At 33.9% G+C, this 126,725-nt stretch overlaps 8 protein-coding genes across 22 annotated transcripts; 3 read left to right on the forward strand and 5 right to left on the reverse strand.

Annotated features, from left to right (window-relative positions):
• Positions 1–1,032: 1,032 nt before the first annotated feature.
• LOC131949208 (serine/threonine-protein kinase dyf-5) lies at positions 1,033–12,936 on the forward strand. 2 transcript variants are annotated; one of them, XM_059310998.1, is made up of 15 exons: positions 1,033–1,049; positions 2,933–3,432; positions 6,011–6,065; positions 6,565–6,686; positions 6,904–6,983; positions 7,417–7,549; positions 7,675–7,846; positions 8,236–8,403; positions 8,897–9,130; positions 9,379–9,581; positions 9,767–9,882; positions 10,228–10,347; positions 10,720–10,779; positions 11,275–11,620; positions 12,568–12,936. In XM_059310998.1, exons 2-15 carry the CDS (start codon positions 3,332–3,334, stop codon positions 12,581–12,583), a joined length of 1,926 nt encoding a protein of 641 aa, XP_059166981.1. In that variant the 5' UTR covers positions 1,033–1,049; positions 2,933–3,331; the 3' UTR covers positions 12,584–12,936. The 2 variants fall into 2 exon arrangements, with proteins under 2 accessions (XP_059166981.1, XP_059166980.1); XM_059310997.1 differs by lacking the exon at positions 1,033–1,049 and adding an exon at positions 1,061–1,139.
• A 1,703-nt stretch (positions 12,937–14,639) lies between these two features.
• LOC131949216 (lethal(3)malignant brain tumor-like protein 3) lies at positions 14,640–27,027 on the reverse strand. 3 transcript variants are annotated; one of them, XM_059311014.1, is made up of 24 exons: positions 26,923–27,027; positions 25,328–25,688; positions 24,759–24,936; positions 23,736–24,550; positions 23,242–23,433; positions 22,930–23,106; positions 22,532–22,664; positions 22,130–22,266; positions 21,430–21,592; positions 21,105–21,234; positions 20,860–20,984; positions 20,537–20,631; positions 20,336–20,448; positions 20,107–20,228; positions 19,719–19,813; positions 19,356–19,581; positions 19,124–19,209; positions 18,715–18,940; positions 18,323–18,425; positions 17,994–18,122; positions 17,713–17,880; positions 17,448–17,515; positions 17,103–17,341; positions 14,640–16,898 (listed from the first exon to the last, which is right to left on the reverse strand). In XM_059311014.1, the coding sequence occupies exons 2-24, from the start codon at positions 25,595–25,597 to the stop codon at positions 16,770–16,772; spliced, it is 4,119 nt and encodes a 1,372-aa protein (XP_059166997.1). In that variant the 5' UTR covers positions 25,598–25,688; positions 26,923–27,027; the 3' UTR covers positions 14,640–16,769. The 3 variants fall into 3 exon arrangements, with proteins under 3 accessions (XP_059166997.1, XP_059166995.1, XP_059166996.1); XM_059311012.1 differs by having other exon boundaries at positions 23,242–23,436; XM_059311013.1 differs by lacking the exon at positions 26,923–27,027 and adding an exon at positions 26,686–26,718 and having other exon boundaries at positions 23,242–23,436.
• A 165-nt stretch (positions 27,028–27,192) lies between these two features.
• LOC131949217 (uncharacterized) lies at positions 27,193–32,666 on the forward strand. 11 transcript variants are annotated; one of them, XM_059311019.1, is made up of 6 exons: positions 27,193–27,285; positions 27,401–27,706; positions 28,373–28,839; positions 29,126–29,400; positions 29,706–29,826; positions 29,924–32,666. In XM_059311019.1, the coding sequence occupies exons 3-6, from the start codon at positions 28,533–28,535 to the stop codon at positions 31,228–31,230; spliced, it is 2,010 nt and encodes a 669-aa protein (XP_059167002.1). In that variant the 5' UTR covers positions 27,193–27,285; positions 27,401–27,706; positions 28,373–28,532; the 3' UTR covers positions 31,231–32,666. The 11 variants fall into 11 exon arrangements, with proteins under 11 accessions (XP_059167002.1, XP_059167003.1, XP_059166998.1 ...); XM_059311020.1 differs by having other exon boundaries at positions 27,204–27,285; positions 27,424–27,706; XM_059311015.1 differs by having other exon boundaries at positions 27,210–27,706.
• A 3,296-nt stretch (positions 32,667–35,962) lies between these two features.
• LOC131949215 (ERI1 exoribonuclease 3) lies at positions 35,963–40,353 on the forward strand. The gene is made up of 7 exons (XM_059311011.1): positions 35,963–36,437; positions 37,833–37,949; positions 38,162–38,221; positions 38,707–38,798; positions 39,544–39,616; positions 39,748–39,844; positions 40,118–40,353. The coding sequence occupies exons 1-7, from the start codon at positions 36,015–36,017 to the stop codon at positions 40,204–40,206; spliced, it is 951 nt and encodes a 316-aa protein (XP_059166994.1). The 5' UTR covers positions 35,963–36,014; the 3' UTR covers positions 40,207–40,353.
• Positions 40,354–40,830: 477 nt separating this feature from the next.
• Positions 40,831–63,540, reverse strand: LOC131949180 (putative maltase-glucoamylase 2). Its single transcript, XM_059310968.1, has 45 exons — positions 63,366–63,540; positions 61,140–61,378; positions 60,367–60,515; positions 57,762–57,939; positions 57,407–57,506; positions 57,041–57,153; positions 56,590–56,715; positions 55,806–55,937; positions 55,451–55,588; positions 55,124–55,240; positions 54,842–54,968; positions 54,231–54,381; positions 53,971–54,104; positions 53,792–53,826; positions 53,572–53,688; positions 53,208–53,356; positions 52,865–52,949; positions 52,593–52,649; positions 52,034–52,164; positions 51,759–51,847; positions 51,301–51,344; positions 51,005–51,157; positions 50,789–50,879; positions 50,152–50,390; positions 49,833–49,981; positions 49,340–49,517; positions 48,842–48,941; positions 48,514–48,626; positions 47,941–48,066; positions 47,479–47,610; positions 47,036–47,173; positions 46,247–46,363; positions 45,942–46,068; positions 45,701–45,851; positions 45,174–45,307; positions 44,418–44,452; positions 44,174–44,290; positions 43,425–43,573; positions 43,119–43,203; positions 42,973–43,029; positions 42,732–42,859; positions 42,552–42,640; positions 42,170–42,219; positions 41,781–41,936; positions 40,831–41,525 (listed from the first exon to the last, which is right to left on the reverse strand). The coding sequence occupies exons 1-45, from the start codon at positions 63,538–63,540 to the stop codon at positions 41,460–41,462; spliced, it is 5,466 nt and encodes a 1,821-aa protein (XP_059166951.1). The 3' UTR covers positions 40,831–41,459.
• An 11,349-nt stretch (positions 63,541–74,889) lies between these two features.
• Positions 74,890–80,859, reverse strand: LOC131949204 (putative U3 small nucleolar RNA-associated protein 11). Its single transcript, XM_059310993.1, has 8 exons — positions 80,690–80,859; positions 77,917–77,978; positions 77,534–77,636; positions 76,944–77,060; positions 76,229–76,319; positions 75,919–76,043; positions 75,494–75,604; positions 74,890–75,012 (listed from the first exon to the last, which is right to left on the reverse strand). The coding sequence occupies exons 1-8, from the start codon at positions 80,741–80,743 to the stop codon at positions 74,926–74,928; spliced, it is 750 nt and encodes a 249-aa protein (XP_059166976.1). The 5' UTR covers positions 80,744–80,859; the 3' UTR covers positions 74,890–74,925.
• Positions 80,860–84,689: 3,830 nt separating this feature from the next.
• On the reverse strand, positions 84,690–91,877 carry LOC131949205 (uncharacterized). Its single transcript, XM_059310994.1, has 8 exons — positions 91,738–91,877; positions 90,837–90,954; positions 90,182–90,273; positions 89,470–89,671; positions 88,534–88,644; positions 87,198–87,550; positions 84,969–85,185; positions 84,690–84,875 (listed from the first exon to the last, which is right to left on the reverse strand). Exons 2-6 carry the CDS (start codon positions 90,933–90,935, stop codon positions 87,458–87,460), a joined length of 597 nt encoding a protein of 198 aa, XP_059166977.1. The 5' UTR covers positions 90,936–90,954; positions 91,738–91,877; the 3' UTR covers positions 84,690–84,875; positions 84,969–85,185; positions 87,198–87,457.
• Positions 91,878–104,956: 13,079 nt separating this feature from the next.
• LOC131949210 (uncharacterized) lies at positions 104,957–109,508 on the reverse strand. 2 transcript variants are annotated; one of them, XM_059311001.1, is made up of 6 exons: positions 109,484–109,508; positions 107,198–107,359; positions 106,781–106,927; positions 106,276–106,407; positions 105,585–105,640; positions 104,957–105,091 (listed from the first exon to the last, which is right to left on the reverse strand). In XM_059311001.1, exons 2-5 carry the CDS (start codon positions 107,304–107,306, stop codon positions 105,591–105,593), a joined length of 438 nt encoding a protein of 145 aa, XP_059166984.1. In that variant the 5' UTR covers positions 107,307–107,359; positions 109,484–109,508; the 3' UTR covers positions 104,957–105,091; positions 105,585–105,590. The 2 variants fall into 2 exon arrangements, with proteins under 2 accessions (XP_059166984.1, XP_059166985.1); XM_059311002.1 differs by having other exon boundaries at positions 107,198–107,347; positions 109,484–109,503.
• Positions 109,509–126,725: the final 17,217 nt, after the last annotated feature.

Here is a 126,725-nt window from a genome sequence, read left to right on the forward strand (position 1 = left end):
TCCTTCACGTCATGTAAAAAGTGTATGATCCCTGAACAGCTTATTTTTCTTTCCACAAAAATCTGAGTTTCTAGCGGAAAATATTCGAGCCCACCGGTGAACTAGTCTCCTGAACACTCTTGACCAACAAACAAAATTAACTGAGCAAAGTTTTACAATCTAAGATGGATGAAAATATCTACGCTTCCGTACCCCTGATCATCCATAAACAATGAGCAGGGGAGGGGGCGCGGGAGCTCCGAGAGATTGGAATGTTTTACAGGAATGGGGTGGGGCGGATATTTTTTGTGTGGTCTTTCGTGGATGGGGGAGGGGAGAAAGAAAGGTTTGGAGACAGCCCTGCACGATTTGGTTGGTGATAGGCTACTTGATGGTGGGGTGGAGTTTGCGATGCGAGCACCGGCGGAACGAGAGATTATTCGACGGACAACATAAACCATTAACAGCGAGTAACACCGATCGTCTAATTACTAGGTACTCGTAGTTGGTAGCCTAAGTATTAGTGTAAGTAAAGCCTAATTAAAAATCACTGTTATCGTTAAGCCCAGTGTTTCTTCCAGACTTTTTTCTCCGGGGGGGGGGGGATGGGAGGGTGGACTAACATGTCCGGAGGGGGGAGGAGGACACTGTTAAAAGTATATATGGAATTTATATAGAAAGTATATAATTTCTTTCGAGGAGGGGGGGGGGGGGGCGGTAGACTTTGTTCAGCGCCCCCCCCCCCCCCCCCCCCCCCCGAAGAGATGCCAGAAAATCTGGTTAGGCCTACATAATATTTACAAATCTTTTTAAAACCGATAGCAAACAGTTGGATAATAAAGACCAATAGACCTACTTTAATCCAAATTTTTATTTAATACGTATGATCTTATTAACTTCGTTTAAAGACACTAATCTAGACTCAGCAGGTCTTAGTGACAGCTATTTGTCGAGGGAACGCATTTATTTTTACTTCTTTCTAGGTTGCTATAATTTGTCACGTGACAAACAAAAACACAATATAGCAACTGCAATATGGCGGCCGACATTCGAATGTGCAAAATTCTATAGTCTATAGTTAGGTTCATTATTTTGATATTCAGCTTCATTTGTTTTACCGGTATTAATGATAACCTGAGATTTTTTTTAAAGATTCAAGGGTAATATTTATATTATTTTTGAATTAGATCTAGATTCTAGGAGGATTATTAATTAAATTGTTTAGGCCTATAAAAATTAAAATTATTGCTCAGAATAGCTGCAGAGGTAATCTATCGTTTTGGGTACGTAAAATCGCCCGCGATTTGTAATGTGAAAAACAGGTGACTCCTTAAATTTTAATAATTATTTCACATTTTGAGGAGGATTTATGTTTTAAAAAATTCAAAAATGTTTCCTTGATTCATTTATGTACCTGTTTTTAAACAATTGAATTAAAACTTTTCCGTAATAAATGAAGACTAGCGATGTTTCCCACAGATGCAACAATGCTCATTTACTATAGCAGCCATCTTGTCTAAGTTTTATTTTTATAAGCTTTTAGCGCCAGATTCAGGGGGAAGCCACTCTGTTTTACAAATGGCTGTTGTTTATATAGCAAATCTTGCTCTCAGACACTGCTGTTTACAGTTAATTTCTGGCCTATATCGATATATTTAGCCATTGATTTAGGTTTATTATTCATTTATCTATAATATTTGACACAAAAGTATGACAATACACTTCTATTAAAGCCTTGACAATGAGGTAACGTTTTCGTACATAAATAGCCGCCGGCGATTTTACGTACCCAAAACGATAGATTACCGCTGCAGACTGCAGTGTTGTTTTCTCTCGTCATCCGACCGAATTCCCTGAAAATGGAACAAAAATGAATTAGTACATATGTTGGATATCAAAAAAGCCTACTATGGAATAGTTTAACCAAATGACTAGTAAATAGATACATTATCTTCTTTTGTAAAATCTGGATCTAGACAGATAGGCCTAAGCGGCTAAGCCCCAACCCTAACTATTGTTTTGTATTACTAACTAATAACTAACTATTTCTGACTAACCCATAGTAAAAAGTAGATCTAAATCTAGTCTAGATCAAAATATGGATTCTACCTATGGGCCTCTAACTGATAGCAGTTTAATTATTATAATTAACGTAAATTAGTAGAATTTCTGAAGTGTCGGACGCTTATTTTATTGGACATTGGTAGATTAGATTTAGATCTGTATCCTGTTCCTAGATCTATATATTATATATAAATAATAATATATAGGCCTAATATGGACTTTTTTGAAAATAGAATGTGTTAGGTTTTTTTACCGCCCCCCCCCCCCCCCCCCGAACGAAATGAAATTTATATAATTTATATAGAAAATATATACTTTTAACAGTGTCGTCCCCCCATATTGATTTTCTAAATTTTAAATAAATTTGACAACAAATTGACTTTAAGTCTTTTAAGACATAAAATATAACATAAAAATGTGTATTATAATTAATAGTTAGTAGGTCACTTTTAATTTAATATCTAAGATACACTTATTAAAATTAAATTAATAATATTTTAATTATGAATAAAACATTTGATGAAGAACTTGCCTTTTTGCTATTTTGTAGTTAAGTGTGCACTCTTTAAACCCTTTACTTACCCCAATTAGGACATAAGTTATGGTGACATTTATAAACTTAACTAGATTAAAACCTATTATAATCAAGTTTGCTGACAGTTATGTGTTTAGTTTATTTAAACACATTTTATAAACAGCCTAATTACATCTTAATTAGGCAAAAACTAAGATTTCAGAGATGTCAATCTTCAATGTTTACTAGTGTTAAATAATAAAACAATATTTTTATTTTATTTCATAGAGGCTCTCTGAAACATTCACCTGCAATTAGATTTTTGTGGTTAATTTAAAAATGACATAGTAAAACAGTCTTTATTTTCTTTTGCAGAAGTTCTCCTGAAACTTTCTACAGGGATTGTTTTATTGGTGTCACAGTAGACAAAAGGATACAATATAAAACCATACCAATAGCATAAAAATGCCACTGCTGGCATATATGCCAACTGTTTTTATGAACAGCGTTTGACCATGAATTTTGATTGGACACATAACTTTACACCATGAGTTTTCCTGTGCTGCTGATCACCTCATTCCTTCACTTGAACAACGTCAAGATTCAGAGAAAATAATATTGATTTTTTGCTATGATATTCACTGACCCAAAGACTTCATTATTATACTTCACTACTTTGGAATACAGTTTGTTTTCTGTTCTTTGTTATACATAATTTGTGTGCGGATCGTATTCAGTTTTGTTACAAAAACTAGCCAGCTGGAATAAATAGAAATGAATCGTTACCAAATTTCCAAACAGTTAGGGGATGGAACATATGGGAGTGTGTTGTTGGCCACAACAGTGGACACAAATGAGAAAGTCGCCATAAAAAAGTAAGTTATATATGTTCTACATATGTGATATTTTAGTAATTTAATAGATTATGTACTATTTTTATGCAAATGGGTTAGAAGTTTTTAAAAACAAACAAAAATAATTTTTAAAATGTAAAACAATATTTTGAAACAATTAAAAAAATTTAAAATTTGTTTGTTTTTAAAAACTGCTAACCCATTTGCACTTATTCACCTCTCCAACCAATAGTTTTAATTTGAAGCAAGTGCTCCAGTGGTCTTTATAAACTGTTACCCAGCTATTCTGGTCTTTCAGGTCAAAAAGGGTGATTAAAAAAATTATTACACCGAAAATTGCAGCAGTTTTAAAAGTTTGAAAATAGTTTTCTTAAGAGGACCTGGCATAGGTTAATTATTTTGTTGAGAATAAATTATATCTATTTCACTTCAGCCCATTAATCTGAAAATTGTCTTGAATTTCATTTGGTCTATTTTTTTTTCTGTTGGGATATTTTACAAAACAATTGTTAACAATTTAATCTGTTAGCACTGTTTTGGTATTTTATTAAACAGTCTAATACTACTGTAATCCATTGTGTTTTATAAAACAGAACTGCTAACATTTTAATCTATTTGCTCTGTGTGAGATATTTTAGAAAACACACAACAAATAACATTTAATTTTGGTGTGTATTTTAAAAATTTTTTATATTTTAATTTGTTAAATATTTTTTTTAAAGTCACTAACAGTTTTTTAAAGTTCCTTTATAAGAGATTAATGATGGGTACCTAACTGACGTTAGGGAAAGTAAAAGTGGCTGGGCATAGAGCTGACCACACTATCCCTTCATATGCCAAGGTCACAGAAAAAAGTGAACTTATCTTCGCCTCACAAACTTTCAAGTTTGAAAGGGAACTTTACTTTTTTTTTACAAATTACTTTATAGGGGATTTCTTTTGACTATTAAAATTCACAATATTCTATGAATTATTAGTGTTAAAAGTTCTATTTTATAAGTTTAGGAGTCTTATAAAAGACCATTCCAGTTTGGTTATCTGTGGCTATTTAATTAATTCTATTATTTAAAAAAAAAATTTCTCATGTAAAATGAAAAAAAATCTGTTAATCTTTTGTTCATAAACAATATTTGAATAGTTTTAAAAGGAAATTTTGACACATTAGAGTATGGATTAGGGTATGGATTGCCCTGTCAGATGATTATCATCTTGATTTAATTTTATTATGTAAAAGCCTATTTTCACGATACATTTTTTACACAATGAATCATGATTCTTTTTCTAATAGTTAGACTCTACCAGTAATAACACAGTTGATAGTCTTGCTGATTACACTGACATTCAATAGCTTTTACCCCCAATCTAAATCAGTTGAAAATGAAATACTTCTTTATTGTCATTGTAAAATCAATATTATGATCCTTGTAGTCACTGCATAACTTAGCAACTATATCTAGTAAATCAAGTAAAACAATCCCTTTTATTTCTCTCCCCTGGTTCACCCCACATAGAGGCAAGCTTGAGACTGGGACAGAGTTCCCCTTATCTATTAGTACATTCTTCATTTCACCAGTAGCTTGAATTCTATAGATTTACACTATAGACTAACGTTAGCTACCTACTTGACTTGTGCACACCTATAAAATAGAATGGAACACCCCGTCTGTTCTATTTATAGACCAATCATGCTATTGAATGATCTGTCCTGTTTCCAGTAGAGCTTTTTTTTTCTCTTTTAATCAATGAATGATTGTGTCAATACCAGACAGAGGGAAATGGTGAATCTATTCAATCCGCTCAGTTCTCTCCCCTGTTCAGGTTTTATGAGCTGATCAGTGTGTTCAATAGACCTCAACGTTTGAGGAATTTACTTTCCAAACAGATCAATACTGAACAAAAGCCGTGACTGTGAGGTGGCCATAGAGCCACTTTCATGTGAATGTTGCCAGACTATTGTACACACTTATTTAAACTATCGTTGTCTTTACTGTTTGTGCTTGTACAACACTTGCTACTTATTATCAAATAAATTAGCATAAAGTACTTAGCTATTCAATAGAAAACAACCTATATGTGTTTTCTGTCCATCTTTTAATAGTAAAATTCTATTTATTTTGGCTATTGAAACAAGCATTTGCTTTAATAGAAAGAACTTTTTATACTCTTTTTTGATCTTTTAATCCTTAAATCCTTTAAGAAGGGGCATAACTCCACCACAAGAGACTTATCATGAATTGATTTATTTTTAAATAACACATTTTAATTAATTGAAGCACATAAAATCCCTAGATAAAGAAGTAGAATTAAAAATTGCTTATTTTAAATTTCATTGTTATGGTTTGTAACTAAGAAATAAACATTTACATATCATAAAGAAGTATCCCAAAAAATATATTGAGGCACTGGAAGGGTTAACGTAATCTATTGTACCAGTGTTTACCAACTAGTATCTTTGATCTGCAAAAAAATCTATTTCTAATTTAACTCAAAGATCACCCATAAGCTTTCATCTCTTCTGTAATTGCAGCTTAAGTATTACATTATTTCCATAATAAATGAGAATTTTTTTCATTGTTGTTTATTCTATTTTCCCTAACAGAATGAAGAAAAAGTACTATTCGTGGGATGAATGTTTAAATCTAAGAGAAGTCAAGGTAAACATGGAAAAAAGTTCTAATATAAGCATGCTTATGTGATTAATCAATTTAATAATTAATGAACTAGGTTAAATTTGGTACAGATGTTCAGTAAAATGTGTGATCCTTAACCTGAAGATTCTGGGTTCTAGAACTGGTAATGCAAGAATTTTATTTTGGCCCCAGCTCATTATAACAATGTATGATCTGGCTTACAAAATGAAATAAATCTGGGTGAGAGGAAATGGAGGCTTAAACATAACTACTAATTATTAAGCTTTGATTATTACATTCAGCTTATCCAACATTGTTTGAAGATTAAACAAACACCTCTAGGTATTTTAAACCACCCAAACCTTCCACTGAAGAGAAACACTTGTAAGATGTATTTTGACCTGAGGCCAGAGAAGTAGTTATGTAATAGGATGGGAGAGGTTAGGGGATTCTAGTTGAACATGTATTAAACTTTGAACCAAAAGAGTGCTAACATATCTTCCCCTGCTTACCTTTTCCTCAGTCACTAAGGAAGCTGAACCACCCCAACATTGTCAAGTTGAAGGAAGTTGTCAGAGAAAATGATATGCTTTATTTTGTATTTGAGTTTATGAAAGAAAATCTTTATCAGATGATGAAAGACAGGTAACATTTTTTACTTGCATCTCTATCCATTATCAAATTGTTGGTTTATCTATAAAAGTGTGATGATTAATTGGAGAAACATTATTAATTAACACATTTACTTACAATGGGAACCTGAAGGAGACAAGATGAAGTGATGCTTTGAGAGACCTACAAAAAATGTCACATTAAAAACATTTACTTGGTATATATATTTATTTCATTTTTTTTTCTACAGGGACAAACTTTTACCTGAGTCTGTAGTAAGGAACATAACATACCAGGTACTCCAAGGGTTGTCTTTCATGCATAAACATGGTAAGTCTCTCTGTGTTGGTACATATCCTAACTATACCCATCTGTACATATTCTAGCCATACCTATTTATACATATCCTAGCCAATTGGCTGATCTTATCCTGTATTTATAAGTACATATCCTAGCCAATTGTCAGGTCTTATTCTGTACCCATCTGTACATATCAAATATTTTTTTGTCTTATCCTGTATATATCCTAAATATCAATTTTCTACTTTTTTCTTGAAACATACATTACTCTGTACTTATATACTAATTTTCTAATCAACTGGATTGTTTGACTCTATATTTACATTTTATCCTTGGTTTGATGGGCTTATCCTGTACTGCATGAAATATAGAACACTCCACTGTCTTTTAATTAAAATTTAGACATTTATTCAGCTACTGATGGAATAAAAATTTTAAAATAATTTTTTTTTATTGTTGCCAGGGTTTTTCCATCGAGATTTGAAACCAGAGAATTTGTTATGTCATGGGACTGAGCAAGTGAAGATAGCAGACTTTGGACTGGCTAGAGAAATACGGTCGCGTCCTCCATATACAGACTATGTATCTACTCGTTGGTAAGCTACATATTAAAACGAATTATTTGCTGTATATAGTTAAAACGCTTATTCTTCGTTAATAAATTTCATTGTGTACTATATTTTTAAAAATATATTTATTTTAAATATCAATGATTTCAAAGGTACCGTGCACCTGAAGTGTTATTACGTTCAACAAACTATAGTTCACCTATTGATATGTGGGCAGTTGGTTGTATAATGGCTGAATTGTATACTCTAAGACCCCTGTTTCCTGGAAGTTCAGAAATAGATGAGATTTTTAAAATTTGCTCAGTGCTTGGAACCCCAAAAAAGGTCTGTGTCTGAAAATACTTTCTTACAAAACTTATGAGGAATTTTATTTGTAGTCATTTAACTTATTCATTAAATTTGTTTTGCTCTTATTTTTAAAGAATGAAAAAAATTAGACTTTAAGTTTTATTTTTGCTTTTTATACAAGATTTTAAAATATTTATTATCTAGACTCTATATTATATAAAATTTATTTTAATTTTATGAGATTTATTTTTCTTTCATAAAATACAATTCGCTTTTTGTATATAAGTAAATTAATTTACACACGTTATTAAGCACCTTTCCCTTGAACTCAGTTGTCATCACAAAAATCTGAACACTACACTCTCTTGTTCATGGACAACCCCAATATTAAGCAGTAATTATTTTATCTCATCCCTGTGACACAGGAAGATTGGAATGAAGGCTACCAGCTTGCTGCTGCCATGAATTTCCGCTTCAGTCAATGTGTTCCAGTACCACTCAAACAGATCATACCCAATGCTAGCAATGATGGGTTGCAAGTCCTTAAGGATATGCTCATGTGGAATCCACAGAAAAGACCATCTGCCCCCCAGGTATGTCTATCATGCATTATTTTAGCTGACATTTTTTGTATACAAATAAAATTTTTTTTGATACTTTTATTGTTAAGGCAGGTTTATATTGTAAACTGAAATAAAAAGAGTTAGGCTTGGAACATTAATGTTAAAATTAGGTGGCTAGATTTGTAGAAAATGAAGATGTAGTGTTTAAAGTTAAAATCTGGCCAGAAAAAAAAATAGCTCTATTTGCCAAAAAAAGTTACATTCTTGGTTTGCACAAGTAACAGGATATTATAACGTAGGTGAATAAAAAAAATGTCTGCTTGAGGTTGGAATTTTTTTGCTAGGTGTAAATGGTTTTTGAGAGCTCTCATTTCTTATCCTGTAATACCACAGTACATTATGAGCCTTAAAATGTGTACTACTGTTCCAAATTAAAACACCAACTAAAAGTATCAGTCAATTTTAATGGTTAAAATTTCATTTAAAGCTTTTTTGAATAATCTTCAAATTTTTTATATTTCAGAGCTTGCGGTATGGATTTTTCCAAGTAGGCAATGATTTAATGCGCCCCCCTCCTGTGTCCAAAACCCCAGTCAACCTGCCCTCCCAAGCCACACCTTCCCAAAAGCCCATGGCCAAGCCCCCTAGCACATATCCAGAATCTAAACCTAATGACTTACAGCCACAAAGAGTCCAAGAGGACTTCTCAGATGGACTACCAGCCATTCCCAGCCAGATGCCCAAACAGAATGATTCCGTATGTACCAACATTTTATGGCCTTATTTTAAGTGAATTTAGTTTTGTAAATTTGAGTTTCTAATTGAAGTCGAAATGTATCTTCCTAAGTTAATAATGCATAAATATTTCTTTTTATTTACAAAGACTTATGGTCAAATTTAATTATTTTATAATACTTCTATATTTCAACTTACATAATGATTTTACAATAAAAAAGAATTCTGACTCTAATTTTTGTGCCATAACCAACCCAATTATTTTCGTAGGATATTTTTTCAATGACTGTCAGCAAAAAGCAGAGTGGTGTGAGGAAGCGGTGGGGTGCTGGACTGTCTGACACATGGGATGACTGGACAGAGTTTGATAACCTCCCCAATAAAACCATCAAGAAAGTGCCAGTTCCTCCAAAAAATAATAACAACGCCTTAGGGAAGGAAAACAATAATAATGAGGACGATGATTTCTTAGCGTAAGTGTAAATATTTTATGAATAATGAGAAATTTCTGTTTGATATAAACTCATATTTTTACAAAATTATGAATTTTACTTGAAATGCGGGTAAGAATTTTAATTTTAAAAACCTTACAATTTGAAGTGTTGATTTTTTAAACAATTGAATACTGAGAATAAATAGCAAAGATTTACCTCTATAGAAGCATCTTACCAAAGAAGAATCAACCACCAAAACAACAGAACAGACTTAACTCTGGTAGGTCTTCAGCATCTTCAGCCAAACAACATTACATCAGTAAAGCAAGGTATTTGCCAGGTAAGATCATTTTACATAAAAGTTTATTAATCTTTTTTTATATTATAACTTTAAGTTATTCAAATTTAATATTTAGTTTTTTTAAAGTTTGAGAAGTAAGTTAAAAATAATTTCAGCAGTTAATTAAATGTAAGTTTTGAAACAATTTTTGTAAACACTGTGGCAAAGTGATTTTATGGTAGTGCTTTGGAAAGGTCTGACTTTTCTGTGAGGATGTGAGATGAAAGAAGGAGACCAAAAGTACGCTTATAAAGGGTTACATCTTTTGGATTACCTCTAAATAGTTGCCGCAACTTTCATCATAAATAATTATAATTATTCAACATCTTTTTCTAAACTTTTCAGGCATCAATCCCAAAAACAGTGCCAGGCGAGACAGTGTAAGGAGAGATAGCTTAGGTTTAGGACTGGACTGGAACTCTGCAACAAAGACTTCACCCTTAGGACCTATCAATTCTAATAATCGTAAGATTTACTTTCAATTTCAATTTTTTAGAATATGAACCGGTTCAAAATTGTTTACTTTTGCTGTCTGACACTAAAAGTTTTTAAAAAAAATAATTTACTTTTTGCTATCATTAATAAGAGAACATTTAAAGATGAAAAAAAATATTCACAAAATAAATTCAAATTGTATTTGAATCATCATGTAAAGAGCATAAGCAAAAGATGTATGAATTTTATATAAATACTGAAACACTAAATGTTTATGTAAGTCTTGTATTTTAAAAATACTTTTTGGCTATTTAATAGTTTAAAGGAAAGTTTTAGACCTTATAATTTGTATATATTATCATCAGATACATTATAAAATGTTTACAAATTGAAATATTTTAGGTGCAGCTAGGCCTCAGAATATTGACAATGATTATGTTCCATCTTTTGGTAATTCTAAAGGTGCGTATGGATAAAATTGATTTTAAAAATTGAGATTTTTGCCTGTTTTATATTTGAGTTATAATAAATGATAATTGTTTTAATTAGCTTTTTAAAAGTTCCATTTTTAATATTAATTAAGAAGTTGTTAAAAATCATGGACTAGAAATTTTTTTTATAAGTTTTTAATAAAAATTTAAAAATCCTGAGGGTACCCATTTACTTTCTACCTCTTGGAAAAAATATTGGAAAAATTCCTTTAAGTTTGAGTGCCTGTATATAGAATATAATTATTATTAAAGTCTTTCAAATTTTAAAAATGTACAACTGTAAATTTTTAAGATTTATAAATTAATTAACAGTTCTAATTTGTGTGCTTATCAAAGTGACTACGCCTAGATCTAGATCTAATTCTCAACTGATCACCTTTTTGATATATTCACTGTTGCTGAATCAGGTGCAAATGTTTCTCCTGATAAAAATTTATTATAACAAACAAAATGATTTTATCATTAGGTATTGGCAGTGGCTTTGGCAATTCCAGCAAGTTCAACAGTCCCTCAACATTTGGTAGCTCTTCTGGTGCTGGAGGTAGTAATTTCAATAACCCAGCAGGCAGGGGAGTGGGAGGAACATTTGGAACCAATCAACAAACTGCAGGTGGAGGCTCCAAGACTGGAGTGGTTGGTGCTGGGGGCTACCAATCATCTTTTCAACAACCTGTTGGGTCAGGTGGTTATCAGCCATCCATGGCCGGTGGTTGGAAAAAGGGGGCGCCACTCCCAGCTGTTGGAGCTAACAAAAAACCTACAGGATCCTCAAATTATGGACCAGGTCCAAGGCGAACTGATTGGACATCAAAGTGAGTTTTCAGCTAACAGCTGATGCAGGGAGTCTGTTTATGAAATATCCTTTTGTTTACTCATTTCTTGATATAAATTTAAGTAGATTCTGGAATTACAGCTGAAAGATTGTTCGATTGGTGATGAAATTAAGTTTTACTTATAATAGTCAAACTAATTTTCATCATAAACTTTATATTTTTTTCAAAAAATAATTGTGAAAGTAAACTGCATTCTCAGGATAAAAAATTTTGTACAAATTGGAAACTAATAAATAAAAATGTCTGCCACAAGTCAATTTTGCCATGTTATTTTGATTAACGATGAAGTTTTATTTATTTCTTTGAAAAGTTTTTTTAAAAATGATTTTCTGCATCAATAAAAGGTGCAGCGCAAAATTGTTAAGTAGCTTAAGTATCTTTTAATTTATTGTAATTAGTTTTTTAAAAATTAAAAAAAATATCATTTTTTTCTGTATGAAAATTTGAAGAAAATTTTTAAACAGGTATTATGTGTTGATTTAGAAATTTTCATATTTTCAAAAAGTCATCCATATTTTATGTATGCCTACATTAAAACTCAAAAGCGTAATTGTAATTGAAAATAAATTAATTTATTGATTTGAAATTTGTTTTGTTAAATATATTAATTTATTCTTTTTTGTTTTATATTTACATTTTGTCAAAGAAGCTCCAATTAAAAAAAAAAAAATTTGAAAAATCGTGTAAATGTAAATGTTCAATTACAAAATATATTTTAAAAAAAAAATTTCTCAAATATTTTTCTTTCCTCTGCAAAATTGGTTTTATATTGTGTTTTGAAAGGTGTTTAAAATTTCTTTTAATTATTGCATTTCTTAACATATTTTCTTGAGCATTGTCTTTTTAAGTTTTTTTTTAATTACCAGAAATTTATTAATTGATGATCAACATACATTTTAACGTTATTTTGTTTTTGTTATCCTCAGATATCTGAAGTCTTGATGTGGCTACAAGTTTTGATTTTCGTTTTGTAAATACTTCAAGACAGGCATAATCTGGTCTAGATCCATGTAGCAAAATGTGATACCCTGATCCCTAAGTGTGGCTTGGTTTTAAATAAAGGGAGATAAGCCACGGACAGCAGTACTGATCATTATGTTTTTATATTTTAATAGTTGCTGTCATCCAACGCTGGTCAAATTCTACACAATTTAATACAGTAATGTAACAGAATAACAGTTTGTTTTCATCTTTCATTAAAGGCACAATAAATCTTAGTGTAAAAATTAAATGAAAGAAATATGTATAGTAAGCTTCCCAAAAGTTTTTTCAATTTACTTTTAAGTATTCTTATTGTAACTGATAAAAAATTCATTTTTCTTCTATGGTCTAGTTGTTTTTTTAAAAGCCCGTCAACAAATGAACCCTAGAATATTTTAATGAATGAAATTTAATCAGCATGAATAAATGTTCTTTTTTTTTATCGGATTAAGAAATAATTTTAATAAATTGTCGTTTTTGAATGTGAATATCTTACAGTTGTTTCGTTTAAGAAAACCCTGTAATAAACATAAGTATTGGTTAATTTTTTAAACAAATTTTTATTTATCTAAAATCTCATTTTATGTTATTTTAATATTACTTCTTTATACTGGTCTTTTAAAATAAACAATATCATTTTTTTTCTTATATCAATTATATGTTTTTAAATAGAAAATGATGTTTTGAACTTAAATTTCTAAGCCTATATTTTCACAATTTTAAATTTGTCTGTGAATATTAAAATAATGGTAGATTTGAAATTTATTCTGAAAGTTTAAAGGAAGGGAATCTTTTTAAATTCCTGTAATAATGCAAACACGTTCAGTCCAGTAGGAATGTAAACATGTTGCAGTTCTATGGGAACATCTTTAAGTCCTTTACAAATGTACACATGTTCCAGTCCCTGATAGAGAGCTTCTATCCATGTCCAGCAACAAATAATTTATCACCATTTATTTTATTTTACACATCTCGCTCTGTTATTTCTTTTATCATGATTTATTTTTATTCAACGAACAAGTAAACACATAAGTACTGTTCTATAATATTATTTCAAACTATATATAATAAAGAACAAGTGCAATTACTATTCTGTTTCTGATTTTTGTTTTCTTATTCTCATATATAAAAGATTATTTTATTTATCGTTCAGGAAATATTTGAAAGTTCTAAAGAAAATATTGTGGTTTGTATTCATTTTAAGCTTAAGACTGATTAATTCCTCATCAAAAATTTCAGATGAATTTTGTATATTTCTACAAATGTTTTTATGCCTCTTGTAAATTAAAAATCTATAAAATAGATTGTTATACATTATTGTACACATGAATGTCTGAGAAAGGTCGGTATAAAACCAAATCTGGAATTATTTTTGAAAAATTTGGACACTGTAAATTTTAATATGAAATTTTAGACGTTTTAATAAAAAAAAATTTGATGTATTGCAATTACATTTATTCTGAATGTAATAAAAAGACATTAAAAGATTTTGCTTATACTTTTTATATTGTATTGCTTGACCACTGTATTGAAATGAAAGTTTTAAATTTTAAAAAAGTAGAGCATTAGAGTATAGTTAGTTATCATTAGTTGATAAGAAAATGTTTTGCAAGGCAGGCATTAGTAATAAAGTTGAAGCCCATCTCACCCCATCATAACTCGTTTGCTTTAGGCTGAAATGTTTTTATTTCATTTTATTTGTGCTTTAATTGATCAGACAATTTTCCATGCTTGTGATTTCAAAGTAGACTTACAATCAAAGGCTTATTTTCACTTGAATGCTGTTTATAAGTTCAAGTTTTGAACTGTTGAAAATTTACAATATCCAGCTTTACAAACCCAATTTCACTAACAATTTTTTCTTTAGGCAATACTGTAAAATATTGCCTTGAAGTGGTGAGAGAGTTTTGTGTGCCCTAGAGCTGTGCCAGCGGAAGCCTTGTGCGCATGGCAAGTTTAACATGTTGTACAGATCTGCATAGGTAGGGGGTAGATTTAACATTGTGCCCTGGTACTCCAGGTGGGGATTGTACAGTTGGCTTACTACACGTCCATTAATTTTAGTTAAGAAACCAAAGCCAAATCAGAAATGACACCAGTGCTCAAATGGAACTCCACAGAAGAGGGCTCACAAGACAGACTTGGAGACTAAGTCTTCTCAAAGAACTAAAAATAGCACGGATGTCTTGGGAGACTGCAAAATATTGAGTCGGAGGAAATGGTTGAGGCTCTACGTTCCACAAGAAATAAAGGACTCAGTAAAGTCAATTAAATTAGTCCAAAGATCACAACCACAAAACAGAAATCAACAACAAAAAGTTCATCTCAGGAAGTATCACTTTCATAGTTCATTGATTTTTTAAAAATAAACCGGAAAACAACAGGTAATCTTGTACATCATACATCACAGGTCAGATGACACCCATCTGAACTTCTCAACAAGTGTAATAGTATCCTGGTGGGCCATACATTGCTATTTTAACAGAAATTCTCTCTCTAATGTTGTCTTAAACTAACTTTCTAGCTATACATTTAAAATGATACAACTTATAACAAGGTTTAACAAAATAACTAGATTTAAATAACTCATATTTTACATTAAAAAAAAATGCAAAGAAATGTTTGTAATTAAATGATTTCATAAGAAAAACAAAATGATACTTTTAATATTAAAACACTCTTAATGTTGAAAGCTAATTTGTATAAAAATAAAATGTTCCCATGATTTAAACATCTATCATATGTTTTAATGTTTATCATAGTTCTGAATACATTGAAACTAACATAAAGATAAGCACCAAATATTTTAAATGCAGGTAAAACAACAGAATGATTTGCCATGTACAACTTAACAACTTTTCTACACCAAACTGCTGCTTGCAAGAGTCTGGGTTGATCAGTTAACAACATCAGCAATGCATGTTATATCATATACTAAATTATGCATAAATTAGAGATCAATGGAGCAAACACCTGGATTGCACAATACTAATTATGCATTAGTTAAATACTTGGATGATATTTATGCCACACTTAAACACTCTGGTAAAGATATAAGTGTTCAACTAATTTGTCTGATTAGCCATATACAATTGTAAAAATGTATGTATGTTTAGATGATAACAGTAGAAAAAGTACTTAAAAACAATATTTTTACCAAAATCCATAGTACATTCAGACTTTAGAGTAATATCACTTGATTTTTATACTTTTAACTGGTTAAATAAAAATATAAAATGAACAACAGAAATAGAAACCTAAGTATAATTATAAACCTAATAATCTATACACAGAAATCTAACTCCACCAATACAAGAGGGATTCACCAATCATTAAAGGGTGTTTAGTGAATACTAAAACAACTTTAACACCTGATGATAATCTAGTTATAACTGGACTAAAATGCAGATCACATTTTTTTCACAAACTATGAGTATGTAAGTAAAGCCAGTGTATTTAAGCTAAGAGTATTAACATTTTGAATACAAAAAGACCAACAAAATAAGCAATCAGGTTAGCATTAGCATACAATCTATATATAATAAAAAGATCTTTTAAAAAAAGGAATGAGTAATCTAAAAATGTATCAATGAAATAATTAACAAATATATACATGTAGTATATTGAGATCATAACTAGTCAGCTTAGATAGGAATTTCCTCAGCTAGATCATCAACCACTGATATTTTCAAAAAATCAGTAACAAAATACATATCTACAAATTCAAACTACTTCTTTAGAAGACAAAAGCACAGTATATTTTTTACCATAACATGAGTCTTCTTAATTTACAACCATTTTAACTTTTAAATTAAGACAAAAAAAAAACAACTAATATGTACAAGTACTACAGCATTAGATTATTTGGCCAAGGATAGTTACATAGTAAAACAGTTTACCACACTTGTATCAGGCACAACAGTATTCAAGTTGGATTTGAAGCAGTAAGAAAATTATGGCACATGAAAAATGTGTGGTATTCACGAGGTGGCACGGTGCCATGAAAGCCCTAAATAGGTTAGATAAAACAACTAAACACTGAGCAACAAAAGAAATGCAGTAGTTTTCAAAAACAAAAACATGTTTCATTGTTTACAAAATTATTTACAAGAGCTTTCAACACAGAAAAGCAAATAGTATCATCGTACTAAAAATCGTTAGCAGCTTTAAAGACAAGAATACTGTTGAAGATTTTAATGGCTGGACCCAGTTTGATGTTTAGGAAATTCAGAAGGTCACTCTGCTGTAGTAACAAAAATGAGTCTCCATCCACTTCCTAGAAATTTAAAGAATTAACATAATAAAAAACAATAAAAATAAACAAAATATTTATTTTTCATCAACTTTTTTTCTAAGTGAAAATATAAGATGTATTTCAGAATATAAAAAAAATATCACTAAACTAATATTCATTCATATTACTGTAATATTTTTTTATAATCTGGTTACTAAAACAATACCAAAATATTAGAATTGTTACCTCATCTTTGAACTTCTGGGCTTGGTCCTGCTGCCCAGTAAGCTTGAAAACAAAATCTGCAACCTCATCAACTGACCAGTTGCACACAAGACTCTGGTTGACCTCCATTATCCCTGGCAGCAGTTTAGCATGCTGCTCCCAGCATAGGGGCTGGTCATTGGGAGGAGGGGACAAAGCCGAGGTTTGGAACACAGATTCATGAATGCTGGCATGGAGAGAGTTCTTCTCATCATTGTAGCCTGCAAATATTTAAATAAAGTTACAACACTGCATCTAATCTCATGAGAGTAAAAATCTAATATTAAATACAATGCATTTTAAAAAAATTATTACTATTTACTTTACCTTCCATTGGTTCTGTTTTTATCATTTTGTCAAGAGGTAGGAGAGGTGTGCTTGTACTATACATTTTCCTGTAAAATTTATTCAGACGTATATTATATTCATATAACAATACCTGATATGAATATACATTTAAGTAATAATAGAATCAATATATTTTTGTATTTAAAAAAACGTAGTTTTGAGTTTTTATTTTACATGAAAGTTTGTTTATAAAAATCTAAAGAGCTAGAGATGTGGTGACAGAGTTACTCAAACCATCACATACCTTTTTCTCCCACGCCCAGGTCGACCCACTGGTCGAGGTTCAAGCACAGTTTCCTGTTTAACTTTGACCATGTTTTTCTCAGCCAGTGGACAGCCTGATAAACAGTGATGTGAGGTGAACTTGCCGGTCACATGACCCAGACCATCACATCCTGGTGTTGGGCATTTCCTGGTTACACAATCACATTGTTGTCAAATTGTTTTGAAAATACTTTTTTTAAGTTAGCAAAAATCAAATGTTTCTAAATACACCTCTCAAATGCATCGTAAATATCAATTTACCTCATATCTGCGTTGATATCAGTTCTGGACTGTAGGCCAACACCTTCTTCAGATCTAGATGAGCCAAGTCTATCTGTCAATGCTGTGTCTTTGCTCATATTCAGTTCAGAGTAAGGACAACCAAATGCACTATAAAAAGTGGTTTAAAAATAACTTAGCAATGTCTTGTCTAAACAATGAGAGGTGAAAAAAAATGTATGCTTGTCTAGTATTAAACACAGCACTTAATGATTAATGATAAAACTATGTCACATGCTCAGAGTTTTGAAATAAACTTCCTTGTTTAGACCATGATTATAAATGTTAGAGGAAGTAGCAGAAATACAAACCTGTGATGTCCAGTGTACTTAGCTCCCTTTATGTGACCAATGCCTTTACATCCAATAGTTGGACAGCCACCACTGTCAACATTAGTCTTTATATTTTTTTTGTCTGTCAAGAATTTTCAAAAAGTTTTAATCATCAGATTTTATCATACAAAATTCTGTCAGGGGAGAGTTATTTTTCCACAATAAGTAGTTAAACATGATTTACATGAATGCTCAAACATCTGGTTTGACTTGATGATTTGAATTTCTCAACTGTTTTAGTTCCAAAATAGCCTAGTTTAAAGAACTAACATTTGTAACATCTCAACTATTTATATTTAACTGACAGAAGACTAGAGGGATAACCAAAATTTGTCATTTATATTTATTCAACAAATATTGTACAGACTTACCTATGGGACTCTGCAATGGATGGAATGTTTTAGAGCACCATTGTGGTGGGTGAAGGTCACTGCTATCATCATCTATCCAGTAGTCATATATAGAATCCCATCCATCAAAGTGGATCAGCAGTCTGTAGTCTTGTACATCAACCACTGTTGCAACTCTGATCAGTATTGGGTTGCGTTTATCAACAACTTCCACCTTCATGCCTTTCTCAAAGCCCATGGCCACCCGCTGCAAGAATAAAATGTATTATTCATTATTCTCACAAATTACAAAATACTAAAAAATATTAATATTCTCACAAATACATGACACAAAAAAATAGCACACAATATTCATAACCTTTCTTATAAGGTAAAAAGTAAAGTAATTACAGTAATCAATATCAAGTATAGTCAGAATGCAATTACTTACAGTTTTGAATGCTCGAGAAGGTACAGCCGTTGTCTTAGTATCAGCCAGGTAAGTATCCCAGGTAAAATTGGCACCATCACCATAATCTACCAATACAGTATTGTATTTTTAGTCAGGAAATGTTTAAATTTATTTCAAACTTAACACGAGTAATCATGCATGGATAAAAAATTTGAATTTAAATTTACCACTTTAAATAATGCCATTACAATGTAGAAGTGTTTTTCTTTACCAGGGGGTGGAGACAAAGAGTGACCATTGGCCTTACACCAGCCAACAGGGTGTATGGATGGTGATGTGATGTCACACCAGTAGTCGTAAACATCCTCCCAGCCATCAAAGTGAATGAGGATCCGGTCTCCTAGAGTGTCAGCAACAGTGGCCACACATACCAGGCTGGAGTTCTTCTTATCTACAGCTTCTAGCTTCATACCAACACGGAATGCTGAAGGGGTCACCTAATAAAACAATTTCAGAATAATTATATTACTTACATTATGTTGTGGACCTTTTTTGTGAAAAGAAATTGATTAATTACATAAATATTGGTAAATGAATGGTGTGGTACAAGAAAATGTGAATGTGTTAAACTCACTGAAGATGGCTGGTTCAGAAATAAGCTTTTTGGTGCTGCCACAGCTCTTGTCTGCTTCAAATAACTGGTCCAGTTAAACTGTTCAGCTGTCATATCTGTAAGGAGATGAACAAAGTATTAAAAGATCACCTAGTTCATAAATCAAGGGAGACAAGGCGCCGCATGGGAAGCAGCCAGCAGAGGCAGGATTGTCTTGGGGGACAGCCAGGAAAGTTGCAGGAGACTGACAAAAAGTAGAGAAAGCATTCTGTGGTGGCCCTATGTGTCTATGTCACGAAACGGAAAAGATGATGATTACATAAGAAAACAGAATTTACTGGTCAATTTATATAACTTTAACAATAATCCATTTAGTGATAATGAAGGCAAAGATTTACATAATACTCACTTTTTGGAGGTTGAAGTATTTTGCCATTTTTTTCAGCCCAGCCTACAGGAAATATGAAGGGGGAGTCTGCATTCACCCAGAAATCATAGCACTCAGAGTACCCATCAAAATGAAGCCTCATTCTATTAGTAAAAGAAACATAAGACATCAACAATTTTTGCTAAATAAACAAGAATCTAATCCTTGCCATTTTGAATAAAAATATGAAAAATGTGAGGCCTTAACTAACCTGTAGCCTTGTATTTCAGCAACACTTAGCACACAGAAGAGTGACTGATGTTTTGGGTCAACTCCCTCTAATCTCATACATAACCGGAAGCCATTACGATTGCTTGGAAAAGGCTTGATAACAAAAAAATTCATAGGTTAGATGAACTTTATGTAAAAGTAAAATCTTTGAACAAATGAAACAGAAAACTAGAGTGGTTACCTCTTTAAACAGCCTCTTTGGGGCTGCTACAGAGTTGGTCTCTGCTAGATATTTGTCCCAATCAAAAGATAGTACTTTTTTATCTGTGGTCTTTTCTGTGGAAAAATAAAGTATGTTTAATACATTGATTGATTCTTGAAATTACATGTGTTAAGTGTTAGATGATTCAAATATGGAAGTTCTTTATTTAACCTTTTGTAGTCAATTTTTCAAAAAAATATAAGAATTACATTTGACAGCATTTTTAAAATACAAAAGTTGAAAAACAATTAAAGTAAAGCATTTACCAAATTCTTGAGGTAACAAGTTAAATATTTACTTGCCTATTACTTCAACATCTTCTTTATTGACAATTTTTACATCACTGGAAGGGATTAATTTCTTCTTTTTATTTTTCATTCCCATCATCATCCTTGACATTATCATTTGTTTTCTGTGCAGATTTTTCCTTTAAAAACAAGCATAAATTACAGTGACAATCAAAGTTTTGAACTGGGCAGATATTTTTATAGGGTTATAGCTATTATAATAATCATTTTTACATTTACTTAAGAAAAAAAAAACTTACTTTCCCGCACAGGTCTGAGAACAAAATCTGCCAGATGTTCTGAAATTACTTTTGTAACCATAGCGACCGCAGTAAACACAACAACAAACAGGATCACCCTCATGTTCCGAAAGCTCAGCTGGATCAGTAACTGAATTTAATGTAATGCATAAATAAATGATTTATACTTTCTTCAACAACACAAAATAAAAAAGACTATCTTGAAACTTCTTTGAAAATGCTGATATACTAAAATTAAATTAGCATTTTACTTGAATTACCCTGGTTAAAGTATTATGCAAATTCTCATAATAAACATTTTTATTAATTATTATAAAAAACATACCAGAACAAACTTTCCCATCAATGTTATCGATGCCATCAGCTAAATCAACATCAGATTCATTATTGTTTTCCATATTAATGTCAGTCACATTGTCTGACTTGGCAGCTGAAGTGGTAGTACTATCTTCAACCAGTTCAAGATCACCAAACTCATTTATTTTAAACTATTAAAAACAATATTAAAAAGATATTAAAAGCTCATTAAATCTAACAGAGCATTTAAAAAGAATATTCAAAAATAAAAAATGGAACATTTTAAAGGGGAAAAAAAAAGATTAATTATTTAAATAAAACTTTTATGTTTGTATTGTTAATTAAATGAGTGATGATGAAGATGGACTATGTAGAAATTGGGTTAGTGCAGGGGTCGGCAACCTGCGGCTCGCGAGCCGCATGCGGCTCTTTTGATATCAAGATGCGGCTCTCCAGCTCCTTGAACAAATACTAATAATCTTAATAAAAAATAAAATATTTGAAATAAAAAAAATGTTAGTGGCTCTTTAAAACCAGGGAAATTTTGAAAATTGTAACTTTTGGCTCTTCCGTTTCAAAAGGTTGCCGGCCCCTGGGTTAGTGCTAAAAATATTGGTATTCAAACAATGTGATAAAGCAATCCCTTTCCCCACCCATCACTTTAGTACCTGTTGCAAAAGTAGATATTTACTGAAAATCACACTTGTTGAAATTATTTTTTAACAAACCTTCATGTCAGTGCCTGGCAACCTCCCCACACCATCAGCCCACTCTAATAGATTGGAGTCTATAAAACCTTCAGTGAGAATAGCACCTTGATTTCCTGAACTCATCTCAGAGTTAGTGAGAGGATTTGTTTTGTCTTCTTAAATTGAAAAATTGTAAACATTTTTTTTTTACTTTTTTAAAAATAAATACATTTTTAAAACAGTTTTAGAGGAAATTACAGCATGTTTCATTAATAGTAACTAGTGTAAAAAACAAAGAAATTATATTTAAAAAAATAAACAGAAGTGTCAAAGACAGTTAAATCTTTTTTAAAAGCCTGAGCATTTACAGTTATTTAGTGTGTTAATAACAGATGTTTTTTAGTGTGTTAAATAAAATCATTTTAAAATTCACAGCAATACCTTCATTAGAATCTGCCCCTATATTGTTTTTTGAGTTTGTTTCCTCATGTCCATTGGTCATTACCTCTGGTAAAGTAGTTGTTGCAGGATCTTCATTTAGCACTCCATTGGAAACAATAGATACTTGAGAATTCTGGGGAAAAAAGGTCATTTGTAAACTCACAACTGATATGCTTGTGAATTTTAACATAAGTATTTGATAGATATAAAAATTTTAAAAATGTATTGTAGAAGATTAAATCTATTTTGTCAGCAAGCTTTTAAGTTATCCATTTACTTAATAACTTAATAAAAACATTTTATTCTCAAAACAATATTCTTATATTTGACTAGCTTATTTTATAAACTGAACACTTAATGGCTCTTATATTTGATCAGAAAGATGAACCAGCACTAACCTCTGAACCTGCATCACCCATTGAGTTAACATAACTTTCTCTTTGTGTCTCTGCACTGTCAGCATTTACTGCTGAAAGAGCTGTAGACTTGTTCTCTGCTGGTTTTACAACCTTCAAATCAGTTGAGAGAGCACTGACAGAAGAAGCTGCAGGAGACTTTCTTAAATCATCCCCCACCTACAAACAGCAAACAGATTTTTATTTTAATTAATATATATAGGAGCTTAAGGTAGCTCTAGTTTAGAAGGGATATACTATGTAAATTGCTATTGTTTATGGAAATCTCTTGATGAGAAAGTTTAAGAAAATTACATGATCTGGCAGCTGGGAAACAGCTGTGGCAACAGAAGAAATGGGTGCTGATACAGATGTTGTGACACTGGTGGTTGGGCTGCTGACTGTGGTAGTGAGAACAATGGCCACTCCCAGACCAGCTATTGACTGCCCTGACATGGGGGAGTTGGCCTGGATATTTTCAGCCAGGGGACCCACAACTGGATTCATCTGCTAAGTAAACAAAACTTTATTTAAAAACAATCAAATATTTGCAAATATAGACAAAAGTGATGGTCAATGGCTTAAAGTTTAGTCCAGCAATAACTGCACTAAGGCTGGTAAGATATGTACCCCCTCTAGCAGTGCTTAAACCTAGCCATGGAGCACAGCCTTAAAACAGGGGGGTAAATTAACTTAATTACAGACAATCAACATCATAACTAAGAATATCTGTCTCCTACAAATTGTTTGCAGCACACCTATTTCGGGTTAATTTCTTTGGTTTCAAATTAATAAAAAAAAACACTCACAGAAGAAGAGCTTCTGATAAGTGATGGCATTTGCATTGCAATCTGTCGACCAGTGTTGATTGTAGGTGACACCAAAGGTTTTTGGATTAAGCGTGGAGCTAGAGCACTTTTAGGCACTTGTTGACGGCCAGCCCGAGGCAGCACCACTGGTATGCCTGCTCGCAGTGCCTGAGCCTGGGATATCCCGCTGACAGGCCTTAAAATTTGCCCTTGTTGGTTAGTAGCTAAAGACAAGATCTGGGAAGAATTTGTTGAAGGGCTTGGCGCTATGCACGTGACAGTTAAAGTTATAGCAGTTGGAGCACCAGTTATGAATGTTGCCACAGAGGGTCTGGGTTGGATATACTGTCCGGCTAGGATTGTGGCTGTGCCTATATTGGTGGGAGATCCTACAAGAGCTGTTGTTCCCACTGGTGATGAGACTTGGAGGTTCCCCACTGTTGAGGGAGTGGACTGAAGGTTTAGACCACCACCAGTGGCATTCTGGGATAGCTGCTGTGTCACCAAGGCTGTGTTAGGCAAACACTGAATGTAACTAGGCTGTGGAGTGCCTGTCATCTGCTGAGCAACAATTGGATTTAGAGCTTTCTGGAAAGTAATCTGTTGCCCATTGGGGCTAGGTATTCGATGACCTAAATGATTTTGAGAGGGAGATGAATGAGCTTTCTGGGTATGAGAAAAATTGTTCTTTGAATGGCTGTGGTTCTGTCTGGAAGCTTTGCTGGGGCTGGCAGCTTTCTGAACATTAAGTATTTGTTGAGTTGAAATGGGTACTACAGTTCCTGTTGGTAAACGCTGAACTGCTACTGACTGACCTACAACAAAAAAAGACAACTGTGTTTTAGCTTTTTAGTAAAAACAAGCACTTCTAATACTTTTACCAATATGATTGGTATTTTTAAATTTTAGCTTAATTTTAAAGTACACTGAATACTTTATTTAAAAGGGTGACAATATTATCAAGTAATAATTAATCTGAAGTTTAATTATTAGTTACTTAAAGAATGAACTTTATCTTCAAACCTTTAGTAGGCATTCGTTGGAAAGTTAGTTGTTGTATGGTGGACATAGGGATCTGCTGTGGAAAAGCAGGGTGTGGCACTCGAGTGTGAAAAGTGAGTTGACCAGAACCAATGCCTGGGCTGAGAATAGGGATTCCACCTCTAGCCACCTGAATGTTGGGAGACTGATTTGCCATTGGCTGCAGAACCAAAACAACAATTGTAAACTTCATGTAAAGACAGAAACTCCTTTCAATGGTTATCAGCTTACATGAACAAAACAATGATAAACTGAACAAATATAAATCATTAATTGAAATTAAAAGGCACAGGTTAAATCATGGCTTTTGCAAAATAAAAAATATACTTTTAAATGTATTTGGCTTTAACAAAAATTATGTTAGCCACAAATTAAGTTCTAAGTTAAAAGATAAGGTACTTTGTAATGTAAGCTAACTACAATTTTGATTTGCGTTCTTGTTCAGACTGTTCAAAATCTAATTGGGCAGGAATGGAAGATTGGATATTTATGACATGGTTCTTCATTAGATTCTAGATTTGGGAACTTCTCAATACTGAAAAACAGCTGACCTGAGATGAAGATCCAGGAACTGGGAGAGTCATGCTGCCATTAGGGAGAAAGCCAAAAGCTGTTGAAATGAGCTGTGGACGAATCTGGAAACTTGTGACAGACGTTGGGGTAGAGCTAATCGTAATCTGACCAACAGCTGGAGATGTGGCCAATGTCACAGCCATTTGCTGTCCAGCACTTGGTTGTGTTGAGTGAGTAGGTACTGAGAGATCCATAGGTGAGGCCCCCTGGTCTACAATGGCATTATCTTGATGATCACTTTCAGACATTTTAACATCAATCAGCTCACTCAAATGTATATTTTAGTTTAACAGTTTTCATCTTGTCTTGCACTTAACATTGCCAGTTTTTGTTTTGTTTCTGAATTGCAAAGATATTACAAATGTACAGGCTATAGATGTTGTATGTTTTTTGTTCTAAAGAAAATTAAAACGTATTCAAAATAGTTTAGTTTAAAGTAAGATGTTGTTGAGGGCACAAATTATAGCTTTTTTCATTAGAAATTCATTTTTTAAAGTTTTTGTTATATATATAGGCCTATATAGATTTATATATTATATATGCTATATAATATAAGAAATTTAAAAAAAATGGCTTAGGAATATATATATATATATATATATATATATATATATATATATATATATATATATATATATATATATATACATCCAGTCAAAATTATTACTGTGAGCATAGTGCATAGGCTATTGGTATTTCAACTATCAGAACTAGATGTAGATTCTAGTACTAGACTTTAGATATAGGCCTACCAGATCTTATATAATAGGCCTACTTATTCTTACATAATAAATGATAATATTACATTAGATCTATAATATAAATCTAGGGCCTATAGATTTTTGAATACAATATTCAATATAGTCTAGTCTATAGTCTTGTTTTGTTATGAGACACAAAGTTTTTTTTTTTTTTATTAATAAAAAAATAAAGTTCAACAACACTTCATTGTGGACAAATATAGGGGCATTTTAAAAATAATTTATTTATATTCGGACCTTCAGATCTAGATTCTATATCTATATAAACCATTTTGGAATCGCTTTTTTATAACATATCAAAAGACCTTGAAAAACGCGGAATATTGTAGCCTAATTTTGTTGATCATTGCCTCGTTTTCGTTAACCAATTTTTTGCGACAGCTGAGGATCTTGGCGACACCCTTTTAAACTCTTAACTAATTTTAAATTTAACTATCTAATACATTTTGAACTGAAACAGAAAAACAATTTAAACAAAAAAAAAATGCAAAAAAATAATAATTGCTATGACATCAAAAAATTGGTTTAAATAAATTATAGGCCTAATTTGAAATAATATTAATTTAATTGCATACTCGTCTCCGGTAGGGAATTCATTGATAACGCGTAAGACAAGAAACCTAGCCTAAGCCAAAAAAAACACAACTTCCCTTTCCAGCATGCGCATTTTTTTCATTAAAATGAAATATTTAACGATTAGTAACATAATAATGATAGGAAAAGTATAGAACAAGTGACAATACATCAAATAATACCTCTTTACACTATTTTATAAAGAGTTTTTAATGAAAAAAATATTGTTTTACCCTTACCACAATGAATGTAACTAGGACTCAAAACTCCTGGTTTTAAAAAATACATATTCGTCGGGAGTAATTTTGTAATAAGAATAGCCGTGCCTTAGTATTTGGCTATTCCAGTAATTAGACGGAAATTATAAACGGTGATTAAAATACAATTATTGTTCAATATATATTACATAAATATATCTCTTAAAAAAATTCCGAGAGAATTAACAAATTTTACGATAATGAAATTAACTTGAGGAGCCTGTAAGTTCTCAATGTTATGTTAATTCATGACGTCATTCTGGCTGTGTTGTTGTTTTCAATGTTTTGGTTTTGAGCTGCAACTAGTCTAGTTATTACTGGCACTGCATATAAATACATCTCCCTGTTCGTTTATTTCGGCAAAAATAACGCAGCTAAATGTTGCATTTTCTTAAAATAATGAAAGATTTACAGTACTTTTAAATATACGATGTATTAATTAGATCTTTATGTTTTACAGCCAGTTAAACTTTCTCTACGCAGTTGAGTAAATAAAAAAAAAAGGCCTCGTTCAAGCTTGACACTGACTGACAGAGTTGTTACTGAGCGCACAAGTACAATACTATGATTGTTTTGGCTGGTGATCGTGTAGTGATATGCGACGTTCTTTATAAAACTAGGATATTAAACTGTTTTAGTATTAAGTATATTTGATGACATTTTGTTGCGGCACTATTAAATTTAGTCGTTTAGCTAAAATTGTTGATTGTTTTTAACGTGTGAAAACAGCTGCTGTGCCAGCAGCTCAGCTGATAGATCTCTGCAGGTTTGACAACCAAATCATTTGTGATTTATGCGACCGATACTTGTATTTGTCCTTCTAATTAAAATCAGATGATTAAATTAACAATCATTAGAAGTAGATTTAGATCATAAAGGTATTTCACCTGACAAACATTCCAACTATTATATAAATAAATAAATATAACAAAGAACTGTATTTTTATGACCTTTCTATTTATAGCACACAAAACTGCGTGTTCTTAATTAAAAAATAAGACAAGCAAAAAGTTGTTTGCTTTGCTAGATCCAATACAAATGTCCTAGATTTCCAGATCTAGATAATTTTAATTAAAAACTTAACCAATAAAAAAAAAAGCTATCCCATTTCCCCATTATATTCAGTTATTCTGCAGTAGGTCTATAAGTATAATCTATATTATATACTATTATATACTTAAAATACTTCAGTTCATAATTTTCTATACGTTGAAGTGTGTAATACTAACCATTAATAGACTTATAGGCCAATGGCTTATAGAATTGAATATAGGCCTAGAGTATAATATTATTTAATATTATTAAGTTAAATATTAAGTATCTAACTTCTAAGGCTAGAGTAGAACAATCTACTTCTGTTGGTCAATGTCTTTGGATTACATGATCTTTGTTGAGTTTTAAAGTGCTGTTTTACATTTTTTTTGTTGGGTAGGCTTATAACTATATGAACATTACTTTTCAAAATCATGAGCACTTGTTTGAATTCCTTTTAAAATAATTTCAACCATCAAATTCAGGACATGTATCAAACTTTAATCCTCAAGCCGATTTAGTTGGAATTTGGCTTTCCTCTCTACATTGCAACAAATATCATGGGTGGTGCAGTTAGTTCAGGTCAAGATAATGATGAACTGATTGACAATCTTAAAGAAGCAGAATACATCAAAACAGATGAAGTGGAACGTGTTTTCCGCATTGTAGATCGTGCACATTACTATTTGGAGGAATGCAGGGAAAATGCATACAAAGATCTTGCATGGAAGAGTGGAACCTTGCACTTGTCTGCGCCTTGTATTTATTCAGAGGTGATGGAGGCTTTGGAATTAAAAGAAGGTCTTTCATTTTTAAATCTTGGGAGCGGAACAGGATATCTCAACACAATGGTTGGATTAATGCTAGGTAACTGTGTATTAAACTATTTATTAACTAATTTAAATCAGATATGTAAGTCACAACCGAAAAAGCAGATTGAAAGTCACATATCTATCATTTTGCTAGCTTCAGAATAATTCCACACAGGAAGGCAAATGGCAGTTAGATTTAGGGCCTACATTCATCTTTTGTTACCATGCCATCTGGTTATTATTTTTGGGTTTACAGATTTACAAATCAATTGTTCCCCCTCAGCTCTAAGTAAAGTAACATTGTAACAAGAAATATGAAAAAAATATTTTTGTTCTTTCAGGTCCGTATGGTGTAAACCATGGAATAGAGCTACACTCTGACAATGTTCAATACGCCATTGAAAAACTTGAAAGCTTCATCAAAACCAGTAAAAGATTTGATGATATTGAATTATGTGAACCGAAATTTGTTGTTGGAAATTGTCTTAATCTAGCGCCTGAAAACAGATTGTATGATCGGGTGTACTGTGGTGCAGCCTGCCCACCAGAGCTCAAAGACACAATTCAAAACCTGATCAAAGTCAATGGAATCTTGGTCATCCCTGTTGGAGATCAGGTGTGTAACAAAGTTGAAACTTTCCTATTAATTACAATTGGATCTTGCTGTGCCTATGGTTTTCATTTTGATTTTTCAATTTTCTTTTAGAGCATCCCTATACTTTCTTACTGATACATTTTCCGACATTATTTTTGCATGCCCAAAAAAATCTCTTAATACCATTTAAACAGTTTACAATAATATAAAATATAGTCTAGTTAAATTATTTTGGTTAGTAGTTTTGCAAACTTTTAAAACATGTATTTTAAATATAATTATATTTAATGAAAGATGCTAGAAAATTTTTCTTTAATCTTTTCCAGCTGTTAAAAATAAAACGAATCAGCGAAAAAGATTTTGTCTCTGATAATGTGTTGCCTGTTTCATTTGCGTCTCTAGTTCAGCCAACTCAGGCTCAGAATAGTGAAAGTTCTATTCTACTTCGTAAGTAAATGTATATATATATATGGTGAAATAATTTTCTTTACAGTGCTGCTGAAACTTTTAAAAATTGCTTTTTGGTTGTTTTTTTTACTTTCAGCTGAAGTTTCACCTCTGTCTTTACAGTTGATATGTCGGGTTGTTATTCGAAATGCTATTAGGCTTACATTTGATTTTAACCTTCCTGAATCTACTGGTAGCAAAAGGAAATCTCTCAGGCAGACAAGGTTTTTTAACCATGAAAGTGGGCGGTATCCCCTTAATATCTTACCAACTGCTCGTGGCTTGATGATAATGGGAGCATTTAACCACAGCGATGATGATGATGACGACGACGACGATGAAGATTACCCACATAGTGATGATGATCTTTTGGATCAACAACTTCAGCATCATGCCACAGAGATCAGAATGGCTAGGGAGAGAGCCAAACAGGCAATACTGGATGTGGACTCTGATCTCTCTGAAGCAGAGGAAGCTGATTTCATTCAAAAAGATAATTCTCAGTCCAATGACATTAATGGAAATAAAGATGATTTAGATATTCTCTCAAATGGACCAGTTGATATCCCAGAATCTATGGATAGTGAGAATGGGAATGCAGGGGGTAATGGTAAGAAGATAAATGCAAAAGAAAAACCTGGAGTTAGTGGAACAAAAATTCAACCCGGTAAAGGAAAATCTGTGGTGGAAAGGCCCACCAGAGCTAAGAGATTCTCATACCATAATCCTTATGAAAGAATAACAGACAGAATATTAAATATAATGGGTTCGGAAAAAGATGATCCATCAACCCTGGTTGGAGTCAAGTCTAAGGCCCCACTACCACCATGTAAACGGAGCACTTCATTGTCTTCTGATGATGATGTTGTGGCCCCAAAACTTGGCACTAACTCGCCAGCGATTCTTGTGACTGCCTCCACTTCTACCACTTCCTCACCTCAGGCTATATCAACATCATACAGCACAAGCGCGGACACATCAGAAACCTCAGGTTTTGGTTCACTGGGCGATGACACTCTTCATGTTGGGTCCCAACTCTCTGGGCTGGGGTCATTCAAAGATGACATGGAGACCATTTCGACAGATGTGGCATCATCCTCGTCTGTAGGAGACTATGGAAACAAACGCACCACATGGCCCAGGTCTTCAAAAGGGGAGCACACTCTTGAAAATGATAAAGCAAGCAATGATGAGGATGACAGCCTTGATGCAGGATGGATGGATATTGATGATGAGGATAGTGATGGAAGTGAAAAGAAGCCTTCAACTACTTGTAAAGAAAAAGTAGTACATGCAGAAAGCCATGCCTCCACTGCCCCAGATTTCACATTGTATTTGAAAGAGAAGGTGAATACATTACCCATTCCTACAAAACTAAAAGAATTCCTTCTTTACTACAGGTAATTTAGTTACTGTTTTTTTTACACCTTGGTGTACTATTGAGCAGCTTATGTTGTTGTACATATCCAATTGTAAAAGCAGCATCAAGTCAGTCTTTTTTTTTTTTTAATTTTTTTTTTCAAATTATTATTTTTAAAAACTTACCTTTCAGCATTGCAGTAAGTTATTCTTTTCTTAAAACATTAAACCCGTTACTATGAGTGAGCCAATTTCTTGTTTTGAACATGGAATGTTTCTTTCTAAATAAAATATATAAAGTACCAGTTTTACAAAAGGCTAACAAAGTAGGCCCACACTGAATACTTCTATATATATATATTTTTTTTTTGCAAATGATTTTCAAAAATCACACAGCAATAATAATACTCTGTCATGAAAACTCTTTCCTTTGTGTATTTAACTTCAATTCTTTCATTTTGCTGTGAATTATAAGAAGTGGTGATCATAAAATGTTTTATATTTGTGATTTTAATTTTCATGTCTTATCATAATCTTTTGACCTGTGTATTGAAATACTACTATATAGTAATTTCATACTTTAATGCAGTCAGTACTTGTTGTATTGGTTAAGATTTAGTATTCAGTTTAAATTGCTTGAATGTTTTCACTAAATTTTGTAAATTACTAATACATAAATAACATTTCTTTCAATATATAAGATGTTAGGCTTTTGATATAATTTAACAATCACCTCCCTCACTTTGTTGCTTTGCGTAGGTTATTTTGAATTTGTTGTTCCATATCTCATTATGTGAAATATGGTGTGATGTGAATTACATTTTTGAAAATTCTCTTTTTAAATGTACTTATTTAAACACAAAATTGGCTAACTATCTAAAATCAAGCTTGACCAGAGATTTTTTGGTTTAAATTGCACTATTTTACTGATACTTTTTATTAACTGTGTCTTACTTTTGCTGAAAAAGTAGTTAAAAATGTAGCATACAATATTATTCTTTCATGTTTTCTACTTTATGATTTTCTTTTCATATTTCAAGTTACATGTCACTCAAGAAAAGTTTATTTCAAAATGATATAAAGTTATGTGTGTTTTGTTTTTGAAAATATCTCTATATTTTTTCAAATTAAATATTGTTTACAAGAATTCTCTCCCCTCATCTTTACTGCTGTTGTGTTTTGTAGGCACTTAACAAAACCAGTAATAAAATACTTTTAATTAGTGTTTGCCAATGCAAACCATGTAAATATGTAAAAATTTAATTCTTTCAAAAAAGTCTTTCAAAATATTAAAAATAATCAATTATGTAACAAAACAAAAACTCCAGTTCACAATGTGGCTAATGAAAATAACATGATAAAATGTAAAAAGAAAATACCTGTATTCAGCTGTACACAAAAAGCGCCATAAAAGCTTTTCCTGTGTGCTCTTATATGAAAATTCTGAATACAGTTTTCATTCTGAATTCAAATAGACAAAACTCTCTCTGACATTTGACTTTTATTGATGTTTTATTTTTAACATCATTTATGTGATTTTTTTGTCTTCGTCATTTTGTATCAATGATGATTTATTTAAATTGCATTTTATTGTCATTAGAACGGCGAAATTTGTCATAACATTTAAAATGCTATATTACCTATGTTTATGACAGTATTTTCTGGCATTACATTTTATTATATACACAGAATGCTGCCTATCTTATTTCCCATTTTGTTTTTTTTCTAATGCATTTTAAAAAGTTGATTTTGATTTGTGTTGTTTGCCTTTCAATTAATTGAATTCATTCATTTATTGTAACTGATCTTCTTTGTTAAGTTTTTCCCTATATTTTTTAAATACAATTTTGACAGAAAGGTAAGTTTATATATTAAGGTTTAGATTTGGTGCCAGTTTTCAAGTTACTGTAAAGTAACAAATTTTAGTTGCAAACACATCTGATAAAGAACAGAGTAGTGAATTTTATACTAGATTTTATTAAGATCTCTGGTATAGTAAGCCCACATTTAAAAAAAATAGATTTAAATTTTACATGAGTCTTTGATTAATAAGGTAATCATTTGCTGATGTTTTCCTGTATTTTAAAAACAACTTAAGTGTCATTACATACAGTATTAAAAACTATAGCAAGACTATAATAGAATGATTTAGCATATTAAGTTTATAAACATAAGAATAGTTCCCTCAAAAATATATGCAAAGCTGAAAGCTTAGCATTCCTCAACTGAAACAGCCTGTGAAACAGCATTTTTATGTAGAGCCAGTTCTAAGTTTATTGATGTGGTTATCACACCAAAAGAAAATCAATTTTAAAAAATTCTGATATCTTTAAAGATTGATGCATAGGTCAAACATAATTTAAGTGATCCATATTTATGCATTAAGCTACTACTGTTGCTTTCCTCTTGTTCTTAGCTGGAGCAATTTTATAGATCTACATTTCTTTGTGCTTTTTTCCCCACCTTATTTATCTGTTGATTCAGAATAGACAGCTTTGTTATAATTTTTTATAATAACTACCCTTAGAAATATAATTTATTTATGTGTTTTTCAAGTTCATTCATGTATCTTAAAGTTAACAGTAAATATACAAGGATGCTATAATTCAGGATAGGTGTTGTGTAGTTAGCTGTAGATTTCATAATCATGGTGTTGGGAAATGTGTTTCAGCTTTTCTAACAGAACAAAGAGGGTTTAAGGCTATTATTTTGTTTCAAGTTTTGTTAAAATGTAGTTTGGTGATTTAATGTGTGATAACCATGCAGTTGTTGGGATTTCATTAATAATTTGTTAATAAATAACCAAGATTCAATAAATACAGTTTTTAAGTGTAAATTGCCTCTGTTTTGTTCATTTTGATTCATTAACCCCTTGAAGCATGACAAGTAAATACTTTATAGTTTTTAAAATGCTTTAGATTGAATATTTTTATAATTTTATGTTAGTCAAGTAAAATTTTATTAATCAAATATTGCAAAGGTTTTGGGTTTTTTCAAAAAATGGAAGAAAACTACATCTAACTTATTAAGTAAAAAATATTCTCATGAAATTATTTTGGCAGGGCTAATCTTAGTTATATTTTGTTACTAATAATAAGATTTAAAATTTTGTGTATGTCAAAATATACAAGTTAGCTAAAACTTTTTTGCTTATTACTGCATAAATTATTCTTGTTAAAATATTGCTGTTTTTCTGTGGAATGCACTTTTTTTTGTATAATTTGTTTTGTAATAACTATTTTGTGGATTTGGCATCTTTCTTTTTATAAAATTATAACAATTACAAGAAACAAAATAATAATGGATTTTCTAAATGCATTAGATGACCTATTAAATTTCATTCTAAAAATGACACTTAATATTTTAAAATGATGTTTGAACTTAAAAATCATTGGCAGGTAGCTTGCACATGTAGACCTCTTGTATAGAGACTGTATATTTGTCAATATTGTTTTCTTTTATTTCTAGTTGTATAAAGCAAACAATAAAATTTGACAAAAAGTAAAGTGGATGTTTTCTTTTAATGTACTGCTTTGACTGATTTATATGCAGATTTATTAAAACTAACAACTGGTTTGATTTATTTTTTTATGAACCATAAGGCCATTCATAGACATAAGTAATAAAGTACTGTTAAAAGATGATATTTTTCCTGAATGTTCATGAATCAAAATGCATTCACATATGCCAGTAGTTTAAAGAACATTAAGAAAGTAAGGTTTTTTTTTTTGGAAATAATTGTTTTAATAAAATTCTTGTTGCCTAGGGAGCTCAGTTTATGGTGGGAGCTAAATTGTGGGGAGTGCAAGATAGTGCTTAATGTGTGATTGGCGCTAATATTTGAAAATAACTTGATTTTTCCAGGGATAATAAATGCAAGTTACTGAACAGTGTGGGCTTGATGTTCTGATGGTGCTTAATCTGAAACATCTTAAGTAGATCTAATAAAATAAAGCGGGAGTGATCACGTAAAAAAATTGCGCTCCTAATGATTGTTGAAAAATGTGTGCATAGCTGGAAAATGTGTGCTTTATACATTAAACATTGACTAATTAAAAAAAATGTTAATTATATCTAGTTCACGCAAATAAAATGTCACAATGCTTTCGGTTACCGGAAATCGTTCAAAGGCTGCTATAAAACTACACATTTAATAAATGATATAATAGTAATATCCAAACATGAAATTTCGTCAACGTTACTGAAACGGTACTCAAGTTATCGTGCTCACAGACAGACAGACACACGGACAGAATAAGTATCATTTATTTATATTGATAATCTATATATCGTATTATTAGAAAAAATAAATTTCTGATTACCCCCTCCATTCCCCTCTCCCTTACACTAACATAGCCCAGTTTTTTTCCGACTCAAAGAAGACGCGTAAAACGCCAACATTTTGATGAATCTGGATTTAGAATTTTTGCCCGATTGTAATAAGTCCCTTATATTTCGCATATGATGAAGTACTGAGATGTAAAACTGAATTTTGTCAAAATTTCGTGCGGTTTTGTGCACGATTTCAATATTTCCTCTGTACTCTGTATACGAGAAAGTATAAAGATAACTATTTAAGGCCTAAGGTTGCACCACGAAAATGCAACACCGGTAGGCATTTATCCTTGACCTTCCTAGATTTGTTTTTAGAATTTTAAACCAATCAGAATCCGACTACTTTCTGTCCTTTAGCCTAGGTCTAGCTACAACTTTCTGAATGACTAGTCTAGGCCCTATCTAATGATTATTATTGATATACCACGGTTACCCTAAATAAACATAGACCCAGATCTACAAAATAGTTGAAAAGGCGATCGTTATTGCATAATATGTGTTCACTAACATTGCAGCATAATTTTAAAAGACGTTTTTGTACTTATAAATTAGATCTTTTACGAAAAGCTAAGTTAAGCACGGCTTGTAAACAGTTATTTTTGTTAACACAGACTCAGACAAAATATCAAGAAACTTTTCTTGGTCCCAAACAAACGTTTCAATATTGTCACTGTAGTCTTATTCATACGGATCATTCTTCAAACACATTTTGTTTGCCTAAACAAAAGGATAGGCCTTCTTATTCTTATAGATCTAGTAAATTTTATGGTAGTTACAGTATTAATAAAATAATGGCATCTTCTGAAAAAACGCATCATCAAGATATAAAAGGAACAGAATTTAAACAGAATTACGACTATTTTCTTGTACTTGACTTTGAGGCAACATGTGATGATAAAATTCAACCCAACCCTCAGGTGACTTTTATTTTATGTTAAAAACGTTGTTAAATATAGACCTAATAATGTGTTAATAATTGTTAAGTTTAGTATACTACAAACTAAAAATCTAAATAGTTTAATAGTAATAATAGCCTCTAACTCTGAAGTCTGTTATAGTTATAGAAAGTGGCGTAGCGAGCAGTGTTTCTTCCAGACTTTTTTCTCCGGGGGGGGGGGGGGGGGGCACTTGAAATTTTCGGGGGGGGGGGGGGGGGGGGCGGTAGACTTTCTTCAGGGGGGGGGGGGGCGGACACTGTTAAAAGTATATATTTTCTATATTTTCTATATAAATTATATAAATTTCATTTTGTCCGGGGGGGGGGGGCAAAGCCCCCTTGAAGAGATGCCTGGAAGAAACTCTGGTAGCGAGGTCGGGTGTCACCCGGTGCGGCACTTAATAGTATCACCCCCCAGAGGCGTAGCGACCCTTCCCGGGGACAAACTTTCAAATTTTCGATTTGCACCCTCTCAAACTTTCGATTTGCACCCCCCTCAAGTTTTCGATTCGCACCCCTCCTCAAACTGTCGATTTGCACCCCCACTCAAGTTTTTCTCTATATATTTTGCTATGTCACCCGGTGCGGTCCGCACCCCCGCCCCCCCCCCCCCCCCGGTACGCCTCTGGTTATAGATCTAGTCTATTTTATCATTTATGGCATATGGTGCTAGCAGTGTTTCTTCCAGACTTTTTTCTCCAGGGGGGGGGGGGGGGTAGACTTTCTTCGGGGGGGGGCGGACACTGTAAAAAGTATATATTTTCTATATAAATGATATAAATTTCATTTCGTTCGGGGGGGGCTAAGCGCCCCCGAGGGCCCCCCCACATTGCGGGGTCTGGCGGCACTGTAGTTCCGCCCCTGGTTTGAAGTCTTCAGCAAAGCTTGTCTTTAAAATTCAAGTGTGGAAAAAAATTGCAAGTACTCCAACTCGACATTCTGATTATGTGGGGGATAAATGCAAGACAAAAATGTAACATGACTGGTTGTTTTCACGCCATTCTAGCAATTATTTACAGTCTCAACATTTTGTGTTTCATGTCTTGAATTTATTCTTGCCCTCAATAGTTCGTTATATGTTAAAACTTGTAAATAGATACTCCAATTATAAAAGTGATTTTTCAAAAAAGGGCTGACACATTTAAAATAATTGTCAATCAATAGTTAACTTATGGAATTATCTGGTTATTGTTAAGGTTGTATTGGTATTATTATTGCTAGCCATTATTTTAATAATTAATATAATGTTCCTTGCTCAGTTGGCTTTATACATAGCACCTAAAATTGCATTATGCATCTTTGTATAATTTGGAAATATATCTGTACAATCACATTCTTATATTTCAATTTCAAACAACACTTTTTATTATTACAGGAAATAATTGAATTTCCAGTGTTAAAAGTGAATGCAAGAACACTGAAGATTGAATCTGAGTTTCACAAGTATGTTGCGCCACAGTTTCACCCAAGAATCACTCCTTTTTGCTCTGAGGTATTCACTACTCATCAGGAAATTTTATTTAATTTGATTTTTTTAAAAACAAATTTACTCTAAAAATTGAATCTTGTTGTATATTAAAATTGCAAATTTACTCTAAAAATTGCATCTTGTTTTATATTAAAATTTGATTTTATAGCTGTTTTAACAATGTTAGTTTCTTTGACCAAGATAACTTCAATTCATCCTTTTTTTGTTTTGTTTAGTTAACAGGAATTATTCAATCAATGGTTGACAATCAACTACATCTACCTGAGGTTTTACAGGTATTTTATAAATTCATTAATTAATTTTAAAATAGTTGACTTATTTGTCCTACTCTATTTGTTTTCCAAAATTAAAATAGTGTGTAAGATCTGTCTTTAAAATCTGCCAAAATTAACCCTAATTCTATTACATAATTACAAATATTGTTTAATGCCTATTTATTTTACAAAACGTAATTTAAAGTTAAATTGATTGAAAACTGCTCATTCATCTTGCTGTTTAACGTTTGCTTTTAATTGATGATAGAGTTTGTTTTACTCAAGTCACAAATGAAGCATTAACTTAAACTAAGAGAATTAATAGAAATACTTTTTGTTATAGAACTCTATGAAACAAGCGTTCTGCACATTTTTGTTGGATGTACTTACTCATAAGTGAAAAGTATTTAGTTTAAAACAAAAGTTATATGTTGTATTATAGTTCTATAATATGGTCTTAGAAATAAATAATTCACAAATGTAAGAAATGTTTTTTTTTTAAATAGAGTTTTCACCATTGGATGGAAAATGAAGGTTTATTAAATCCTGATGTTAGAAGCATTTTTGTTACTTGTGGTGACTGGGATCTAAAATCCATGTATGTATACTACATAATTAGACATTAAAGATGATAAAAATGTATATATTTTTATTTAAATACTGTATTTAAATATTATTCAGAAATCTCAGTTAAAAAGTATTTTAAACCTTTTCCCCTAAAGGGTTTTAATATGACTCATTTAGCCTCAGGGGACAATGGATGCACCCAGAAAGGTGCAATCCTTTTTTTGGGTTGCGTACTTGGGCATCAGGTGAAGAGATCATAAGTTGCCCATAATTCTTCTCTTGAACTTGCAAGTATAGTCCAAAACAATACAAGGCACTACCTTTGTTACCAACTCAGTTAAAGCTCCAGAAAGGGATCTAGAATTATACCCCTACTGTCTAAGGTGCTCTGCTCCTGGTTTTTTGAAGATATGAAAGGCAGCTTTTTTATTTTGGACTCTTCGCTCCTGAATACACTGTTGTAACAAGCATCAAATGCTAGGGGGTCCAAACTTGGGACTTTAGGGTTAGCAATATTGTTCTCACACAACCATAAACACTGCCCACAGAAGGTTTAATACATGTTACAACTTTTAAAGAATGTGGGAGGCAATGTCTTTCGCAGTAAAAATAAATACAACTACCACAGGTCCGATTAGTTTTACATATTGGATTAAGCAGGATCTTAAACTTTAAGGTTAACTGTGATAGTCATTGATTTTTTTTGTGTATGTTCTTGCATTTACATAAATATACACATTTTAGAAAATGAGTGACCACTTTCTCTTCTTGTTTAGGTTACCTAAACAGTGTGCTGTGTTGGATTTATTAGCTCGGCCATATTTTTCACAGTGGATTAATATTAAAAAGGTAACTATTGTGAATGGTTTCCATTGTATAATTTTTAAAAGATACATTATCTAAACTTGATTTATCTGAGCACAGTGATTTGCTTATAATTATTGAAATCCATATTTTTACACAAACCTTTTCATTTCCAGTCCTATGCTGATGTCACTGGCACATTCCCTAAGGGTATGATGGTAATGTTGAACAATTTGAATTTAAAACACATTGGCAGGCATCACAGTGGAATAGGTAGAATTTTTATTTTATATTGCTTTTCTTGAAAATATGCATTTTATTATTTTAAAACCACCACTTCATTTAATTAATTTCTAACAAATTTGTAAATATATATTTCATTTATAATTTAAAAATTCATTTATATAAAAAACAAACAGATTGTTAACAATAAAACCTTTTGTGTATGTAAGCTAAAAGTAATATTTCAGAATAATTCTAAGTATAAACTAACTGTTCTGTAAAACTACCATTTTAACTGCAATGTTTTTTTTCTCTGTGTTACAGATGATTGCCGGAACATAGCCAATGTATTAATAGCATTATTAAAAAAGGGTTATGTTTTCAAGAAAAACGGCAGCATTGGAAGATTTTAAGCACATTTACAGAAAAATCAAACCTATCATACACTGTTTGCCATACTCGCTCATCATGTGTGATAGTAAAAAAAAATGTTATTATTTACTTATGATTGAAGTACAGTATTGAATGTAATTAAATAAACTCATTTCATACCAGTTCCATTATTGAAAAAAACTTTTTTTTGTATCACAATTTTAAGACTTCTTTCCATTAATATTCCAAATGGCAATAATTTACACCCTTATTGCAAATTTGGTATTTAATGATGCTACCCACTTGCAGATTTTTTATTCCAATTAAAGATTGTGTTCTGGGCATTATTTAAAACTGAAGAGAAAGTGAATTTTTAGCAGTACTGGTAACAGTGTTTCTTCCACTTTTTTTCTCGGGGGGGGGGGGGGGGGGGGGGGGGGGGGGGGGGGGGGACGGGACACTGTCAAAAGTACATATTTTCTATATAAATTTCATTTCGTTGGGGGGGGGGGGGGGGAGAGATGTCTGAAAGAAACTCTGACTGGTAGTAATTATTTTGTACATGTAAGCACAAGAAACAATTCACAAAGTCAGTAGTTTTCAATTTTTTAAATTAAATTTTAAAATCATTACATAGTATGTGAAATGGATAGTAATAAATTTAACAGATCATTAAACAACAATGTGCACATAAAATAAAAAATGCAATTGGATAGAAATATTTTAACAAATTGGGAACCGAAACATTTATAAAGATAAGAATCATAATTAAGTTTTAGCAATTAAAGATTGTCTAGGGTTCTTGGACTTGTGTGTAGAATTTACGCTTAAAAATGTTTTCTAATTTGATTAATTAAAAAAACATTAAAAACATGAAATGAGATATCACACCGGAATTCATGAGCAAATAAGCTTTTTGGAGTGTTAGTAAGAATTCATACAATAAAAAAATCAGTTTAAAAAAAAAACCCAAATACAAATGTTTTCCCCAAAAGAACAAAATAGAGCTTAGAATAATTTCTTTGGTTTGGCTTCCAACACCAAATTTGAAACAACTCAAAATTTATTACCTGGATGAATACAGTTCTAACATTTTGTAGTGTCAGAAAATAAATTTAAAATGTTTAAAAAGTTTTATTAGAAAATAGAAAAAAGAAATTCTGGTCCTTAACTTTATTATTGTAAAATAATACATTACATACATTTAAATATAAAATCTAAATATTTTATTTAACATTGCAAAAAATTATTTTCTAACACATGGTACAACTTTCAAGATCACAAACATTAAAGGTTAGGCAAAATGCCAGGTGATGTTCATGTTCCATTGGATTGGGCTGTTTACTGTGATTTGTAAAAGCTGAGGAGAGAAAAACAACTTCAATGTTTTTTAAAATAGATTAAATAAGTACTACAAGTATTTTGCAGAGAAATATTATTTTAAGGCTAATAGGAACACAATACTAACACCAAAGAAGGTCCTATTTTTTTCAAGCACCAAGTATTTAGAAATACAAAAAAAGATTAGTTACCAAAATTTAATAAAATGAAGGTAATGGTTTTGAGCTTTTAATTATAAATAATGTAATGTAAGAACTAAAATTAAATTGCTTACTTTGTTGCTTTGTGTGAAATTAAGGATTTTATTATCATATTGAGTTATTTGAGTGACATTTTGTTTGATGCCCATTATTAAAATTTGTTGATAGGCCAATTTTACCCAGTCGCCTTCCTGTGCTGGTTGGTGATTCACCATCATTAGAAGATTATTCTAAACAGATATATAATGTATTGTACAATCATTAAACTCTTATTCAAATTATGAATGAAACACTATCAAACCAGTAGATTAGAGATACTTTATACTACAAAGACTACAAGCACAAGGTCTATTATGATGATGTTGAAAGTTCTGCCTTAGATATTTCATTCAATGCCAAAAGTTATGAAAGATTAAGCTTCCGCTAAGATTAAACAATTATTTGAAAAGTTCAAATAACTTACATTTTCAACCAATATTCTGGCCTTGTAGTAGTAATGGATGGGTATAGGATCTGTTAAACATAAATAATTTTTAAGCAAACATTTATTTAAAAAATGTATGAAATTTAAAGAAAATCACATTAAAAAAATGCACAAATTGGATATGAATTAAGTAAACAATGAGATTTCAAATCTGTGTGAAAAATATTTAATTGTGAGTATTTAAAACCATGTTTATTAGTTGTTTTTACAAAACAGTGATTTGTGTAAATGATTTATACTAAAACACTCGGTTACGTTAAATACCTTTTTTATTGAGCATCATTCTAAATCTGGTTATAAAAAAATTGGCTATTATTTACCAATAGAGACACCATCATCCAAGAAAAAAATTGGTATTTACCAATATAGACACCATCATCCCAGTAAATGTCACCCTCCGCTCTGTCCAGTTCATCAAGTGCTACAAGAATTGTGAATGGATTTTGACGACTGAAATATGAATAAAAAAATTAGCACAGGTTGAAACTAAATAAATCAGGAAAAGCCAGTTATTTTTTTAGATAAAAAGAAAAGCCATTACCTAAAGTGAGTGTTGTTTGCATAATCCTGTTCCACTATTATATAACCTCCACGCAGATGAAGCTTAGGTTTGGACATCAATGTGACATTCACAGTGCTATAACCACCTGGTGATAACTCTTCATTGTGCTGAAAATAGAAACAGCTTTAGCTTGTATGTACTAGAACTAGACTAAAATAAAAAAGAATTTATTTTTTAGTAGACACATCTAGTATAAAAGATTCATAAAAATGTTACTTACTGTAAAATAATCATACCATTTTCCACTTGGTAAATAATATGTCAGTTGACTTTGACCCTTTGAAAAACAAATACATGACATGAAAATAAAATAATTTTTAAGGCAGCATAAAAATATATAAATATGTTTCTACATATTATACCAACCTGCTCAAGAATTGGAGAAATCAGTAAACATGGTCCCCATAAGAATTGCTTGTCAATGGATAAAGCTGTATGGTCTTTTGGAAATCTGCAAAATATTGTCAAAAAAGCAATTTTGTTAGATCATGTGTAGGCTCACATATTGTCGTACTTTACAGATTTCACTTATTTAAGTTAGGTTATTTTTTTTAAAAAGTAATACAATAGCCTTAATAAGAAATTGAACATTTTAATCTACAGTGCAAAACTAAAGTTAAAATTTTTAAATGTACAAAACAAATGTTAACAATTTAAAAAAAAAAATCGTACTCATGATGAAGCGGTCGTATGACAGTAGAACCCTGCGTGTGGGCTTTGTAAAACAGAGTGTATAGATATGGCAGCAGCTTGTAGCGAACTTGCATTATTTCTCTGGAGGCGTTGCCAACAGCATCACCCAACTGACCAGGGCCTTGGGGCTGCAAGAGTGAATTTAAATTTTAAAATATTTTACATACAAAATATAATTTATCTAACTAACCACATCACATATTATGTCACATATCAGTCCGGGTAAGTGGCTTGAAAAAGAGTGAATTTAAATTTTAAAATATTTTACATACAAAATATAATTTATCTAACTAACCACATCACATATTATGTCACATATCAGTCCAGGTAAGTGGCTTGAAAAAGAGTGAATTTAAATTTTAAAATATTTTACATACAAAATATAATTTATCTAACTAACCACATCACATATTATGTCACATATTATCAGTCCAGGTAAGTGGCTTGAAAAAGAGGCTCATCTGTGTGTCTACTGTTATGATCGACCTTTCGTTCAACTCCAAACATGATTCAAGGCACTGTTCAATCCTTTATTAAACTTGTCTTCTTTATTATTACACCACAAGCCCTTGTCCCTAGCCGCCACTAACAAAAGTCCCTTACGATCCGTTCGCTCCAGCTTTTATTCCCACACTCGACCTTGGGATAACAATACCTAAATACCCCAGTGTTGACTCACACACAACTCTTCCCTACGTTCTAGATTATTCTATTCTTAAATTACTCACGATTGGCCCTTTAGTGTTGTGGTTCCTGCTAAAGGTATAAAATGCCCCAAGCTGCATCCACCTTAAGCATAATTCCTGAGTTGTGTTATCAAAGAAACCACATATATCTGCACCAATCTATGAACAAAGAATACAATAATTTAAAATTTATGAAAGAATTCATGATCTATAATATCAACAGTAATTATAATTAAGTATAGCCATTAGACAGACTTTAAAGTAATATTTTGAAAACAAAACTTACATAAGGAATGCCAAATAAGTTGAATTCTAGTAAACCTATTTGAACAAAAATAAAATGAAATTCCAGAACTTTCCTCTTAAACAGTTTTAAGTTATTTATAAGCTGTACAGTTTTTTTGGGGACATATTTTATGTGAATTTATGTGACAGACGCAGATGATAAGGGTGAAATTAACCTAAATTAGTGTAACGATTAATTCATTCATGACTCCTAAAGTTCACATCTCTTCTGTTGTGTCAAGTTATTTGTATTTAGGATTTCTCTAGCTGTAGACATTCTTCAATAATACTTGTAATTCATTAGAGATACTGTTCGAGATAAGGCATATACCCAGACCCAATATGCTTGGCAAAATAACATTCTAGGTAAGGCATTTAAAAACCAAAATGGGTGGATCACACCCATGATGTATGGCAGAAGTTAATTAGTTATTCAGGCCCAACTGTATACATTGCTTCCAAAATTTAAAAAAGGAAAACAAATTCTAGTGGGTTTTTTTTTTGTTTTGCTGACAGATGACTTAAATTTCTCTCTTCTGGAGTGCTGGGTAGTGAAAACATTGATGGGAGATGGACACTTTTAATTTACTAGGACTATTGACCTATGATAGAGCTGAACATATCCTTCAATTGACTGGTATTATCACCTAATTAGTGGCTATCTAGGACTACTGACATATGATAACTGTCAAATGCCACTGACCTAAGATAACATATCTAGGACTACTGACCTAAATAAATATCTAGGACCACTGACCTATAATAGAGCTAAACATATCCTTCCATTGACTGGTATTATCACCTAGCCAGTGCCCCACCCACTGGCCAGATCCTGGGAATGTAGAGCGACTTATTACAATACCTCTTTCGCCTGTGGCATTTCTCACAGCACTATATGCATGTGTAGAGAAAAACAAATAGTAGTCACTTTTACAGTTTTAGAAACAATGTTTTTAATAAGTTATTTTAAATTTTATGCCAATTTGAATACATATTCTACATTTCTTATCTGGAAGTTTATATGGAAATTCAAAATAATTGACCATTGATCTGAATTTTAAATATTGCAATTTAATAAGATACTCATATTTTTTCCAACACGAAATATAATAGCACAATTTGATACTTTTAATCAACATAGCTGAATCTGACTTAACAAGAATTTAGTCATAGTCAAAACCACATGAAAGTTTTAAACAATAAATTCAAATAAACGGTTGATCCTTAAATGTGAAACAATATAAAAAATGCCTTTACTTTTTAATGAAATAAAGTAAAACCTACTCAAGGGTGACATCTGACTGGCTCCACCCATACAAGCTGTGAACATCATAATGTGAGTACTCATCATTGTTTCCCTGGACTGTACTCATGCAAATTGTTTTATCAGACAGACGACCTTTCTTTGGTCCATTGTCCCATCGATAGGCAGCCTCTTTACAAATATTTGACATTAGATTTAAGTTTAAAATAAATCTAAGTTTATACATACTGGAAAAATATATTTGATTAGAAAATAGCTTACTAGTCCTGTATGGTGGATCCTCTTTTAAATTATTTGGACATCTTAGACTCCAGTAAGGCTTGTCATCTTCTGGCCAATTGAATGGTCTTTCTTCATTAGTGCCAAAGCTTGCTGGCTCATTCATATCCTTTATATAGAAATGTGGACATGAAATTTAGTTATTTAAAAAGAATTATTTTTTAAAAATCTAATAGTTCAAGACAAGAACACAAAAAGCAATGAAACAAATAATTAATAAAACTAAATTTTTTTTTACCATAGTCAAAAAAATTACCAGGCATTATTTGTAATTTTAGAAAACTCACAATCCAGAGTCCATCAAAAGTGAGATTATTTCTGTAGTCTACTATCAGCTTTTTCCAGATAGACTTGGTAATATTTTTCATATAGTCTGGGAACACTGTTTTTCCCTGGGGCCAAACCTAAATATAGCAAATAAGTGAGAGGGACATTTTAAAACAATGTATGGTGGCTGACATAGTATAAATTTATACATAATTGAAGTAATGGTAGAGTAAGGCATAGACAATTTATAAGGACATTTTAAGGTTAGACAATATGGTTTGAGAATATTTGGTATTTGCGGTTGTTTTATTAGTCTGATAGATGAGGACAGAATAACATAGTAGGGAGGAGCTGAGAGACGGTTGGTAAATAAGATAGTGGAAGAGACATTTATTTTAGAAAGTTACGGGTTAGTCAAATTATATCTGTATTACAATGAAAGTATAGTGTATGACTATTCATCTTGAATGTGTCATATTGTTTCTTTTGCACGGAAATAAGTCTGATGCCATCCTCTTCACTGAAGATAGTCTAGTTTGTAGGTATATTCATGGGCCTTATCATTCCTATATATAACTATAAGAACTAATGTGCTAAAAACCAAGATATTTAATTTATAAGAAATTTACAGAATCATATTTTGGAGATTATGGTAACCTAATATAAATACTAATATTTATTCAGGCCATGGAAAAATCTAACAAAAAATCTTTGAATACAATTTTTTTAGAAGTAGATAGGCCTATATATGTTTATCTTTATTCTAATTTTAGTTTGAAATTGTTACTATTGATAGTAATTTGACATACAAAACCCAGCAATGCACCATCTGTATCCGCTGAATCATTTGGGTGACTGACTTTAGGATCCCACTTAATGTTGCAGTTATTTTTCTTCATCTCTTCATAAGGATAGTAGTTTGTCTCATTTGAGATCATGCATGGATCCTGTAATGTAAAATATAACTTATTACTTCCAAGTTTATTCAGTGTAGCTTCAATAACAATGTGAAAATATGAATTGTCAAAGTATATTAAAACCAAAGTTACTCAAATTATTTAAAAAAAATATGTTTGATTTAAATTACAATATAGATTTTGTTAGTGAAAAGGTAGTTTTTAAAGTGAAATAAAGATACAGTATTTTTTAGATTTTCATGCAGGAAATTTCTGACACATTAAAGATGAAATAGTACTCGTCCATACTTTTGGTTTGGCCGTCAAGAACATACTAAAACAACCAACTCAGTTACCAGGATGTAGATGATCCTCATCCCACCAGCTTGAAGACTTTTGAAATAATCATTTAGACCTGGGAATCTGACGTGATCTACAGTGAAGATTTTTTGTGTGTCCATGTGGTCAATATCTACATACTGGACATCCTGTAAGAATTTGTTTTAAAACAGATTCTTAAAATACATGTTAGACTTATATTTTTACTGTTTTTAATTGTAGGCTTACTATTACATCCAGAGCAACATTTTAAGCTTCTATGGAAAGAAAATAAATATAATAATAAAAATGTTTTTAATAGGACACTGTTTTGCTCAGGTTGGCTTAGTTAATAATACATTGCCTGAATAATACAATGCACACAATAATAATAATCTCACTATTTTATGGATACTGAACAACTTTTTTTTTGCTAACATAATCTAATTCGGTCAATTAGTTTTTTAATTACGAGCTACAAATGGCAAATGGAAACTTACATGTGGGATCTGGTATCTGGCAGTAGAGTCCACAGCTTCCTGTAGGTTGGTGATATTGTGGTAGTCATATCTACACAGCTGGAAACCAAGGGACCAATATGGTGGCATCATAGGGCGTCCAATAACCTTCACATTTGTAAAATAAATAAACGTGAACAATCTATTAAATTTTTTTTTTAAATACGAATACAGTTAACTGCTGAAGTTTGAATCTTTGTTAAACTAAATAGTATCCCTGCAAGATTCATACTTTACAATAGCTTTCAAAATCTATTGTAGATAGATAGTTAGAAATAAATTAATAATATGCTTTAAATTTGTATTTCAGTTTAATTAGAACAGACCTAACTGAATAAAACAATTATTGACAACGTCTTATCATATTTATCTTCTTAAACCTATGTCTGAGAACTTTTTAATTATATAAATGGTTTATAATGAAACACTCTATACATTATCACATTTTATATATTCTAATATGTTAAAACCTGAAAAATATGAAAATAAAATAATTGCAATAAATTCTATACATACAAAAGTTTTTGTTAGATTAGACCAAAAATGTGTTTATACCCCAGTGTATTGTTGTATGACCTCCTCTGGGTCGGGTCCCATGAAGATATAAAAGTCCAATATACCACCAATAGTTCTAAAAGTCAAACTGGGAAGGATGGTGAAAGAATATTCTGAAAAACAATAACACAGAAAGCTTTAATGATTATAAAATACATTTCTTTTCTTTATTAATTTACACTGAAATAAAAAGAAACAAAATTCTAGCATTATTGCTACAAGAAAAACTTTTGTCAAAAGTATTGTTGAGATTTGGTGTAAATTATTTAATTGGTCCAAGACATAAACAAAACTCCAACAACAATGATTTGCTTATAACTAAAGTTACCTTGAGCATTACTGTTCAACATCAAAACTCCATGTGTGTTTCCCTCTGAGTCCTCAACACAGGTATAAAATGGGTGAACACCATACAGATTTGCCATAGCCTGGATCAAATACATTAATAATAACTTTTTTTTACCAACACAGGTATAAAATGGGTGAACACCATACAGATTTGCCATAGCCTGGATCAAATACATTAATAATAACTTGTTTTTTTTTTTTACCAACACAGATATAAAATGGGTGAACACTATACAGAATGGCCATAGCCTGGATCAAATACATTAATAATAACTTTTTTTTACCAACACAGGTATAAAATGGGTGAACACCATACAGATTTGCCATAGCCTGGATCAAATACATTAATAATTTGGAATTTTGAGACATTCCTCCACTCATTGTGTATATATAAATCTATTTCTGCTTTAAAACTTAAAAACTGCTAGAAACTGTACATATATGATAATGAAAGTAAACAAAATGTCTGCCAGCTTACATCCCATGAAGGGGGCTGGTCACGAGCGAATGATGTCCATGTTCTAGTCATGTCGTGTTTGAAACTCTCATGCACATGTTCACCAAGACCATAGACATTTGTGCTGGGAAGTCGTGTTGTAATTTGTAGGAACTGGTCCGACAAAACTAAACTCCCTGCTCCAACACCGATATCAAAGCTGAAATTTGTTTTTAAAAATAAGCAAATATAAAATTTAATATACAATATTAAATGTTTTAAATAAAATTATGTAAAAACATAATGTAAAAATAAGCTTTTCTGCAAGTTTTTTATCATCAATTTAAATTCCTATAAAATTATATTTTTTTCATCTACTTTGAGTGTTATATTAATTCAGATTTTATTTATATATGAGTACATTTAAGATATGATATTACACTAACAGTATATGCAAGTCATTTGAGAAAATGGTAAATTCTACATGATAAAATAAAAAAACGATTGCTTTTAATACTATATCAAATTTTTTTACATGACTTTCTGGGTGCTGTTTCTGATGATTTGGAAAGCAAAATTATCATAGTTTGTTATATTGATCAGATATTTTGGAGATGATCCTTTTGAATTCTCCAGGTTCATAGCTTTAGGCACCTTGTATCTACCTGATGCTTGAGTATCAATCTGCAAGTCAAAATTTAAAAAAATTTAAACAATTTGAAATTTATAAACAGCTGCTAATTTCTAATTAAAATTTTTTAAATTAATTTACTTAATATATTTTCACTTAATATAAGATGTAAAAATAAAATAAGTATATTTTAAAATAAGCGGTTCAAAAATAAGTTATTTACAGTAAATCTTGCAACATTGTCTCCCCTATTTTCAAAAGTAAAGATCCAGTCCCTAATGTCACCACCAAACGGTGCATTGCCAATCTGCTGAAGTTTTCCCTGAAATCCCAGGCTGGTTTCAGTATAATCTTTGAACTGCAGCCTATAATTGCTGGCATTATATCTGCAGGACGCTGGGTTAGAGGAATATGTGCAGCCTCTATTTTTACATTCAGTTTCGTTGATGTCCTGTGATTTTCCTGCCAAAATACTTTCTTTAGTTAAATTTATGCATTCATGTTTTGGTAGTCATAAATTTAACTCTGCTTCATCTGCATTATTGACTATTCTGTCTGAAGAGACTATGGATTTACCTTCATATTTTAATTTAAAAATTAACAGTTCTAATAAAATTTCAACAATCAAGCTAAATGTTTTTACCTGATTTCAAGTGATGTTGACTTAATACATAAAACGAAACAATAATTTAGAACATTTCTAATTAGGCAAAATAAATGTTTCCATTAAAGATATCACTATTCCAGTATTTTAGTTGTGAAATAAATTGTAGTAGTTATACATTTATTCAAGATATAAAAGTTACAATCAGCCAAGAGTAGATAAATATTTAGAGCAGAATGCCAGAAGATGGACAAACCTTCAGCTTCAGGAAAACAATCCAGGCCCAAGTTCCATGTCAGTGAGAAATCTTTACGCATTGGAATATCAGGAAGATCAACCTCCAAAACCTTAATAACGATAAAGAAACAGTAGATATTTCAAGTCACTACTTAAAAAAACATGTATAAATAAGTGGGAAATAGTAAGTTAAAAAACTATTAAATACTGAATTAGATTTTTCAATTAGGATTACCTGCTCTGTGTGGTTAAAGGACAATATGTTTCCTTCATATGTCACATGGTTCACAGGAAAGCCTACACCCATTATTACAGCTTTTCTAAATTTCAGTTTATCCCATTCGTTTTCAGACCGTGTCTTTTCCGATACAGAGAGTGATAGGATTTCCTAAAACAAATAAAATCATTAGACTGACTTTAATATCATTAAAGAATACTTTTTTTCAGTTAATAACAATTTTCTGTAAGTTTTTAAAAATGAGCATCCACAGATATTATCAAAGGAGATTGTTTTTATCAATTAATACTCACATTTTCGACTTTGATATCAGCCAAATAAAAGTTATCCTTTATATCTATCATAAAAAATGAAAATAAAAGTTTGATGAAAACATATAATTGAAAATATTTTGATTCAGGATCCCCCTTTTCAAACATAAAATCATTTATAATATAGTTTTCAAAGCATAATTTCAAATATAATGATAAATATTGCTCTAATAAAACAAATTCCAAATTGTGTTTAGCTACAAATTAATTTAACAACTTAAAAATTATACTTGTCTAATGCCCAAAACTAAGCAAAAATAAAACTGGTGAATAACTGCAGGTGTAATTAATAATAATATATTACACTATATTTTCGAAAGATAAACAATTCATAGGTTTGATATTCCAAATAATATATCTAAAAAATTATTAGAAAGTGAAATTACAACAAAAGATAGCTCTATTTAGTAACAGTAAATAAAAACATGCTTAATACCAACCTTTTGAAGAGCCATCATCCCAATAGAAATGTCCAGCTGCTTTTCCTTGTTCATCTAATGCAACCACAATTGTTAATGGTTTTTGGCGACTGGATAAACAAGGGGAAATAATCCAATTATAATTAAGTCCCTTGAATTTAACAAGTTATTTTAAAACAATGAAAGCTAAAAATTCTGCACGCTATCTGATATACAAGAAACTGCTATTAATTTAAAATCTAATTAAGTCTAATACAACACACCATATAAATTACAACATTTACTTAGCTACATACCTGTAATGTGTATTATTAGCATAGTCTTGTTGGACAATAATACATCCTCCCCTAAGATGTAGCAATGGCTTAGAAAACTTGTCAACTGCTACAGATCTCATTGCACCTTGGGGAAGATCCTCTCCAACATGCTAGCAACATATCAACTTTGTTAACAACATATCAACTTTGTTAACAACATATCAACTTTGTTAACAATATATCAACTTTGTTAACAATATATCAACTTTGTTAACAATATATCAACCTTGTTGACAAAAGATCAACTTTGTTAACAATATATCATTTTTGTTAACAATATATCAACTTTGTAAGCCACTAAACCATTTAGCTAAAAACTTATGATAATACACATATATTTTTGTACACACATGCATGCATGCACCCATTCAGATATATATATATATATATATATATATATATATATATATATATATATATATATATATATATATATATATATATATATATATATATATACATAAACTATACAGTTAATTTTAAAAATAAAAACAAAAACCATGTAACCCAAATTTTAGTGAACATAAATTTTGTTTACCGTAAAATAATTATACCATCTTCCTTTGGGTAAATAATAATTCAACACAGTCTGTTTCTGAAGGAATAAACAGAAAATTATTTTCATGACTAAGTTTTATATACAGACAAATAAAAACAATGACAAATTATTTTTAGGTGAAGATGTTGTCAAAGAAAAAGTAAAAATTCCTCTTTAGAGTTGTTAGATACGGTAACAGCTATTTATAAGTTATGATACATAAACTGACATGATGCTAAGTTCTGTTAAGAAATGACTGCATTAGACAATACCTCTTCAAGAATGGGGGATATGAGCAGACAAGCTCCCCAAAGGAACTGCTTGTCTGTTGATAATGCTATTGGATCTGTTGGAAATCTGAAAATGAAGTTGTGTCTTGTAAAAAGTATCTTATAGATTAAAACTGTATTAATAATAATGCATTTTGTAATTTTAATAAATTATTTTGAGAAGCCTAAATAATACCAAAATTACAAATTTTGAGCATTATTTTTACTGCACCCATTAAAATTATTATTTTTACACTTTTAAGCAAACAGTTATGCACCTGAATAATAGTTGACCCTTTCAATTTCAAAAAATTAAATAATCAAATGAAAAACTGAATTAACCTACTCATGGTGTAGTGGACGGATGACTGTGGAGCCTTTTATGTGGGCCTCATAGAACAAGGTGTACAGATACGGCAGTAGTTGATACCTGACTCGCATAATGTCTCTAGAAATATAACCAACATAGTCTCCCAACTGGCCAGGGCCTTGTGGCTGGAGAGTTTTTTATCACATTATTGTTAGATCATTTGCAAACGTTGAGAACTTAAGACAAATCACATTCCAATTAAAAAAATATATAATGGAACTCAAATGATCTATTGTAAAGTGAAAGAAAAAAAGAATCTTAATGTAATAATAAGGAATTGGAAGATATTGACACATTATGATTAGAACATGATTTTTGAGGAAGTAGATTTAAAACCAACTTTTGGCCCCTTTGTGTTATGGTTCCTGCTAAATGTGTAGAATGCTCCAAGTTGCATCCATCTTGCACATAACTCTTCAGTTGTTTCCTCAAAAAATCCACAAATGTCAGCACCAATCTAAAAAAAGGTTTTGATATCAAAATCTATAATGATTCATAAATTAATGCCAGACCACAAACAATATTTTCTAGTTAAAAAAAAAAATCACTCTAATACTTACATAAGGAATGCCAAAGAGATTGAATTCCAGTAACCCTAAGACAGTAAAAATTAGGATGAATTAAATTTATTTTAGAACATTTGGGAAACATCCACAGCAGTTAAAAAAAATAATTGAATATGAAACCTAGCATTTTATTTACATTTTAAGAAAAATATTTTAGAAAATCGGATTCTAACCAATGATTGAGCTGTACAGGTCCTTCCATCTACTGGTATTATCCCCAAGCCAATGACCTACCCATTGACCTGACCCTGGGAAGGTGGACCTACTGATGACTATGCCTCTTTCTCCTGTTGCTTCTCTTACGGCCCTGTTTGAAATCAGGAAATCAATTTTTTACTTTAAAAAAAATATAAAAAAGTAATAACGATTTTGTCAATAGAACATTAGATTTTAAAAAGTGCTATGTGAAACACATTAGACAATGTTTACTTACTCAAGGGTGACATCAGACTGGCTCCACCCATACAAGCTGTGAACATCATAGTGTGAGTACTCATCGTTGTTTCCCTGGACTGTACTCATGCAAATTGTTTTATCTGACAGACGACCTTTCTTTGGTCCACTGTCCCACATGTAAGCAGCTTCTGTTAATTTAAACATTAATTTGCAAGTTACTTTTTATATTTTAAGCATTTTTTTCCATTACAAAAAAACTTTTGTTTTGATAATTTTTTTCCATACATGATGATAAGAGTTTTAACAGTTGTTTATTTTAACCATTGATATAAAGAATTTTATACAAAGTTGAAAAAAGTTAATCAATTATTCATAAGCCTGCAGAAGTTCTTTAAAAAAAAATACAAGGATTTTTTCTTGCTAAGTAAATAATCACTTCTAGCTAATTAATAAAAATATAATGTCACATAGGTTAACAATGACATATTTGAGTTGTGAGCAAACGTTTTAAGCCACTCTACTTCCACTAGGCTACATTTATGAAGCAGAAAAGTATCTGCTGGCAACATCTTAGCTACATGCTTAACTTATAATACGAATTCAAAAAAGTAAACACACTGTCCTTGGAAGATATTGCTTGCTACTCACTGGTTCTGTATGGAGGATCTTCTAAAGTGTTGCTTGGACACTTAAGACTCCAATAGGGCTTGACATCTTCTGGCCAGTTAAAAGGTCTCTCTTCATTTGTGCCAAAACTAGCCGGCTCATTCATGTCCTAATGTGATACAATAATTTATTGAAGCATCAATACTGTTGTATGACAAAAAAAAATGAAATTTGTATATGTAATAAGAAGTAATAAATGTTGTACGATAAATAGTATGCAGTATTAAATTAATGAAGTTTGTTTTTAGGAATATTAATGCTTACAATCCACAGTCCATCAAATGTCAAGTTAGTTTTGTAATCTATGATAAGCTTTTTCCAAACTTCCTTAGTTTTTGTTTTCAAGAAATCAGGAAAAACTGTTTTTCCAACAGGCCAAACCTAGTTTATAAATAAACAACAGTTCTGTTAGACTAGACCTTGTTTATAAATATAGAACAATTATGTTAAATCAATTAAAGTGATAGATGTCTACATGAAATTCACTTGTGTGTAAGACACTCGCTATACTCATGTAACTTAGAGTAAGGTATATAATTACTTCCCTTACATCTATTTCAAAAAGCATAATAAATTAAATACACATCATACATAACCCAGCAATGCACCATCTGTATCTGCAGCATCACTTGGATGAGTGAATTTGGGATCCCACTTAATGTTGCAGTTGTTTTTCTTCATCTCTTCATAAGGATGGTAGTTTGTCTCATTTGAGATCATGCATGGGTCCTTGAATGTGAGAAGAAATATATGATTGCTTTGAAAAAAAAATAATAATTAAAATATTTGTAAAATTTTTCTAATTTTTTAAATGGCCTGCAGTTACCTGCATACTAAAGTTTGTGAAAATCTTAGCCAATCAGGTTATACTTAAAAGTACAGAATATTGCTAAAAATAACTATTTCAGTCAGGAATTTTAAACTAAACTCACTAAAGATAACTCACCAATATGTAGATAATTCTCATCCCACCAGCTTGAAGAGTTTTAAAATACTCATTTAGGTTTGGAAAGTTTTTATGATCTACAGTAAAAATTTTCTGTGTGTCCATGTGGTCAATATCTACATACTGGACGTCCTGTTTAGGCCATTATGTAAAAATATTAAAACTCATTACAATGAAACATGCATAAAAAAATCAAAAGCCAATTTTATGATACATTAAAACAATAATTATTACATTAAAACAAAAATTACTTTTTATTTGAAATCAATTATAAATTATTTACCATTATTTAAAATTTTACAGATTCATTCTGATCAGTAGTCTAATTAAAAGAAATATATTGGACAAGAACTAGCTCTCCTAAGTGACTTACACTGGGATATTGCTTCCCCAGATCTAGCTAACTATAATTTGAAAAAATGTTCATAACAATGTTTTCAAGTTTTTTCTTAATATTTTTTCATGAGTAACTTGATGAAATAAAAATTTTGTGCTATAATGGTGAGAGATAAGGACATAATTATTTCACCATGATGCCTTGGTGGATTTAGAACATAACATTTAAATAAATCTTCCAATAAAAATTGGAGTTAAATCAATCTGGTTCAAGGGAAGAGACGCAGTAATTCAGTAGAGCGAGGCAGTAGTTTAGTAAAGTGATGCTGTAATTTGGTCGAGTGATGCAGTAATTTGGTAGTGATGCAGTAATTTGGTAGAGTGATGCAGTAATTTAGTAGAGTGATGCAGTAATTTGGAAGAGCATATCATTACACTAATATCTCACATGTGGAATCTCATATCTGGCAGTGGAGTCTACAGCTTCCTGTAGGTTGGTGATGTTGTGGTAGTCATATCTACACAGTTGGAAACCCAGGGACCAATATGGTGGCATCATAGGGCGTCCAACAGTCTGAAGATGAGTTTAACATTACACCTGATTTGTTTGCATTTTTATAAAAAAGTTAAAAAACAATAACAAACACTAGTACAATTAAAAAAGTAAAAAGTGTTGCTCATATTAATTAGGTGTATAGGCTTTATTAGAATAATGATGGTCTACATATAACACCAGGCATGGTAATTAAGCCTTGAGCACATAACATGAAATATCAATAGTTTGCATGACATTACTATGGACTAGAACTAATGGGATATTTTACATTATAGTCTTTCAGTTGCACTAGGATTACTGTAAAATATTATTATTTTGCATATACAAAGCCATTGAAGCTTACCCCTGTATATTGCTGTATAACCGCTTCAGGACTAGGGCCCATGTACACATAGAAGTCAAGGATACCTCCAATAGTTCTAAATGTCAAACTAGGAAGTTCAGTAAAGGCATATTCTGAAAAAAAAAGCATTTTCCTTGGTGCTTAAAAAAAACAACAGCAGCATAATACAGTACCTATTTAAAGTATTTAATAAAACAATTTATATAGAGTAGACTAACCTTCACATATTTACGTTACACATCACATTAAGAGTAGGCTGCCATACACATATTTACGTTATACCAAACATCCAATAAGGTAGGCTACCCTCCACAGAATGACATCACAGGCTCGCCTAGACAGATGACCTTACCAGGTAAGGCTTACCTTGAGCATTGCTGTTGAGCATGAGAACTCCATGTGTGTGTCCTGCCGCGTCTTCCACACAAGTATAGAAGGGCTGAACACCATACAAATTGGCCATAACCTGATTGGATTTACAGAACCAAAAAAAAGACAGTTTCAAAACCCATATCATCTAGATCTAGATTTACTGCTTTTCTTCACCCTTGTTTTCTATTATTCTAAACTGCCGAAACTACATTAAAATATTCGTTCCCCTTTTTTTTCTCCCTTAATATAATTTGTTTTAAGAGTTGCATTTCACCATTTAAAAAATTAGAGTCGCTTATGACCCCCAGACGTGAAGATTGCGGGCTCTAGGCTTAATTCCTGTACTTACATCAACAGACGGCCCCTGGTCACGTGAGAAGGATGTCCAGGTTTTATTCATGTTGTGCTTGAAGTGCTGGTGTACATGCTCCCCCAGGCCGTACACGTTGGTGCTGGGCAGTTTGGTCGTGATTTGAAGGAACTGGTCGGACAGTACTAGGGACCCTGGGCCCACATCAATGTCAAAACTACGAGTAGGGGGGGGGGGGGGAGGGGCAGAAAGTATACAAGTTATCGAAACTAGACAGTTTGGTTGTGATTTGTAATAACTACTTGGACAGTACTAGGGATCCTGGGCCCAAAATGTCAAAACAACTAGAAGGGAGGGGGGGGGGGGGGGGAATAAAGTATATTTGTTATTTTGAGAACTCAAATGTTAGGTGCGATGATAAAGACGACGATTTCTGTTTACATTAAAATTTCTGCTGGGGTTACGTTTTCATTATTATTGGTGAATTTGTTAAAATAAAGGGAGGGAATTTAAAAACATATTTTCTTCTTTTGTTGATGTCTCCCCTTTTTAATCAAAATAAATGAAACCTAAAGCATACATACTTGCAGTGGCGTAGCGAGGTCGGGTGTCACCCGGTGCGGCACTTAATGGTGTCACCCCCCAGAGGCGTAGCGACCCTTCCCGGGGACAAACTTTCAAATTTTCGATTTGCACCCCCCTCAAACTTTCGATTTTCACCCCCCCTCAAACTTTTGATTTGCACCCCACTCAAGTTTTGCTATTTTTTGCCTTGGTGTCACCCCCCTAAATGGTCTCACCCGGTGCGGTCCACACCCTCCACCCCCCCCCCCCCTCGCTACGCCTCTGCATACTTGTATAACGGTAGGCCTATATATAACAGTAAAAGATTTTGGCTACCAATACCAACACTAAAGAAAGAATCTATTTTCTAGTGTTCTTTATTATAGTTTTATTATAATAAAGTTTTTTTTTTTTAATTATGTTTTTTTTTTATAGATTTTGTAGACATTAGGTGCATGACGCCATTTATTAAAGAATTCTTCACTGTAAAACACACGTTTGTCATTGCTTTGTTTCCCTAATGACTTAACTGTAATCTAGAAAGTCAAAACCCTAACCATGTGTTGTTGTACTCCTTATCTATAACCAACAGCCACCGTTACCAGCAAGAATGATTTCCATCGATAAGGAAAGTTTCAAGTTTTATCGTCAGGCTTATACTAGCGAGTAGCTATCACATGAAAAGAACCGTATCAGGCTATATAAGACCAGCTGCTATAGCTTTTTATTTATGGTTGTCCCCCCCCCCCCTCCCATCACCACCACACCCCCAAGATTACACTTTCATGTTTCTCGATTGAATTTTTGTCTCGTGGATTATTTTAGTTATCCCATTACACTGCATTTTGCCAGGGACTAAAGGGTGGCACAAGTTTAGAATCCCTGCTCTGTTAGCATATGATTTACCCAACTCAAACTTAACCATAAGCCTAAGCTGTAAATCCCTCGGAGTCTGGCACAGATAAGACACACTCGTACTGTCATATCTAACACCACTGCGGTATATAACACCACTGTGATATATAACACTTGATCCATATATTTAACTTTTGATGTTTTTCCAACACTATTTATATCTACCCATTGTGTGCCATACAAGTTGGTTAGTCCTTACAGCATTATATTCACACCGGATAGAGTTGGTTCAAGAAGTTGCCAACAAATGACACACGAGAAAAGGGGAAAAATGTTGTTCAGTACATTCTCTCTGTGGCGAAGGCAGTATTTTATTATTTTATTTAGGGGGTGGGCGGTGGTGGGTTCGAATTAAAAACCCTTGTCTTATACATAAGCGTACGTGTACACGCATATATGTGTACATTTAAATATATATTTTTGGGTGTGTTAGGACAGGGTGTCCGATGATTTATGTTCAATAACAACTAGATAAGAACGTACACTAGTGGTTTATGATGTTTACAAGTTTTAATTTGAAAGTGACACGGGCGCACCGTTGCCTATAGCTGTAGCATGCAACAGCTGTCTTTCTGGGAGTTCAGTGGGTTCGAACCCTCCCTAATAGCCACTGTACAAAGACGCTTTTGTCAAATGTGCTTTGATCCTTACCAGAGGCGTAGCGAGGGGGGGGGGGGGGGGGGGCGGGGGTGCGGACCGCACCGGGTGACACCATTTAGGGGGATGACAACAAGGCAAAAAATAGCAAAATATATAGAGAAAAACTTGAGGGGGGGGGGGGTTGCAAATCGAAAGTTTGAGAAGGGGGGGGGGGGTGCAAATCAAAAGCTAGAGGTGGGGGGGGGGGGGGTTCCAAATAAAAAATTTGAAAGTTTGTCCCCGGGAAGGGTCGCTACGCCTCTGGGGGGGGGTGACACCATTAAGTGCCGCACCGGGTGACACCCGACCTCGCTACGCCACAGAAAGAGTGCAGAGAGACTAGTCATATAACTTCATACAAACCAAACATTCATGGGCTAACATAAAACCAAACCACAATACACAATGACTGACCATACAATCATGGGCTAACATAGAACCAAACCACAACCCACTACGCCTGACCAATCATCAGCCAACATAGAACCAAACAACAGCAACACCAGCTGACACCAACATGACTCACATGACAGTGTTTGTCCTTTTGCGGATGATCTGAAAGGCGAATGTTTTGTTGTTGGTGATTTTAAAATCGTATTGCGGTGACGCCCCTTTGTTTTCAGGCAGCGTCAAGTGGATGGGAACCTTGTACCTCTTCCCGTCAGCTGTATCGATCTGTTGGTAAACAATAGATATATTTTTACATCCATTTCACAAAAATATAGTTTGAGGGATGAGGTGGGGGTGAGGTGGAAGGTGGGGGGTTGTACTTTAAACTTAGGTTACATCAAAATTTAGGAAAATTTGCTAATTCATGGACTTTTCAGCATTGTCCTTGTAACAGTTCATAGTTATGTCGTTTTTTTTTTTTTTTACTTTGGCGGATGAAGACATTGTTTCAGCACTATTTTCCGCTGACTACTTTCCCCGACTAGGCTCAGCCAAACAACAATGGGTGACCCTCACAGTCACAGGGCCTCCAGCGCAGGAATTGAACTCGGGACTTTGGGGCTAAAAACTGTGTACTCTCTCGACTCAACCACTCCTAGGCGTACCAGAGGCGTAGCGACCCTTCCCGGAGCCCGGGGACAAACTTTCAATTTGCACCGCCCCTCAAGATTTCGATTTGCACCCTCCCCCTCAAACTTTCGATTTGCACCCCCCTCAAACTTTTGATTTGCACCCCCCCCCTCAAGCTTTCAATTTATTTTTCCAACCCATTTTGGCGCCCCCTAAGGTCGGCGCCCGGGGACATATGTCCCCCGTCCCCCCACCCTTCGCTACGCCTCTGAGGCATACCTTAAATCTCGCGATGTCGTTCCCGCGATTTTCAAACGTGAAGATCCACTCTCGAATATCTCCACCAAACGGCGCATTTCTGCTCTGTTTGATGGTAGCCTGGACCCCAAGAGTCGTCTGCGTGAGGCTGGCAAGTTCCAGACTGTACTGGTTCTCCCCATAGTTGCAGGACACGGGGTCTGTGTAGTACGTACAGCCTCGCTTTTCGCACTCTTCCTTTGTGATTAGTGCAGGGTTGCCTAAAGGGAGTCAGATAACAGTTCATGTTAATACAGGCTATGATTTGTAGCAGAGGCAGGTTTCCTTGGGATTTTCAGATAGAAAGTATGATAAATCGTGGCCTAGCGGTAGAGAGCTAGACTGGTAATCTCAAGTTCGAATACGGTCTCAAACCGGTAGAATGTACCTGAGTCCACCCAGCTCTGATGGGTACCTAATTCACCTTAGGTGAAGAAAAAAAGACGGCTGGGCATTGTGCTGACGAAGCTACCCCTTCATATGCCGAGGTCTCTGAAGCAGATGAACTCTACTTCATCTGCCCCATGTGTCTTGAGCACGAAAGCAAAATATTTATTTATTGTTGAGTATGTTAAATACATGATATTGTATTTTCCCGAGCAGGTTTTCCTAGTGAGATTCAGATAACAAATGAGTGAGATACCGGCTATTTTATCTGTATGTTTCATAGCCAGTTGTCTATCGAAATTCAGATAATAAGTATGTTATCTACAGGATATTATGTACATATATTAAAGTAAATCGTATACATTAACAAGAACCCCGATCTCCTCAGCATAGCGATGCCCCCCCCCCCCCCTGAGAAAAAAGCCTGGAGGAAGCACTGCTTTCACAACTAACAATTCATAGGGCATATGAATGTTTCTTGACCTCGGCATATGAAGGAATGGTGTGTTCAGTAGAAGGCCCAGCCGCCTTTACTTTTCCTAAGTCGGGTAGGCCTATTCATCAGAGCTGAGTGGAGTCAGGGACATCCCAGGGGCGTAGCGATGGGAGGGGGGGGGGGCAGGGGGGACATATACCCCGGGCGCCGACCTTAGTGGTGCCAAAATGGGTTGGTAAAAATAATCGTAAGTTTGAGGGGGGGGGGGTGCAAATCGAAAGTTTGTCCCCGGGCGCCGGGAAGGGTCGCTACGCCTCTGGGACATACTTCAGTCACAAGTCCGAACAGAGATCCGAACTCGAGACCTTCGGGTTAGCGGCCAACCGCTCTACCACTCGACCATGTCGCGCCTTGACTGGGTCGTAAAGTGGCTCTATACAGAACTGGGCCCACATCCACATCAATACCTTCGTGTTTTTATAATTCAAACTGTCCAAATGTTATCGTATTATCCACCCCTATATTTAAAAAATACGTTTAAATTTGTTCTTACACTACGCCCTTGTTTGCTGAGGTCAGCTATGATGTCATAAGATTAAATTAGTACACGAAAAATATCGCTATCCTTTGACCGACTTTATCCATCAGCTTTAATTAAAATACCCAGATAAAAATAGGCACCCCAACCCTTTTCTGAACTCGGTTATAAATCAAACGAGGAAAAAAAACATTGTGGTCCATACACGTCTTTCTTTACAACATAATTTTAAGAATTGTTTTTACCGAATTTTATGAAAGCCCAATATTGAGAGTAACTGGTCTAACTGGGACGGTCTAGAGCAGGGGTCGGTAACCTACGGCTCGCGAGCCGCATGCGGCTCTTTTGGTGTCCAGATGCGGCTCTCCAGCTCCTTGCACAAATATTAATAGTTATATAATTTCATTTTTACTGGAAGGTGGGGTACGAGTTTACCCTGCGTTTAGTGGGGTAAAAGATAAGCCTGGTGAGAACCAACGATATCCAAGCCAGTTAGTAGGAGTTTGCCGTGTTGATGCCTGCCTAACTAATGGGAGACACCTCCTGAGCCGGTGATGTCAGTAAAGAAAAAAATATTTGATTACTACTTTTGTTATTTTGGCGAAACACGTTTTATATGAATAAATACTATTTCACATTTAAAGCTATTTATTTTAAATAACAAATCAAATTTATTTATCTAATCCTAATCAAATACCAAATATTGAAATAAAAAAGTTAGTGGCTCTTTAAAAACTGGGACATTTTGTAAATTGTAAATTTTGGCTTCCGTCTCAAAAGATTGCCGACCCCGGGTCTAGAGTATTCCATGAAAAAAAAAATAAATAAACAAAAGCAAAATACTCACCCTCAGCCTCGGGAAAACAGTCCCCACCCTGGGGCTGGTTCTTTGGTGGCTCTGACTTGCTGTCATCGTCAGAAGAGCGGAGCGAGAGCGGCACAGCGATGGCGATGATGAGGGCAACGACGACGAAAACAGAGATGATGATAGCGAGCCTCTTCTTGTTGAGATAGTTGGGCATGGCAGGTTTCGAACCCTGACACTCGGGTGTGATCTGGGCTGAGAGTAGGTTGTAGGTCTATGTGGCTTCTGTTTCCTTTATTGTTATTGAATTAACGCTCCGAACATTCTAGACAGAAACAAATATTGTACAGTTTTGATAATATTAAAATAGCGACTTTGTAATTGTAGTCTTCAGTACTAGATCTAGTATTTCTTGAAATATCAATCAAACAGAATTTTCAAAAAACCCATACATGATTTTTTGTGTAAATCTAGCTAATAGTTTTATATTTATTCTAGGACTGACAGTTAATTCTATAAGCCATAAAATATAAATAGTAGACAAAAATAATATTTACGTATAATAAAATAATAATAGCGAACTCCAATATTATTTCTTACGAGCCGGCCCGCGGCATAACATACGCCGCTATTTAGTTGTTTCTAATTTTCAATAATTCATAATTTGTGAATTCGACAGTACCAACGCTGACACTGAAAATATTTCTTTAAAACACTATAAGTAGCTCGTTAAGGACCATAACCCCCCCCCCCCCCCTTCCTTCCCTCCCCCCTCCTCCCCCCCCCCCCCTACGTTTAAAATCGTTGGCTCTGCTTGTAAACATTTAGAGTGAACACAGCTCACTAAAACCATGTAGGGGTGGGGAGGTAGGGAGAGCGTTTGCAGCTTGTTTTCTAACGGCTCGAAGAAGAGAATTATATATATAGATATTATCAATACCTATATAATATATTGAATTATTTTGGGAAGATGGTTTTAACTTATCTCCCCTGATAAATTTGAAGGTACAGATGGAAAGTATCTAACATTTAAAAATAAAAATTCAGTAACTTTTTATTTTTTTTACTAGATTATATCTCTCACGAATGAAGCTAACTAGTCATAGTTCTTAATTAAATTTACAGAAAATATATCTGCAATTATGTTTATATTTAGGCCTTCTTCATAGTTATAACACCACTAAACCCATCTATAATGTGGCATAAATAAATTATTAGCCAAAAAAAAAAAGACTTAGTATTGTTACATAAGTTAATGAAGACTACGCGGGTCCTTACAAATGACCCCAAAATGAATGCATAGCCATCAAGTTGAGTCCTTCTTGTCGAAGGTGATACTTTTTGTTGTCTTTTATACCCTTGTCAGTTTAGCTTGACAGATAATTGATGTTGATAGTGATACCAGTAAAACATTACCCGGAACTGAGATTAGAAAAGCAGAATATTCACGTGAGATCTAAATATAGATAAACTGACTTTATAGCCGGGGCCCCTGACTGCTGCCTTATTGGCCCCCACCTTAATCCGCCGCTGCCCGTGAGACCTTAACATGGGTAAACTGGCTTACCTAAGCTTTACATTTATAGACCATTCTAACTTTTAATAGAGCTCTCGTCCTAGTTTCAATACCACAAAATGTGCTGTCATGTCGTGTTATCTGTTTATTTTATACCAGATATTTACGACGTCAAATAACGACACAAAAAATGTGACTACCTTTTTAAAACAAACTTTCCGCGCCTCTCTTACCCTACCGTCTCAAAGGTTACCTCCGAAAGCGTATCATTTGCTTTCCAAATTCGGACCTAGTGTATAAACTAGGTATAGTGACAGAAAAGAAGTGAATTGTTTAAAAAGCCAACTTTTATAATGGGACTGAACGGATAAGCAAATGATATTTACAGGGGCGTGTGCAGGTTTTCGGTGTAGGGGGAGTGAAAAGAATAAACAAGTTAATAAAAAGTCTAGTGACAATTTAAGCGCAAAATTTCCTTAATTAATTTTTTATGACCGAACGAAAAGATATTTTTGAAAACTTTCTTCGGCAATATTGTTCTAAATTATGACAGGAATCGATTGGTAAATGTTTCAAGTCGCTAAGTGGTCTGGTTGCCGAGATATGGGCCAAAAACTGCATTTGTTCGAGTTTTTTTGGCTTTTCCGGGAAATCCAGGAAGGATTGGCCCACAATCTTCCTCGGAACTTGCTTAACATATTTGCTTTTGGAACTAGTCCTCGATATTGCTTCGTTGAGGAGGAGATACGACTTAAAGCTGCGGACACACATCCATCCATCCATCCAGAAATAACGAATTAATAATCGCAATTGTCAGTATGGAAATTGCGCTAAAAAAGGGCTCCGAATTTATTTTATATATATTACACACACACTCATATATATAGAAAATATATACTTTTAACAGTGTCCGCCCCCCCCCCCCCCGAAGAAAGTCTACCGCCTCCCCGAAAATTTCAAATGCTCCCCGGAGAAAAAAGTCTGGAAGAAACACTGACACGTACACACACACACACACACACACACACACACACACACACACACACACACACACACACACACACACACACACACACACACACACACACACACACACACACACACACACACACACACACACACACACACACACACACACACACACACGCACACACACGCACGCACATGTACGCAGAAATACGATCTTGATGTTATAGTCCTAGTATAATGTCTTAGACTAATTTGGTTTCTTTTAGTTTCCTTCTAAATATTGTACAGCAACCTCAGAAGTTATATAACTTTTACAACAATACATGTAATAGGACCTAGGCAAACCGTTTTTTTCTTTGTTTACGTCGAAAAAAAAGTAAAAATATTCAAATAGACTCTAAACAACGAATGTAGGCTGCATCATTTGTGTGTAACAAATGCATCTGTTACAACTTCGAAAACCTGGCAGACCAGACCTTGACCTTGTTAGAAAAATGCAAACGGGACACAACTCCTGGCTAGATTGGCGGGTTATCCCCCTTGAACCTGGCGGTAATTAGGTCACCATGAAAAAAAAAATGTACCTTTTATAAAATGGCACGGGTTTACAGGTCATAACACTTGCGCAGATGTAGACGTGAAGAAAATATGCTGCTAATTCAATTAACCCTTTAAGGTTGTCAATATTTTACGCAGTTCCAGTTTTTCTTTTACCGGAAGTATTACTGTGTGCGTAGCGGATCTGGAACTTTTAGGCTTTGACAATTTGACAGGTAAAATAAGGACCGGAGCTGTAGGGGGTGTTGTGGAGGGGAGGGGTGTAACGATCTCCTCGCTTCGTCTTATATCTTGTTTACAAGGTACGGGAGACTAAGTTCACCGAGAAACATTTCAATCCATGTGGAGTCTCTGGGTATGGGGAAACTAAGACAAGCACTCTACCTATGGACGCCGCTGACAAGAATTAGTGGAGTCAGAAATTATGGGAAAACCAGCTGGGGTGGCTAAGCCTATCACCCTACCTACGGACGCCGCTGACAAGAATTAGTGGAGTCAGTAATTATGGGAAATCAATCTGGGGTGGCTAAGCCTATCACCCTACATATGGACGCCGCTGAGAAGGCTTGAGCCAAACACTAAGACTCTACTCACTGACGCCACTGACTCAAGTTACACACAGGATATCCGTTTGTATATCAGCGACTTGTCAATACATCCGTGACTCCGTTGTATATAAGTGATGTCAATATATCAGTGAATCCTCATTCTTAGCTAGTTGCTTTCAAAACAGAAATATCAAAATAACAAAAATATCGCCATTGTTATTTACGCTGTGAATCAGGTTTCGAAAAGCTATTCAACTCTTTTTTTTACTGCAAGTACATAGCACAGTGAATCACAACTACACAAAAGTGCAATCATTCTACACTCTATGGTTTCACATTCGATGGTGTACTATACGGGATTATTTCCCTTCAAAATAATTAGGGTTTTGAGTACTGTAAAGCCATAATTGAATATATCTTCATCTATGAAAGGAAGTTAATATTATATTTTGTTTTGTTGTATTTTCAGTGGCGTCATAAGGTGTGGTCGGGCTGATACTATTTAGGGGCGGCACCATAAAGGAAAAATCGTAAAATTTACTTTCAAAACAATGTTTTATCCTGTTAAGATGACAAAAAAAGTAGAGTAGAGGGGTGACACCAAATCGAAAATGCGAAACTGTAGGAGGAGGTGGGTTGACATCCTTAGCAGAGTTTCTTCCAGGCATCTCTTCGGGGGGGGGGGGCGGAGCTCCCCCCCCCCCCCCCCCCCCCCCGAACAAAATTTATATAATTTATATAGAAAATATAAATGTATACTTTTAACAGTGTCCGCCCCCTCCCCCCAAAGAAAGTCTACCGCCCCCCCCCCCCGAAAATTTCAAGTGCCCCCCCCCCCCCGGAGCAAAAAGTCTGGAAGAAACACTGATCCTTAGCGACCACACCTTGCAACACCCGACAAAGTAACGCCACGGTGTAAGTTTATTATAAAAAAAAATACAATTTTTTTTCAGACGAAGTGAACGTGTGTGTGTGTGTGTTTGTTTGAGTGAGTGAGAGAAAGAAATTATGTCAACACTAATAAATTTACTTGTATTCATTTTCTGGATACACCTATTAACCACACATGATACTAGCAACTAGACGAAAAGAAGACCGCATCAAACTGTACCCACATTCTTTCTCCGCCACTAAGCTCGCGTTGACACTAAGTAATTATAAACATCAGCATGACATGATGGCGTGCTTTTGTTATTTGTAATACAGCAACGTCAGCACGTCTTAGAGCTGCTGCTACCTAAACCCTCATGCTTTTAGAAGGTAACTAACAAATAGAAGGTAACCGCCATATAGAAGGTAACCACTATATAGATGGTAACCACTATATAGAAAGTAAAAGTAAGTAAAGTTCCCTTTTCAAACCTGACGGTCTATGGGGCAAGTGTAGTAGAGTTCACTTGTTTCTGTGACCTCGGCATATGAAGAGATAGTGTGGTCAGCACTATGCCCAGCCGCCTTTACTTTCCCCTAACGTGAGTTAGGTACCCATCAGAGTTGGGTGGACTCAGGGACGGTCTATAAACTTGAACCCGGATTCGAACTCGAGACTAACGGGTAAGCAGTCCAGCTCTCTACCGCTAGACCACTCCGTCCCATTGCTATAATAGTGCAACTATATTCATATTTTTTCCCCTTTCGGACCTAGCGCCCCACGGGGCAAAGGAAATAGCTTCTTTGACCCCGGCATATGAAGGTATAGTGTGGTCAGCCTACATTACGTTCCCTACAGTAAGTCAGGTACCCATCAGAGCTGGGTTGACTCAGGGACGTGCTACCTAACCCCTCCAGCCGGGGTTCGGAGCTCTAGAGTTTCGAATGTTCTACCACTCTACCACATCGCCCCATGCAATAATATAAAAAAAAACGAAAAAAAAAAGTTAAAAAATAAATATAAAGGAACCTTGGACAGAAAAAAAAAGGAGTAGTCAATTAATAACTTCACATTAAAAAAAATCTTACCTTTAAAACGCGAAATAAAATCCCTCCCTGTACGAGAATGTTTTACATGAGAATACAAGCCGCGCGCTTATCCACGGAGAATAATATTGCCAGTAGTCCCGCGTTTGTCGCCGTTTGCTCCCAGTCAGACCTCTGTGACCCAGTTCCTGTTTACACCTTACGTCTGCACTCTAAAACTACAGGTATAGGTGCACGACTTGCTAGGCATAATACAAAAATGGGGGGTGGGGGTGTAATTTTGTGAATGCCAAACTCAGAGTGAATTTAATTGCAGATTGACGTTAAAAAGTAACTCCCGGATATTGTTTAGTTTTTTTTTCCAAGTAGCATACACTCTACTTTTATATAGAAAAGTTGTTTGTGTTAATTAAGCTTTAATAACCAGTCATTGTTTACACCACGTGTCTCATAAATTAAACTTAAACAGATAGTTAAGTGAAAAAAAGTTAAGTGCTTTTTTCAGAATAGATCCTGTTTGTTTTATTTTTGGTACTTTTAACACGCGAAATAATTTAATGCGGGTATGGTGGAAATATTGACAACTAGACAACTGGATAGCAAGACAACTGGATAACTGGATAACAAGACAACTGGATAACTGGATAGCAAAACAACTGGATAATTGGATAGTGGAACCATTGGACATATTTTTAATAGTTAGATAGACTGCATGTCATTGGATTGAATCCATAGTCCATAGGAACATCGCTGAGTTCACTCAGCCCTAGAGTGTACCTGACAAAAGTGATGACGTGACCTCAGCATACATATCTTTCTGTAGATCTATAACCTAAACACTGAAGTAAATACAATCAGCACCCCTTCATCCCGGTAGGGAATAGACAGTTGAAGACTAAATCCCTAATCTCAAAACCAAACGATTTGTGAGGGTTAAAGGTCGCGGTGACCAGCAAGCGTTACACCACCTGCCACAAGCCATATCTGCTGCCATATCTCCACCCATCTGTAGAACGTGCAGCAACACACCAATAAATCACGCTTAAAAAAAACAACACAAACACGGAAGTGACATCTAGTACACAGATTAGATCTAAATGAGACTTGTAGCAACTTTTTGGTTTAACAATACCTGGTGTTAGAGAGCATGAAGGATTTTTTTCGGCAGGAGAATCGTTTTGAAACTGCACGAGTTATGAGGTAGGTTTTGTCAAATGTAAAAGGGAGGTGGATGACGTCAGACAAAAAGTATGACTTCAAACAAAAAATCCCCCCCCCCCCAGCTCCCGGACGCCCCCCCCCCCACCCCCGGTGTTTTAAAATGTTAGGTCAAACGAAAACTTAGATGTTTAAATAGTTTAATATATCAAAAGTTCACAAACTAAATGATAATAGATGTTATGATTTCCTCTCCTCTCCCCCCCCCCCAAATATCGCTTAACTACTTGACTGAGATATTAACATAAATAATATACAAATGTCACAAGGACAGGGTACTTTCACACATTTTTTTCCGGAAGGTGGTGAGATGGGGAGGGGGGTGACGGGCGGTCAATAGTCGAATTAAATATAATAATGCTATAATGCAACACCTGTGACCCCCCCCCCACCCCCTTGAATGATGCTAGTTCTCTTTTTATTTCTACATCACAAATGGTGTATTCACCAAACCAGATTTAAACGTTTAAACATAAATCTCCACCTTTCTGCGGGGAACCGTTTCTCGGTCAGTAGAATACAGGGTTTATGTCTACGGGAGATAGCAGTTTAAAAACAATGATGGAAACGGAAATAGAAATTCGCAGGTGAAGTATGAAGTGAAACAAATAGGTTGACGTAATGGCTATTTATAAATTCTAGCGGAATTCTGCTTGGGTCAGCGTTTTTGAAATGTATTTATAGTATCAGATTAAAATGAAATGAGTTCAGTATGCTTGGTTGAGTTTGTTAAAGTAGCGAAAATGATTTGTACAAATAAAAACTTGCAAAGGTTTTAAAAAATGGTTTTGAAAAATCTATAAAAAAAAAAATAAATACGTGTAAACTTTATGACGTAACTATGCAGGCAGAGTGTCACCCAGCCAGGGTGCCTAAGTGGCTCGGAAAATAGAGAAAAGCGGCCCCTTCTTGAATTAAATTTTCAAAACGCATTTTTAAAAACATTTTTGTCGGCGGAGTACAGGTGCTACAAAGGCACGTGTCCGTTTACATACTGCAATATAAAATAAAAACAAAAAGAAATCGAAAGGGTCAATTAGTCTACATGAACACATTTTTTTCTTTAAATCAAAGCACTAATGATTAAATTAGCGTTAGAGCTCTAGGCTGCTAACACTATAGTCGCGAGTTCGAATCCTGGTTCAAGTGGACCATCACTGAGCCCACTAGGCTCTAATGGGTACCCAGCTCACGTTTGGGAAAGTAAAGGAGGCTGGGCATAGTTCTGACCACATTATCCCTTCATGTGCAATAGGGTCGTCCATAAATGACGTCACACTCGTAGGGGGGAAGGGGGGGTCCTTAATTTTGTGATGATGAGGGGGTTCAGATGGTGTGACGTCACTTGTTTGCATTATAAAAGAAATGATAGAAAACGAGTTTTAGCCGTTATTTCGCGTTTTAGAAAACTTTTTTAATAAATTGTAATAGGAATTGATCAAAATACTCTGTTGACAGAATTCAGACAAGATTTTGGAAAAATATCGATGTTTTAAGAAAAATTCAACAGCAATTTTGAGGCGGGTTGTAGCCTGAGGTGTGACGTCATTTTAGGGGGGGGTCTGGCTTTTTGTGACGATGTGTGACGGAGGGGAGGTAAAAATCGTCAAAAAAAGCGTGATATCATTTATGGATGACCCCAATGTCAAGAAACATGCACCCTTCTTTATTTTTAGGCCACAACAGCTCCGATCCCCGCGGTCCAACAAGATTTTCCCCGGTGTCACATAATACCCCCTGTCCCTAGCCAAACATGGAGCCATTAGATATTTCCCGGTGTCCCATACCACGCCTGTCCCTAGCCAAACATGGAGCCATTAGTTTTAACATTTTTAGAACCTTTTATAAAACACAGAAATTGAATGCTAAAATATGGTTCTGGTGGACTAAGCCCATCTGGTTATCAAACTGATGGATAGACCACAAACTGCATGGAACTGTCACAGAAACAGAGTTTCTTCCAGGCATCTCTTCCCCCGAAATTTTTTTACCGCCCCCCCCCCCCCCCGAACGAAATGAAATTTATATAATTTATATAGAAAATATATACTTTTAACAGTGTCCGCCCCCCCGAAGAAAGTTTACCGCCCCCCCCCCCCCCCCGAAGATTTCAAGTGCCCCCCGGAGAAAAAAGTCTGGAAGAAACACTGCACAGAAACAGACTCAACGTTTACAGTAAGGCGCTGGGCATCGGCACACAGAGGGGGAAACCTGTGTAACGGTCTCACCTTATTGTATTTATGTAACTTGTATGTAATGATGTCATCCTCGTCTATTGATGTCACCTCGTCTATTGATGTCACCTCGTCTATTGATGTCACCTCGTCTATTGATGTCATCCTCGTCTATTCATGTCACCCTTGTCTATTGATGTAACACTCTTCTATAGGTATCACCGTTGTCTAATGGTGACACCTACTTGTGTTGGTGTCATCCTTGTGTATGTGTCACGTGTTGTGGTACTGCCCCTGTTAAGTTTTGCTAACTGAGCCAAAACATCTATCCTCCGCCCCAGTGTCTCTTCCAGACTTTTTTCTCCGTGGGGACACATGATATTTTCGGGGGGGGGGGGGGGGGGAGCGGACACTAGTAAAAGTATATGTTTACTTTATAAATTCCATCTCGTTCGCGGGAGGGGGGGGGGGTTAGACTTTTTTCGGGGGGTGGGGCGGAGTCCCCCCCCCCCCCCCCCCCGAAGAGATGCCTGGAGGAAACTCTGCCTCCCCCCCCCCCCCCCAAGTGCAAATCGTTTTAGATAAAGGAATGTTTGTGTATGTAACTGGGGTGATGAAGCATTATTTAAAGTAGAGTATGGGCGTGATTGTGAGCTTTGTTTTTTTTATTGAATAAGGCTCTCGAACTTCAACAATGTTGAAGGAGCATCGCATGTGTGTAGGGACAGCGTGTGTGTTGTTCAAAATTTTTATAACTAAACACCTTATGAAGTGGACAATGTTGTGCTTTTAAACTCTTCTGGAATAACGCAATGAAACACCGTGTACGGTCGAGGAATTTATAAAACGCGAAAAACAAGTCGGAATAAAAGACGCGTTTATCAAGTCGCGTTGCCACAGTCACCACTCGCTTGTCATCTGTTATTTACAAGGCTCTCAACTTCTCCAAACTCCGTTATCTAGTCCTTTGTCTACGTCCACAAGTGTGTTCGCCAGTTTGACGTTCAACTTGACAGGACAGTAAAACCCACTTCAGACCCCAGCCACGAAACCGGTGAACTCGTTGTCACGGTACGCGAAGGTCAAGGTTAAAAGCCTCACTTTGGTTCATAACACGGCGCGCCAGCTCCCCAGCTAGATAGAACACGCTTCTAGTTAACAAAATCAGCACAATGTTGTTTAACTATCTTTTTGCGTTGGTTGAACTTGGACACTAATCTATATATAAATAATTCTCTTCACGGATACCATAGAAAACACCAAGTTGTAAGCGCGCCTAGCAGCCCCTCTCTTCCTCTCTAGGCATATCCCTACCACCAGGTCTGGTGAGCTGTGGTTCACGCTAAATGTTTATAATCGTAGAGCCGGGTTTAGTGACGGGTATTAGGGGCAGATAATTTAGTTTGAAACGATTTTAAACTTAGGGGAGGTAACTAAGAGAAGGCTGCTTTCACGTGGGGGGTGGGTGTAGGGGGAAAGGAGGGGGTTATCGTCCTTAACGACCTACTGATAGTGTTTTAAAGCAAATATTGTCAGTGGCAGCATTAGTACTGTCCAATTTACAAATTATGAATTACTGAAAAAGTAGAAAATAAACAACTAGATCTAAATAGCGGCGTATGATACGCCGCGGGTCGGCTCGTAATTGTTATTTTATCTCGCCCAACTTGAAACATTTTATAAAAGAATCATAGATCTAGTAATCCCCATTTGGTCACAACTAATTCAAAAAAAACAACCAACAACAAAATCAACGCATATTGATCCAACCTCCTTAAAATGACATCACGAAGTTCCACCTTCTTTCCCTTAGAATAAAACTCTTACTAAAGAAATCTTCGTCATTTTTGAAAATGCGGCATCACGTTTCTTATCCCCCCCCCCCCCCATTGCGTGGCGTCATTTTGACGACCTCGTGAATTAAAAAAAAACAACTGATAATGTGCTAGCCAGAAAGTGGGTGACACAGAGCTACAGAAATCTTGGGACCCTCGCCCGTGTCTCTCGCTCGTATCGACCAACCGGAACTAGCGCACTTGTTAACGATACACTATCTTAAACCCTCCCAATAATCAAAACCGCTAAGTTGTGGTTATCTAAGGTTCAAAACAAAGAGGTCTCCTTCTTTCACCAAGGGGTAACAAAAAAAAGGGTAAAAAAAATCACTGAAGATTACTGAGATTTGAAGTGTGATTCACGTACTGGGTTTATCTAAATGAAGTGGTTTTGTTACCACACCTTACAAGCAACATACAGATGTAACAGGAACTAATGGCAAAGGTAGGAGGTAACTAGCTTTAGGTTGTCTAGAGATCAGCACGAAAATGCGAAAGAGAGGCAGTAATTACCGGCCCTTCCCCCCCCCCCCCGTTACTTGTGTTGCAGAGATAAAAAATGACATTGTAAACAACATACCTGTGGGGTACCAAATCTCCACCCTGAGTTAAACATACCTGAATTGAGCTAAAGAAAAATGTGGGCTAAGCTGATGAAAGATTACTTAAGATTAAGAGGGTTAACAACAAAACCACATCTTTTGAACTCAAACCCTTCAGCTAAGTTACCTTGTGCTTTACCAAACTGCCCTTCTGGCTCATTTTATATCTTGGCATAAGTGTTTGTTTTTATTTTTGCACAATGAAAGATAATTAAAACAAACATGACCATGTTTTTTTAAATTTATTAATAAGCATACAACACATCTATTTTTGTCTCTTGAAAGTGAATTTGTATTGTGCTGCGCTTTCTTTGGTCTCTGGTACCACACACTTCTTCTTGTGGGTTTTGTCCTATTGAAGAAAATAATTACGCAAATCTCAAGTCAAGTTACACAATCTGTTACTGTAATAATAGGTGTTTTTGTTTACCCGACAGTAGTATCAGACTAAAATGGTTTAATTTCCCATAAATGATTGTTTTTCTCAAACAAAATAAATGCATTAGGTAGAATTTACACCACATAATGAAAATTAACCTTATAATTAAAATATTGTAAAAGAAAGAAGCTAAAACAAATATTTTTATCACAAAATAAGTAAGAAAGTTTAGCTCCATATTGAAAATAAAACTAGACCCACCAAGGCAAAAAGTTTGAATTCCAGCTTGTCAGAAATAATTTTTTCTATCACAAAATAAGTAAGAAAGTTTAGCTCCATATTGAAAATAAAACTAGACCCACCAAGGCAAAAAGTTTAGCTCCATAGTGAAAATAAAACTAGACCCACCAAGGCAAAAAGTTTAGCTCCATAGTGAAAATAAAACTAGACCCACCAAGGCAAAAAGTTTGGATTCCAGCTTGTCAGCAATAATTTTAAGTTCCCGCGCTCTGTCAATTCTCTTGGTTAACTCCCTGTAAGCTGCGTCTTTAGCTGTCATCACAGACTAAACAAAAAGAAATATTTACAATAGAGTAAGGGGCAAACATTACATAAAACTAGAGTTAACAATAAAAAAATTCTAATCTAGTAAACAGTTAACAGGGATATAAAAGATAATACCCTAAAAAAGGTAGTGGACACATTTAATGAACAAAGGGACATTACTGTAGTTGGTTAAAAAAATCATTAGATCTAGGCTTTTTTTTTTGTAAACCCTAGCATTTTTTAAATTAACAAAACATATCTCTATTAGCAGAAAGCTTTTAATTAATTTTATAAACCATGTTTCTTATAAAACAAGGCCCAGAGTAATCTTACTTCAAGTTCCTCAGAGTTTAAAGAGAAAGTCCCTGTTTTTAGTGCATCTAACTTTGGCCTGTTGAAAGCTCTGTCTATGAAAGCTGGATGAGTGTCAAAAAACTTGGCAGCATCAAAACTCTCAGCTGTTAAAAAAAATATCACATTTAAAAGAAATTTATTTAATCAATCATTATTCTCAAAATAGATAATGAGATAAATTGTTTTTATACTCAGCAATAATTTTAAAGGGTTTATATTTAATAGTGAATTAATTTAGAATAAACAAAGACAATTAAGAACTATACACAAAAATAAACAACAAACTCACCTTCTTTTTTAGAATTGACAAATATCAGGTGAGTATTTTTCTTTTGGTCGCTGTCAATCATATGCAATGACTGCTTTAGTTTTTCTATTTTCTAAAATGACAGTAAATTTGGTTCACTATTAAATAAGCATGCTACCACAGAAATGAAACTGAAATTTAATGAATCCTAAAAAATAACACTTTACAAAAACCCCCATAAAGTTATTATTGTAAAGGTAGGTTATTAGTTTGTACATGATAAATCATCATCATCTTTTCCTGTTTGTGCCCAAGACACATGGGGTTAATGAAATAGAGTTAATCTGTTTCAACAACCTCAGCATACAAGGGGATAATATAGTCAGAACTATGCCCCGCCTTTTTTTTGCCATAACATGAGTTTGGTACCCACCAGAGCTGGGTGGACTCAGGAAAGTTCTACTAATTTGAACCCAGATTCAAACTCAAGACTTTTGGGTTAGCAGTCTGCCTCTCTACTGCTAGGCCACACTAGACCCCTGTGTACATTACTTTTTTTCTTATAATTTAGAACAAATAAAAAAAAAACAACTATGGTCAAAATGTCATCTTAAATCAATGAGATGAAGCAGTATGATTAAAATGTAATATTGTTTCATCATTGTTCATGCAATACAAATTATTCTCAGAAATCTAAACATCAATTTCAAATACATAAGCCTCAGAGTTTTAACATTTCAATTTTTATTTTGTTTACCTTTAATTCCTTGGACAACCTGTAAAGCACATATCTTCTGTCTTGCGTGGATATCAATTTTTCTTGCTCCTCAGTAACAACTGGCTCTTCAGATTCACGTAGCTGGTGCTCACCATCCTATTAAACAAAACAATCACACTTTACCATCTAATGAACACAAAAAGCAATCTATGTTTACCAGACTCACTATTCAGATTAGTACTAGTATTGATATTGTATAAAGAATGCACTGCGTTATTAATGCTATTCAGCTATCATTAACTGATTAATAACTTATTGTTTACGTACATAATTATACTTTAGAAAATGAATAAACTATTGTAACCAGAGCTTCAATGTAACTAATTGTGGTTGTGGTATGAAAAAAACGTAAAACATTAACAGACTATTCATTCATGATATGCCAACAGAGAACTGTAAAGAAAGATTTCATATGCTGTTTTTCTGAAAGTAGTGAAAAACTATAATTTAAGTGGATAATCGTGACAATTTTACTGAGTAATGTGAATAGTGCCAATAATAAAAACTGAAATACAGTTAGAGAAGAAAGTTTAACACATCAAGAAATGAAACAAATCAACAAAATTCACCAGTTTCTGGGTCCTCGTCATGTTAAAATAAAACTCATCGGGGTTTCTGTCCTCAGCCTTTCTTTTCAGCTTTTTTATAGTTTCTTCTTTTTTATGGAAATCTCTGAAAAGGAACACAATAAGAAAACAAGTTTAAAGCAAACTTCATTGCATAAAAAATAATTCATCTACTAATTCGATAGCCATTTTAATGATACTCTTAATAAAAAGAAAGTTAAACAAAATGTGTTCAGGTTAGTCATTATTTTTCCAAAAGTGTTAAAATTAAAGAGAACACTCTTCAATTTCATAGTATATATTTTACAAAAAGGGATAATTATTCACTAAACTAGGAATTTTATTTTGACTAGAGTTAGTAAAATAATAAAAAAAGGGAAACTTACTTTGCTCTTTCTACATAATCTTTTTTCCTCTCTAGCATACCCAGATGCCTTCGCTCCTCAGGCTGAAATATTTAAAAAAATTAATTAAATGCACAGTTAGACTATAGGATAAAGCAGGGCACTAAGAGCAGTGTGGTAATACCCCCTTCTTCTTCTTATTCGTTCTTAATTTTAGTGTCCAACACAATTTAGGATACGTGTCAGCTGGTTATGCGCCATTGAGGCCATTGACTACGATTTCAGCCTGCTTTTCTTTTTGGATTTGCTTCCATAGCATTTGTCCAACCAAGAACAAACTACAAGGCAGCAGTTGTTAGATTTTGGAGTTGTCTCTCCTAGGAGATTGGCTGTCTTCAGCCTCATCTGCCCAAGGGTCTAACTCGAGACTTCATTTTAGCAACCTTGAGCTTTATCGACTAGACCACGCCGACCTGTAATACCCCCTAAATATTATTTAAATAACAATAATAGGGATAGCATGGTCGAGTTGTTGTAGAGTGATAAATTCAATAGCTATCCCGAAAATTCATAGTCAAATTCAGATCTTTGTCCGGATTCGTGAATACAGGAAATCCCTGGGCCCATCCAGCATTAGAGAATTAGTCTATTTAATTAGAGTAAGTACAGATGGCTTGTCATAGTGATGAACACTTAAAATTAAAACAGATCTTTATTGCATGATTTGATTGTCTTTAACACTTTAACAATGCTTTCTACTTATTTAGTAATAGCATTAGTTAGGCTATAGGCCCTACTATCACCAGTATACTGAGCATTGTATTATTTATTATAGGATAGGGCAAAGGTCTACTTCCTACATTGTATAATTAATAATTATTAATAATTATTAGTCTGGCGCGTTGCTTAGATGGTAGGATTGACCTCTGACCCTGAAACGTCCCATCCACGACAAATGAAAAACCTCGCAAATTCTCATCATTATTTTAATGCAAAATGCTAATAAAATAGATAATATGTCTTAGAATGCCAGAAAAAATCGAGATATTTGTTGTTGTAAATAAGGAGAGGATTTCTAGTGGAGCGCTCTCTGTAAAAACTGAACCGCCGCTAAAAACGACCGACCTCCGGGAAAAACGGCCCGACAGACTCTAAATCCTTATATAATTGAGATATTTACCTTGTATATTTACATTATTATTGATTCTGGTTTCCAAAATCTTATCCCAAAATGAGGTACCCACGCTGACATTTCTATCAGCTATTTTTAGTATCATGACGTCATTGCTACGCTAGTTGCCAGACTGAAACAACTAGTTTTTGTTTTTTACGGAATGAACTGTTAAGTCTAGTATTTTAATTATAATTCAATTGTAGCATGTGCGGAAAAAGTAAAATTATGGACATTATTATTGTATTAGTAATTTTATTAGTATATTAATTTTTTTCTTCACTGTGGGCTGACAGTTGCTGCATTCGTGACCGGTGGCTAACCTCGTTAACGCTGCGTGGCCTATTCGTTTATTGAATCAGTGATGCTCGTTCAGTGGCCTTTTTCAGAGCTAGGCCTAATTACGGGCAAATTTTAGACTTAATTGATCGGCCGTTAGCCTTTTTCATTGCTGCGTATTTTAAAAAATGCTCGTTCAGCGGCCTTTTTTTTTTTGGCGCTAAATAATCTGTTTATGGGCATTTATTTATTTATTTTTTTAAGCTAGACGTAGATCTAGTTTAAAAAATATTTTTTTTTATACAGCTGGCTGTTTAGCATGCCTGATATTTGAACTTAAAAAAAAAAATGATCGAACTTTTAAAAAAAATTACCAGAAGTAGGGAAGTAGGTCTGTTTTTCAATTTGTTTGAAAAAGGGGGGGGGAAGAGAGAGAGAGAAGTGAAGACACCGACCATCTCGTGTACGCGTGTTCATTCTATGACGTGTACTATAGGCCTGCTGAACTCACAGTGACCCGCGACCGTGGTGGGATTTTTCATCCACAGGATAGTAAACGTAAGCAAGCAATCACGCGAGTGACGATGTTTGGAGATTTTATTTTTTAAAAAAAATCACATACGTCATGTTTTCAAGATGAAAAAAAATTTAATGTAAAAAAAAAGACACTAATACCATGTATGAACCTCAGCTGCCACACTGTTGACTCAATATAAATAATGTGAATTGAGTGTAAAATGTATTTGTATTTATAAACTATCATAACTATTACTATCATATCATTTTAAGCATATTTATTATTTAAAATTAGAAAATTAGAATTTGAAATAAAAATATTTATTATCAATTATGGTCATTTGATTTATGCAGGTGTTCATTATTTCATAAAATGGTATGAATAACATGTAGAGTAGAATTTAATAAATAATAAAATAACTAGATCTAGTTTTATTATCAACCAGTTGCTTTTTGTTATTTTCCGGTGAGTAAATAACCTAAGCTGACGCAATAACCATGGCGGGAATGAAAAGCTCGTGTACACAAGTCCACGACGTAATGTTATGCCGATCGAGGAGCAAGAATTCTGTTTCGGCATACATTTTCCATTCTAGACTAATTTTCAAATTCTCTCTTTTCTCGTCAACCGAATAAGCTAGATATTTAAATGTGGTGTCAAATGTTCTCTTAAGGGGTAAGGAAGTTAATGGTGTATTTAAAATAACAGAATATTTTATTTTAAAAAATCCATAATTCAACCTAATAATATTAATAATTAAATAATTATCATTTAAAACGTAGTGTTAGTGTCGTGACACACACACACTTCACACAGTAATTCTAACTAAACTGACTGTAATAACTTACCTGCGGTCGCTCTCTATGAATTTTCTGTGTTTTATCTTTTTTCCAAGAAGACATTTTGAAGTTTATTGAATGTAGATCTAGATCTATAAATTCAAATAATTAATTTCAACTTAGAAATTTGCTTCGCCGGTTTGATCAAAATAATGATAGTCAGGCCCTACTGATTGAAACTCTCTAATCAAGAAAATGTAAAAATAAAATATTTGTTACAAGAATTATTTCCCTTAGGACTTTCATTTAATTTTCGGTTTTAAACTAGGATGAGAAAAATGTAATAATTAATATGCATATTTTAAAAAATACATATTTATAATTAATTAACTTTATAATAATTTTTAAAAGGTTGAAGTAGTAAAAATGTTATCAAATCACGAGGCGGCGTTATAAAAGTTTTATTATTGTTATAATTATTATTATTAGGTGTCAATAAATTATAAATAGACAAAATAATCAGATAAAATAAAATACTTAAAAAAAACTTTTTTAAAAACCACGTTTTTCTTGTGGACTAAAAAGTAGAAAATAACTATTTACATACATTTGATGACAAAAAACGTGGGTACGTTCACCATCAAACTTCCCGACCCATCTGCCCGACCCACGTTTTTTGTCATCAAATGTATGTAAATAGTTATTTTCTACTTTTTAGTCCACAAGAAAAACGTGGTTTTTAAAAAAGTTTTTTTTAAGTATTTTATTTTCTCCTTTTTAGTCCGTTGCTACACATGAAAAACGTGGTTTTTAAAAAGTTTTTTATATAGTTTATTTTCTACTTTATCTAATCACTTGATTAGGTATGACTTGACTAAGTGTTTTTAAATACACGGACTAAAAAAATCTTGAGCGACCGATACGCTTTAAACAGAGAAAGGGTGTAATTTACGTTGCTGGCGTGGAGATCTACTCACGAATCACGTGATCAAATCTCCCATAAACAAACAAATAAACGCGAAGCTGAGTTAAGGAAAAACGTGTTTATGTGTATTTTAGCATGCCCAGCGTACCAACCGTGTCACCGTTAACAATGTGTTACCGTGTCCGTTCTCCTTTTTAGTCCGTTGCTACATATAAAAAACGTGGTTTTTAAAAAAGTGTTTATAAATACACGGACTAAAAATCTTGAGCGACCAGGATTCGAACCTGGGTTGTCGCGGCCACAACGCGAAGTACTAACCACTATACGATCACGGCCAGCGCGCTCACATCGATTGGGGCCGAAGTAACTGTGTCAATACTTCAGTCTTGTCGGTATCTTTAGAAATCATGTCCTCAATGTTATGGTCCTTGGGGCGTAATTAAATTAAGCTAATTACGGTCACTAATTGCTAGTTTTTATGATTGCATCTGAAATTGTTAGGCGAAAGTAGCATGCATGCCAAATTTCAGGTCTCTAGAGCAATCAGAAGTGGGCTAATTTTCGATGTCAATTTTAACAACAAACATCCAAACAAACAAACGCGAAGCTGAGTTAAGAAAAACGTTTTAAAAAGAGCAACCAGGGGGATCTAAAACATAAAAAACTTGTAACATAAATAATACCAAGTAATGCATGTCGAAAATGTGCACGTGTGTGTAATCGTACATTTGTATGCAAATTTAATAACAATTAAAAGTGGGTTTGTTTAAAAGATTTAGAATCTAGTAGTAGATAGGCCTAAATTTTTATTTCAAAAAAATTCCCCAAAATCTAGCCCTGCTTTTGTGTGCGTGTGATTTTTCAGATTGCCTTTTGACCTTACGTTTAGTGAACCGTGATGACAATGGGACAATAATAATTTTACTTATTTAATGTACACCCTCAAGTGGCGTCACATGGTTGGGTGTCTCCAAGTAAAGGAGGATGTCACCTCACCCCTTCCAACAAGTTTGTATTTTCAGTTTGGTTTCACTCCTGCTCCATTCTATTTTATTATTTAAACTGGATTAAGCTTTATTTTTTTTTTCAGCAAAGTTTTACGATTTTTCGATTTGATATCACTCCCAATGTGGTGTAATTTGGGACGTCCGCCATCTTATGACGCTACTGTTCCCCCTCCACCTTAGATACTGTAATTTTTGACATTATCTAGTCGTACTTGTGTCCAGAGGCGTAGCTAGGGGAGGGCGGGTGGGGCGGCCGCCCCGGGCGCCAACCTCAAGGGGGCGCCAAAAGGGGTAGAGAAATTACACAGACAGGTATAACTATATATAGAAATAGGAGGGAGGGGGCGCAAAGTTGATAGTCCGCCCCAGGCGCCGGAATAGGTCGCTACGCCTCTGCTTGTGTCCGCACAATTGACGGCCTGGTACAGTGGATGACTGCAAGTAAATGTTATGAGTACAGTGGATGACTGCAAGTAAATGATATGAGTACAGTGGATAACTACAAGTAAATGATACGAGTACAGTAAGAAGTATGTTTTACAAAAGAAAAAAAAAAAAACAAACAAAAACAACGACGTCACATGTTTAAAATACGGAGAGTACATAACGCTAATGGAGTCATCTTCCAATTTTGGGATGTGAAGAAATGTACTATTTCATTCAAATTTGATTTATCAATACGTACGCTATGAAATGTATACAATTTTCTCGGCCTAAACTAATACAAATTTCTTTTAAACACAACATAAATACCATTAACAGCCGGGTTTTTAACGGAATCATTTAAGTCCCTTCATCAGTGTGTGTATTTAATTTGGTGTTGTGTTGACTAATAATGTTTATAATTTCGTTTTTACAATAGGTATCAGAAGCCTATGTTATTTTTAATGTGTCGGATTTTTAGCTGTTTAGTTATTTCTTTGTTTTGTCACTGATATCGTTCAACGTGTATTAAAGCCCATTGATTCTTGACCAATAACTATATTATAAATTATTTTTTCCAAACAAGTATAACATTAAAATATATATGTCTATGATTCAAGTGAAAAACGGGTACCCATGACTACTATTCCCATATAACAGAATCAGAGGCGTATCCAGGTTTTCGTTGAAGGGGGAGCGAAAAGAGCAAAAAAAAAGGCGCCGAATTTTTAACACGTTCTATATACGTGTATTATATATATATATATATATATATATATATATATATATATATATATATATATATATATATATATATATATATATATATATATATATTTATATATAGATAACCAACTCAGAGTGAACATAGTGTCAGTTTTTAGATGACTGTTCTAAACATACATATATATTACACATGTATACTGATTCAGAAATAGATTTAAATAAGTAGCAGTGGTATTATGATAATATTTTTTTTACAGAGGGGTCCATGGGGGAGGGGGGTTGTAACTGTTTCATATAATTTGTAATCGTATCACTATCGCCATAACTGTAAGAATACTACTACTTCAATTCATCGTGATGACGTTGTTGACCGTGTCAAAATTTCCCCACCGCTACGCAGCTTGCCCATAAGAAAATTTAAATAGAGGTGCCACATCAGTTGTATTTGTTTCTGTGTTGTAATTTTCAAAAAAAATAATCACACGATTCAAACTGTATATATAAAGTAATTATGTGTGAAGTTTTATGTATAACATTTTCTAATGCAATTATTTGAAAGCAAATACATTATACAGTTGCCTTAAACTTAACACCCCTCTTGCCAAGTGGTACTACCAGTAGAGGATTTTAAAAAATTCCAATGCATCGTAATGGTTATTTTTAGAATGAAAAACTGATGCAGCTGTTAATACGTGTTGTAAACGTAGAAACTACTAGACTAGTACAATAATGCTTAATTGCTGCATGAAAAGAAATCTGCCGACCAAAAATATTTTTTTAACAAATATCATTGTTTAAAACTTTGAGTTTAAAAAGTTTCCAAAAAGGCGCACTTTGCTGAAAATGGCCTGCTCCCCCCTGCGTACGCTACTGAACAGAATATTTGCAGAACTTTGCGCCATAGTAGATGTCTCCAAAGAAAGGATTTCTAAACCAATAGTGAGTAGGTTACATCAACAAGATAGGCATTTAAAACTGTATTGCCATTTAAAGATATTTTAATTTTTTAATTCAAAATTCAGTAATTATTTGTTTTGTTTGAGAAAAATAAACTTGGACTGGAACATTTTCAAGTGAACGCCATAGAAATGACAGTAATATTGCCGTCAAATCCAATATGACTGATTTTTGCAATATCGTGGTTGTGAGAATATGTTTTGTTACCGACTTCAATCTGTAAGTAAAAAAAAAAGGCACATTTTGGCGAGAAGATATGGTATTCTATAAAAGTAAGTAAGTGGTTTGACAACAGTTTTAAAAGACAAACCTCAAATCCAGAGTGTGTGTAAGTGATCGTAAGTTCAAAGTTTTGTGATTTTACGAAGGGGAATTCTGCGAAGTCAGTGCTGGTATCATAGTCCCAGAAGTCGTCTGTCTTGTGGCTCACGGAGACCACCCGGATGTAGTCTCCAACCTCAAACTTGACCTCGAAGAATAGGGCGAGCTCTTCCTTGCTTGCATTGCACGACAGGTAGATGGAAAACCTGCCACAGGTAGAAGCAAAACAAAAAAAACCTTTGAAATATTTTTTTTTCGCGGGGGGTTTTCACCCCCCCCTTCCCCTATAGAATATTGACCATTTACGACATTATTCGAGGACTATCTTTCCCATGCTATTTTCCCATTTTTCGAAAAATTTCCCCGAGTTTCTTCCAAGCATCTCTCCCCCGAAGAAAGTTTACCGCCCCCCGAAATGGAATTTATATAGAAAATATATGTTAAACAGTGTCCACCCCCCATGCATAGCCCCATTCACTTCCACAAACTTTTAATCAGACATAAATTAGTACAAGATTATACATTTGCTTATATTTAAGTTAGCATCATCTTAAAAAAAGTTTTGATCCCATTACAAATTTTAATCCATGTAGCATAAATGTAAAACTGCAATTTTTATCTTGAAAATACACCATTAACTATCGATGTAAATATTGCACTTTTACATTTAAAATGTAGCATTAAATACTGATGTAAAACAATGCATATTTAGAATGAAATTGTGCTATTAACTATCCGAATGGATCTGCTCCCCCTGTGGCCATATATAGCCTATATATATATATATATATATATATATATATATATATATATATATCCTAATTTATAAAAGCCCAATGTGCGCACATCTCTCTCTCTCTCTCTCTCTTTCTCTGTCCGCAAAAAATTTTCGCCGGACATCACGTCAGAATCGGCAGCGATATATCGAGAATTTTTTACGGACTTTTGTTGAAAATAATATGTTAGATGTTTTAAATGTATAACCACAATTTTATTTAAAGAAGAAAAATAAAAATTTAAGGCGTATTCGAATGTAGAGAAACAGTATTATTTATGCAACCGGAAAAGCATTAATATATGTGAAAAAGAACGCATAAAACTGTGACGTCACTATTGCTTATACATTAACTAATGACGTCATCTGCCGTGTTTAGAATGAAAAGAAATGAACTATTTCATTCAAATTTGATTTAGATCTACGTACACTATGAAATGTATACAATACAATTTTTCCGGCCTAAACTCATAAAATTTATTTTATGTATTTGGATTCTAGATCTAGAGATTCTAGATCTAGACTAAATCTAAATCTACGCAATAACTAGATCTAGACGTAGACGCTAAGATCTAGATTTAGACTCTAACTTCTCTAAAATCAATTCCAAAAATAAATTTCTATATTAGGACTAAACTATTTCAAGACTTATTTATTTTATACAAAATCTTTGTTTGGAACTGGCTAATTTGGGATAAAAAATTAATTTGAAAGAATAGGCATATTCGCGTAAGTTAAGATTTTAAAATACGTGTTTCATTCACCGTATTTTATAAGGTGCCTAAATAGCGGAGATGTTAGTGTACATTAAACCACGCAGGTGGTGCGGGTTCGAGACACAGCAAGTCAACTTGGTTAATGTGTTCTTTTTTATTATGCTCGGGCTAAACTTTAAAAAAAAATTCTTTGTCGGGTGTCCGATAGGGCACTTCCCGGCGCCGCAGGCGCTTCAAATTTGGCATGATCTTGCCTTGGTGCGACAGAACACGGGGGCCGGTTGGCCGAAAAGTCTACGATGTGGGGGTCAAAACTGACCTCGACTGACCGGTACCTTATATGAGCTATAAATCGAAAAAAAATGTCCACGGAGGAACCTCTTCATAACTCCTGAGGTCGTAGACCGACCTCCGGGCGAATTAATTAAGCATGCAAATTCTCAATGTTTTCGAAAGCCTAAGCGAAGCTGGGCAGCATGCCTAGTATATATATATATATATATATATATATACATATATATATATAAATATATATATATATATATATATATATGTATATATATATATATATATATATATATATATATATATATATATATATATATATATATATATATATATATATATATATATATATATAATTTGTAAAAAAATTGTGCTCTTTACTTTTTTCGCCCCCCACCCCTCCTTCCACCTTACACCGAAAACCTGCATACTACCAATGTACCTGTCTGAATTCTGCGGCACATTAGCTGAAACGATGAGTTCGTCTCCCACAAAAACACCATCAAACTCAAAGTACCTGGGCTAAAATTGGGGTTGGGGTGAAAGAGGAGTGAAAGTTAAACAAATAATCTCGTTTAAAACTGTAAAGAACAAAACAATCGTATAATTTTGTACTTGAATTGTATTACATTTATATTGTATTTTTAAAATTAATTACTGATTTCGTGAGGTTGGCGTGTTTATATGTTATCATTGGATGGCCTAATTAATGCTCAGAGGATCTGATATGTTAATTACAATTACATTCAACTTAAAAGATGTAAATAAGACATTCTTACGTACAGGTTGGTCAATCTGAAGGTAAATAGAAATACGTTTACGTATGGTGAATGTCAGACAATCGTATAAGATTTATAAGACATGTTTGGTAAAGATCGTAAGCCATATAATATTAGATAAACATATCATAAGATAAGATAAGAAACTAGTATAAGTGTACGTGGGGCTTTGACCACAAGTGCATTGACCATAGACGTTTGACGACAGCGGGACTTTGACCGTATGGGTCTTTGACCATAGGTGGTTTGACCATAGGGTCTTTGACCATAGGGGCTTTGACCATAGGGGCTTTGACCACAGCGGAGCTTTGACCATAGGGGGTTTGACCATAGGGGCTTTGACCATAGGTGATTTGACCATAGGGGCTTTGACCATATGTGGTTTGACCATAGGGGCTTTGACCATATGTGGTTTGACCATAGGGGCTTTGACCATAGGGGCTTTGACCATAGGAACTTTGCAACAGGTGGAGCGTCCATATGGGGCGTTTGGTCGCATGAGCTTTGTCCATGCATGATAATGATAAATTTAACATGGGATAAAAAGTTACGTAAATATTCAATGCTGTAATAACGCTATTATTCACCATATTGTATAAATACAAGTCATCTAGAAGACTCGTCAAAACCATGGAGAATCTTGAAGAATATAACTCGTCTAAAAAAGGTAAAAGGACTTTATTGTATCCTTGACATAGATTTTGGTTTCACAGGGAACAGTCCGTAATGGACGCTGTACGTGTCTTATGCATTTTCATTTGTGAACCTTTATACCCGTAGATCTATCACAACTTATTATGTTTATTAATGAATCTACCCGTAGATCTATCACAACTTATTATGTGTATTAATGAATCTAGTTAATTTCATTGGGCTAAAACATGTCAGGGTGTAGATGAAACAAACAGTGCGACAAGATTAATTAATTAAATTAATTTCGACATTGTCCTAGCATAAAATGATAATCACAACTCGTTTCTTTTTGTTTTGAGAACTTACAATATATTTGATCTTGGTTAATGTGACATTTCCCTGCACCGTCAAGTAGCGAGTATAGTACAATGGCATTGTGAGGGTATAATTTGCGTATACCATGTCAGCGACCGAAATCTGAATAAAAGTATTTCAGAAAACACACTTTATGAATGACGAGAAAACAGACTTTATTATGAAAACAAACTGTATGACTAATGAGAAAACAAACTTTATGAGCAATGGAAAAACAGACTAATGAGAAAACAAACTTTATGAGCAATGGAAAAACAGACCTATTAGCGAGGAGACGAACACAAAACATGTCTTCTAGTAAATTTACCTAATCTGATTTAACAATCGATAACGCAGAGATAGTAGTGTACATATGTTTGTATGATCTGCGTAGTGTAGAAATATATGGTCAGTTTGAGGTACGGCTGCGTTAACCTCCCCATACATGAGTCACGTACCCATCTAGGGGGTCGGCGCGGTCGAGTCAGTAAAGCTCATGGTTGCTAAACCCAAAAGTCTCGAGTTCGAACCCTCGGGCAGATGAGGCTCGTTAGCTAGGGACAGCCACTCTTCTAGGAGAGACAATTCCAAAATCAAACAACTGTTGCCTTGTAGTTTGTTCTTGGTTGGACAAAGGCTATGGAAGCAAATCCATAAAGAAAAGCAGGCTGAAATCGGAGTCAATGGCCTCTATGGCGCATAACCAGTTGACACGTAATCCTTAATTGTGATAGAAGCATTGTCGAGTCGGCAAATCATTGATAAATTCCAAAAATTCTCGAGTTCAAAACCCTCTTGCAGATAAGGCTTGATCTCTCCCAACACTAAAAATTAAGAACGAAGAAGAAGAAGAAGATGACGTACCCTTCTCATTCTGATACTTGAAATGGGTACTTCAGTCATGAGTTTTACCTTTCCTCACTAGTCAGGTAAATGTTGTTGACTTACTTGTAAACGAGAGGCTGATAATGCGATATTAAGGCGAAAACGTTGGCCTAAGTTGATGGGCATTGGTCCCCCAGAGCTTTCCTCCTTTGACCAGTGCAAACCTTTGGAATTTCGGATGATTTTACCCTTTGTAAAGCTGACTTTCAGCGTCAGGGGCATGTACAGATAACAGCTGATGGTTCTACACAGGCTGATGGTAAAGCTGAAAGGTAAGACTTTTGTTATAGTGGTCAGTTTGGTAAAGGTAAGACTTTTGTTATAGTGGTCAGTTTGGTAAAGGTAAGACTTTTGTTATAGTGGTCAGTTTGGTAAAGGTAAGACTTTTGTTATAGTGGTCAGTTTGGTAAAGGTAAGACTTTTGTTATAGTGGTCAGTTTGGTAAAGGTAAGACTTTTGTTATAGTGGTCAGTTTGGTAAAGGTAAGACTTTTGTTATAGTGGTCAGTTTGGTAAAGGCAAGACTTTTGAGAAAGCGGTCAGAATGGTGTTTCAAATCATTGTTTTATGTTCAAAACATTTTGTCCGAAACATTGCCTTGTACAACACAAATATTGATTAAAAAAAAAATAAAAATGTCTGTCAGTTTTAAAACCATACGATCAATACACCCTAAAGCTGTTGTAAGTCAGTAGCACAGGCTACAATAGTTCTGATTTAAGTTTTAGCACAGATGTTGACAAATGCAGGTAAATAAGACAAAATGTTTGCCTCACTCCTTGGCTACAGACGGCACTGTGCCGGTTATTTCAATTCTGTTCACCATAGACGCAGATACAGGCACTGCTTTGGCATAGGGCATCTTGTACTAGAGATAGAGAGTGAGAGAACATTTTTTGTGAACTATAATATATATATATATATATATATATATATATATATATATATATATATATATATATATATATATATATATATATATATATATATATATATATATATATATATATATATATATATATAAGAAGTGATTATTAAATATGTATATAAGGTGATTATTAAATCCATATTTATATGTTATACTATAATCTCTATTACCCAGGTTTTTTAAAATCTCAACATTGAATTTTAATTGAGTTGAAACCTAGTTATTTTATTCTTCGGCTTCCGTCGGAAAAGGGGTCGTCCCCCCCCCGTTAATTACCCCACTTCATGGACCAAAGCTAATTAAAATAAAGCATTGATTCCAGCTATATATAGGGACAAGCCTAATTAATTTTTTTTTATACTCCTGTGTAGTTTAAAGTGAGCTTAAACACTGCCACACATCCAGGTGTAGATGTTTTTAGATTAATTTACTTCGTTTAATTTAAATATCTGACATTTCGAGGGCCCACGTCCAGGCTAAAACAAATGCTTAGATAAATTTACTTTGTTTAATTTAAATTTCTGACACTTCGCGGGCACCAACAGTGTCAGCAACACAGCAGACAGCAGCCATGTTTTGACCACCACATTTTGGGACGCCATCAACAACAGCTCTTTCAACCTGTTGGCCAAGTGAACACTCACCAAAATTTAAAGGAAAATAATTTTTTTTTAGTTTACGTTCATGATAATCTAAAAGTAAAATAAAATCCTTAGTTTACATTCGTGAACATTTAAAAGTAAATTAGAATCCTTAGTTTACATTCATGAACATTTAAAAGTAAATTAGAATCTTAGTTTACATTCATGAACATTTAAAAGTAAATTAGAATCTTAGTTTACATTCATGAACATTTAAAAGTAAATTAGAATCATTAGTTTACATTCATGAACATTTAAAAGTAAATTAGAATCATTAGTTTACATTCATGAACATTTAAAAGTAAATTAGAATCATTAGTTTTTGAAACTTCCTGACCCCTCCCTTCTCAGCACAGAGTGCGAATTTTCACGACGTACTGACCCTCATCATGGGACGGAGTGGTCTAGCGTAAGTCTCGAGTTCGAATCCGGGTTCAAGTCAGTAGACTGTCCCTGAGTCCACCCAACTCTGATGGGTACCTAACTCACGTTAGGGAAAGTAAAGGCGGCTGGGCATAATGCTGTCCACACTATCTCTTCATTTGCCGAAGTCACAGAAACAAGTGAACTCTACTTCACTTGCCCCATAGACCGTCAGGTTTGAAAGGAAAACTTTTACTGACCCCAATCGGCACAAAGGGAGTGGAGTGAGTTTATAGAATTTCCTGACCCCCCCTCAGCCTCAAGAGTGTGGCGTCTTGAACCCCTCTACTCTGAAGTTTTGAGTCTACCTATCTTCCAATAAGGTGAAAATTTGACTTACCCAAGCTAGCAGATAACTGAGATGTCGTGTGGTGTGTGGTTCTGACCAAATTTTATCTGCCAGTAAAACCAACACCCGCCAATACCTGTTTGTTGACGTCTGCTAACCCGCCCGTTGTACGTGGCGACAAGACCTGTTCATCAAGTGTGTTAAGGCTGACATTTGATTATGTTTCGCAACTGGCTTTGGCTGAATTAAACCAGGCTAATCCTCTGATTTCAAACTGATGAGAAGCCTGGCACATTGATGTTAATTATGTTATATCGTTTATAAGAAGGTAAAGTAAATAACGGCTATAAGTGAAATACAGGCGTTCAATATCTGTAAGAATAAAGGTTAGTCTAATGTTCTTATAAATATATGGAGGATCAAAATGTGTTGGAATATCGATACAATGCAATGTCTGTCAAGGTAAATCTAAGTTAGATAATATACAAATCAAGTCTGTGTGTCTTTCTGAATATAGAATTGTCCATCTAAATGGATATTTCCTTAATATGTATGTCTTTATAATATACCTACATTACTACCTAAACATACACTGAATATAATTTTTACTTAAATAAAAAAACTTCTTAAACGTACTGCCTCAACATACATCTAAACATATCTTATTAAACATACACTCAAAGATCACCAACATTTATTTACTAAAATACAGACTAATTTTTAGATATATCTACATACATAGATCCATTTTTCGTAAATATTTAATAATTTTTGTTTTTAAAGGAGGAAAGGTTTCAAAGAAGAACGCAAGAGGGCTGTGAGGGTTATACTTGTCATGATGGGCTGGATCACTTGCTTTGTATCTTCAGCTAATGCGCTCTCCCTTATGACTTTATATTCCATCCCTCATTAAATAAATGAGTACCACAAATATGCGAATTGGTTTTTTTTTCTATTGTGGGTTCTACTTCATCCCTTTGCAGATGTAGCTCATAAACTGATTACATGTCTAGATGTCTTTTTGCAAGCTTTTACTTAGTTTACAATATTAGTTTGTTTGTTTGTGAGTTTTGGCAAATCTTAAAACTTTTAGCCCACTTCTAATGCACTGATCTCGTTGAAGCTTTCCAGATATCTTCTTCTTCGATGACAATACAAGAATATATAATTTTTAATCTAATTAGAGAGACGATTAAAAAAAAGTTTTTTTTAGTCAATTCTTGAAATATGTATGAACAGGATGACAAATAAAAATACTAAAACGTTTTTAGACTACAATTTTATTGGCGATATTAAACATTGAAACTAAACATTAACTAGTCAATTTTGCACCAACGTTTTTTCTTTGTAATCCGGTTTATGATTTCTCATTTTAAGGGAGAAGATAATTAGGCTTAATTAGAATATTAGCATGTTTGTAGTTAAAGTAATTAAACGACTTAATTATGTACTGTAATATTGCTATATGGTTATTCTACCCACATTGATATAATGAAAATGTTGTAGGTCTAAATATTGTATGTTTTAACAACTGTTCTACATATAATTTACAAATAAAAAAAAAACTCATTTCATATCAATTTTAAAATATGGTTTAAACATCTGTTCGCGTTTCTTTTAACACCTGTTTTAATGTTTTTAACAAATGTTAGGAAATCTGTTTAGGAACTGCTTAACAGCTGTTTTAACACACCTGACGTGTTTAAACATTTGTTTTAACATACTGTACCAACTGTTTTAACAGTAGTTTAAATATCTATTTTAACACCTATTTTAACATTTGTTTTTACATTTAAACATTCTGTTTAATTATCTGCTTTACTCTATAGATAGTTTTATCTTAAACACAGTGGCGTAGCGAGGTCGGGTGTCACCCGGTGCGGCACTTAATGGTGTCACCCCCCAGAGGCATAGAGAACCTTCCCAGGGACAAACTTTCAAATTTTCGATTTGCACCCCCCCCTCGAGTTTTTCTCTATATATTTTGCTATTTTTTTACCTTGGTGTCACCCCCCTAAATGGTGTCACCCGGTGCGGTCCGCACCCCCCGCCCCCCCCCCCCCCCCCGCTACGCCCCTGCTTAAACATACTCTTTCATATAACATCTTTATAATTGGTTAAAAAGATTCAGTTTATGTTAAATTTAGTCTTCAAATCCATTGCCTAATTATATGGCTAATATATCAACAAAATAATGGCAATACGTGCATAATAATACTTGTTTTCTATCAGAGAAAGATAGAACGCTAAAACAATAAACACCTTGTTTTATATTAGAGAAAGATAGAACGCTAAAACAATAAACACCTTGTTTTATATTAGAGAAAGATAGAACGCTAAAACAATAAACACCTTGTTTTATATTAGAGAAAGATAGAACGCTAAAACAATAAACACCTTGTTTTATATTAGAGAAAGATAGAACGCTAAAACAATAAACACCTTGTTTTATATTAGAGAAAGATAGAACGCTAAAACAATAAACACCTTGTTTAACCTTTCCTTGGTTGTGTGCTTGGTGCTGGTCTAGTCGTGGCTACAACTAGCGGAGCAAAAAAGTTTTAAAACCTTACTTGAGCAATATATCAAATTAAAATCATCTGAGACAACAAAATTACTCGACAGCAACAAACAAACAAACAAACAAACAAATTTGTAACAAGGGCGTGTAGTGGTCCCACTATAAGTCATGTGATCTATACTCATCCAGCAACGTTAAATTAACTAAAAATTTCGAATGGCATTTTTGTTTATATTCTGTTTCTTATTTAGACTACGTTAGAAACGAATAAAGTGTTTGTTGAAAGTGTAAATTAATTGTTTGAGATTTCAAGAGGTTGGCTAGATGTGGCTTCCAGGAAAAAAAATTAATTAAAAATGTCTGTAACTCGAGGCAATTATAAAAAATTTAATGAGATGAACGTCACTTTTGTAGACACAGTTGTAGGTGATGCCGCAAAAGAAACTTTTGTTATCTAGTTTTTAAAATCAAACATGTTTTAAAAGATGCGAATACAGTGCAACGATTCTCTTAAGTGAGTTCATAATGTTATGAAAATTTTATCATATCTAAATAAAATTGCATTTTCAATATCTGTATGATTAAAAAAAATCAACTGACCTTCATAAGCGCAGTTGTATTTTGCAGCTTTGGGATTTCGCCCGTTACAGCATTCGTTTTTCACCTGATATGTGCCGTTGGTCTCGTAGCAGTGGTCAGCGGCTGGGACGTTCACACATTCACAGTCGTTGTCTGGGTAGAGAGAGGTAGAACGGTAGAGTTATAAGGATTAGGGTTCCCCGGAGACTGTACTTCTACAAGTATTGACGCCCTCAGTAATATTAAAGGGAGAGGGTCATCCATTTATGACGTCCACATGGGGGGGGGGGGGGGAGTGTGAAAAAATCGACTTTTTTGGATGCGTGTGGACTGGGAGGGGGGTGGGGATGGGGGTGGGGACGTCTACATGTTGAATATAACATCGACGTCCTAACAATTTTAAATAAACATAAAACTCTTATCCTGCTTAAAACAACAATATCGCAGCGTGTAAATAAAGCACTGGATTTACACCTACACCGGGGTCATCTATAAAATAAAATTAAAAATAAAATAAGTAAATAAGTAAAATATAAAATGAGTAACGTCAAGATATTATTTAACGACTTTCACCTCCCCCCCCTTCCCGTCACTAATCTCCATTAAAAACCAGGATCCAACATCTAACATGACGTCACACCTCAGCTTATCACAACTCTCAAAACTGTAATTAAAAAAACTTCAATTTTTTTCTAAAATATTTACTGGCTATATATATATATATATATATATATATATATATATATATATATATATATATATATATATATATATATATATATAGCCAGTATATATATATATATATATATATATATATATATATATATATATATATATATATATATAAATTCCTAAAACACTAAAGAGGCGTATACTAACTATCATTAAAACTGCAGTAGTGTTTTCCCTTTTCGTTATCACTGCTCTCTGGATCACAGCAGGAGTCCTTGCCCACAAAGTAACGTGAATTCAGGTCACAAAATGGCAGATACTGTCTGTTGGCCAATGGACATTTACAGACGCGTCCTGTGTTTTGAGATAATTTAAACAAAATCTGCTGGGTTAGTTTTATTGAACATAAAGTCAAAACTATTATAAAAATTAAAAAGTTTTGTTCCTTTGTATTTATTTAGATTATTCTGTGAATATATTAGATTATTGTGTTTAACTAATTTATGAGATTTTGGCCAGGACGAATATATATTCTGTAGTCTTTGCTCTTCTCGTTAGCTCCGTGCATCGTTTTTAAAGATTACTTTTCTGACGTTATTTGAACTTAGAAAGGAGAAGACGTGTTAACAGGAGCTACCTTTTCGTGGCTTGTGTGCTTTGTCCCTGGTCATTACTGCAGCTCCGGCCACTGATACAACGGCCAACACCACCAACAGCTTGAGGCTATGTCCCCTCATTATGTACGTGTTGTTGTCACAAAGGTTTCAAAGTTGAACTCGGGGCTTGTAAGAAAATTGAAATTAATATACCAAAGTGTCTAAACAGTATCTTAGACAAACTATTTTAAACAAAATATATCAGACAAAATGTTTCAGAAATATATTTAAGATATAGATCTCACACAAAATATCTCCGACATAATAACTGAGACAGAATATCTAGGATATAATATGTCAGAGAAAATACCTTAGAAAATGTTCTCACACTAATGTTCTCACACAATTAGCTAAGACAAAATATCTCAGATCAACTATTTCAGATCAATTACAACAGAAATTGTCTTCTATGTACTCAAAACAAAAATTATTAAAATAAATTCCATTACACTCTTGACTCATTCCCCTTTACACCTTGTGGAGCAAAGAGCTCCACCATAATCTTCGACTTTGTTCTGCCCCCCTCCCCCCTGTGAGTTTTGCAGACTGCCAAGACACCCGTGCGGTCTTAAGTTCTCCAAGAAGACTCCGATTCCATGTCTGTCTTGAGCGCTCTCTCTCTTTTCCCCTTTCTTTGTTTTCCACTCAAGCGCTCGAAGTGTCATATTTGTATTCGCCATTCGCAGTGCTTGCCCCACCCAGTGCCACGTCATCTTTCTTATCTGTGATGCCATAGACTCCTGTCGTGTCCTGCTCCAAAAGTCTAGGTTAGGTACTTTGTCCTGACACCTCAATCTCAGAATCTGTTTGGGTTTACTACTCACCTTAATTTACCTCTCAAAATAAAAATAATAATAAGCTTTCATTTTGTTTAATTTTAACAAGAAAAAAAAAACATAAAAAAAACACGTCCTCTCTGGTGTGTTTAGTTATGCAAAAAAAAAAACCAACTCGAATTGAACAAAAGCGCCTTTGCACAAAACCAACACAATAACAATGTTTGATTTCTTGATAGTGAAGTAAAGCAGAAAAACGCCAGAACTCATCGAACACCACTGTATACTAAACCAACAAAATAATAATATAATAACAATATAATGTTTAACTTACCTAGGAGTTGAGATGAGAAAAAGGCGACTCATCTATCGTTTTTATACCTGCTGCTGAAGAGCAATTTAATAATTACCATAATAACATAATTACCATAATAATGTGACTCATCTGAGCAATGGGCAAAGGGGCGGAGTCACTTTTACTTTTGCACAAAAAAGAATGATCCAAACTGTCTTTTGTTTTAGACGAAGCACAAACGTGTAAAGTTATTACAAGAAAATGACACGAAAATACTAAAACAATTATAAAGGACGGCTTAATGAGAGCAGCGACATTTAGAAACGAAAATAGAAACGAAGCACAAACCTGTATAGTTGTTACAAGAAAATGACACGAAAATACTAAAACAATTATAAAGGACGGCTTAATGAGAGCAACGACATATAGAAACAAAAATAGACGCTCCTGTATGACGATAGTACATATTAGTGTCTGTGAGTAGTATGTTTGCTCGTGTGGTATTTAATCTACGCAAATTTAAACGTTTATGCTTAGTGACCACTTGTATTGCTCGGAATATTGGAAAACCACACATACGATTGAAATGGAACTTGAAGCTTTCCAGAAAAAAGTGCGGGTGACAATTATTGAGAATCTTCTGACCAAACGATGTCTCAGACGAGAATTTAAAAAGAAAACTCATCAAACATTAACAGTAGTTTTTAGACACAGAAGATTGTGATGGTGGGGCTAAGTACTACGATTGAGAACAGACAAATTGGCTAGGACTGATCTCAGATGGATACAATACAGTACAAGAGGAAACGAGGGAGAGTTAACGAAACACGGATAAGATCAATGATGAAATAAACGAAGGAGAGTGGCTTAAGATTCCAACAGGCAGAGGTTCTAGCTAGAGACAGGATGAAATGGCGCTCACTTGATGATTCCTCGTGGGCACAAGGACATTGAGAGAGGATAATATATAATTGTGTCTAAATGTTTGACAAGTAAGACTATATAGAGTTCTTGTCTCTCGCACATATTTGACAAAATTATAGAATTCCATTCTAAAACTAATATTGGACAAGTATATACAATAACTGTCTAAAACTAATATTTGACAAGTATAAATTATTATAATTCCAATCTATAACAAATATTTTACAAATATATATATATATATATTACTTATCAAGCAGATCGCTATCAATTATTTTATAGTTTGAAACAAACAACACGTGTGACCGGTTGTCTGTAGCATCAAAGGCGAGCGTTTGAATTTATTGCATAAATGACTAGCAATGTAGTCAACCTGCTGATATGGCGGTTGTTGTAGATCAAACTTGGGGGTGGGGAAGGACAGGGGGTGGGGGAGATCTTGTCGGCATCTGGTGCTTCTTATGCAACACGGTTTTCAGTTCAGAAAGGAGATATGCGTGGGCGACTGCTCAAAGACCTCCCACTGTGTTTAACTAAATAACTTTCTGGTGATGTCAGGAAAATGATGAGTCATTCTTGTTTTAGGTTAACAATAAAATTGTTTTACACACACATTTATGTCTTTTCCTTCTTTCCATAGGATTGGTACCTAAATTTTTAAATCGTGCATTAATACAAGTCATGCAGTCGAGAAGCGGTACAGGAAGCTGAACGATAAAGTAAAAAGAATAGTTCAGACATATGGTCAAACAGATGAACGGACATATGGTCAAACATATGTATAGACATATGGTCAAACTGATGTACTGACATATGGTCAAACAGATGTACTAACATATGGTCAAACATATGTATCGACATATGGTCAAACTGATGTACTGACATATGGTCAAACAGATGTGCTGACATATGGTGAAACAGATGTACTGACATATGGTCAAACAGGCGTGCTGACATATGGTGAAACAGATGTACTGACATATGGTGAGACAGATGTACTGACATATGGTCAAACAGATGTACTGACATATGGTAAAACAGATGTACTGACATATGGTCAATCATATGTACTGACTTATTTGAATGCTATTGCGCATATGTCAATTAACTAACCATTAAAGCATTACTTCTAGGACTATATTATTGGCATGTTTTTTAAAAAAAAAAAATTATTTGCACTACGTATTTTCAATCAGAACTTCATTATTATTTGTGAAACTTTTGACTTGTCTCACTATCTGTGTTCAATTTATTTTCATTAATACATCTACTAGGCCTAGCGTCAGCGTTTATGTGGACTAATGACTAAAATAACTGTTACTGACTTCTATTTTGGAATTGTTGATATTTTAATAATATTAACTAAAATTAAACTTGTTATATAGCATTGTATCCAGTTGTTATTTTTATTACTATAAAAAACTACATGTAGACAAACCACATATAGAAAAAGCCCCTGTGGTCAAATATGGCTAGGATAAAGGTTAATTTAATCTTAGCTTAAATAATATTTCATAACAGTCCTACGATGATATTTAGTCTTTAAGTAAACTAGTGACAATGATTAAAAGACATGGTGGAGTTGGGCAGAGCTAGTATAGGAGCTAATTTTAGCAGTCAGAGTTAACAAATGGAACAAGCCATACAAGGGCAGATTTTAGGAGCTAAACTGCTGTAAGGAAAAGTAAGGAGCTTAGGTCTGTTCCAAGCTTAATACTGTATATTATTTCTATATTTTTCAGAATGAATTATCTCACATAAATCCTCTTGTATACTATTAATTTACAAATAACGGGGACAGGAGTAAGACTAAAGAAGCATACACATTTTGTTTTATGAAATTTTGCCTATACAACGCATTTTAACTATGTGGAAAATATGCAAATGTTGAAACGGATGCAAAGCAGTTCAGAACTCAATAATTGATTGAGCTGTTTTATGTGGGTAGACATTCCTGAAATAATGGAGAAGAATAAACAATCATGTTCTACATTTAGAACAATTGTTGAAGTAGCTTGCAGTTAACACAGAAACAATTGTTTACATTTTGTGATATCGTATGCATCTAAACACTTGAATGATCGCAGCCAACACTTGTTGATGTAACAGGTTGGGTAAGGTATTATTGACAACCCTCAGAGGGTTGTTCATTTATGTCACATGTTTTCATCAGATGGTTGCTCATTTATGGCCACTTTTTTCACCAGATGATTGTTCATTAATTGCCAGTGTTATCATCATATGGTTGTTCATGTAACAAACCAGTGAAATAACACAATCTTTGGTTTCTCGAATGTGAAATGAAGCAGAATACCACTTGAATTGAACAAAACGCATTTTGTACAAACCTAACAAAGAAAGCAAAACAATGTTTGATTTTTTAAAGGTGAAATAAACAGAAGACCACACAAAATGAGCGAAGGCCACTTTTCTAAAAATTTACAACGCTGTATGCTACACGGAGCATCGAATCGGTGGTTTTTGTTTTTCACAGAAGCAGATAAACTCTACTTCGCCTGCCCGTGTCCCACCTAGTCTCGAAAGACAACATTATCATTCACATTTAAATTGAAGTCATACCTCACCTTACATGTTTTTGTCTTTTTAAAAAATCGATTTTTCTATATCCTGAGCTGGAACCTCATATAAATAATATATGAACAAATTATTAAAGGTAACGTCAAATTAATAATAATGAATTAGAACCAATCGCGTGTGTTGTGATTTACCATTGTGCATTTTCTAGGAGGGAAAATTAAAACAACAACATTTTGCATTGAAATGATGTGTTTCGAACCCGTACCACCCACATATTCACTACTAAACTATCATATCGACCAGCTGTGCACATACCATTGCCTGAAAATGTATTGACGTATTTTACTTTAGCCAGCGCAAGAAAGTTAAATTAAGAGAATATTATTTTAAATTAAATAATATCCTCATTTAGCCAGTTCCATTGCTACCCCCCCTCAAATGTTTATATACAATATTTAAGGCCTGTTATAATTGTAATTTTTATCGTGTGTTTACTTTAGGGATTGGCCTAGATTCTAGATCTCTTTCACGCTAGATAAATACATTGTACTCTCGAATCAGATGGTCTACGGTACAGCTCATGGTTGCTATACCGAAAAGTCTCGAGTTCGAACCCTCGGGCAAATGAGGACAGCCAATTTTCTAGGAGAGACAACTCCAAAATTAAATAACTGCTGCCTTGTAGTTTGTTCTTGGTTGGACAAAGGCTATGGAAGCAAATCCAAATGGCAAATCCAAATGAGTCAATGGCCTCAATGGCGCATAACCAATTGACACGCATATTTAATTTTGTTGGAGGGGACCCCTTCTAACACTAAAATTAAGAACGAAGAAGAAGATATCAAATATTTAAGGAATATAATAGTTTAATAAGAAACTCAGTTATTTGTCGGGTTTTTATACTTGTTTTATTTTTAACTAATGAGTTTTGGTTTAGCCTTAAATCTAAATCTAGTTGATCGGTATACGTTTCGTTTCATTTAGATAAATTTCTTTTGGTTTCAAGTGACGTCACCATAGTTCCAGGTGAAAGTTTTAAATTTTTGTGAAAATAAAGTATTTGTTCTGAACTTTTATAATCAAAGGGGTTTTTCTACACATGAATATATTAATAAATTAATTATCGTCTTTAAATAAATTTGTAATAACGTTCGGGGAAAAAAGAACAATTTTCTCTACGCAAATACGTTATTTACAGCGCTATAAATAGTGCAGATGCTCTCATTTAGCAGAACAGACAAAATAAAAGGAAAAGTAAATATACAAACTTGTAAACATAGCAGAGTTTTAGTAGTGGAGATATTATTACACACACAGTACATGAAGATTCAAAGCGCTACAGTACACTGGCTTCACTGTTATACGAGGGGAAATGGTTGAAACTATAACTTTGCAAGGGAAGTAACTCAGTTGAAATAAAATGAGTGTTGTTAATACAGAGTGGTCCTTCATCAGCAGAAAGTTACATCTTACAAATCTAACATGTTCATTTGTTGGAAAACGAAGAGAAAACGTAGGGGTCAACCATTGTTTACATCAGAAACATTGAGAATGTCCGCTTAAACATACGTCTCGCAAAACTTTCTGCTAATATGTATAGTGTATGTGTACCTTTCTATGCTAACACGTTATGCGTTATTAAATATCAAACGTCGAATCAACAACATGCTGAATATATTAAGTAAAATCTTTGACAGCTTTAGTGTATGATGAGTGTTTGATTTAAATTACTTTTTCCCATATTAAAATTGGTACAGAGTATTAAACTTTCTAAATTTTAAACATTTTTCTCTGTAATGGTACACAGTATTCTAACAAATTTTAAGGCGACTTGTAACTACACCAAAATAAAAATAAAAAGAATCGAGTATAGTTACAAATGACGGAGTGGTCTAGCGGTAGAGAGCTTGACTGTTAACCCGAAGTTTCGAGTTCGAATCCGGGTTCAAGTCAGTAGACCGTCCCTGAGTCCACCCAACTCTGATGGGTACCTAACTCACGTTAGGGAAAGTAACGGCGAGATCAAAGAAACTTATTATTATATAGTTACAAATGGTGTATTTAAGCATTGAAACAGAATGGATGGATTTTTTTAGTTCTTTCTTTAGGTTTCATAAATCTATATATATAATTCTCTTCTGGGAGCCGTTGGAAAACAAGCTGCAAGCGCCTCCTTGCAGTCCCCTCTCTTTCTCTCTATCACTATCACTACCACATTGTCTGGTGAGTTGTGGTCACGCTGTTTACATTTTACAATCATAGAGACGGGTTTGGTGACGGCTATTAGGGGCAGATAATTTAGTTTGAAACGATTTTAAACTTAGAGGAGGTAACTAAGAGGAGGCTGCTTTCACGTGGGGGGGGGGGGGGGGAAGGGGGGGTTTAGTGTTTTTAAGCAAATATTTTCAGTGGCAGCATTGGTACTGTCGAATTCACAAATTATAAATTACTGAAAAGTAGAAAAAAAAACCAACTAAATAGCGGCGTATGATACGCAGCGGGTCGGCTCGTATTTTATAATTTACTTTTATAGAAATAGAAAATAATTACTTTTGGTCTATTAATACAAAATGCGATTAAATAAACCTGTCCATATATTATATTACAATGTTCTACATTAAAAAACTATATGCGTCAACTGTTTTGCGACTTACAATTTTGCTGTGTTTGTTTAAAAATATACTGCACTGCGTTGTATCCAATTACGTAATGTTAGGTCACGACAATAAACACTTTTCGGTTGCATAATTAAAAATGTGTTTCTACAATCGAATATGTCTTTATTTTTATTTTCATTCTTTAAATAACATTTAGTTTATACATTTAAAACACTCAAAATACTATTTTCAACAAAAGTCCATATCTCTAAGTTTTCATTTACAGACGTTTTTCATTTATCGCTGATCACATAGCCTAAAAAGTGTTGCGGACAGAGAGAAAGAGAGAGAAGTTCGCATATGGGCTTTTATATATTAATATATATATATATATATATATATATATATATATATATATATATATATATATATATATATATATATATTGACTCATATGGACATCGAAACCTATCGTCTTAGTGCAAAAATTTGCTTGTCAACTCGTCAATAAACAGCTGGTAAGAACATGCATAACATCATCTAATTTATGCACACACTGTGGTTTTAATCTTATTGATTTCATAAACGGTATGATTTGTGCCGTGTTGAAAAAATTCACAATCTGTTCAAGTTGATTAACATGTTTATTTTTAAAATAACTATTTAGCTACACACCGAACTTTATATATAGCAACATACATATATATTTATTAAACACAGTGTCTTTATGATATACCTACATATATAACGATAATATGTAGGCATACCTCAATAAATAACTTCTTAAACACACTACCCCATCATACACTTGAACATATCTTATTAAAGAAATATGCCAAGATAACCTATATACTTTCTAGTAGAACTGAGAATAATTTTAAGATATACCTACATATATCAATTTTTTCTGAAGATGCAACAATTGATTAATTTTTACTTTCTCGGATACGAAGTATAGTATTGTAATCGTGCAAAAAAATAAACCGGGAGTGATTTCCCATAAACTTTCTCGAATATTCTTATATAACACTATGGGGAATATAGACTCGGGATATAGACATAATTTTTAAACCATTTTTAATAACTTAAACTTTTTAAAAATAGAATAGAATCTCGTAGAAAAAAAGAATTAAACAAGTAAACGCCAAACAATGTGTATAATAGTGAGGAATATTATTAGTTCTTTATAAATAAATTTACATGCATTTTTTGAGAAATCGGACATAACGTAAATTACTACTTTCGGTAAATGGAAATAACTCAAAATTTGACAGAAGGCAGAGAATTAGATCTTTTACTTACATGTGAAATTTCATTTATTTATTTGAAACTGTACTCAAGCTATAGGCTTTTGAAAAATTGAAAATAGAATAAGTTCCACTTCCGTTTACCGGAGATTGCTGAGAAGTTGATACAGAACTACAAAATTTGATATAATATTTGTTTATGAAATTTCATCAACCAAGCTGTAACGGTACTCAAGTTATCGTGTTTACAGACACACATTTTACATTTTAAAAATATTTAATGGACCTCTCGAATACTTTCGAGACTATTTTCGCTTGGGTCCATTTCCAAACAGCCAAGGTTTAAGATACTTATTCCGTATCTTAAAAGGTTCAAATTTTATGTTGAATTAAAATTTTGAATTATAAAATTTCTTGAAATATGCATGAACAGGACGACAAAGAAAATACTAAAACGTTATTAAGGCTACACTTTTATTGGCGACATTAAACATTAAAAAAAGGCATTAACTAATTAATTTTCCACCAAACATTGGTCAAAAGCTTTTTTCTTAGGTATTGGGTCCTTGATTTCTCACCCAGAAGAAGAAGATAATTGGGCTGAATAGGAATATTAGAATATTAGTTGTAAAGTAATTAAATGATTTAATTCTATATTGTAGTATTACTACTTCGTTATTTTACCCACAATGATATATTAAAACTGTCGAGGTCTAAAAATTGTATGTTTTAACAGTTGATTAACATCTATTTTAACAAGTTAAAAAAAAACAACTATATTTTAAAATCCATTTTAACATCTGATTTGACATCCGGTTTAACAACTGTTCCACGCACAAATATCTCTTAACCTATTTTACCATCTGTTTTAACATTGTAAAAAGTCGGTTTCACTATCTGCTTAACACTATATATAATTTTGTTGTAAGCATACGCTTTTAAGTAAAATGCTTAAATTGGTGAAAATGATTAAATTTATCTTGAAGTTCTACATCAAAACCATTGCATAATATATCAACAAAATAATTGCAATACGTGCATTAGCTTATACCACTTGACTGCCGAGTAAGACAACATGTCAAACAATACATACCTTGTTTTAAACTTTCTTTGGTTGAGTGGTTGGGGTTGGTTTTGTCGTGGCGACAACTATCGGGGAAAGAAAAGTTTCAGTTAAAAATGTTATTTGAGCAATATATCAAATCAAATACACACGAGACAACAAAAATAATCAACAGCAACAAAAAAAATAAACAAACTTGTAACAATGGCGTGTGGTGGTCCCACTCGACTTAATGTGATCTATACTCATCCAGCAGCGTTAAATTAACTAAACATTTCGAAGGGTAATTTTTTTTACATTCTGTTTCTGATTTAGCCTACATTAGAAACGAATAAAGTGTTCGTTGAAAATGTAAATTATTTTTTTTGAGATTTCAAGATGTTGGCTAGCTGTGGCTTCCAGAAAAAAAATAATTTAAAAATGTTTGTAACTCGAGGCAATTATTTAAAATTACGTCACTTTTATAGACACTATTGTGGGTGATGCAGCAAATGAAACTTTTGTTAACTAATGTTTTTATTTAAAAAGTTTTAAAAGATGCAAACACAATGCGAAGATTTTCTTAAATGCGTTAAATTTTTTTTGACAAATTTTATCTTATTTAAATAAAATTGCTTCTTCTGTATCTGAAAGCTTAAAAAAAAACAAACAACAAACAAAAAAAAAAACAAACAAAAAAGGAATAAATCAAAATAAAGAAAGAAATATAACAACAACTGACCTTCATAAGCACATTTGTATTTTGCACCTTTGGGGTTTTGCCCGTTACAGCATTCTTCTTTCACCTGATATGTGCCTTTGGTCTCGTAGCAGTAGTCAACGGCTGGGACGTTCACACATTCACAGTTGTTGTCTGGATAGAGAGAGAGGTACAATGGTAAGATTTAGGGTTCCCTGGATACTGTATTTGTACAAGTATTGACGCCCTCGGTAATATTAAAGGGTAGCGAGTGCCAATTATATTGGAGTAGCTTCATTTCTCTCTCTCTCTCATTATATATATATATATATATATATATATATATATATATATATATATATATATATATATATATTATAAGGGCATTCATCTGACGACAAGTTTGCAACCATAAATATACACACACACGTATATATATATATATATATATATATATATATATATATATATATATATATATATATATATATATATATATATATATATAACATAGGTGTCCATAAAACACAAAAAGATGTATACTGACCATCATTGAAAATGCAATAGTATTTTCCCTTTTCGTTATCACTGCTATTTGGGTCGCAACATGAGCGCTTGCCCAAAAAGTAACGTGAATTCAGGTCACAAAAAGGCAGATTCTGTCTGTTGGCCAAAGGACATTTACAGACGCCTCCTGTGTGAGAAGAAATTTAAACAAATGTGATTTGTCTGTTTTATAGAACATAAGGTCAAAATTATTGTAAAATTAAAAGTTTCGTTCATTGTACTTTTTCAGATTATTCTGTGATTCATTGGATTATTATGTTTAAACTAATTTAAGACATTTTTTTTAGATCAAGACGCATGTGGATTTTTGTAGTCTCTGCTTATCTCGTCACCTCCATGCATCGATTTAAAAGACATTATTTTCTCTTAGAAGTGACAAGATATAAACATGAGCTACCTTTTGGTGGCTTAATTGTTTTGGAAGTGGTAGTTACTGCAGCTCCGGCCAGTGATACAACAGCCACCACCACCAACAGCTGCATGAGACTGTCTTGTCCTCTCATCATGTATGTCTTGTTGTCACAAAGGTTTCAAAGTTTATTCAGGGCTGGTAAGATAACTGAAATGAATATATCTAAATATCTAAAGAGTAAATAAAATACTTTAAAAAAAAATTAAAAAAAAACAACACGTTTTTCTTGTGGACTAAAAAGTAGAAAATAAATTTTTCTTCCGACCCTAGGGGATCTACCAATGACTGCTCGTAGATTTTGTGCTTCCTCGAGCTGTGCAGGTTCTTGTGATGAGTGTTCATACATTTGATGACAAAAAACGTGGGTACGTTCACCATCAAATTTCCAAAATTCTTGTGTTGTGTGATTTTCGCTTTAATCATAAATCTGCCCGACCCACGTTTTTTGTCTTCAAATGTATCGATTGGGGCCGAAGTAACTGTGTCAATAGGCCTCCAGTCTTGTCGGCATCTTTAGAAATCATGTCCTCAATTATATGGTCCTTGGGGCGTAATTTAATTAAGCTAATTTAGGTCTCTAATTGCTAGTTTTTATGATTGCATCTGAAATTGTAGGCGAAAATAGCCTGCATGCCGAATTTCAGATCTCTAGAGAAATCAGAAGTGGGCTGATTTTCGTTGTCAAATTTAACAACAAACAAACAAACGCGAAGCTAAGTTAAGAAAAACGTGTTAAAAAAAAGTGAAGCTCCCTGTTCGAGCCTGACGGTCCATAGGGCAAGTGAAGTAGAGTTCACATGTTTCTGTGACGTAATTTGAAGGGATAGTGTTGTCAGCACTATGCCCAGTCACTTACGATTTCCCTAACGTGAAGAACTATCCATCAGAGCTGGGTCTTCTTCTTCTTCTTCGTTCTTAATTTTTAGTGTTGGAAGGGATCGAACCTTATCTGCCAGAGGGTTTGAACTCGAGACTTGTTTCGAATTTATCAACCATGAGCTTTTTGCCGACTCGACCACGCCTCCATCACAATTAAGGATACGTGTCAACTGGTTATGCGCCATTGAGGCCATTGACTCCGATTTCAGCCTGCTTTTCTTTTTGGATTTGCTTCCATAGCCTTTGTCCAACCAAGAACAAACTACAAGGCAGCAGTTGTTTAATTTTGGAGTTATCTCTCCTAGAAGAGTGGCCGTCCCCTGCTAACGAGCCTCATCTGCCCGAGAGAGCTGGGTCGATTCAGGGATATTCTACCGACTGAACCCGGTTTCGAACATGAGACTTTTGTGTTACAAGTCTAGCGTTGTACCAGTAGGAAAACTATTTCAGACAAAATGTTTCAGGCAAAAACATTTTAGGTAAAATATGTCATAACAAGATCTCACACAAAATATCTCAGCGAAAATATACCAGACTATTATCTCCGAACTATTAAATGAGACAACATATCTCAGATAAAATGTATATTACAAAATGTCTCAAACCGGTTAACTGAGACAAAATATCTCAAATAAAACATCTAAGTAAAAATATCTCAGATAAAACATCTCAGACAAAATATCTCAAATAAAACATCTAAGTAAAAATATCTCAGATAAAACATCTCAGACAAAATATCTCAGACCACATAGGCCTATCTCTGAAAGAATTTCTCGTGAACTAAGTTGTGTGTTCACTACAAAAAAAGATTAAAACCAGTGAAAATATGCATTAACGTATTTAAAAAAAGTGTATTCACGTATTGACTTTAAAGACCATCGAAAGATGCCATGCATTAAAACAAATTCATTCAAATATGACGAATAAATGCATGTTTCGTTGAGAGTGAACATATATACTTCATTTTATGATTTTATATTCAAACAAAGTTGGCATTTATATTTATTAGCACTTTCATTGTTTTAATTTAAACAAAGTTACACGCCGTCATTAGGTGTGTTCACTTAAGCATGAGTAGACTCGCATTGAACAAAAACCACTTTGTACAAAAACAACAAAATAACCATACAATGTTTGATTCCTCCGTAACACACTAGTACAAAACCAACAAATTAACCATTTAATGTTTGATTCCTCCAAAAACTCACTTGTACAAAACCAACAAAATAACCATACAATGTTTGATTCCTCCAAAACCCACTTTGTACAAAACCAACCAAATAACCATACAATGTTTGATTTCTCGTATGCCAAAACAACTCGCCATGAACAAAACCCACTTTGTACAAACCCAACAAAAGCTAAACAACAAGACTACAATGTTTGTCTTACCTGGGAGTTGAAGTGAGAAAGTGGCGGCTCAGTTGCTTTTTATACCTGCAGTTGAAGAGCTGTTTCATAATTACCATAATATAACGTGACTCATCTGTGGAAAGGGTGGGGGGGGGGGGGCGACTCAAGTGAATGGAAGGGGCGGATCAATATTTCCACCTAAAAATAATTTTGTAAAATGTAGATATTTGAACGAATCACAAACGTATATTGTTGTTATAATATAAAGTTGGACCAATGACGTATTAAAAGGAAAATACTAAAGCAATTATAAATGGGTTCTGACTGAGTGATGGCATTTAGAAACAAACATAAAAAGAGATTCACCGGTAGGATGATGGTGTATATTCATGTGTGTAAGTAGTTATGTCTACACAAGTGGTATTTGGGCTATGTGAAGAGCACATATCCTGCCCTCTAACGTTAAAATAACATACTATATACAACCTGGGAGGTATCGTAGCAGATGGTTAAAGTGCTGACATCATTTGATGGTCTATCACCTAGCCTGTACATTAACTGTGAGGTCCCATTGCCACGTTCATTCTTTTTGGTATGATAATTAATATATGGAAATCTAGAAAGATTAACTACCAAAGAACGCATATTTAAAATGTATGTGCTTAATTTAAGAACTACTGTATGGCAAAAACGATTGAGATGCAACTAGAAGCTTTTAGGACAAGTTAACAAGTTGTGCTTTCTATAAATATTTAGAATCTTTTATCCAAACATTATCCCTAACGAGAAGTTAAAAAGAAGACACTCATTCAACCGTTATCAGCAGTTCAGAAATAGAAGATTGAGCTGGTTAGTCGATGTGCTACAAATGAGACCAGACGCATTGGCTAGGACTGGTTCTCTGATGGACACCACAGGGCATGAGAAAACATGGACGGCCAAACGAAATATGGAGAAGATCAATGGAAAAAGTGTTGAAGGAGAGAGGCCTAACATTTCGACAGGCAGAGGTTCTAGCTAGAGAAAGGACGAAACGGTGCTCAATTGTTTATGCCTCATGCGCCAATGGTTGCTGAGAGATGATGACATACACTTACTGTCTAAACAATATTTGACAATTATATATTGTTATACAAACAGATATTTGACAAGTGTATACAGTTCGTGTCTAAATATTTCGCAAATAGACCTATATGCAATTCGTGTCTAAATATTTGACAAGTAGGCCTATATACAATTCGTGTCTAAAGATTTGACAAGTATATACATTTCGTGTCTAAATATTTCGCAAGTAGACCTATATACAATTCGTGTCTAAATATTTGACAAGTATACACAGTTCCTGTCTAAAATAATATTGATAAAATATTGTCCATCCATGTTTTACTTTAGCACCTGTTGAACTATTGGAGGCAATTATTCCAACATTGCATAATTATATGCGCGTCTCTACTCGAGTGAACTCTTAGCTTCAATTAAAGCATGCTTGATGTAACAATATTAATTATCAAGCAGATGGCTATCAATTATTTTATCGTTTGAAACAAAGAACACGTGTCACCGGTGTATTTTCATTCAGAAGCGAGCGTTCAAACATTTGTTGCATATATGACTAGCAATGTAGTCAACCTGCTGACATGGCGCTTGTTGTAGTTCAAACCTCCAGACAGAGGGTGGGGGAGGCCAGGGGGTGGGAGAGGACAGGGGGTGGGTGGGTGGGGGAGGATAGGGGGGATAGGGGTGGGGGAGGATAGGGATGGGGGAGGATAGGGGTGGGAGGGGCCTAGGGGGTGGGAGAGGACAGGGGGTGGTGGGGGAGAATAGGGGTGGGGGAGGATAGGGGAGGGGGAGGGGCTTCTGATGCAACAAGGTCTTCAGTTCAGATAGGAGACGTGTGGGCGAATGCCCAAGGTCTCGCATTTAAATATACATCTTATTATGTTGATTACAATTAATTTGGTCACGTCATTTTAATTAATGATGAGTCATTCTTGTTAAGATTAACAAATTTTGTTTTACATAGACCCTACATTTTCAAATTTACGTTTGTTCATTAACTTCATTCAATTTAAACTAAGTTTTTCGCTTATTTTTGTCAGATGACTTGAATTGATCGCCTTTTAAAATGCATAATGAAATAATGTTTTCGTAAAAATAAAGTTCCTTCCACACATGTTATTAACATAATTATGCGAAGGTGTGTGTGATTTGAATTTCTGTGTAGGTGTGTGTGACTTGAATTTCTGTGTAGGTGTGTGTGCTTTGAGTTTTCACAGCGCAGGCTTGAGGAGGAAGATTTGTCTGAAAATTCGTGTTTGCGTGAGAAGAGTCGAAAGGCAGATTAAAAATTAGCAAATACATGAATGATGACCCACAGGGCAAAAAGTATAGCATTAACCTTTTTTAGGCCAAGCCAGTGTGGATAAAGCGAAAATAATGTGGGGATAAAGCTTAGGATAAGGAATACAACTATAATCGGGTATACAAATACAACCTGCATCTGGTTAAGGAATAAGGGTACTCAAAGCTTTGAACACAGGTGCATTGACTGTCCATTGAGGCATTGACCATAGGTGGTTCGGCCATAGATCTTTTGTCCACCTCGGACTTTTGATCAAAGGTGATTTGTCTACATCGGGGCTTTGACCACAGGTGCTTTGTCCACAGCAGAACTTTGACCACAGGTGCTTTGTCCACAGCAGAACTTTGACCACAGGTGCTTTGTCCACAGCAGAACTTTGACCACGGGTGCTTTGTCTACAGCAAAACTTTGACCACGGGTGCTTTGTCTACAGCAAAACTTTGACAACGGGTGCTTTGTCTAAAGCAAAAATTTGACCACAGGTGCTTTGTCTACAGCAAAACTTTGACCACAGGTGCTTTGTCTACAGCAAAACTTTGACAACGGGTGCTTTGTCTACAGCAAAACTTTGACAACGGGTGCTTTGTCTACAGCAAAACTTTGACAACGGGTGCTTTGACTACAGCAGAACTTTGACCACGGGTGCTTTAGGCACAGCAGAACTTTGACCACGGGTGCTTTAGGCACAGCAGAACTTTGACCACGGGTGCTTTAGGCACAGCAGAACTTTGACCACGGGTGCTTTAGGCACAGCAGAACTTTGACCACGGGTGCTTTAGGCACAGCAGAACTTTGACCACGGGTGCTTTAGGCACAGCGGAACTTTGACCACAGCGTGGGTTTGTCCATACACGGTATAAATTAACTTAACAATAGATACAAATTTGCGTAATTATATTTTAACGTGCGGCATGAATTCATAATTTAATTATTGATCATGTTTAAATTCAAGGTTTCCAACAGGATGCTGCTTGAAAAAGTACGACGTGCTGTTCAGTCAAATGCTCAAACGGATGTACTGATATATATGTGTGCTAGTGCACATCTGTTAGCAATAAAAGTATAACTTTTATTACTATATTTTTGGAATGCTTTTTTATCATGTGTGTTACTTATTTTAAAACAAATTTACATAATTTAAAAAAAAAACAACAACACTTTTTGACTTGTCTCACTGTGTTCAATTTACATTAATTAATACATCTGCCAGGACGAGCATCAGCCTTTATGTGGACTAAAATAAATGTTATTGACTTTTCTCTAGTAAATGTTAATTTATATTAATGTTAACTCAAATTAAACTTGTAATATAACATTATATACATTTGTTATTTTTTTTTGCTGGACAAACCATCAATGGATAAAGCCCCTAGGGTACAAGCCCCTCTGTGTTCAACTACCTGTGGTCAAAGCCACTAAAATTGGAATATGGCTGGGATAAGGGTTAATTTAATCACAGCTTAAATAATCTTTCATTACAGCCCTACAATGATATCAAGGCTTTGATAATGGCAGTGATTAAAAGATATGGTGGAGTTGGGCAGAGCTAATATAGTTGCTAAATTATAGCAGAGCAGAGGTAACACACGGGCATAGTTTAGGAGTTAATCTGCTGTAGGGAAAAGTAAAGAGCTAAGGTCTGTTATTTTGTATTATTTCTATTTACTTCAGAGTGAAGTAACTGTTTTAAATTTTATTGTATTCAATTCCTTATATAAATAACCGGGGTTGAGAGTAAGGGGAGACTAGATGAAACGTACACGTTTTTTTTAGAAATTATTTCTATGCAACTCTTTTTGTTGTAACTATGTGGAAAGTATGTAAATGTTGAAACGGATGCAAGGCTATTCAGACCACAATAATTGATGGAGCTTTTTTTTATATGGGGAGACATTCTAATATATCTAAAATATCTTAGAAGAATAAACAATCGTGTGCTACATTCACAACAGTTGTTGGAGTAGGTTGGAGATAACACAAGTATTGAATCTTTGTGTTGGCTTGTGGGTGTCAGTACTTGAATGATCGCAAACAACACTTGTGGATGTAACAGGTTGGGGAGGAAATTGTTGACAACCCTCGGAGGGTTGTTTTATTTATGACACATGTTTTCATCAGATGGTTGTTCATTTATGACACATGTTTTCATCAGATGGTTGTTCATTTATGACACATGTTTTCATCAGATGGTTGTTCATTTATGACACATGTTTTCATCCGATGGTTGCTCATTTATGACACATGTTTTCAATCAGATGTTTGTTCATTTATGACACATGTTTTCATCAGATGGTTGTTCATTTATGACCTTTATTTGAATTATTGAACGCTTGTTGAAACTTATTGGGTTCCCGAACACAGAACAATTGTAAATCTAAACGTTACTGGTTTTGTAAAGCGTGTATTAAACTTCTCTGTGAAATGTTTTCCTCTTCTTTGTTCTTAATTGTTTTCTTGAAGGGGATTTACTCCGACACAATTACATGTCAAAACGTTATGCGCGTATTGGCCATTGTCTACTATTTCAGCATGCTGTTCTTTCTAGATTTGCTTCTATAGCCTTTGTTCAACCAAGAACAAACTACAAGCCGGCAGTTGTTAGATTTTTGAGTTATCTCTCCTAGATGGAGACTGTCCCCAGCTATCGAGCCATGGGGGTTTGAACTTGGGATTTTTCGGTTTAGTAAGTCAGAGCAAGACATTTTGGAACTTGTGACGTTAGTCACTGCATACTTTTCTATAGACAATTTCCAAATTTCTACAATATTATTTCACATTTCATGGATATTCAAAGCGCTACATTGCTCTGGTTTCACTTTTGTACAAGGGACAAGGGTAGAAGAGAAACTGAAGCAAGGGAAGGGAAGTGACTCAGTTGAAAAATTAGTGTGTAGTTGATACAGAGTGGTCCTTCATCGACAAAAAAATTACACTTACAAATGTAACGTGTTGATTTGCTGGAAAGGGAACACAAAACTTAGAGGTCAACCATTTATTACGTTAAAAAATGTAATTATATGGCGTTACCACTACCCCCCCCCCCACGCAGCTTTGGAAGTCCGCTTAAACAAAATAGACCTCTAAAAATTTACTGCTAATGTATTAGCAAATAATGTGCCATATATATATATATATATATATATATATATATATATATATATATATATATATATATATATATATATATATATATATATATATATATATATATATAATTGAATCAATATTTCATTAACTCTTAATACAGAAAACAAATTATAATATAACAAAACTCTTGCTTGGTAATCAATTATATTTTTAATAAATACCTCATCAGTACTGTCATCTTGTGAAATTAACCAGACTTTGACAAGTGAAATATTTTTTTTTATTCAAACAGATACACATTTTTTGTCAACTAATTTAACAAAATAATTTTAGCAGAAATGTTTAAATTACACGTAAAAGTAATTTGTTTCAATTTCTTTAAATAACAGCCTCATTGGGAGCATTCATTCAACTTTCTTGTGAAGCAGAAGCAGTCGGAATGTCGTGGGCCTGACTAGAAAGAATCGCTCAAAACCTAGTACCAGGGGAGGTGTAGTTGTTTCCTTATGCTCCACAGAAATCAAAATGACGTAGCTTTCTTACACACCAATATTTGTCTATTTAGACCAAATTATTTTAGATTAATAGGCCTAGTGTATTATGTTAGAAGCCATAAAATGAAGCATTGACTGGGCATTAGGTAAACATATTAAGTGAACACGAATATAAACATTAGATCGTAATAAAAATATGAGAAAATAATCCCCTTCAAATTATGTTGTGAAAAATAATCATGTTTAAAAATATAGCTTCACCAGCCAAAAATTAACATAATTTAGTCAAAGTTTGAATACCAGTTAATATGGGATTAAACATGTTCGTAAGTAAAGATTAGTCAAGCTCTTCACACATTTAACATGATAAAATAAACATTTAAAATAAGAACAAAACCATTCTTAGCCAAACCAAGAAAAAGGTAGCTCCTTCAATAACGCCCTTCATGTTTTCCTCATATTCATACGATTCTGATGTGAGCCACTGGCAAAAAATTTAATAAGTATTAGCTAATGACAACATTAATTAGAACATTAATACGAAGAATCCGCTACATCAATTATAGAGTTTACACGAGGTATTGACAAGATTACTTATTGGAAGAACTCAAAGAAATCTGTAACTTACCATCGAATGCCCTGTCCAGGTGTATAAAAAAAAAGTAAAGTTTCCCTTTCAAACCTGACGGTCTATGGGGCAAGTGAAGTAGAGTTCACTTGTTTCTGTGACCTCGGCATATGAAGAGATAGTGTGGTCAGCACTATGCCCAGCCACCTTTACTCTCCCTAACGTGAGTTAGGTACCCATCAGAGTTGGGTGGACTCAGGGACGGTCTACTGATTTGAACCCGGATTCGAGACGTACGGGTTAGCAGTCAAGCGCTCTACCGCTAGACCACTCCGTCCACCGGGTGTATACAAGAGAGTAAAAAAAAAACTGAATCAAATCTACGACTTACCATCGCATGCCCTACCCTGGTGTATACAAGAGAGTAACAGAACTGAAAGAAATCTACGACTTACCATCACATGTCCTACCCTGGTGTATACAAGAGAGTAAAAAACTGAATCAAATCTACGACTTACCATCGCATGCCCTGGCCGCTATCGTCTTCTTGATGTTGTCCAGAGCGTTGTATCCGGAGACGGTGAAGACGTCCCTGGGGTTCCTGGCCACACTGGTCAGCTCCTCCGTGGCGTTCTTGCCGACGACAATGGAGAAGATGTTGACCCCCCGTGTCTTCAGCCGCTGGGCTGATTCAACGACTGAGGGAAAAAAATCAAGAATAGACAGTAAGTACAGAAATAAAGGGCATCTATCTATATACTTCTAAAATTCAAGTTTGTTTACATGTTTGAATATTTATTTATTTGTTTCTTTTTTTTTTGTTAGTGTGTTTGGTTACAGGAGAGAATCTGCGCTATGCGTAGAGCTGTACAAAACGTAATTAGGTTTTTTTACCAAACTATTAATCAAAAATTAATTTAAAGACGTTAATTATTTAATATATATATATTCATTGGTAGATTAACCACACTAATTATAAAATTTCAGAACAATGACTTTACTTATAGTGACGTCACTTGATTTATTTACTTTTTATAACAATAAGGGCGGCTCCATTGAAGATTTTGGTGCCCATTCAAAAGTTTAATGCGTTATAAAGCTAATTTTCTGTCTGTTTGCTAATTATATTATGTTCCAAAACTATTTTCAATTTTCAACAGTTTTTTTATTTTAGTATATAATAAATTTCTCTAGATCTACAGATCAGCTGTCGTACGAAGAGAAAGTCAATCTTCCATATCTAAAATCTAGAATCTAGTACACGGGTTCCCAACCTGGGGGTCGCGACCCCCCTGGGGGTCGCGAAGGTCTTTCTGGGGGGTCGCCAACTGGTATACTAAACCTTAGTAATTTGAAACAAAACATACATATTTAGAACAATTTTTTAAATTCGGCTTCATTAACATCACTGGAAATGGAATAGAGAAGAAACAAAGCGCACTCTACAAAGTTGTTCTCAGTCACGAATCTATGGAATCTTCAAACTAAAACGCCATTTGAGACGAGTCATTCGGAAGACACAAAAAAATATATGGAGTTTTTCGTCGGTAAGAAGCTAGTTGCAAACGCCAGAGCAGTAGCGTAGCGAGAAGGGGGGGGGGGGGGGTGTGACGGGGACATATGTCCCCGGGCGCCGACCTTAGGGGGCGCCAAAAAAGGTTGGAAAAACAAAATGAAAGGTTGAGGGGGGTGCAAATCGAAAGCTTGAGCGGGGGTGCAAATCGAAAAGTTTGTCCCCGGGCGCCGGGAAGGGTCGCTACGCCTCTGCGCCAGAGACATGATCGAACAGGAAGTTTCCACCAGTATTAGTGCAAGCATCAAATGAAGTCGCGATAGAAAATGCCAAGCAAAAAAAAAAAAAAAAAAAACAATAGGAGAAAATCTCATCAAACGCTGCATGTACGTAAATTTTAAATAACACATTTTTATGGAAATTAAGCTTTCACCATTGTTTGCTTTTCATGTTGATAAATCAACAGACGTGAGTTCGTGTTCGCAGTTGCTGGTCTGTGTCTATACTCATGCGGATGATTGCAAAGAAGAGTTGCTCTTTTGTGAAGATAGCATGTAGAAAATAAATACGTTTTTTGAAACTGGATTATTAAAATGGGTTAAAACTGCTGTGGGGGTTTATACGGATGGCGCGTCATCTATGTTTAGCTCAAAATCGGGCTTTCAGAAAACAGAAAAGATTTAGCTCCCTAACCACTGCCCTAACCAATCAACATCAAGAGTCCATTGCTAGTATAAGTCGTAAATTATATAAAATCTGGAGCCTTTAAAGAACTGAGCAAAAAAATTAATATAGATCACGAGATTCTGCTCTTCTACACTACGGTACGCGGGCTGTCAAACGAAATGTTGTAAATTGTGTTTTTGAATTGAAATCTGAAATCAAATTGTTCTTAGAAGTGCAAAGGAAACAAGACTTTTTGGTATACTTAAAACGACATAGAGTGGTTGGAGAGAGTATCATACCTAGCAGATGTGTTCGAACATCAAGATAAGCTTAACCTGAAGCTTCAGGGAAAATGAACGAATATTATAACTTTCCATGATAATCTCGAGGCATTTTTATCAAAGCTGCAAAATCGGTAAAGAAAATAAATCTTAGAAATATTGTAAATTTGAGAAACTCTGCGGTGTGGTAGATGAATCTGATTGTGAGATAATTAAAATTTTGATAGAAGCGATTTCTGGGCATCTTGAATCTCTTGAAAACGAACTGCATCGTTATTTCTCTGAGCTGAAAAAAGAAGAATCTGCATTTACGCATTACCCATTCTCTTCTTCCCTTGATGTTGCCAGCATTCCCGATGAATTACAAGATGAATTCTTTGATTTGCAGAATGATTCCGTGTAAGATGAAAAACTGCAGACACAATTTTGGTGTAGTATTCACCATTCATACCCAAACGTAAAATTGATTGACTTTTCGAGAATATATTTTCAACATTACGCTCTTCGATTAAAAACAAAATTAAGATAATTATAGTGACATAGGTTGGCGTTAACAAAAAAAATTAATTAAAAACTTAACCACGAAGGTTTAGTGAATAGTATGCTATTTTACTCATGCTATTAAAATAGTTATCAAGAGTAGTTCATACTGAAAGTCTACTTGAAAATCTTATTTTAGTGCTTATTAATGTCCATGCTAATTTCGGCTTTTTAATTCTATGGGGGTCGCGGGTCACTTACTTTTTATAAAAGGGGGTCGCCACTCGAAAAAGGTTGGGAACCACTGATCTAGTACAATCCAAAATTAATTAGTTAAAAATAAAAACCATTATAAAATCACAATAAATCATTACGTTTCTTTTTTAAAGTAATAGTGCTTAGTCCTTAAATATATCATATAAATCTTTGCTTTTTAGCTTCAATGGTCATCTAATTCGAGAATACATGGGATTTATCTATCTAGGTTCTAGATCTTGAGTTACGGCAAAAACAAGACTTAACGTAAATTCTATAGCTAGATCTAGACTTAACGTAAACTCTACATCAAGAATCTAGATCTAGAATCTATATACTAAACTATTTCAGGCCTTAATTATTTTATACTAATCTTTATTTGTTTAGATATGGAATCAGCTAATTAGGGATACGATTTTATTTGAAATAATACTAGGGCCTATTCGCGTAAATGAAGTTTCTTACGCAGAATAAAAGTAAAATATATCAGTAAATAGGCCTACGTCCCTTATCCTACGAGTCTAGATAGCTAAGATGTTAGTGTATTAGGTTACCATGCGGTGGCACGGGTTCGAGACACATCATGCCTATGTTACTTTTTTTCATTTTTTTTTAGATGTGAATGGAAAAGTTGCCTATCGGAACTTGGCGGGATACAGGGCAGGTGAAGTAGAGTTCATCTGTTTCTTTGTCCTCAGCATATGAAGGGATAGTGTGGTCAGAACCATGCTCCGCCGGAATAGTTTTTTTAAACGATAAAAACATGTCTGATACTTGGCGGGACACTGGGCAAGTGGAGTAGAGTTGGGTTTGGTTTTGGGTTAATCTTAGGCTGAGGTGAATGCTTAGCTTTTTCGTCTTTGTCTTAAGGTTAGGATTAAGGTACTATATAGGTATAGAGTTGGAGTTAAAATCAGGATTGTATCTTGGGGGATGGGGAGGGGTAATTCCCCAGTGGTGTAATTGATAAGGGGGGGGGGGGGCAATTGCTCTGGGGGAAATACGTGGGGAAATGTCCCCGCGTGGGTAATTGACGGAGGGGGGGGGGGGGGTAATGTCATGTAGCCGTTTTTACCATTATCCTTCAATGAATTCGGAACACAATGACAAACTCGAAACAAGCTATTCTCTGAGTGATTAAATTTGTGATTACTTTTAGGTATAGGTCTATGTTTCGGCCTTCAATAGTTAATGACTCACTTAACTTGGGCTGATCTAATTGTCCATCAGTAATAAATAGAAGAAGTTTTGACGCATCGTCCCTGCCGCCAGCATCGGACTCGAACATGGCGTTCTGGGAGATGAGATTAAACCCCAGGTGGGCGTTTGTTGTGGAGTTGATGTACCGAGTCAGCAGGATGGCCTGTTGACAAATCGTTAATGTATCAACTAGTGATTGTAGTATGACATAGTACATAAGGAAACGAACTTTGTTCTGTCAGGCTTTCTAGAATTATCAATGAAGCGCCCTTTCTTATTATTCAAGACAAACTTTTAAATTATAAAACAAAGTTGCTTTCTTTAATCAAAGCATTGGTCGCTAAAATGTGTAAACGATAATATGAACGACCAATACTTTTATGAAAGAAGCAACTTAGTTTTAGAATTGGAATTTTCAGTGCATTTAATTTTTAAAAGCCTATTAAATATTTTTAATTTATTTTCTACTTTTTAATATAGTAATTCTTTTCAATTAATTAAACGCCACTTACAAAAAAAAAAAAAAAAAAATAAATAAATAAAAACCCAATTAGTAGGGCCCTAGCTTGCTATCTCTAAAATACATTTTGTTTTCCCATTTTGGTCGGTAGTCGACTCTGAGGCTTAAAACTAACCAGCCATGACCAACAGTTTTACGTCGTCGTCTAGCTGATCGAGCGATCGTTAGTATTTGAATCTTGCTATCTCTCCTTTTTATTATTAAATTTAGTTATATTTTACTTAAATTTTAATGTCTAATCAAAAGTGTAATTAGATTAAAATTAAACATTCTTGTATTGTCATCGGAGACGAATGTATCCAGAATGTATCGCGATATTATACGAGGGTCAAAGATGAGTTGCGAGATTTACCACAAATCGACAAACAAAGTATCAAACAGAGTACGCGAATTAAATAAAAGCTAAATATAAACCTCTGTGACTTCACTCAGCTTTGTGTAGTCTTTTAGCTCGAAGACCTTTTCCGCCGTGTTGCTAAAAATAACGCTACCAATGGCAGCGAGTTCTGTGCCCAAGGGGAAGTTACTGGCGATTTCTGCAGCGAATTTGAGCTGAAGTTGGTAGTTGACTTGGCCGATACTGCCAGAGGAATCCAAGCAGAAGATTATGTCCACCTTGACTGGGCAAGGGTTCACAGGGGCTGGTGGGAAAAATAATGCTATGAAAATATACATGTAAATACTCATTAGTATGTGATGATTTCCTTTTTTAAAAATCTTCTTTATAATATATCATGTTTCATGTATGCATAAAACGTATAAAATTGATAATGTAATGCTTTGCTATTATGCTTTAGTTATATATAGTTAAATTAAAAACAGTGTGGGGCCCCCATTAAACATACTGCTGCCCCCATAAAAACTAACCGCTCCTAATTTTATTACAATGGAAATTTGCTTCCTAAATTGAATGGAAAGATTCACATGATTACATTATGTGCTAGCTTTAAAAAAATAATCTTACGTGGTAATGCAACAGGAACATCTGAAAAGGATTAGTAAATTAATAATTACTTTTTTTTTTTTACATCAAATCATAAAAACAAACTTCAAGTTTTAACTAAATGCTGTTACGGGGGTACATACACCCAGAGCCTAGTTATCTTACTTTGAAATTGACCAGAAAAAAAACAACAACAAAAGTTCTTGGACATACCGATGTCAAATTTGATGACTAGTTTATTTGTGTAGTATCCGAAAAAAAACGTGTATGATATGTATACATAATATGTATGTATAATGACATAATAATTGTTATAAAGGAAATTATAAAATATCGACAACAAAAAAAAATAAAAATAAAAAAAAAATAAAAAACTTAAGTAATTTTTTATAATCTTTTTTAGCTATTTTGCAATGGAAATACCGAAATAAAGAAAAACTTACTACACTTATAAAATAGGGAGCGTTTATTTTTTTTTATACTTTTAACATCGTTACATTGTCAAGCGTTTTCTTAGATTGCCGTCCGTCATTTTTTTCTGCTTTTGACATTCTGACAGCCACCCCAACCCACTAATAACTATAAAACTAGGCAACACAAATTATTGCATATTGACAGATAGAGAAATAAAATGATATGATAGAAGAAACAAACATAATCCGTCTAACAATTCTTGAAGAAACCAAACGTTATTATTAATGTTCTGTGTGTATGTACCGCTTATTTAAAAAAAAAATTGAACCGTAAAACACACCGAAACTCTAATTAATCTGAATATTTAGTAAATATCCACTTTACAAATAATAGGTAAAAATTAAACTCACCGGAAAGTAAAATCTTTGGTGGCTCAACTGCAAAATATATCATATTATTTATTTAATATCGATTACCACTAGCATAAACTTAAACACTAATACTATTTTACCAATAGAAACATAGTAATCATGATCGCAATCGTGAACGTGAACGTAAACGTAAACGTGAACGTGAACGTGAACGTGAACGTGAACGTAAACGTGAACATGAACGTGAACGTGAACGTGAACGTGAACGTGAACGTGAACGTAAATGTAAACGTAATTGTAAACGTAAACGTAAACGTATATGGAGGAAGAATGGATGGATGGATGGATGGATGGATGGATGGATGGATGGATGGATGGATGGATGGATGGATGGATGGATGGATGGATGGGTGGATGGATGGATGGATGGGTGGATGGGTGGATGGGTGGGTGGGTGGGTGGGTGGATGGGTGGATGGGTGGATGGGTGGGTGGATGGATGGATGGATGGATGGATGGATGGATGGATGGATGGATGGATGGATGGATGGATGGATGGATGGATGGATGGATGGATGGATGGATGGATGGATGGATAGATGGATGGATGGATGGATGGATGGATGGATGGATGGATGGATGGATGGATGGATGGATGGATGGATGGATGGATGGATGGATGGATGGATGGATGGAGCTATTTAGTTATGTATTTTTGTATAAATGTATGCATGCATATTGAAAAATTGTCTTGAGTTTTCGGATTTAATTTATTAATTAATAATAGCAAAGAATTTAAATATATTTATTTCTTTTTTAAAAATTGATGAATCGTCTACATACTTGCCACACCCGGAGCTAGGCCTATTGGATTAGAAAACAAAAAAATTGTTTTAGTACCCAGTTTTTATATTTTAATCTAGTTTTACAAAACTTGTCGTTTATAGTCGTAGATCTACGGTCTATCTTTTATTTCAAATTTGCTAAGTCTTTCATTACAATGCCAGGTTATTCGTTTTATCACAGCCAGACGTCTATTTTCGCCCATTTTTCTCACTATGAGAATGATAAATCTATTCTTTCTTTTATCGACCACCTTACAACCGCCAAATGTAAGTAAAACTGACAAACTTAATTTTTCCTATGCGTTTATTTTCTTTCTCTTTTTAATGTCGATGTGATAAGAGAGGAGAAGAACGGGTTAAGAAAGTATTACGACTAACCTTATAAACAGTAATGTTCGAAACTGAATTTTGAGAGGTTGGGGGTAGGGGCAGTTGGATAATTTAATACGTCATTTATGGGGCTATTGCCATTTTTTGAAAATGCGAAAGGGGGGGGGGGAAATCGTGAAGTAACCTTGTCGTCGACGATTAATGATACATATTAGTAATTAAAAAAAATATGACACAAATTTTACCTTCAACATCTTTAGCACCTATATGGAAGTAAAAAAGTTTATGTTCAAATTTTTAAAAATGCGTAAGTACTAAAAAATTGAATATTCTCAGAATGTTATTTTTAGACTAACAAATAAAAGGAAATAAACTTTTTTAACACTTTTCTTTTTAACTTTTTAATCTGTAGAACAGGAGAAAAGGTAAAGGAAATAAATAACAGTGTTTGGGTTATTCTCTTAATGTTTGTTCTACTCTTCATCTACACGTATTTTAATGACGCAACACTTATTTATGTTTAATTTTAAAAATAAATAACAATAATATATATTTTAAAAAAATGATAATATTACGACAATAAAAATATTCAGTAAATAAATTAAAAAAAGCACAAACAAATAAAGTATCTATAACTTCAAAGTGTTACTATAAATATAAATTATAACTTAAATATACATACCAATATCACTTTCATCATTAACAGCTGCAATAATGGAGAATGTCTTAAAATAAACACAGTTGGGCCTTTTTATTTAAAATAAAAATTAAGTATTTTAAATAAATTATACAAATTAGAAGTATTTTTTTTTCATATTTTTAAAAATTTGATCTGAGACTTATGTTTAAAATTCACTTGCTCGTCTAAACTTTAAATTTTTTTACTGTCGGAATATTTTTAGTCAAAACCTCAGCTCAAATACATTTGACATCACACAACAGAATAAACGAGAAAATTCTCACTTTCACAAATATGCAGGGACAAAGTTCGCCTAATGCTGCTCAGAGCGTCAAAGTCAGCGGCCTTGAAGATATCAGAGTTGCTAGAGGCGATGGCCCTCAGTTCCTGCATGAAAGCCTGGGCGATGCCGATAGCGATGATCTGAACTCCTGAATTCTGCACCAAAGCTGCCGCTTTGTTGGCTGATAACAACATACAAACACAAGTAAAATACATACTTCCAACAGAATACCTCTAACCTAGATTGGAAATAACACTCTATTTTACAATATTCTAGATAGTTAGAATATAAAATGATAATTTATATGACTGTATAACGAAATTTTAATCGTTTTTACTGTACCAGTTTAAAATAAAATTGTATTTTTGTTATGTTGAACGTTAAAATCTGAATGAATTTTTTAAATAATTTTATATTATCATGAAAATTTTTGTATTGTTTAATTATCGTGAGCGTTATGTATAAAACAAAAGTAACGTACTCTTAAAAACGTTGTTGGACCTTCCATCAGTCAGGATAACAACGACGTGCTTGGCGTTTGCCCGACCACCTGAAGCGGCGCCGAAGACGTTCTTCTCGACGATGTAGTTGAGCGCTAAGTCGGTGTTGGTGCTGCCTTCAAGGTACGGCGCGGCCAGAAGAGCCTTTTGTTGGGATAGAATGAAACTGAATATAGCTCATGTAACATTATAACTAATAGGCTGCACACTATTTATAGCGTGTCTCTGATAGAATTATGCTAAATGCTTTTTGAAATGACATTTTTTGATACAGAATCTAACCTGCCGAAACCAATTTTAGAAATGGCGTCTTTGCTTGTAATATTACTCTTTCCTTACCCCAGTATGACGCTTTAGATATACTACTGTTGTATCCTACCTTACAAATGTCGTCTTTGGTTGTAATGTGTCTTACCTTAGTAATGGCGTCTTTGTTTGTGTATGTCTTACCTTAGTAATCGCGTCTTTGGTTGTGTATGTCTTACCTTAGAAATGGCATCTTTGGTTGTGTATGTCTTACTTTAGTAATGACGTCTTTGGTTGTGTATGTCTTACCTTATTAATGGCTTCTTTGGTTGTGTATGTCTTACCTTAGAAATGGCGTCTTTGGTTGTGTATGTCTTACCTTAGAAATGGCGTCTTTGGTTGTAATATTGCTCTTTCCTTACCTCAATATAACGCTTTAGATATACTACTGCTGTATCCTACCTTAGTAATGGCGTCCTTGGTTGTGTATGTCTTGAGGTCAAACAACTTCTGGACCTGTGTGCTAAAGAGCAGAGCGCCGACCTTTGCCCCCTTGTCGCCTATGGTGAAGGGCTGGATCAGGTTGGAGACAAACTGAAGCTGCTTCTTGTAGTTGCCTTTTCCTATGCTGCCGGAGGCGTCCAAGATGAAGAAGAGATCGACCAACGCTGCACACTGAGCTGGGAATTACAGTTGAACATTTGGAAATTAGGTAAACATTGTCCTTGGCAACACACATGATGACTGGCATGACTGGAAAACTTTTCATGCAAATCGTATGGGTTGGTCGTCTCTATAATTGTATATTGATGATTTATTGAGTTTGCTTGATAGGATTTTAAAACACTGACCATTATTCGTGACAGTAAAATTATACACAGTAAGACAGTAGACATCACAGTTAATTTGTATTTGTATCACACTTAAAGTCATTAGTTGCATGATTGATATCACGCACTGTTTTTTAAAGCCGTTAAAAATGCATACCGTTGCAGAGCTGCAAAATACTAGTTATCTCCTCACTAAATAGTAGCATAAAATGTTTGATTCTGTGCATTGCGTTTTTTTTGGCTATAACACTTTTAAAATATAGCCTGGTTGTCAAAGGACCTACACTTTTTACACTAATTACAGGCAATTCCATCTCAACTTTGTGAATGCTAGTATTTTTTTTTCTATCTTAGAATTTTTTTTTGTAGGCGTTTCAAAGTTCATCAAGTCGGATAACCTTGTCTTTGAATTATA

The sequence above is a fragment of the Physella acuta genome, unplaced genomic scaffold, assembly GCF_028476545.2.
Source record: "Physella acuta isolate Inbredline_101_S28 unplaced genomic scaffold, ASM2847654v3 ptg000677l, whole genome shotgun sequence".
Lineage (NCBI taxonomy): Eukaryota > Metazoa > Mollusca > Gastropoda > Physidae > Physella > Physella acuta.

Bases quoted from the DNA above. Each gene is read 5' to 3' on its own strand.
- LOC131949180 (XM_059310968.1), bottom strand. From the start codon at position 63,540: ATGCCCAACTATCTCAACAAGAAGAGGCTCGCTATCATCATCTCTGTT. The intron at 52,165-52,592 runs GTAAACAAAATT...ATATGTTGCTAG, and splicing joins GATGGTATAATTATTTTACG to CATGTTGGAGAGGATCTTCC. The intron at 48,627-48,841 runs GTAACTTTAGTT...ATTGTTTTTCAG, and splicing joins GTTGAACAGTAATGCTCAAG to AATATTCTTTCACCATCCTT.
- LOC131949217 (XM_059311019.1), top strand. From the start codon at position 28,533: ATGGGTGGTGCAGTTAGTTCAGGTCAAGATAATGATGAACTGATTGAC. The intron at 28,840-29,125 runs GTAACTGTGTAT...TTGTTCTTTCAG, and splicing joins AATGGTTGGATTAATGCTAG to GTCCGTATGGTGTAAACCAT. The intron at 29,827-29,923 runs GTAAGTAAATGT...TTTTACTTTCAG, and splicing joins TGAAAGTTCTATTCTACTTC to CTGAAGTTTCACCTCTGTCT.
- LOC131949215 (XM_059311011.1), top strand. From the start codon at position 36,015: ATGTGTTCACTAACATTGCAGCATAATTTTAAAAGACGTTTTTGTACT. The intron at 38,222-38,706 runs GTATTTTATAAA...TTTTTTAAATAG, and splicing joins ATCTACCTGAGGTTTTACAG to AGTTTTCACCATTGGATGGA. The intron at 39,617-39,747 runs GTAACTATTGTG...TTTCATTTCCAG, and splicing joins AGTGGATTAATATTAAAAAG to TCCTATGCTGATGTCACTGG.
- LOC131949205 (XM_059310994.1), bottom strand. From the start codon at position 90,935: ATGGCGTCCCAAAATGTGGTGGTCAAAACATGGCTGCTGTCTGCTGTG. The intron at 90,274-90,836 runs GTAAATTTATCT...CTCTATCTCTAG, and splicing joins AGAAATTTAAATTAAACAAA to TACAAGATGCCCTATGCCAA. The intron at 87,551-88,533 runs GTAAGTTCTCAA...ATTTACCTTCAG, and splicing joins TAACCAAGATCAAATATATT to ATTGACCAACCTGTACGTAA.
- LOC131949210 (XM_059311001.1), bottom strand. From the start codon at position 107,306: ATGATGAGAGGACAAGACAGTCTCATGCAGCTGTTGGTGGTGGTGGCT. The intron at 106,928-107,197 runs GTAGCTCATGTT...CTTCTCACACAG, and splicing joins AACAATTAAGCCACCAAAAG to GAGGCGTCTGTAAATGTCCT. The intron at 106,408-106,780 runs GTCAGTATACAT...CTCTCTATCCAG, and splicing joins CTATTGCATTTTCAATGATG to ACAACAACTGTGAATGTGTG.
- LOC131949204 (XM_059310993.1), bottom strand. From the start codon at position 80,743: ATGTCTTCTTGGAAAAAAGATAAAACACAGAAAATTCATAGAGAGCGA. The intron at 77,979-80,689 runs GTAAGTTATTAC...TAAATATTTCAG, and splicing joins TTCATAGAGAGCGACCGCAG to CCTGAGGAGCGAAGGCATCT. The intron at 77,061-77,533 runs GTGAATTTTGTT...TTTGTTTAATAG, and splicing joins TGACGAGGACCCAGAAACTG to GATGGTGAGCACCAGCTACG.
- LOC131949208 (XM_059310998.1), top strand. From the start codon at position 3,332: ATGAATCGTTACCAAATTTCCAAACAGTTAGGGGATGGAACATATGGG. The intron at 7,847-8,235 runs GTCTGTGTCTGA...CCTGTGACACAG, and splicing joins TGCTTGGAACCCCAAAAAAG to GAAGATTGGAATGAAGGCTA. The intron at 9,131-9,378 runs GTATGTACCAAC...TTATTTTCGTAG, and splicing joins TGCCCAAACAGAATGATTCC to GATATTTTTTCAATGACTGT.
- LOC131949216 (XM_059311012.1), bottom strand. From the start codon at position 25,597: ATGTCTGAAAGTGATCATCAAGATAATGCCATTGTAGACCAGGGGGCC. The intron at 21,593-22,129 runs GTTTGTTAAAAA...TGTTTTTAATAG, and splicing joins TGCCAGGCACTGACATGAAG to TTTAAAATAAATGAGTTTGG. The intron at 18,123-18,322 runs GTTTGTATTTCT...CACTTTTTATAG, and splicing joins AAGTACACTGGACATCACAG to TGCATTTGGTTGTCCTTACT.